Source organism: Neovison vison, chromosome 4 (assembly GCF_020171115.1).
Source record: "Neovison vison isolate M4711 chromosome 4, ASM_NN_V1, whole genome shotgun sequence".
Taxonomy (NCBI): domain Eukaryota; kingdom Metazoa; phylum Chordata; class Mammalia; order Carnivora; family Mustelidae; genus Neogale; species Neogale vison.
In genome coordinates, this window is record NC_058094.1 from 29,354,636 (window position 1) to 29,498,814 (window position 144,179).

Consider the following 144,179-nt stretch of genomic DNA (forward strand, 5'->3'; position numbering starts at 1 on the left):
GGTCTTGGTAATCACCAAGACAGCATGGTACTGGCACAAAAACAGACACATAGACCAGTGAAACAGAGTAGAGGGCCCAGATATGGTCCTACAACTCTATGGTCAAATAATCTTTGACATAGCAGGAAAAAATATACAGTTGAAAAAAGACAGTCTCTTCAATAAATGGTGCTGGGAAAATTGGACAGCTATGTACATTAGAATGAAACTCGACTGTTCTCTTACACCATATACAAAGATAAACTCAAAATGGATGAAAGACCTCAATGTGAAACAGGAATCCAACAAAATCCTAGAGAAGAACATAGGCAGTAGCTTCTTCAACATCGACCACAGCAACTTCTTTCAAGACACGTCTCCAAAGGCAAAGGAAACAAAAGTGAAAATGAACGATTTGGGACTTCATCAAGATAAAAAATTTCTGTACAGCAAAGGAAACAGTCAACAAAATAAAGAGGCAACCCACAGAATGGGAGAAGATATTTGCAAATGACACTACAGACAAAGAGCTGATATCCAAGATCTATATACAACTTCTCAACTTCAACACCCAAAAAACAGATAATCAAGTAAAAAAATAGGCAGAAAGCATGAACAGACACTTCTGCAATGAAGACATACAAATGGCTAACAGACACATGAAAAATGTTCATTATCATTAGCCATCACAGAAATTCAAATCAAAACCACAGAGATACCACCTTACATGAGTTAGAATGGCCAAAATTAACAAGACAAGAAACAACAAATGCTGGTGGGGATGTGGAAAGAGGGGAAGTGGTGGGAATGCAAGTTGGTATAGCTGTTTTGAAAAACAGTGTGGAGATTCCTCAAAAAATTAAAAATAGAGCTATCCTATGACCTGGCAATTACACTTTTGGGTATTTACCTCCCAAATACAGATTAATCAAAAGAAGGGCCATATGTAACCCAATGTTCATGGTGGCAACGTTCACAAGAGCCAAGCTGTGGAAAAAGCCAAAATGCCTTTCAACAGATGAATGGATGAAGAAGATGTGGTCCATATATACAATGGAGTATTATGCCTCCATCATAAAGGATGAATACCCAACTTTTGCATCAACATGGATGGGACTGGAGGAGATTATGCTGAGTAAAATAAGTCAAGCAGAGAAAGTCAATTATCATATGGTTTCATTTATTTGTGCAACATAAGGAATAACAAGGAGGACATTAGGAAAGAAAAGGAAAGGAAAAATGAAGGGGGGGAAATTGGAGGGGGAGATGAACCATGAGAGACTGTGGACTCTGGGAAACAAACTGAGGGTTTTAGAGGGAAGGGGGGCGGGGGGAAGAGTGAGTCTGGTGGTAGGTATTAAGGAGGGCACGTATTAAATGGAGCACTGGGTGTGGTGCATAAACAATGAATGTTGGAACACTACATCAAAGACTAATGATATTGTATGGTGACTAACATAACACAATAAAAAAATAAAAATAATAAATTAAAAAATTAAAAAACAAAGCAAATAAATTAAAAACATCAGAATCATAAATACAGAGAACTGGTGGTTCCTAGAGGAGAGGATGTTAGGCAGATGGGCAAACAGGGGAAGGGGATTAAGAGGTATAACCTTCCAGTTAAAAAGTCAAGTTATAGGGATGAACACTACAGCGTAGGGGAGATGGTCAATACTCTTGTAATAATGTTCTGGGATGACAGATAGTAACTACACTTATGGTGGTAAGCGTAGCATGGTGTGTAGAACTGTTGAATCCCTATGTTGTACTCCTGAAACTACTATATCATTGTAGGTCAACTATACTTTAATAAAAAATTGCAATAAGGAACTCCTGCATACACATTTACGTTTATATTATTTATCATTTTTTTCTAACTCATTTGAGAGTAAATTGGAGACATCATACTGCTTTGCCTCTAAGTAATTCATCGGACTATTTATAACAACAGAGATGTCATCTTAAATAACCACAGTGCATTGGTCAAAATCGGAGAAGTTACCACTGATACAATGATGGAATCCAAAGTCTGTACTCAAAAATTTTCAGTTGACTTCAATGTTTCCTTCACAGTTGTTTTCTACAACAGTCTAGGATTGAATCAAGCATTACCTTTACCTATTTTATTCCCAGGAGCTAACTGGTCCAAAAATAGTTCTGCCCTCTATCTGCTGTGTATGGGTGCTATTAACAGGGTAACAAGAGGCCAGTGTTCAAATCCCCCTCAGAGGAGACGGAAGGAAGGCTGGGGCTGGTAGAAATGAAGTGTGTCTAGGACAGCACCTGTACCTGTCACAGTAAGGTCAGGGATTGTCTCATGAAGCATTTAAGGGAGATTAACATCTACAGAGGAAGAAAGAGACCTACAATATAAAGTGGCAGAACAAAGATTAAAACCTGTGTCTCTAGAATCTCAGTCTTGTTATTTATTGATATTTTTACAACCTATCTATTCCTTTCCTGAAATCATCTTAACCATTTTCCTGCACATTAACATTCTTTGACATTCTGATGCTTATTCACATTTTGTGCCTTTGCCCATAAAATTCCTTTTTTCTCAAAATGCATTTTTCAGCTCTTTTCTCTATCTCAAGATTTTACCTATTTTTTTTAAGAGAGGGAGGAGGGGAGGGACAATGGGAGAGGGGAAGAGAATCTTAAGCAGGCTCTGTCCGCATTGCAGAGCCCTACTGGATGCCAAGCCCTACAGGGGGCTCAATCTTACATGACCGAGATCATGACCCAAGTTGAAATCAAGAGCCAGATGCTTAACTGATTTATCCATACAGGTGCCCTGAGATTTTACTTAAAGACCTTTCTTAAATGTTGTCTTCTTGGTAAGGACTATCCTGAATTTACCACTTAGTCCGTGTGATCCCAGAGCACTTTGCATATCCATAGGTAAAAAAGCAGAGTTCATTATAGCTATACCTATGTCAATTCACAGTTGAGGAAAAGGGTGACCTTGCACTGTGCCTCATACACAGTAGATACTTAATAAATCACTTAATAAGGGCTTTCATAATTTATACATTCATTGACTCCAGTTGCAATGGTTTTATGCATTGGAGAAGGTATAATTTAAGCAAACTCTCAGAAGCTAATTCTTAAGTCAGTTAATAGCTGAAGGATTTATAAACTCAAATAACTGCCTCAGAACACAAAGTCTGATTTTTTAAAAATTGGTTTTTGGAGTCCAACAGACTAAGCTTTAATCAGATCACGTTAATTCTTTTGATAGGTGAAAAAGTTTTAACTTGAACAATCATTTATTCAATTTCCACAGAGTACAGGTCAGATTGGAATATACGTAGGCTATTTGATCATTCGGGTTTAATTCTATTTTTAATGCTGGAGAGTGCTAGGGGTACTGGATGGAAACCCAGGCTGAGTACCCACGGGGGTTCAGGCATATCTAGCTGTGTCTGAATGACTGACAGAGTGAAGTCACCCGCCATCGATTTCCTGGAGGTGATGGAAAAAGCTCACCATAAGCAGTTCATCCCTTACGAAGGAAGCGATTGAGGAGGGAAATCTTGTGTAAATGCAATGGGGTATTTTGAATTTAGCAAGACGATGACTTCTAACACAACACTACGGGCATCAACGAAGGAAAATGACCATAACCGTTTTTCGTTTTCATACTACTCACATACTGAAGATGGAAATACTTTTAGACTTTCAGAAAGTTGCTCTCTCAGGTTGCTCAAAATAGAGAGGTGAGCCTGCAATTTTCTACATCAGCTACTCCCAGGAGGCCATAGCTCCTCTTTTTCCTACACCCATTTCCTCACAAAAATAATCATCCCCTACAGCTACTAAGCCAGGGACTGCTGGCTAGCTACCTGACATTCAATGCCCTTTCCTCTTTCCTACCGAAATCCTCATTTTGTTCCATTTCTGCCCCTTGCAGCTCATTAAGAGGAAACTGACACAGCCCCCAGGGGAGCCAAGGTGGATAATTAACCTAAAGCAACCAGCACGGGGCATTCCTTCCACAGCGGTTTCTGAGGCAGGAGTGGGCTTCTGACATTTTGGGCTCAGACCACAGCAAAAAGATACATTCCATCTTTGGGCAGTGATTCCTCTCTCTCACTCTCTCTTTCTAGATGTCAACAAGACACCATGTTGCTATAGTTGGCCGCCACAGACATCTGCGGACCAAAGCAAGAAGCATGCTTAGGATAGAGCCGACACTCCTGACAGCAGAGCAGAAAGGTAGAAAATTCTGGGTGCCTGATGCGATAGCTTCAGCCACTGAATCAGATCACTCTGCAGTTAACTACTGTACTTCCTTCTATTTGAATAATAAAGTTCCTTGTTCCTTATTGTTTAAGCCTGGGTGAGTCATGGCTTCTGTTACTGCCCTTGAAATATACCAACGGATATACTATAGAAACATCTAATTATGAAGACTGAGAACAGCACATTTCATGTTAGACTCAAACAAAGCTTGAAGTTAACCTGACTCATTTGGTGACTTGCGTAATTGTTATCTCACCACATTACAAGTAGATATAAATGATAAATAATGCACAGGAAGGACAAATTTTCCAGGGAAGGTGACTTGGAGCAAGAAAAAGCATGCCTTATTCGGAAATGCGGGTACAAATCTACTCTGATTAATCATAAGAAAAGGAGCAGCGTATACATTTGCAATGAGCTCCCATCAGACAGCGCCGGCTGTTTGTCGAGTACTCACTGAGGCTGGACACTGTCCTGGGTGCTTCTTACTCAGTCCGCAGAACTCGTTCCGGGGTGGGGGGTGGGGAGACAGGGGTGCTTGTGCCCCAGCTGACCAGGTTTGAATCGAGAGAGCAGACAGCCTGCGTATCCTCCCTCCCCTTCACCCACATTCCACGCTTGGATTCCCAAGTTGGCTGTGTTCTTGGCGCGGTCACTGTTTCCCAGTGCGCAGCCGCTGCGCTCCAGGGCCCTGGCTCCCAAGGAATGTCCAGAACCAGACACGTGAAGTATCCGCACCAGCTCTACCGCCCAAACTCTTAGGCTCCGGTGTTAAAGTTCAGCCAAAAGCCTGGAATCACGACCCTTTTCATTCAGGTCAATTTATTTCAGGTGCCCCCTTGTTAGTTCTTGCCAGTGAAACCTGGTCAGCACAATCCCAGAAAGCTCCATCAGGCCTCCCTGAGTTCCTGTCTTGGGGGGTGCGGGGACGCGGAATGCTGGGGCTGTGACCCCCTGTCTCCCAGGGGCCCTGCAGATTCCCAGGTACCTTCTGAGATCATGACCTCATCCAGGTACATGAATCTAAGAGGGCTCACTTTCCCACACTGGAAAAAAAAACAAACAAAAAAAACAAAACAAAAAAACCAAGGGGGCTATCCAAGTAATTCTTCCCTGGGTAAAGGATTTTAAACACTTACATAAAAATAACATTCAAATTATAAACATAAATAGGCATGGAAAATCAGATCATTACACAAATGCAGTATCTTGTTAATGGTCCCATGAAATTCTGTTTATAAGAATAGCATAATTTACTTAATCTTCTGTATTTGAGTTTTTATATTGTTTCTAATTTTTGGCTGTTATAAATATTTGTTTGCAATGAACATCAGATGCATGAGTTTAAATGTTCCTGTAACTTTTTTTTTTTTTTTAAGTGGGCTCCATGCCCAGCGCAGGGTGGGGACCTGAACTCATCGGTCTCAAACTCATGAATCTGAGGTCAAGGCCTGAGCTGAGGCCAAGACCCGGATGCTCAATGGAGTAAGACTCCCAGGCATCCCATTTCTGTAACATTTTAAAAATCCTTTTCAAACTGGCAGAGTGAAATCAGGGCCATCCAAGATCATTGCGAAATGAATCTGGGACTGCTTTAGATCATGTGGCTAAGTCTACGAGGGAGACTGAGCTAGAACTACATAGTTTTCCTTTTCGGGGCAAATACTATCCAAGCAATGGGTCCTATTTCCTCATTCTTGACTGTTTCTTTGCCTCTGCCCTGATGGACTCCATTTGTCCCCCAGATCTACATCCTCAGTTGGTTGTTTTCCTCAAGGTGGCCCTTCTTGATGCGAATGAGCAAATCTTTTAAATTTCTAAAAGAAAGAAAGAGAATTTTCTTTGAGCCCAAGCTAGCCCAGCTGCCCAGGAAACTCAGTTTCACAAATAACAGAGTACCCTGGAGAATGAACAGCTTCTATAGTTACAAACTTTTTTATGTCTTGTGAAAGCTCAAAAGATGATAGAAGAACATTAGGCAGGAGTCATCAGTTTGACCGTCAGGGAAAGCAGGGAAGCGGAGCTCTGATGGACCAGATGGTTTTCCTTGAAGCTACGCATGCATACAGCAGGTGTACAATGCATGGTTGGGGGGCCATAAATGAGGCTTGGGGTTTAAACAGAGTTTATGTACTTCGAAATCTAAAATGACTCCCTTACACATCAAGGCTTTAGAGAGTTTTTCTCTCGTCACCCTGGACCAAGGCCTTATTCCCAGCCAGGCACCGGGTGCTTCTCGGAGCCCAGGCCAGCACCTCCCTGCACTCGTCCTCAGCTCTCTTTAGAACTGACGGCTTGTGCCGCCCCGCTGTCAGGGGAAGCACAACACGGTGAACACAGGAGGGTTCAAAAGTGTTCCGGGTCGGGCAGGAATTATGGGAAAGACGAGCAGTGCTGAGGCCAGGTAGGCAAAACCCCCCTTCTGGGGCACAATCTGGCACTTTCCCTAGGAGACTTCCAGACATGACATTCTGCCAAGGCGCTTTCCGTCCTCTTTCTGACCCAGGCTGATGGATCAGCCACTGCACCCAGGCTTCAGGTTTTGTCCATTTTTATTTTTCTATTTGCAAGTAGCTGGGCTCCTACATTTTACTGAAAGGCACTGGCTTCTGTCTCTTTCTCTCCCTCCTAAGCCTTCCTGGATCTCCTGGAGACAGGGTGCCTTGCCTGCCTCAGGCTCTCTTCCTAATGAAGAGGCTGCATTTCTCTGCCATTTATGCCGTCATTCATATTCATAGGAAAGCATAAAGACAATTTTCTTAATTACCGTACTTGATGCTGCCGTGTGTTTCCCAATTTTCTGTGTGTGGTTTCATCTGGGTAACAGGCACTCTGCATGAATTCAACACCTTTAATTGCTGGGCAACGTGCTCCAGGAGAGGGACTATGCAAGAAAGGAAAGGACTTCCAGGATTCCATTGAAGGGATGCTTATTGGACTCTGGTCCTGCTGGGTTCAGGGGGCCTGGCTGAGCTGCCGCTTGCTGATTTGCATGTACAAACCAAAATCAAGACTGTGATTTGCATCCTTCGTTTGCTAACAGAAATTCTGTTTTGTATTTACCAGCAACTGAAGATGCAGACCTCATTCTCTCCTGAGACTACCGTGAATGGAGGGAATGAATAGTTTGAGACTCTAGCACATGGAGAGAGAAATTTTCACCATAAAATTGAATTTTCTGAAGCCCTCCCTGAACGGTTACAGCTGGTGGAGAAAGTGGAGTGTAGTAGATTCTGGGACCTCTCTCCAAATGCACTGAATAAAATCAGCGGGTCTAGGTTTGTTGGTTCCAATGCTCTCATCTCGATCTGGTCTATAGGATTTCAGAGGAACGGCTGGAAAGTGAAATAAATACCACTGAATACGTTTGCTTTTAGCATCTTAACTGCTACATTTCCCTGTTTGCTTTCAAAATTCCATTTTTATCAGTTGTCAGTTTTGGTTAAACTAAGCAGTTTGCAGTTCCGTTTTCTTTCTGTTCATTTATAAGCTAATGAGAGCTAAATGGGTCTCATTTTGGCCTTCCTCATTCATGTCCCCTGAATGCTTGGGGGGCCTGCTGATTCAGAGACAGTCTGAGGCCATGAACGATCATGTCTAAAGTTGATATCAAAAGTTCTTATTTGAAAAGAAAAACAGGGGCGCCTGGGTGGCTCAGTGGTTAAGCCTCTGACTTCGGCTCAGGTCATGATCTCAGGATCCTGGGATTGAGTCCCCCATTGGGCCTCTCTGCTGGGCAGGAAGCCTGCTTCCTTCTCTCTGCCTGCCTCTCTGCCTACTTGTGATTTCTCTCTGTGTGTGTCAAATAAATAAATAAATAAATATATCTTAAATATAAAATAAAGAAAGAAAAACAAACAAACCTTGTTTGGGTAGGACTGAACTCAGATTTGCAGCAAGCGAAGGATCCCTTGAATTTTTCTTTCCTTTAATATTTGTTCTTTCAAGTTCCCCAAAGAAGTAAACCAGCAACACCTACCTCCTTCCTCACACTTAATCTGTTTTCAATACAGCTGTAATTTTCACTGAATCTACACTGGGATTCAGTCTGCTGCTCCACTGGGCCACTGACCTTCATCATTTACATTCATGAGTTGATTTGTATTAAAGGAGAAAAAAACCAGAGGCAGAAGTCTTGTGAAAAGTCTCTGAATCAAGCAGAGACTGGAGGAAGGCAAAGGGCAGTAAGGGGTTTTCCTCAGCCCCGCACCTGGGCTGGATTTGACCTTCTAGCAAGAGAACTTTGGCAGGTGGAAGCTGGAGCCTGTTTTCATAGGACACATTGTTACGCACAGGACGTAAGCAGTGGTATACAGACCTCGGTTTACTACAAAAGATGATATGAAGGAGGGGCGAAGAGCATTTTCTGTGCAGCAGGAAAAGAAATGCTTTTCTTTCTGGCAACTCAAAAGCTCTGTACATTTTGCAGTCCAAAGAGATGGTTCTGTGGGCAAAGCTAGGTTATCATGGTGAGAGACGGCAGCATGGCAGCTGGGGAATGGTAAGCGTTGGTGGTTTGGATCATTGAGGAGCCTGAGGTCGAAGAACGAGCTGACCCAGCATCTCAGCAAAGGGATCCCCTCCTCCGCCAGATCCACACGTAACAACGGAACAGGATGCTGAGGCCCTCTGGTTAGCTCGGCAGGTTGACCAGCCAATGACATTCAGGACTAATGTGACTTCATTTGTGTTCATGGACTGGTGACACCCAGGAAAAATCAGAATACATTTGCTTCTATTTTAGACAGCACAAACACCTACTCGGGACCCCAGATTTCAATTCGCTTGGAAACAGAAACATTGCGCTCTTGCCTTGGGGCACTGGGAGTTAATGTCCAATTCTTAGCAGAGAAGATCACCCTTTTTGCTGCATTTCCATTATTTCAGTATATTTGCGTTTGATATCTTTTTCTGAAATCTGATAAGGAAGAAGACTTTTTTATTTGCTCTGTGTCCTTTCAACAATAGGAGACTACAGAATGCGATATTCTGCTTTGTCCTCCTAGGAGTGGCACCGACAAATGTAAAAGTCACCTTTTGGTGGTCCAGGTGGTTTGCGGCTGTGTTTGCTGCCCTCGGGGGGGTAGGGGGTGAGAATGGAGAATGAGGGTGCAGGGAGTTTCGTTAAGACTTCTAGAATGTGAACTTAAAACGAGAACGGTAAGAAGAGGTACCAAGAGTAACCCTTCAAACCCTTAAAGAAAGAATCTGTCACCTTTTAGCTGCCCGTCTAGTGTACATAGTGCATTTCATATGCCGCCAGTGACAGTGGGGTTGCCTTGTAGATGCTCACTCCCCACTTGTCCTAAGTTGAATTATGTGGGAGCCATTTTTCTTAATGGGCCGGGTTCCCTCTCTGATTCTGTAGATAGATGGCCTTCATCTCAACTTCCTACTCAGTGCTTGCTTCATGGAAGTAGCTTTTGATGCTGGATCTGAATCCCTCTGGATTTTCTAAGTGTCACTCTATTTGACTCTATCATTCCCATTATAAGATATAACAATATTCATTTTTTTCTTTTCTTTTTTAAATTTAAAATTTTTTTTAATAAACACATAATGTATTATTAGCCTAGGGGTACAGGTCTGTGAATCGCCAGGTTTACAGACTTCACAGCACTCACCATAGCACATACCCTCCCCAATGTCCATAACCTCACCACCCTCTCCCTACCCCCCTCCCCTCAGCCCCCCTCAGTTTGTTTTGTGACATTAAGAATCTCTTATGGTTTGTCTCCCTCCCGATCCCATCTTGTTTCACTTGTTCTTTACCTAGACTCCAAACCTCTCATGTTGCCTCTCCACTTCCTCATATAAGGGAGATCATATGATAGTTGTCTTTCTCTGATTGACTTATTTTGCTAAGCATAATACCCTCTAGTTCCATCCACGTCATAGCAAATGGCAAGATTTCATTTCTTTTGATGGCTGCATAGTATTCCATTGTATATGTATACCACATCTTCTTTATCCATTCATCTGTTGATGGACATCTAGATTCTTTCCATAGTTTGGCTATTGTGGACACTGCTGCTATAAACATTTGGGTGCACGTGCACCTTTGGATTACTATGTAACAATATTCATTTTTGTAAAAATCCAAACATAAGTAGCTGACATAAAAAAATGAAAGGGCACAGGGGAATCTGGGTGGCTCTGTTGGTTGGGCCACTGGCTCTTGGTTTCAGTTGGGGTCATGTCTCAGGGTCTGGGGTTGGAGCCCTGCCTCCGGCTGCAGGCTCAGTGGACAGTCTGCTTCTCTTCTTCCCCCTCTGCCCCTGCTCCCACTCAATAGCATGCATGCACTCTCTCTCTGAAATAAATAAATCTTAAGACAAAAAAAAGTGGGGGGGTGCCTCGGTGGCTTAATGGGTTAACTGTCTGTCTTCACTTCAGGTCATGATCCCAGGGTCCTGCTCAGCGAGGGAGTCTGCTTTTCTCTCTCCCTCTGCCCCTCCTGTTCCCCCACCCCACTCATGCTTTCTCTCTCTCGAATAAATAAAATCTTTAAAAAAATAAATAAAAGTCTTTAAAAAGAAATTAAAGGGTAGCAATTCATACTAAGTCATACTAATAATGTCCATCACTCTCTTATTAGCAAGCAGGACAGTGTGAATTCTAGCCCAGATGAACAATGTGTGATGTGGGTAAACTTAGCAAGTGTCTCATTTGAAAGAAACTATAGCTCACCGTTTGGCTGTAAAAATCAGTGTCTCCACATCCTTCACATCTTGGCATTAAAAAGAATGTGTTCCATGTTCCAAGCAAGGGCACTGATTCTTTTAGCTGTCTCCAGTCCTTCTGGTAACTAATTACATTCTTTCCAGAGAAAATGACTGATTGTGAATGAAATAAGGGTGCTTGCATTAAATATTGAATATTAAACACTAAAAGAACTCTTTCTCCTGTAGATCTAACACAGAATATGTTATTTGGAAGAGTTGTTTTCATTGATCCTGGCTCTTTTTGGTTGTTGTTGTTCTTGCTTTTCTTCCCTTCAGCTGATTGTTGGGATGTTGTCTCAGGATATTTCCATACACTTCTATCCAGTCATGGCCAAGAGGACTAAAAAACTAAACAAACAAACAAATTGATATTCTAATTTTTATTATTGTCACTGATTTTCACTTTTTCTTTTCCAGTTTAAGACTTAGTCTTTGTCAAACTTGGAAGTTGCCACAACCATGTCACCTAATATGAGGCATGTGACATTCAAGGTTTAGTGTGGGGCAAAAGTTGAAACATCATTTTAATTATCAGTACTGGAGTTTCTGTGAGAGTAAGTTGGAAAAAGCTGTAGACATAGATTAGAAATAAGCTGGAGTCAACCAGAGTGTCTTTTATAATACCTGAGAATGACCAAGTCATGTACTAGATTCACAACATATTTTAGATGATAAATAAATGTGTGGATAAAGTGAGGAAAAAAGATGACTATGGACATTCTGAGCTTCCTATTATTTTATACTTCTATAAACTCTATTATCTAGGAGTGTGTATGTGTGTGTATGTGTGTGTTTGGGGTTAGGATGAAGCTTTCGGGCTTACACTGTTATATAAGAAAATATGAAGCTAATTGACTCAGGTAGAGCATTTAAAAACTCCCTGAAAAAAAAAAAAGCCCTGTTGCACTTGAATTATAGTTTGATGGTTACAAATTTTGTTAGTGATTCTGATAAAAGGATTGACCTAATTTTGCCATTTAACTAATTGAAAAAACTGTAGAACTGTAAATCTCAAAATAATTTTGGGATTCATAAGGAAAATATTCTAGATCAAATTGTTTTCTTCCTTGACTTTCATGATCAACATTTAAATTTTGTTTTAGTAAACATATTATTTTGTAATAATTTAGATTTATAGACCGGTTCCGAGATAGTACTATCATTCTGCTTACTTTCTATTTATTTTAAACCAGAAACAAGTTAAGCAACAGAGTATTTGTCTTAGCTCATTGGGGCTGCTATCTCAGAATACTATAGACTAGGTGGCTTATAAACAAGAAAAATTGCTCATAGTTCTGAGGTCTGGGAAGTCCAAGATTAAGGCACTGATAGATTCGGTTTCTCATAAATAGATGGTAGCCTTGCTCTGTCCTACCTAACGTGGCAGAAGGATCAAAGGGAGCTTCTGTGGTCTTTTTATTAGGCGGCTAATCCCATTCATGAAGGCTCTGTTCTTATGACCTAAAAGCCCCACCCCCCAAATACTACCACCCTGTGGGGTAGAATTGCAACATATGAATTTAGGGGGATGAATACGAACGTGAATATTGAATATGAATATTCAGTCCATACTAGTATTATTATTTTCACACCGGATATTTTCAAGATGTCTTAGTTTGAAAGAAAACAGCCCAACAAAATTCCTTTTTCATGTGAGCACTACCTGAACTAGACTGTTACTCTGCTCTCTTGATACCCTATTGTAAGCAAGTTAAATTTTCATAGTTCCTATTGCTCTGTTCTGTCTCCGTGCCATCTCATGCCTTCTCATTTGCTGAGGTGTGCTTTGAATGACGACTTTGCTGTTTGTTGCAGCTGATCCCTTCTCTGCTCTTTCATATCTCTCTATGAACAATCAACTCATATCCCACTGCCTCCTTTTGCAGGCTTAGTCTGGAAGCCTTTTTCTCTTCTCTCAATTTTCTTGGCAACTATTCTCTATGTTAATAATTGGGGAATCCACCATGCACTTCCTTTTTGCTTCTCTTGGCATCTTGAACTGCTAGTTAAATATTGTGCTATTACTTAAATTTTAAGTGTTTGCATTTGGTCTTTTAGCAAGATTATAAATTATTGAGGACAATTTTTATTGCCTTTTTGTCCTATCCTAGCATGTAGGAAGTGCTTTGCGCACAGCATTTCTCAATGAATATTTGTAACTTGATATGGTTAGAATGCTGATTAGTCTTGAGTCTGATTAGTAATTGCTAATGTTGAAAACATATCCTTGGCTGTGTATCTTATAACTACCTTTATGTATAATTTAATATACTCCTCACAGTGCATGCATAAATTAGGTGTTTCTAACTTTGTTTTACAGATGCAATGATTGTATGTTAAGTACTTAAGAATTACATAAGAGAGAATGAGGAGACAAAAACGAATAGACAAGATCCATTATGGTTCACTAGTACAGAGAAGGAACTTTTTTGTAAATCATAAAATTGTACCATATTAGGGGTGTAACAAATGATATACATAAGCAGTGCCAGCTCTTTGAGATTTTAGAAGGCAAACTCTGAATAGAAATACAATGAGATCTATTCTTGGTGTCTCATTCTGATGATGGCATCTAATCCACCACTCATTAGACATCTACTTAAAAAAAAATTGTAGTATTGAACAGTACCTGAAACAAAGCCTCAGACAAGGATTTGGGAGGACATACTACATTTTGGAGGTAAATTCAGGAAGCAGAAGTGAGAACGTTGGGAGAACGAGACAGAGGAAGGAAGGGAAGTGAATGAAGGGTATGCTTTTGAGTTGGTTACCAATGTGTAGAATGGGGGCTGGATCATGCTGACCCTAAAGAACCATTTTGAAGATGCCTCAGAAATATTCCACCAAAAGAAAGGGTAGAATATTTGTCCATCGGTTTTTTCCCCCTCACTGTTTCCCTCCCTTTTCCCTCTTTAGTTCTTGTCCCTCACCAAAGGGGCATTTACCTCCTAATTCTTGGCTGCGTATGCTCCAGCTGAGTAGTTTCCACAGCTTTGGAGAAAACCGGGAGGAAGAAAAGCAGTCACTTTGGTTTGGTGGAGACAGGAGAATAGCCCTGGGTGAGGAACTGTCCACCACGGCTGTGCTGAAATCTTGGGGGCTAATGAGGAGATGGAGCCCACAGCTCCACAAGTGGCTTGCTACCGCCATGCAAATTTATTCGCACAGATTCATCTACATTGCCTCAGCTTTCATGACAAACCTAGCAGCAGAGCTGGCCGTTCTGTGGAGCAGACAGGATGGTCACATTGAGCCTTGAGTGGATTTTCAGGCCAGAAGAAATAGTACTCCATCTTGAAGCTGAACATATTTCAAGGTTAAGATGAAAAGGTAGATGATGGCTGAGATTTAGGAGGTCTAGGACTTTTCAGTGTCTATATGCAATTTACACTCTTAACAGTTCTTATCTGTGGTGTAAGTTCTTTCTTTTCATTACATTCTTTAGTAAACACATGCGTTTACATCCATTAATAGATATTTCTGGAGGATTCATTGCATGCTGGGCACCAAGTTAGTCACTGTGCTTTGCTAACCACAGTGAGTACGAAACGTGTCCTTATTGATTTTTACACCATTTTCAGGAGTTCTGGGGAAGAAGAATATGTTACTTGGTATAATACCACTAAACTATTTACCTGGGGGAAATGAGAAAAATTTACATAGGTTGGAAGTGCTATACATCATAATATAAGAACAAATTTGAAATATAGATAGTGTTAGTGGTGGCAAGATTGTTTTATTCTTAATTAGAGAATCCTCTCTTGTTCACTGAATGTTACAGTGCTTCAAGTATATTTTTTATTTTATTTCCCCCATGTTTTCCAAGTGTGAAAGAATGAGGTTGTTCAAGCTAAGCTTGAGATTTACTTAAGCAAGCATTTCCTTTACCACATGAAATGAACTTTATCAAACAGAGTCTGTTAACTAGAGTGGTGACCCCAGGGACTAACTAAACCCACTTTCATAGAGAACCAGGCCTTATGGTCTGTATATTTTTACCTGTCTATTCCAGGTATGTTGGAGATTACTTGGAATTACAAAGGTAACTGGGCAATCTGCTTTACAGGAGCACACAAGTATTTGAGTTTCTTTGCTATTGTTCAAAAAGGGACAGTTATAGACATTTAAAAGAATTACTTCAGTCCTGTTGAAACTTCAGCATATTTAACCCTCATGGCTTTGTCTTATCTAAAGTCAACATTAAAGGAATTCATTAATATCAATGACATCATGAATTTGATGGGGTAGTTATATTTTTCCATCCAGTACACATTAAATTTTTTATTAAAAAGGGAAATGTCCATCTGTGTATTACTTATAATCATTTCAACCAACCAATAAACGAACCCACAGTGGATCATGTTGGGTGTCACTGGATTAAAAAGAAGTTTTCGAGTGGTTTAGGGTTAACTTACACCAAAAACTAAATAATTGGGAAGAAAAGGAAAGCTGAAGAGCCAAGTCTTTCAGTTTGATTCTTTATTGCTCACAGTACACATATTGGAACAGACACATTGTTTCCCACAGCAGCGCACGTAATACTGCACTTTCTTGTAGAAGAGTCTTTGTCCCACAAGGACACAACAATTAATTCCCAAGTGATGAAGCAAGTCAGCGTACGACTCTCTAAACCTGATAGAAGGAAGCCAATGCATTCAGAAGCACAGCAGAAGCAACATGCAAAGCTATGATGTTGTCAGAAGTAATCTAAAGCTAAGTGCTTACATCATGCTTTTCGATTTTCTATTTAATCTTGAAGCCTAAGTTCATGAAGGGCCTAGGTCCCTGAGCTAGCTCTGATTTCTATGGTTCGCATAATTTGCTAAGTCCAGAGTTGGTAAGGACCCCTGAACAATATATACGGGTATAAATACTTTTAAATATATGGTGACAATATAATATAGAAACAAAGATCTTATATATATATATATATATATATGTATACAAATATATTTTCTCACTTGGAAAATCAAGACTATAAGAACACTTTTAGAATTATAACATCTATAAGACCAATCGTGTGGTACCTTTTCTATAGATAATAAATGAAATTCACAAAGTTTAGAAAACAAACATGCTGACCCAGAAGTTTTTTTCCCTTCATATTTACACTCAGAGTGTATGGGTGGAATATTTTCTTACTAACTATAAGTTGACTTCATTCCCTTTTTCCTTACTTGGGGCTTTATTGGTGGTGGCAAATATTAAAGGACTAGCTGCCTTCCTTAATTAATCCCTCGTGAAACGGACATGCTTTGGATATCTACCTTTAACATCCAGAGACCTTCTCTAAGATCTGTTGTGTCTCCCTGTCCCCACTTATCTTATTTCTCTCACATATGTTCTTTTTCCTTTAAATATCTAAATCAAATACATCATTGAAAGAAGTTCTATCTTTTCTTCAAAGTCCTCCTTAATTACTCCAGTCCCACTAATGCCCCTTTTCCTCTGAAGCACTCAGCTATTTGTAGTCTGAAATCATACAGCTTGGCTCCCAATTATGTGCTTTAATTATGTATTTTGTATTTCTCGCATGTTTCTCTGTTAATATGTTGTCACTAAATTATAATCTTCTGAGGGCAGAAACAGTGTGTCAGTTTTCTTTATTTTTTATTATTAAATTAGGAGAATTAGTAATTTAGGACGTGAAAGTGTTACTGAAATTTCAAGCAACGTGATATACAAGGGATAGTTCTAACCATGATCCAGTATACTTACTGCAATGCTTTCACTGAGCTGAAAACTATTTAAAAAAAAAAACAAACCCAAATAGAACTAATTATCTTATTATGAGGATAGGTCTACAGGCAAATTGGGCATCACCAGAAAACTTTAAAATCTATTCCTTAATCTGGGGTTGATTTTTTTTTCATTAATTTAACAGATACTTAGGGACGTTGTTCAAGTTTAAATAATTTGTGGACTACAAAGATGAAATAAGTTGACTCACAAGAGGTTCTCCATGTGGCTGCTTATCAAGAATTGGGCAATTGGAGCACCCAGGTGGCTCAGTCATTGGGCGTCTGCCTTTGGCTCGGGTCATGATCCCGGGGTGCTGGAATCGAGCCCCGCATGGGGCTCCCTGCTCATTGGAAAGCCTGCTTCTCCCTCTCCCACTCCCCCTGCTTGTGTTCCCTCTCTGGCTGTCTCTCTCTGTCAAATAAAAATCTTAAAAAAAAAAAAAGAATTGGGCAATAAACAAGAGCCTTAAAGGCTCTACAGCAGGGACTAGGAGTCAGTAGTTTTCAAGGTGCGGTCAGGGGACTACAGCATAGAAATCATCCAAACAGGGAGACTCTCTTGGGGGCAGGGCCACATCAAGTGTCTTTGAAGATAAGTTTCCAGGTCATTCTTATGTGTACCAAATGGGGAGTGGTTTATTATTGCTGGCTAAGACATTCCAAGAATCCAGAAACTGTTCTTACTGACTGCTGAATTCAGACCTCTGGTTAGGTGGATTCTTATTCTGATACCATGTTGTATCTGTTTTCCTTTTTTGGAAAGTCTCCATCTTTATCAATATCAGCCCATACCACTCCAGCTTTCTCTTTGTTACAAGTCAAAAACAGTCTCATGCACAAAAGTTAAGTCCATTATTCCGAGAGGAACCAAATAATCACTCAAGAGTGTTGCTCTGGGGCTCAAATAAGTTGCAGGAGCTCCAGCCAACTCTGCTGCTTATCCCATCCTTCTTTCATAATTTTCAAAGTGCTTTCATTTCCATTACTCTACTGGAAAGCCTGCAGTACGGACTTGACCCAGATGCTCCTCTGTGAGGAAGGACATGCAGATGATCATTATGTGAATTTGTTTTTTATTGGCCACAAAACTGTCTTTTGTTTTCTTGCTGAATCCAGATTTGACAGTTCCAACAATGTGCTGTCCCAGCTGTACCATTTCACTGAGCCCCTTTATTTTTCTAGACCAGATTTCTATGGCATAAATCAATCACCCCAGGTTGGCTTTTTCCATGCATGTGTTTGATGTAGAAGAATGTAAAGGCCTCACAACATTGTATACAAACATTCATGGCAACTCTTTTCAAGAGAGATTATTTGAATATCAAAATTAGAACCACCAAGATTGAGTTATTGTCAGCATAGCTCATTTAGTGCTAACCATCTCAGCAACAAAACTATTCCCTAGTGTGTAACTTTGTAAACGAGATTTTCTGCTGAGTGATTTGAAATTATACTTACAGACCGAACATACAATAAAAATATCATAGGGCCTTATCTACCTTTTTTCCCCTGTGTAATTAATGAAATTAATGATGAAATCAATTGGTATTTCTAATTATAGTTCACAAAACAGAATCATAATATATAAGCTATCTTAACAATTGTTCCTTTAAAACATTTCTGACACCTCTAATTTGTATTCTAAATATTGCCAAGAGTTATATCTTGAAATGGTATCACATTGGTTTTTAGTTTTCCTCATTGGACCATGAGATCCTGAAGAATGGGAAGAGCCTTTTGTTCCCTTAAGTACATTTCTGCAGTAGTTTTTCACATATGATGTGCTCTTCTCTTGGCTTCTCATTGAGGCTCTGAGATGCAGAACCTCTGCCTGGTTCTGTGAGGACAAAGCCACATCGAGTGGCTCAACTCTACAGCCGAGCCCCGACCCCCATGAAAATGGGGACTTAAGTTAAATAGAAATATCAGAAGCATCCATTTTTTCACACTTGAAACATGATTTTATGAAAACATGAAAGTGTTCAGAACAACAAAATATTTTCTTACATATAAATATATTTGAAGAATATTTACATTTTTCCTTAAGATAGTTCATGTCCAGGTTTAGTCTTGAATGAAGTCAGATGAAATGGCCTGCTTTAAGGAAAGCCATGTTTTAGTAGGGATAAGAGTTTGATTAAGGAGGAGGTGTGGGGAAGGGAGGGCAGGAGGAGAGAAAAATGTTATTTGTTATTACACAGCTCTGTAAGACTTCTTTATGAGTATTTTTCTAAACACTTACAGTCCCTCAGCCAAATCTTGGTATTGGTGGCTACTTACTGTAGACAACTGAAGATAAACTGAAAACAAATTGCCAGAGATTTTCCTCCTCTCCTTCTTCTATGAGAAATGAGTGATTCCAAACATTTGAAAACCATTTTCTTTGGACCTGGGACTGACCACTTGTTTCTGGAGGCTCTTTCATTCCTAGTTTCCTTACTCCATGAACAAATATTCCAACCCCTTGGTGAGTTATTGATTGACTTTACAAAAAAGGAAAACAGATACAACATGGTATCAAAAATAATGTTGAATACAGTATTTATAGAACTCACAGAATCATGGGTAGACTATTTAAAACCTCCTCCTCTAAAAAGTTAATATTGTCTCTCTTCTATCAAGTTTACAGAATTTAACGTAGTTTAGAATGATGTAACTCTTTTAATCTTTAAGAAGAGACCAAAATTGTATGGACTCAGCTTTACTAAGATACACTGTCCTTAGTATTCCAACGCATTCTTCTGAAAATGATACAATCCAAGTTTAAGATTCAGCTACACCAAACCTTAAGGCCAAAGTTTTCCTTTTACTTTACTAGTTGTTTAGCTCAAACCAGCCATTTGTTCTGAAATATTTTCAAAGTGTATTGTTCTGTACACGCAACTTGTTTAATAATGAATATGGTTTGGACTTTCCTCATTCCTCTTCAGCATATTTGTGGTGGAGTGAAACTCTAGAAATACACTCACAATACTCATGGAAGAAGTTTTAATGGTAATTTACATTTGCTTGTTTTATTTGTGATCCATGACCTTTACCTAATTACCTCAGGTGCAAGATCTAGCCAAAGACACTCAGCAATTAATGAAATTGGAAGTAATAAAGTAACCCAAGGGATTTTCTTAAGGGAGGCCCTAAATATTGCTCTACTCCAATAGCAATTTTTTTCAAGTTCTTTATTTTTCATTTGATGGTGTATTAAGTTTTGATGATTTAAGGAAATACTTTGTGATTTAGTACACTGTGGTAAAGAATACTTTAGAAAATCATATCTCTTGTGTGTAAACCCAGCTATCTATTGGACATTGTATGGAACACTTAATTTCATAATGGTATTTGCTTTAGCGTTGAAACACTATGAACTATGTTCTCTTGAATTTCCCATGTGGTCTAAAACTAACGGGTTATTAGCAAATAACTCCTTAAAAGTGGAAATGGAAAAACTGAGCCCCTAAATTAAATTTCCAATGGTGAGAAGAGTACATTGTGTTCATGTACTATAACTTGTAAAATTAATTGCAATTTTTTCAACATCTTATATTACCACTCGGCAAAATGTTTATGGTTTTTCTTATTTAGCCTATCAGGTCATAAGCCGTCATCAGAATGTTGGCTTAAAAAAAGAGAAACAAACAAACAAAAAGACAAATTTTCTCTCTTCAGTATCTACACAATTTAGAGATGCTGCATTGATCCCTGATCTCTGATCCCTGATTTTATCATCAGAGAAATCACAGCTGTAGTGAGACCGTGATGGAGATAATGGGGTTTAAGTACCTACCGGCAAGCCTGAGACATAGCTTGATTTGATGATATCAGCTTCTCTCCCTAACAACAAAGCTAATATATTCTAATAGCCTCTGTTAAACAGTTGATGCTCTTGTGTGTGTTTGTATGCGGCTGCACACATGCCTTGTGGGATTTGGGGTGGGGGTTCCTCTAGTGCTTCTATCCATGTGATTCCAAGATTAATATTTAATCCAGGATGAAAAATCAGTTAGAATAGATTTCTTGGTGTCACGCAGATAGACTCGTAGTGTCTTTCCCCTAAACATTTGCTTGCATTTGTTGACTGATGTAGTGACAGGATAAGAATGTCTTCCTGGAGGAGATGAGGCCAGTTTTCTCAAAAGCATATTCTGGTCTGATGTTCTGCATGGCAGAGCCTTCACATAGCAGCATTTCAAAACTGAAGTTTCTGGGGTGCCTGGATGGCTCAATGGGTTCAAGTCTCTGCCTTCAGCTCAGGTCATGGTCCCAGGGTCCTGGGATCGAGCCCCACATCGGACTCTCTGCTCAGCGGGGAGCCTACTTCCTCCTCTCTCTCTGCCTGCCTCTCTGCCTACTTGTGATCTCTGTCAAATAAATAAATAAAATCTTAAAAAAAAAACACAAACAAAAAACAAACAAACAAACCAAAAAAACCCCGGAAGTTTCCAAGATAGAAATGACGTACTCTTCACAAAGAAGGTGGGGAGGGGTAATTGTCATTAGTGATTAGGTTCCCCCAAAATCCATGAAACAGAAATATAGACTGAAGAACGCAAATGCCAGCACCCAGTACTTTCTGACCCCATCATTATAAATGAGGGATTAAATTAGACCTTGACCCTACGTCCTGGAGAGATTCGCATTCACAGCCCTCTCATAATCACTGCAATAGAAGAGCAGGTATAAGTCATACCTAATAAAGAAAATAATGATGAGATGAAATCAGCTTTAGCTCTAATGAAAGTAGAGCCAACAGAAGTCTGCATTGCTTTGACTTGGAATCTGTAAACAAACCATCACTAGTATTAAAAACAAACAAAACAAAACAAAACAAAACAAAAAACAAACCCTAAACCTACAAATGACAAGCAGGCAGGAAAGAAAGGCAATTGCAAACAAGTGAAAGATCCATAGACTGCCATGCTCCACGGGGAGTCTTCATCTGGAAGTTTAATAGTCAAACTCTCACTGACTTAGAATAGCAACTAAGCTTTTGAGAATGTTTCGGAATTTTTCTCTCTCTCTTTTTTTTATTGTGTTATGTTAGTCACCATACAGTACATCATTCGTTTTTGATGTAGTGTTCTGTGATTCACTGTTTGCGTATAATAGCTAGTGCTCCATGCCATTCGTGTCCTCCTTAATCCTAATCACCAGGCTCAGTCATCCCCCCCACGTGCCTTCTCCTCTAAAACCCTCAGTTTGTTTCTTGGAATCCGTAGTCTCTCATGTTTCAGACTTTTAGAGCTAGATTTGCTAGAAGGATTCACTGGACATGGCTCAGGAGTTTTTACACAAGAATGCTCATAAAGGATTTTCTTCCTTAAAAATCTTACAGAAGAAGTAAAGCCTTATTCTAAATACTGGGTCTTGTCTTGGCTCTACTTTTCAATAACGACTTACATTGTTGGCTTGTATCTTCATAGTTATTTAATCTGTTATTTCTCCTGTCTCAGCCATCAGGCAGGAGGCTTGAAGAGTTAAGAGATGGATTCAACTAAAAATCACATCTACATGTCTTTTCAAGTTGTAATTCTGGGTATTTTGAGGTTTATTTTACATTAGAGTTGAATGATGACATTACTTTGTAAGACATAAAAATGGTCTCCGGGGATGAAAGGAGCAGCTGAGGGAATACGGTCGCTGATATTGTAACAGTGTTTCATGGTGACCGATGGCAGCTACTACTTCGGTGAGCACAGCAGAATGTGTACAGCTGTCAAATCACTATATTTTACGCCAAAACTAGTGTAGCACTGGGTGCCAGCCACCCTTGAATTTAAAAAATCATCTCAGAATTTTATAAGGATTATGACATTTGTTTTTGTTTTTCACTTAGTGAATATATTTGGAATCTCGTGTTTACTCAATAAATAAAATCTTTTTCTGTTTTTTTCCCTGTAGTTTCAGATCGTCATGAAATAACACTTATTCTGGGTTAAAATGAAATGCTAAATGCAAACATTTAAACATTTTCATGTGGCCAAATTACCAAATGGACAAATAATTTGTGGGAGTTTGAGAAATTACATTTATCATGGATAATGTTTCGTCAAAGTCTAGATTAAATCTACGCTTCACAGCCCCAGAAAATATAGAGAATTTCTCAGATTAAACGGAAAGAGCCACACTTCTCTTTCTATCATTTGGTTCTTTCACAATCTGCTCCACTTCGGGGGACACATTTTTGTGATACTAGAAGGAAAATATAAGCATTCTTATGGGTTAAAGTATCTTGGGCCAGGATTTATTAGAGCATTGGCAAAGATTTTATCTGCACTGTCTTCAGGTACAAGTACTGGCCGTTTCCTCTTGGGCTGATGACGGCACAGATTCTCATTTACTCTGTGGTCCATTTTCTTCTCATTCATGAATCAGCTTTGGCTAAAGGTTATTTCCGAAGCCAAGCAGGTATCATCAAAAGATACTTTGGTGGCTGATAAATAAGTGTCCGTGACAGTGATATCATCCAGCTCTGTGCTGAAATGATCTGACTCCTTGATGACACTATAATTCAAGGCCACACTGTAGTTAGCGGGTTTCTCCACCGGCTTCTGCTTGCAGTTGCAGAGGTTTCTGAAGGCGGCACGGAATTTCTGGGACATGAGATTGTAAATCACTGGGTTGATGGCACTGTTGAGATAAATGCAAATTCTGCAAAAGAGCAAGAACCAATTTTCTTGGAAAGGGCTAGAGAGAAATGAGTTGACAACCACAAGAGTCCTGTAGGGCATCCATAAAAGGGCAAACAGAATTACAACCACCGCCAGCATCTTGGTGACCTATGGAGAAATCAAGAGAAATGCAGTGCAAACACAAATGAAAAGAAAACAAACAAACCAATGAAAGTAAAACAGCTTTCCCCCACCCCCAATGCCGAACCCCTAACCATTAGCTCCCAAGATGTAGTCTGAGACAAGGACTTCAATGCAATCTTAATTTGTGAGATCATCCCAGGAAGCAGTATTAGGGTAAGAGAGAGAGTGTGATAGAAGAAAAGCTACAGTAGGGTGTATTATTACAGTGGTTCCCCCTGTAGGCAACTGTGGATCAAGTCACGCATTTCAGGATTATCTGTCCAGGGAAAGAGAGGCGGGGCATTGATGCCCTGGTGGCCAATCTCCCCTTTGTTGAGGAGTGTCCTTAGGGTCCTTAATGGTCCACACTTCCACGATTCTTGTGCATGGAATTACATGGGGGGCTTTAGAGAGAAACTTGAGGTAGAGAAGATAGACAGTCCGGGCACAATGGATACCAGAAGCAGGATGTTTTCTGCAAACAGGAATGAACCATCCACTGTAGCAATGGCTGAAATCAGAGGCCAGCTAAGAGATTGTGATATGGGCCACCAAAGATGTCTGTGACAAGTGTTAGGAGACCTAGGGTCTGATCTCATCTACTTACCTTATATGTGGCCCTGAGAAATGATCTTAAGCTTACAGTTTATCTGTAAAATGGAGCAAATACTGTGTCCCTCAATCAAATGAGGTAATGTAATAGTTTGAAAAGGATAAAATGTCTTTTAAAAAAGCTGATGGTTATTGGATGTCTACTATGCTCCAGACACTACTACACTAGCTGCTTTACATACGTTATCACATTTAAAAGGCCAAAAATCCTCCAAAGTAATATTGCATCTTCCATTTTTCAAATTAGAAAATGAAGTGTAGGTGCTGGTAAGTACTTTGGCAGAAGTGGTAGAGTCTTAGAGCCGGGACTGGAAGCCAAGTCAACCTGGATCGCAAGTTTTGCCCTTCCCATCGTCCAGCTTTCCTTCAGGGTAAAGGGAGATGCAGGACAGAGAAAACAAACTTGGAAATTTTATATAGAGCTGACCCTGCTCCTAAGAACAAGCAATGCATGAGAACCAGGACAATAGGTAGGATGAAATTAATATCCAAGATTGCCCAGGGACAAGATTGTCAAAGAGCACAATTTTGCAGATTCTGGAGATTGTCCTGGACTCAGAGTTACATCATTTGGTTTTGTCTATGTTAAGTGGTTTTAAGACCTTAATACTTCCATTTCTATATCTGAAAATATGTCTGATCATATTTTCATTCATTTCCTTCATATTCATATTTCATTCATTTGCTTCACAGAGATATTGAGAAAATAAAATTTAAAAATAATGAACATGATAAGGGCTTTGAAACTCTAAAGCACTTTGGAAATATTACCCTTTGATTAGTGTCTATATAAAGAGACCATAATATTTCAATTTTATGAAGGACATATTAAAATTGTAGCTGTGGTTATCTTTGGGTAGAGAAGATAATAATTGATTGCTTTTCTTCGAAAACAACACTTTACATATCTCGAAATAAGTTTTCAGGGGCAGCTGGCTGGCTCATGCAACTCAGTCGCTCATGTGACTTGATCTTGGGGTCATAAGTTCAAGTTCCATGTTGAGTGTAGAGATTACTTAGAAATATAAGTAAAAAAATCTTTAAAAATAAAAAAAAATAAATTTTCAGTTACCTTTAGTCTCTCACAGATTTTGAGAAATTTCAGCTTCCTTGGCCCAAACTTTCTAGATGCTCTGAACTTGAAAACTACCCAAAATGGAAGGAACAGATTCTTCCCCCTCATCCCTTTTGACCTTCTGGCTATTTTACCAAAGCTAGCGCTGAAAGTCTCTATCTAGTTCTGGCCTTCAGGGGGATCCTGTTTTGAGAGAGGACTATTTAAGGGTCTTCAGTGTAGAAATAAAGATTCTACATCTAGACATGTAACTCCGTCATCAGAATCTAGTATAAAGTCATCACCCAACCTTGTTCCTAATCCTGGTGATAGACTCTATCTTAGTTTCCTGTGTTGTAAAACTTTCCTTTTCTTCCTGGCATTTTTTGTCATCTGATCCTGGGGCTCTGTCTTACTCTTAGCCATATCTCCTCTACCTGAGCTAGGAATGCCCCTTGTAGCCTACATTGTGGGAGTAATGGTACTCTATTACTGTTATTCTTCTCAGATCTATAGTTAACTACCTCTTTCCTTGGCTCTCGAAATATTAGCTGTAAGACTTTGCATCCCAGGGCACAAATAGCCTTTGTCTTTTTTGTTTTGTTTTGTTTTTAACCATTACTATCTCCTTTTGAACAACTCTTACTACTTCCTTGCAATGCCACCTATGATCTATCCACCTACTCTCAAGTTACTATTTCCCTCCCTTCTAGGGCCATTTGATCACTTCCTGAAGGTCTCCCTGCCTTCCAAGAATGTGCCCAGGTCCCCTGTTCTGCCTCACTCACTGTTCCCTGAGCTTCTCTTTGGACTCAGTGCATGGAGGGTAGTTATACTTCATATTTTGCTCACTGGGGTAAGTTGTTCTGTGGGAGAAGGTGTAATTTTCACATAGGTTCATAAAATACCAGGTAAAGTATTATTCCAGAGATTCTAACTTCTTTCAGAGATAAGAAGGATTTACTCAGTCCAGAGGTTGACTGAAGCCTAATTTTTTTCTGAGCAGACTTTTAAGATTATGAGTAAATATTTTAGCCAGTCCTAGGAAATCAAAGACTTAATTTAGCAATAAATATTCTGAGCTTTGGAAGGAGCTACAGTAATATCATCTTTATCGTCATCATCACTTACATCCTTGTCTTTGTCTCCTGTCTAGTACTCCAGGTTCTCTGACCTCCAGTCACAGCTTCAGACCTGCCAACATCCTTCCACTCCTCACCAAGGACTAAGCATCCTAGAGTTGAATCTCTGCTTGTTACACGATGACATTGCTACCATCACATCCAAGTTCTTTATGATGACTCGTAAAGATATGTAAATATTATCTTATTTAACGCTTATAATAACTCCACGTGTAAGCTAATATTAGCTCCATTTTGCATATGGGGAAATTGGGATGTAGAGAATATATGTGATTTGTCTAAAGATACATGAGTAGTAAGTGACAAAGTTGTGATTCAACCTGTCTACTTAAGTCAAAGTCCATGTTCTTTCCTTTATACTTTGCTCTTTCTCCCTGTGAAAGTCTTTTGCCTTTTCAATGTTGAGATTACTATGTTATCTCCTTGTGGTCACTTAAACATTTAACTTCTTCTAAGCATAAACCCAACATATATATTGCTGCTAAATTTCCAAACTTAAAGTTTGAATTTCATCTGTCTTTGTGCTTTTCTCTACAACAGTCAGGTGGAGCACTGAATCCACATTTAATATCAACTGACCTCTTTTCACTTAATGTCAGTGAGGAAGCACTGTCTTTAAGAAAAGCCACATGTTTCAAGGTTAATATCTCTGCCATGAGCTTCCACAGTCCCCCAGGCAAACTTTGCCATCACTACGAAAACTTTTTATTGCGATGATCTATATTTGTCCATCCTTCTAATACATGGTAAGCTTCTTCAGGAGATGGGTAAGTTTATTAATTTCTTTGTCCTCCAGGGATGTAGTACAGTGTGTAATATAAGACAGCCCCCGGTAAATGTTGAATAAATTCAGGCATGGAAATAATTACTTCAAAATATGTAGCCATGATCCTTTTCTAGTTTTTAATACTGCAAAATTTTGTTAGAAGATTTTTGCAAACATTTTATTCTTTAATATTAAAAAATCTCTTTTAAGTGGAGATTGGTTAATTAACAAAATGATTCTCCAATACATTTCAGCTTTTTGTTGAAATATATTTTTAAAAATTTAACAAAGTGTGGAGTAAAACAAATATAATGATGTTTCTAAAATTAATCAAATGGAAAATACATCTCCAGTGGGATAATAGAGAATATATTTAATCCCACTTGTAAGTATTTTCAGTTAACTTCTAATATCTTAGATTGACTTTAATCATTTTCTAAAATATTCACAAGTTTTTAGTGTATCCATAGCTTGGATTTTAACAGCTGTTATTCAGTATAGAAGGAAATATATAGGAAAAAATGTTCTGGAGATCATCTTTCATACACCATTGCTAAAGTTTTATTTCTGTTGCTATTCCTTATCCCAAGTAAAGTGACAAAGAGGCAAATCTGAAAATATCTCTGGGCCATTGTTTTTAAGCCTTGACAATTTTGCTAAGGCAATGCATGAGATATGAGATGATATGAAGATTGCTTCTTTAAAAGCCTCTGTACCAGGACATAAAGTTCCTTGAGAAACAGTATGGCACAATCTTCAGGGGAAAGTGATTTTACAGTATGTTTTGATTGGGAAGGAATTTATCCATTCACTTAAGACATTCATTTGCATCCCTGCTATGTACCAGTCAACGTCCTGGCCCTTGAGAATTCGACAATGATCCAGAGAGACATTGCCAGTGGCATCATGTACCTTATAATCTGATGGGTACCTTATAATCTGAGTACCTTATAATCATGTACCTTATAATCTGAGTCATCACATTGTGATGACTCTGAAGACAGAGAAAAGTTTTGGTTCTATAAGAGCATCTGATCTGGAGTTGAGGTCAAAGGGTGTTTTGTGAGGGCTTCCTGGTCTCAGTGACATCTAAGCCAAAATCTGGAGGTAAAGACAGAGAGGAAGAATGTTCCTGCAGATATGTGTAGCATTCTGGAGGCATGAGATAGAGAGACCTATCAGGGGAACCAGAGGTAATTTAGTGTGCAAGTTCTAGGATGCCTGGGTGGTGCCGTCTATTGAGCATCTGACTCTTGGTTTCAGCTTGGGTCTGATCTCCGGGTCATGGGATGGAGCCCCATGTTGGGCTCCAGGCTCAGCACTGAGTCTGCTTCTGATTCTCTCTCCTTCTGCTCCTCCTGCTCATGCTCTCTGTCTCTCTCAACTAAATAAATAAATCTTGAAAAAAAATTTAGTATGCAAGTTCCAGTTGCAGATCATGTGACTAAGTGGAGCTCTATCTCTTTCTCTAGGAAGCTTGTGGAAACCATTACAAAACTCATCATTGTTATCTGATGAGGTGATGTCACAGTCTGTGGGGTGCTTGGCCTCCCGTTGCTAAGACAGAAGGAGAGATGCAGCTGTCAAAGGAGATACAGCATCCTGTTCTGAAAACGTCAGCTCCACGAGGCCATTTTCGTAATGAGGAGGTAGGCAGCCACTTTTGCACAGTATAGTGAGGGTCAGAAAGGAGACTGATTAAATTGATAAAATTTAATCAGTTATTTAAAACATGGTGTTGAGAGAGAGAGATTACATACAGAGATGGTTGAGAAGAGCAAGGTGGGAACTACGGAGGAGATAAGCCAGGGCCTCTGTCCTTGGCCACCATGGGGAAGAGTTATCTCTCTCATGAGGATCCACTAGAAAATGTTAAATGAAGCCATACTATATATATTCTGCTTTTCATTATATTTAATTATGCAGAATAGTAGCATATAGTTCTTATAAAAGAGTTTGGATTCAGTCCTTCTCAACACATCTTTTTGTAATCATTATAAAGCCTCTAGATGAAGACCCTACTAAGGATTTATTCCCCTCCCCCTCCTTTTTTAAAATGTGAACTGGACAGATTTCTATCTTCTGATTGTTGAAGTTTATGATTTCTCCAGGAGGCACTCATTCAACTTGGCATATACGTGCTGCGTGTGAAAAACCAGGATAATGAAGTTCTCTAGTTCAGCCTGCTGAGGATCCTTGTATTACTAACTACTATCCCTATTACTAGTACTACAACTTTAATACATGTTTTAGAACTATTAGCGAATATTTGTATATTGCTTTTTTAAAAAAGTGTTAGATTTATGGGAAAGTTGCAAAGATAATACAGAGTTTCCATTCACTTTACATCAAAGTCCCCCTATTATGAACACCTTCCATTCGTGTGGTCAATTTGTCATAATTAACAAACCAACATGGATAGTTTTTCTAGGAAGTTAGTTAACATCGTACTTTATTCAAATTTCCTTAGTTTTTTCCTGGTGCCCTTATTCTGTTCCAGGATCTTACCCAGGATTCTGTGTGACACGTAGTCATCACGTCTCCTCCAGTGACAGGATGTGACAGTTTCTCTAACATTCCATAATTTTGATGGCCTTGATAGTTTTGAGGAGTACCAGTTTGGTGTTTAATAGAATATCCCTCAATTGGAACTTGGCTGATGTTTTACTCAAGCTTAGAATGAAGTTATGGTTTTGGGGGAGGAAGGCCACAGAGGTGAACCATTCTCAACACAATATGTCAAGAGTGCATGTTGTCAACTTGACTTATGACTACTATTAACCTCATACAGTTCTTTATTGAAATATAATATATATATATAATTAAATTTGCCCACTGAATGTGTATAATTCAAGAGTTCTTAGTATATTCCCAGAGTTGTGCAACCATTACCACACTCTACTTTTAGAACATCTTCAGTCATCCTGAAAAGAAGCCCCACACACTTTAGAAGTCATGGCCCCCTGCCACAGCGCTAGATTGCCCTAGGCAACTGCTAATATATTCATGGCCCTCTAGATTTGCCTATTCTGAACAACTCACATGAATGGAATTAGTCTTTTGTGGCGTGACTGGCTTCTTTTACTTAGCATAATGTTTTAAGGCTCATCCATGTTGAAGTTCGTATTGGTACTTCCTTTCTTTTATTGCTGAATAATATTCTACTATTTGCTGGAAACGGGACTGGTAAAATAGAAGGGTTGCCAGAGGGAGGGAGATGCAGAGTCAATTTATGTTTTTCAAAAATGGAAGAGGGGTGCCTGGGTGACTCAGTTGGTTAAGCAACTGCTTTTGGCTCAGGTCATGATCCTGGAGTCCCGGGATGGAGTTCCACATCAGGTTCCCTGCTCAGCAGGGAGTCTGCCTCTCCCGCTGACCTCTCTCCTCTCATGCTCTCTCTCTCTCTCAAATAAATAAATAAAATCTTTGAAAAAAAGAAAAACGGAAGATATCATATCTTTGTTAGTCAGAGAGGAATCCCACAGAGGGGAAAATTTGTGATCCAGGAGAGAAAGAAAGACAATTGGAAGAGCTGTGTTCTTGAATAGGGAATAGTTCTTGAATAGGGGTGCACACATGGTAAGGTTGGCCTCTTCTGGGTCGTATACACAAAAACCACTTTTTCAATATCATCACCTTTTTCTTAGCCACACTTGATCTAAGATATCAAGATAATGCAGGAGAAAATTCCACCATTCTTGTCAATACCCTGAATCCTGAATGGAGTCCTAATATCAGCGAATTGTTTTTATATTCTTGGTATTAACAAAGTACTTTCATTGTCATCAAGTCAGTTTGTATTCATATCCCTATGAAATCTGTAGGACAGGTGTTATTTTTCCCATTTCATTGATGAGGGATGTACACTGAACTCAGAGAAGCAGAGAAACAAGGTCATACAACTCATATATACATTTAAACAGCAAAGGTAGTTATTAGATTAAGTTCTTTTGATACTACATCTAGTTTTCTTTCTAGATAATTACAAAAATCAACATATATACTGAGTTGAAGACTTCTAGTTGTTGTAAAGAATGTTTATGAAATACTTGAAAAGGCTAATATTGTTGGTAGGAATCATCAGTAGCCCTGGGATTACTTGTGGGGTTTTTTGCCCCAAATCAGAGTGCTCCATTTAGAAAGTATTGACTAGGGAGAAGAAAGTCGTCATAACAAGGCAGATAGGGATGCTGCATACCTATCTATTTCCTAGGGGAAAAAAATAAACAATAAAATTTAAAATGCAAAAGTAATAAAATGGAATAAAAGATAAAATGGAAACTTTTATCTTGGGGGTCACAGTTCAATTAGTAGCATGTCATTTGTGAGGATCTGGTTACATGGGATTTGGGGACATTTTGATTAATCGTCAGAGATTAGTTTATTAGTCTGTCCAGGAAGTCATATAGGGAGTTGATTGATTCCTCAGTTCTCTGTAAGATTTTTAGAATTCTTTCTTCCTCTTGATTCAGAAAAAAATTCTGACTTTTGAGTTCATGTATAATTCAGAAGAGATTCTGAGCATGGTCATGGGTCGTGCTATTGTCTAGACATTCTTCCTAGGGGGAGAAAGCCCGTGACATAGCCCTGTCTCTCAGTGAGTGGCAAAGTCTAGTGAGTATGGAAGAAAGAGTTGGAACTGGAGTGTAGCATTGTTTCACAATCCCTCTCTAAATCTAAGAGATTGGGCAGATCACATGACTTATGCTTGAAACTCATTTTCCAGAGTCAGTAAATGTACAATCTATATTTTCCCCAAAGTCTCTCTAGTTCCAGCATTCAAATAAAATCTAACTTATAGGTTACTCATGGTAACACAATATTCAGACATGCCTGTTATCATTTTCACATAATTGGGTTTTGTTATTTGGGGGTTGTAAGGCCAGTCATAGGGGAAATAGTACCTGGAGCCTACATATCCCTCAACGTGCCGATAAGCTATAGGAATAGATCCAATTCCTAATAACAGTGATTGTCAGTAATCATCTTAATTGCTGTGTTCACAGGGATGATACAGTTTCCTGAGGTGCTGGAGAAATTACTAGAATTCATTTTAACTTCCTGTAGCTAATTAGAACGTGGTGCATCTCTAGACCCAGAAGGCTGGCTTCCTAACCTTTTATCATTTTCTCTTTTAAAGTTTATTATAACTGAAATATTGTTGAAGAAATTGAGTCATTGGAGTGTATTAGAGCATCACCTTGAGAAGAAAGCAAACAATTGAATCCTCTTTTAAGAGTCCTGTCAATTTAAAGACTGAATCTGTTGATTCAGAAGTTTTAAAGGAATGCTGAAATAAAAATTATTTAATACAGGGCCCATTAAAACACTTGGCTGGAATTCAGTGGCACAATATAAAGATTTTAGGGCAATCTTAAATACTGTGGAAAAGCTTTCTTTAAATTAAAAGGGCAAAGCCATGTAACAGGAGATGACAGCCATATCAATAATTTCTGTTGGAAGACTATTACCATTTTTATAACGAATTATCTTCAACAGCATCAAAGCAATAGCTTTAATTTGTGGATCATAGGCTCTTTATTTATTTTGGATCCCACATTGTATAACACAAAAGTTCTGTTTTGGGGGGCGCCTGGGTGGCTCAGTGGTTTAAGCCTCTGCCTTCAGCTCAGGTCATGATCTCAGGGTCCTGGGATCGAGCCCCGCATCAGGCTCTCTGCTCAGCGGGGAGCCTGCTTCCCCCTCTCTCTCTGCCTGCCTCTCTGCCTACTTGTGATCTCTCTCTGTCTATCAAATAAATAAATAAAAATCTTTAAAAAAAAAAAAAGTTCTGTTTTTGGCTTCATGACCAGAGTAAATCAACAAACTTTTATTGGATCTCTAGTACACAGAAGTTGGGAGAAGTCCTTAGTAAATATACCTGCCAATCAAAAGCACTCAATGCACGGTTGAATTATTAGTGAGTAAAAATTTGTTTTTCACAAATGTTAAAATATAACTGTGGAATTATGTGTAAGTTTAGGACTCTTTAAATTAGCAAAGTGTTCTAGTTCTTGTACTTCTGACTGAAATTTTTTGGGAAAAAAATTTCAAAAGTGTACTTCCTTCTGGAAACATTCTCTTGGTTAATGAATAGAAAACAGTTAGCTTTAATTGTCTAATGCCATTCTTTGAAGAGTAACAATACGTTCTGTGTTGGGCTCCTTTCCATGTTCTTCTGCACTACTGAATTTTAACAGAGTGTTCTGTTCCTGGGAATATTTTGCTCTCAGATGGCCTTCAACAAAGTGATCAATGACCCTTTGCATTTTGTTACATTAATTAAACTGGTTGAAGAATACACTTGAAGAGACCGTTATATAAATCTGAATGTAGGTAAGCTTCTACACTGATTGGAGCTCCGGGATTTTCCTCTTCCAGAGGTGTTCTGCTTTGTTTTGACTTAGAGTCTGGCAATGCAGTTTTTAAAACACAGTTATAATCAATGTGGGGTGCTTTGTACTATGGAGTGAGATCATTGGTGGGGTTAAAAAATTGAATGATGGGGCCACCAAAGGGCTTGGAATCAACTCAAAGTCAGTTTAAGAATACTAGAAGTGGGGGCACCTGGGTGGCTCAGTGGTTTAAGCCTCTGCCTTCAGCTCAGGTCATGATCTCAGGGTCCTGGGATCGAGCCCCACATCGGGCTCTCTGCTCAGTGGGGAGCCTGCTTCCCCCTCTCTTTCTGCCTGCCTTCTGCCTACTTGTGATCTCTCTCTATCAAATAAATAGATAAAAATCTTTAAAAAAAATAAAGAATACTAGAAGTGAATAAGGTCTGAGTGGTGATTCGTGGTGGGGAGATCATGGACTGTCAAATCCTGCCTTGTGGATTACTTATGCATTCCTTGGCAAAAAGTCACCTAGGAATGCTAATGCATGGGTTCTTGGCTCCACCTGTCAAGTACTATATCTAAATACCAAGTACCATAACTAAATCTAAAAATTAAGAACTTAGAGCCGTTCTGGCTAGAATTACAGAGTATTTTCTGAACTCTATTCTGATTAAAAATGTCCATGAAAATAGTAGATGAGATTCACAATAGAGAAGTTTCGGTGGTATTGGCAATACTTGGGGAAGAAGTAGGGATTAAGGAAATAGTGATAAAGATTTTTAAGTATAAATTTGTAAGTGGGGTACATCCAGTGAAACTGGAAAAAAAAAGTCTCCACAATTGTAGGGGTGCTGAGAAAGCAGACTTATCAGGCAGAGCTGTTTCCTGAGTGAGACATCTGTTGGGACTGGAAATTGGGCTCCTCATCCCAGGGGGGCCACAGGCACCAGGGCAGTCACAAGATGGCGCTGCTCTTGGTAGGACGCATGAGCACAGCTGAGACATGGAGTTGTAGAAGGATGTGTTTCCATATAGAACACCATGCGACCTGTCCTCCATGACACCCCCGGATACTTAACCAGCATCACCAAACACCAAGTGTGAGGACACTCATGGGAAACAGAGTTCTGCACCCAAGTCTGGTGTGGGATGAACCTTCAAAGACATACTTTCTTTCAAGAGCAAAGATAGAGAGAGGTACAAACACATGAAGAGTGGAAAAAAGGATGCGACACTGAACTATTCTCATTTAGGAATTAGCATATGACAGGGAGTCAGAGTGTTCAGAGAGATGCAATGCCTCCTGTGTGCCCACCATGTGCTTAGCATTTTCTTCACATCAGCCCTACTTTATCTGCATTTTACAGAGGATAAGACTGATGCTGAGAAGGGCGCCTGGTTGGCTCAGTGGGTTAAGCTTCTGCCTTCGGCTCAGGTCATGATCTCAGCATCCAGGTCCCGCAGCAGGCTCTCTGCTCAGCAGGGAGCCTGCTTTCCCCTCTCTCTCTGCTTTCTGCTCTGCCTACTTGTGATCTCTCTTTGTCAAATAAATAAATAAAGTCTAAAAACAACAACAACAACAAAACTGGTGCTGAGAAAGTCCTATGCTGATGAATGGAAGCCACATTTTAAAGGTATATATTTGACGGCAAAATTTCCCTCTTCTCTTCATTATAATACCTTAACTGTGGGACAAAATAATTTTTTTTGAAGTTTACAAAAACCAAAAAGCAAAGGTGGCTTGAACGTTTAGAAATGGTAAAGACTGTCACAGTGGAACAGGGAAAATGAAAGATGAATTCCTACTCCCACCCAAAGGTAATGCCTTAGCATCTACCAGAACTATCCTGTTCCCTCCACTAAGCTCTGAAGGAACATGGTTTTTCAAAGTTTCCGTTTTGTGGGCTCTCCAGTTAACAGTGGAAAACAGCCTAGGGCTAGGTAAAGTTGGCAGCTAGACTTGAGGATTTGCTACAAAATTTCCCCCAACACTAGCAACTATTGTGATGTGGCGGTTTCGGGATTGGTTACAGTCTGGTAGTTGTGGGGGATGAAAGGCTGTCTCCTCTCTTGCTGCTTTGATGTTTTCTTGTTCACAGGAGGCCGATGTTTGGAACCAAGCTGGGAAGGAGACAACTCAGCTGTCAAAGTTGGGATTCAAATTATAATAACATCTCCATTGTAGAAAATAAAATGTCATTCCAATTTCTTTCATGAGCCATCCTGGAACAATGCTACAGTGTATCTGCTGTGGGTTGTGTGCTACATCACCTTTTCTAAATGTTCTACTCCAGGTAAATTACTGGTGAGTGACTAAGCAGGAGGAAAACCTGTCCTACCTCCTTGAGTGGGTTTTCTTTCCTTTGCTCTCAAGGATGTGTTTACTTCTGACCATTTTTCTCTTTGGACCCAGACCTTAGAAAAAAATTGAATGAGGCGTGTGAGGCTGTGAGGGAGGCATTCAGTTGCTGGCTCTAACACTTCTTTGAAGATATCCATCCTTTCTGAGGGAGATATTTCCCGGCCTCTTCTCTCCCCTGTGCTTCTCTGGCCCTGCAGCCTGGTGAGGGTAACACTGTAGACAACGATCCAGACACACAATCCCTCAGCTCGCGCAGCAGGGGATGGGAAATCAATGAGAATGTTTTAAAATGTAAAATGTCAGTGATGGAGGGGATAGAGGTAATCTCTAAACAGAAGTAAAGCTCTCAGGGCTGCCAAAGTTTTAGTGGGCATTTAGTGGTCTTGCTCCTAAAGGTCTTGGACAAAATACCTCATCATGGGGCTCAGAGCACACAGAAGGAAGCCAACTCCTTCTCTACCCGTGTCAACCCCAGAAGGGACCAACTATAACACGCTTGGGTCTATCTGGAGTTACAGAGTGAATTTTCTAGCTGTCCCAAAAGAACTCACAGCAACAGCCAAATGGGGAAAATATGTTTCTTTCCGTCAGCAAGTCATAAACTCAGCACTTTTCACTGATTTTTAGCTCTCTGATGACTCACCATGGGACTCAGAATCAGAAGACTTGGTTTGGAATGTCAGCTTACCCCTCAAAGCTTTCCGAGCCTCGATGTCTCAGTTAACATAATATGTGAATATAATGTGTTTAAGGATTAATTCTAAGGAGGACGTGAAAACACACTGACATATATACTATAGCTTCCTAATATGAGGTGCTCTTGTATTCCTGATCCTATCTTGAAGTCGGCCTCCTCGGTGAGGGGTGCTGCCTCTATCATGCCTTATTCACCTAACAGACTGAATGGAGCTACTTTGCATTTACCTGCTTTTAGCAGTTTGTCTAAAAAACCTGCATGAGTCTACAAGGTATAAGATGCAAACCACAGCAGGCTGGGCCTATGCTATGAAGTCCAAGCTTTTACCACAGATTATTAAGTCATTAGAGTTTCTTTTCAAAGGTATTATTCAGGCCGTATTAGTAGTGGTTGAGGGAACAGGCTGGATTCTAATTCTAGGTCTGCTTCTCTCTAGCCATATACAATTGGGCAGGATATACCATGCCTGTAAGCCTCAGTGTACATATCTGTGAAATGGGAGTAAGTGTAAAGAATACATGATGTGCATCGGGCTCTCTGCTCAGTGGGGAGCCTGCTTCCTGCCCCACCTCCGCCTGCCTCTCTGCCTACTTGTGATCTCTGTCTGTCAAATAAATAAATAAAATTTAAAAAAAAAAGAATAAATGAGGTGATGTGTGTAAAGCATCTGCATAGAGTCTGGGCTTCCATAAGCAACATATCATTTAAACCGTCTCTGGGAAAATGTGGAGAATTTAACTAAATAGCAGAGAAGGCTGACAACCATCATCACCACAACAGTAGTAATTCCTTACTATACTCAATATATTTGAAACATAACACCAGGGACTTTATGCAATTATTCAATCATTGCAGTATTTATGAAGTAGGTATTCTTTTCATTTTATAGATGAAGAGAAAGATCCAGAGAAGAGAATGTTAAGTTTCTAGAGACAGTGGCAGGTACTAACTTTTTTCCGGGTTGCTTTCTCTCTCATGTCCCTGCTTATTTCTGTGAACTAACAGATCCATTCTGAGAGGATGCTGTTGCCTCATTTGTTCGTTTGTTTCTTGTTTCTTTTTCATCTCTAGAACGATGGCTTCTACCTATCCCTGCACGCAAAGGGCAACACGAAGGTCCGGCACTTAGTAGGTGCCAGAAGTAGTCAGGAAATGAATGAATGAAAAAAAATGAATGAGTGAACAACTCACTAATGCTACTCTATTGGTTCTTCTGTGGAGTTCCAGATGTTTTCTTGTTACTTCCAGTCCTAATCACAAATGTCACCATTGGTTGGGTTCTGATTTCTTTTCTGATATGTAAGATCTTGATGGCAGGAATAGGGTGGACTGCATATTTTTATCTTTAGCCCTTGAATCAAGGTTTGCCATTAAAAAAATGCTTGGAATTAACAATTAAAATCAATGTGTAAAGATTCAGTCTCCAAAAGGGGGCATGATAGATCAGACTGGAATTATGGTGAAGAAGATTTTCGGGGAACAGCCTGTTATTCTGTAGAAATAAGCAGTTGTTGGATATAATGTTATGAAGAACATAGGAAATGTGAACTAACGAGATGCTAAGTCAATAGGATTTTTGTTTAAGTCACTTCCCCTTACTGATGTTGATTGATACTGATGTTGATTGATACTGATGTATTAATACATACCAGAGCGGGTTTGGCCTTCAAAGATACAAACCCACTTTGACAGTCATTCTTGCACTGTCTTCTCTGTCTGCTGTCACATCTAATCATCTGTGGTTTCTCTGTCCCTCATGAAGCTGTAGAAAACCATTTCTCTGGAAGTCTGCACTCTGCACCTTAAATTTGTACTTTTAGAGCCCAATGAAATCAAAGATTTCCCATACGATGGGCAAAGCATTTTCTTCAGGGGATATGAGTCAAGGATGCCGGTTGGGGCTACACCAGCTGCTAATTTAGGCTGCTCGTGATAAGCTTGAATTTTCTTGTTCTGCGTAATGTTTTGGTAATTTTTGTTTTGATAATATTTGTTTAATATCTATAATTTATTTTTGAGCACCCCTCATGTACCTGCACTAAATCTATAATATTTTCACAAATAAACTTTTAAATAGAAATAGTTCAAGGTTCAGCAAACCTTTATTATAAGGAGCCAGACAATAAATATTTTAGACTTCATAGGCCCTTAGAGTCTCTGTCATAACTATTTAACTCTGCTGCTGAGAGAGCAGCCATGAATGACACACAGGCGAACAGGCATGGGTATGAACGTTACTTGGTAAAACAAGCCACGGCGCTGGATTTGGCCCATGGCTGTAGTTTGCCAACCAATGAACTAGCCCAGTACTTCCAGTAAAGCAGATAAATGGCATATAATTTATTTCGAACTAGTCTTGTGATTTACGGCTAACTTTTTCAAATTATTCATCTAATTATCAACAGATCTTGTAAGAAATACAAACCGAATAAGGCTGGCTGTCAGCGTGGGGACCAGAGTTTTGATTGAAAATTTGATCCTCTCAGGAAAGAATCATCATGAGAGTTACTGCTCTAAACAAATGCCACCTAAAAAAATACCATGTTGATACAGTACTTTTAATAATCCTGGGACCTACTTTCCCAGAAGGTATGCGATCCTATGGATGTTGGATTCAGGCAGGGGTGCAGAAACCAGTACTGGAGCCCATTGGAGCGGACACACTTCCGGAACGATGGCGGAGGGCCCTGCTGGGCCCGAGCGAGCCAGTCCCTTGGTTCTGCTCTCAGACTCTCCTAATCTGTGCTGGAATCCAGTTGTTAGACTTGGGGCCCATTTCTACTTCTGAGTCTCCATTTTCTCTTCAGCAAAGGTGGTGAAAGACATTTTACCTGCCTCCCAGAGTGGTTGTGTGGATAAATGTGATGATGTCGATCAAGGGCTTATGTAGTGTTTGGAACACCGTAAATGCAAGAAAAGCAAAGCTAATTTTAAATCCCACAATAAAAATCACTCATTACTTACTGTGCACCAGACCCTGTTCTGAGTGTTTCATTTGCATATCAGCTCTTCAAATCTCTATAATAACATCTGAAGAAAGTGCTACCAGCAAGGGAACCCATCTACACTTACAAGTGGCAAAGCTGGGATTGCATCCAGCTTGCCCCTGTCTGTGCTTGAACCACTCTGGCTGCCACTGAGAAGATAGAAGCCACTAGTCCTATCTGTCCTTAAAAAGGCAACTATTTCTGATTGCCCAGGTGGAACTAGGTAGATGTCACGTTTTCTCTTACAAAAATGAAGAGAACCAGCACTGTGTGTAGGTAAAGGAACATTGACCATGAACCTCTCTCAACCTCTGACCTACTTAGAGGTCTCCATCCCCACCAGTAGAAAATGTTTCAGTTCCGAATTAGAATGGAGGATGCCGGGACACCTGGGTGGCTCAGTGGGTTAAGTCTCTGCCTTTGGCTCAGGTCATGATCTCAGGGTAGAATTGAGCCCCACATCGGGCTCTCTGCTCAGCGGGGAGCCTGCTTCCCTTCCTCTCTCTCTGCCTGCCTCTCTGCCTATTTGTGATCTCTGTCTGTCAAATAAATAAATAAAATCTTTAAAATAAAATTAAAAAAAAAAGAAGAAGAATGGAGAATGCCTTTTCTTCTAGAATGAGTGTTAATAAAAGCTTATGAAAGGGATGCCTGGGTGGCTCAGTTGGTTGGACATCTCAGGTCATGAGCCTGGGTTTGTGGGATTGAGCCCCGCATCAGGTTCTCTGCTGAGGGAGAGGGAGAAGCAGAGAGCCTGCTTCTCCCTCTGTCTGCCGCACCCCCTGCGTGTGCTCTCTTTCTCTCTCTGGCAAATAAATAAATACAAATCTTTTAAAAAATAAGAAAATTTTGAAAAAAATAGTTTATGAAAGATAACTGAAGAGTATCACTGCTACACTTACTATGCATAAAAGCTAAATGACTTATGTAGACTGGCCTGGTCATTAATGGGAATAATCCTGTTGTTTCAGGCATTGGTTTATAAATGACATTTGCTGGGCACCTGGGTGGCTCAGTCATTAAGCCTCTGCCTTTGGCTCAGGTAATGATCCCAGGGTCCTGGGATCAAGCCCCACATCAGGCTCCCTGCTCCTGCTCGGTGGGAAGCCTGCCTCTCCCTCTCCCATCCCCGCTGCTTGTGTTCCCTCTCTCTCTGCCAAATAAATAAATAAAATCTTTAAAAAAACAATAAGTAAATACATGACATTTACTCATGTCGACATCTAGAATCAAAATAACACTGCCGTCTGAAAATGAGCTGTTTATTTTATGTCTCTGAAAATCATCTCCCTCCTACTTCAGCAGCATCCTTATCTGCTTCATTTCTCTCCAACATCTGATATACTATGTGTATATGTTTATATACTGTGAATAAGTTTGTATATTGTATCCCCTTCCTCCTTAGAATATAAGTGTCATGGGACAAGGCTTTTTGTCTCATTTGCTCACTACTGTGTTCCTAAGGTCTCACGCAGTGCCGGGAGCACTCAAGGAGGTATTCAGCACCGTTTGTAGAACACATAAATCAATGCAATTGTCATCCATACAAGAAGTGTCCTTTTTCTTAGGCAGATATGGCCTAAGACACGTACCTTATCTCTGAGATACTAGTACTGTAGGCAAGTGTGTAAGGAAGTAGAGTATAAGGTTATAATCAGAGGCTTTGGATTCTACGCAAGGATTCGATCCCTGGTTCTTCCCTCTCTTATTGGATGACCTTGAGGTTCATGTTGCTGAATCTCAGACTCCTCGTCTTGAAAACTGAGATGATAAGTTATACCCATGTCCTAGGTAGAAACATGATGCAGTACAAACATCCCCAAGCACCACACCTGGCACACGCTCCAAGCCCAGGAGTCCTGGTCACCGGAAAGGCGAGTAAATGACTGACAGCCATGTAGGTGGGCCACACTCCCTTCCGGGTTACGTCGGGTGGGAGGGAGAGGACACACATAACCTGGGGCATGACATTCACTGCAGAATGTAAGATAGAACATTAAGGCAGCGACTCAAACGGGGATGCAGAGGTTTTGAAGCTCCCTTGGGGGAAATTTTCAAAGCTCTCCATGTTCCCGGGGAGTTGGTAACATTGCCTCTCTTTATAATTTGTGCCGTGATGTGTTTCTGGACTGAAGGGAACATGTCCTATTCCTTGGGGTTTGGGAGTAAAATAAAAGATAACAAATTTAAAGTACATAACTATGGTGTAATATGTTCAAATCTTTCTGATGACTGCAAACGCGGCGTATGCATGAAAACAGTGGCTGGTTAGCACACAAGGGAGGGAATCACTGTTCACCATCGAGGCTTTCCTGCATAGAATTTCCCTAGCATGACTGTGGAACAGCTTACCCAGATGTTTTCCTTCTGAATGAGGATGTTTCTATGGCTCTTTAGGGAAAAATGTTTTCATGAATTTTATCATTGTTAATTACCATGATTCAAGTCATCTTTATGATTAATCTTTGTTTTTCAAAGAATTCTTTATATTCCTCAGCGTGACTAAAGAACTTGACATCCTTAATCCTGAGATCATATTGGTGGGTTTAGCTGAGGCAGAAAGGTAACCTTGAATAAATAGAATTTTAATTATGACAGCTTTACTTTCCTCTTTATGAAAGCAGAATTATCTGAAAGTGCACTTAAATTTCAGTACTCGTTTGTAAAAATTAGAGTACCTTCCTTCAATGCTACCAAGAACTTCTTAATGACCATTAAAAATTATTTGACAAGTGAATTCACACTGTCACAGCCCAAAATTTTCTGTATTTTGACTCACTGGGCCTCATGGGAACATGAGTCTTCTTTGAGTATCTCAATGTTCATGATTAAAAAAATAAATCCAAGACAGCCTTTTCTACCTGTGGTCTATGCATGAATAACTGTCTCTAGCAAAACGTGCTTACGATGAGTACAATGAGCCTGATGTAATTTAATAACCATTCTTAATTATTCTAAGAAAATAAGCAGAGTTGGGAAGCAGCCAGTAACAGAAACCATTCATTAGCTTAAAAACCACAGTCCATAATGATAGTTTTCTACTGGTCTGAGTTTGGGTCTGTACTGGATTTTGAGCGGCTGGCTCCAACTCCTTGAGTTGGCAGAGCTCCCTCAGGAATAAGGAAAGGGCACATGTGATACAGAAAGGGTCAGTACGTGGAACCTCTCTGCTTTTGCCTTTCCTGTCTCAAGGTTGTGGCAAGGCACAGAGGCTCAGTGGGCTTGCGCACACACAGGAAGGGACAAGCACCCTTGATTCTACCCATCTGTGTTTATTAAGAGTATTTGGGCAAACAAAAACAAAAACAAAAACAAATAACAAAACAAAACAAAAACAAAAACAAAAAAACAAAAAAAACAAAAAAACAAAACAGAGTATTTGGGCTTCAGAATGCCCCCTTCCTAGAGATAAAGTCAGCGGCAATGTCAAGGCAAGAACTGTCTGCAGAATGGAGCAGTGTTCCTTTTTTCAAAAGGCTAATTGCTTTTAAGTGTGTTCCCGGCAAGCTTCACTGATAAATTGGAAAGAGCCAGGATGTTTGAGGGGAAGGCAAAGGACTGCGAACCCCAGACATGCCCTCTGAGGATACCAATAAAGCAGAGACCCGGCTCGAGATTGCGAGGAAGGAGTTACAGCCCCTGAACTGGCCTTGTTCACGATATTTTTGTGGAAGGAATTTATTGAGGCACCTGGCTTCTGTTGATTTAGAGGGCAAGGCTTTGGATGGAACTTTCTGGCAAATGTAGGAATCTCTGCCCTTGGTAATGCATCAAATCCTATCTCTCTTTATTGTAAGATCCTTGCTGCAGTGTAAGGGAATGAAGTGCTAAGTATCAATTGTACTGGTTGTGGGGGTGTCATGCTTTGTCGCAGAAAAGGAGACAACCTTGAGGACAATGAAATGGCTCATCTAAATATGGCATCACCCCCCTCAAGACCTTCAGGATTAGTGTCTTTTCTTGTCCGAACAGAGGGATGGCTTTTCCTAATTTGCTTAAGATGTTTATTGGGAATGAATCCCAGAACAGGCCCACTGCAAAGTATTTAGATGTCATTAAAAAATTCAGATCGCCGGTCATTTACTAGCACACCAGCTCCTTGTTTCTAAATGAGAGTGGGACTTCTTCCTGTCATCATTCCCTCCATCATACATCTCTCACTTCCCACAACAAACCCCCGTGCTTCTGCTCATGACCCCTCCCTCCACCAGGCTCGGCATGCTTAGTCCTTGCTTTCCCATTCCGTGTCACCAAGAAAAGAGAGACCAGACTATGAGAACGAGCCGTCTCCTACCCCATAACCTAAAAATAATCTGCAACCAGGATCACCCTGATCTCTTTTCCTGTATCATTCATTCTCATTAAGTCACTCATTATCCATTCATTTGACATTCACTGATAACTTCTGCATGACAGACATGGGGCTAGGGGCTGCAAATGAGTCGGGGAGTTAGATGCAATCCCTGCTGAAGAAAAGGAAAGAGCCATTGCCTTCCCCTCTCCAAGGTAATGGCTTTGTCTGTGCTCTTGCTGGCACCCCTTGTGCCTCCCCAGGAACGCAGCCCTAGCAACGGTGAGTCTGGCTCTTGTCTCTGCCAGTAATTCCTCCCACTCTGCTTTGCTCTTTCCCATCAGGAGTTAAAGGCTTCAGGTTGGGGATCCTGGGAGGCTCAGTTGGTTAAGCGTTTGCCTTCTGCTCAGGTCATTATCCCGGAGTCCAGAGATAGAGTCCCACAGCGGCTCTCTGCTCAGCGGGGAGCCTACTTCTCCCTCTGCCCTTCCCCCTGCTCATGCTTTTCCTCCCCCTCTCTCTCTCTCTCAAGTAAATCAATAAAATCTTTAAAAATGAATAAATAAAGGCTTTAGGTTTCTCCTGTCTTAAGCAGGAAACAGAATAAAATAGACAAAAATACTCTGCCTTTTTTCTCCCTGCCATTACTGTGCACCCCCACCCACCCACCTTCTCTCACAATCAGATTTGGTAAAAGTCATCTCTCTTACTCTCTGTTGAGTTTCCTGGTGCTCCATCCGCTGCCCCCCACCCGCCCCCGCCAATCCATTCATTCGCTACTTCATGGAAGCTAGTGTAGTCCCCCGAGCACTCTATGGGAATTGTACTCACAGAGGCTGCCAATGACTGCTCGGGGTGCTTTTTCAGTTATCTTCACCTCTTTCTACTGACCTCCATGGAAAGTCTCCTCCTTTGGCCTTTGTGACTCTACTTCCTCCTGGCTTTCTTCCTCTCTCTCTGGCAATTCCTTGTATTTATTTTATTATTTTATTTATTTCCTATGTTTGTTTATTTTATGGGGGCTCTTCATCCATTCTCTCCAGAATTCTGGCTACTCCAGGGTTTCTTGTCTATTCCACAAAATTTCCTCCAATAATCCTATCTATCCCAGAGTCCCCAGCCAACCGTCTGGACTCTGATTGCTCCAAATCTGTATCTCCAGGCCAGGTGTCTTTCTGAGCTCAAGTCTGTATTTCAAATTGTGCCCTTGTATTCTCTAGACATTTCAAATGCAACATGGACAAGACTGAACTTAATATGCTCACTGCCCTGAAAAGTGTTCCTCTACTAATCGTCCTCATTCAGGCAAATTATACTACCCAATTAATAATAATAGTACCTAGCACTTGTCATGTCCTTGTTTCAGGCACTGTGCACAATGCCTTGTATGGATTATTGCACCTAATCCTAATAATTACCTTGAGAGATAGGTCCACTGTTAGCATCGCTCTTACAGATGAGCAAAGGGAGACAAATTTGCAGGCTCATGTCCCATCGTCAGTGGCCAACTCTGGCTCTGCTGTGGGGCACGAGATTCCAGAATGCAGATTCTCAATGGTCACACCACTTTCCCAGTGGCTCAAGTGACTTACCTTTGATTCCCTTCTCTCTGCCTTTCTGCACATCTACTCAGACCAAGTCTGTTGATTAAATTCCAAATATATCTATTTCTTTCTATTCTTACTGCTGTCTACCTTATCATGGGAGGCCTTTGCCGAACCATCCAGTTATTCTGTCCCTATTGCTGTGGACCCCTCCTAGCCAATGTCCTTACTTTGGTCCAACCCTTCACCTACATGAAGATAGGGATCTTCCTCAAGCACAGATCTGAGCATAATATGCTTCCCTTGCAATCTTTCCGTGACTTTACATAGCCCTTAGAAAATTGTCCAAATACCTCGGTGTCCTAGCTGAAGTCTTCGTTTCCTGGTCCCTGCCTGTCCCATCGGTCCTAGTTTTTGTTGTCTAGTCTTAATGAGCTATGGGATCTTCTCCAGACCGCTGGTGATCTTTCTGGACTGCTGGCCTTCCCCAGTAGAGTTCCCCGTGCATAAGCCATCTTCCTTCCCTTCTTCACCTATAAAACTTCTACTGATTTGCAAGGTGCAGCTTGGGAGTCCTCTTCCAGGAAGCCTTTCTGTTGTCCATCTGGCCCTGAGCCATCTAGGTCAGTAGAACTATAACTACACCACTCTGGGCTTCTTCTGATAGATAACACTTAGTCCTTTATGACTGTAAGTATCACTTTACTTTCCTATGTTTCCTATTAGACTGTGAACTTTTTGTGAGCAGGAGTTCTAACTTACTCATGTTTGTATCCTCGTACCTAACACTGTGCCTGATATATAGTAGGTTTTCAATTAAGCCATAGACGAGTAGGTGCAAATTTGTCCTTACTGCTCTGTTTTCCCATTCCATATAATAGCACCCTGGAAGGGACTGGAATTATTGAACAAGGATAATACCGCCACTGTGTGCTTGATTTGATTGCTCCTAATTGATTAACAGAGAAATAGCTGGAGATCCACCTAGCACTTCATAATCTCTAGATTCTATTTCTCCTGTAAATTCACCCAGAATCAGAGCCTATTCCTATCTTTCTTTGTAGCAGAAAATATATCCATGCACATTTTTTTTTCCTCCTGCTCTCCCCCACCCTTATTTTTTACATGCGTCATCTTTCAAAGGTTTGCCAAGTAGAATCAGTCACTAAGCAGAACTCTTGTCAGAGGAAACGTGGCAGAGTATCAGTCCCAGCCATTGCTGGAGGCTCCCGTTACTTGACTTCACAAATGATCTTTAAAAATTCCTGGGGTGCTCGGCATTTACCCTGCCTCTATTCTCTCTCACCCTCACGATGGGGCCACCTCTCTGAGCCACAGCCTCCTTCTCTAAGCTAAGAGTGGCTGGCTTGCAGAAAATCTGCTGAGTTCTCCCAGAGCCATAAATCCCGTTTAAAACTCAAAACGATGAAGGCACAGGATGGAGAGGCACAGAACGCTTTACCTACTTGCAATTACTGGATAATTCTGCTCAGGCCAGCTATGCTAGGGGGACAGCCCAAAGTCACTAGGGCTGTCCACGAAAGGTTGCAGGATTCTCTTTTCCAAGATGATTTTATCTATTTTTATTGCAACTAAACAAGGCTGTCAGGTGTTTTGCATTATCCATTCTATTTTGTGTGCACATTTAGCCTTGTGTAATTTTCAGAGCAAATTTAATTCATAGCTTAAGTTCTTGTGCACCTCACCCGCAGCTCCGGAGAGCGCGTTCGACTCTGGTTCGCCAGGCCGTGACTTCCCAGTTTTAGAGAGATCCACTTATTCTTTTCACCAAAACTTCTCTCTGCCTGAACCTTCTCTCTCTCCCTGGCTTATTCTTCCTTTTTAATTTTCCCTCCCACCTGGAGGGAAAGCAGCCACTAAGACTCCGTCTTTGGCCCTCTGGCCATGTTCCAAGAGGGGAAACTAGGTCTTTCTGTCTCCAGCAAAGACCCCAGTTCTCTTCCAGCCTCCTAATCAGAGATTCCTCCAGAGCGTGATTTTTGTCCACCTCTCCTTCCCTCTCTTTTCATTTAATCCTAATTATACCTTCTTTCCATTATCTTAATGATCCCCAAAGGCCCATATCTGATCTGATCCAGCTGACAATGTAAGTTTTTCCCAATGCTGAAGACGTAACAATCTACAATGTCCAAATCCTCTCCTTAACCTGAAGGTTTCTGACGGTGCTTTTGACATCTGTCCCTCCAGGTTTCCCTCAAGCGTTTTGCCGCTTGCGGGTCTCCTGGAGGGCACTGGGGGAGTCACACTGGACCCTCCTGTCTTCCTCATTCCTCACACCTGGTGTTTCCTCGTAATGTGTCAGTGTGTCCCTAGCACCACGGTAGGACACAGAAAGGAATGGGATGATGTCGCCGGGGCTGGGGAAGGCACGAGCCGGTGGGAGAGACCCTTGAACAAAGTACTGCGGCCACAGGGCGAGCCGCACGCTGTGGGAACAAAGTGCTGGTGAGAAGGGAGAAGCCTTGGCTCAGCGGCCAGGGGGAGCTCCGGGAAGCCTGCGCTGAGCGGTGAGTCAGGACGGGCGGACTGGAACAGGTCCAGGTCCAAGGGCGGCTGCAGAGCGCACGCAGCTGGGGGCGTGTGCACCCTGGCTTGGACGCAGAGTAAAGTGGGGTGAGTTTAGGAACCTCTCCGTGGGACGGTGTGCTGGGGACAGGGAGAAGATAGGTTTGGGGAATCCAAGAGTAAATGTAAAAAGAGATGGGATTTAGGTTTTTCGGACTCTAGAGCTCATGCTCCCCTGCCTTCCAATACATGTGCAGTGTATAGGACCTCGTGATCCAACTGCTGCCTGGGCTGGGGACTTTTCACAGAGAGGTGTGGAAGCATCAAGATGGGGAGGGTTTTACAGGTGGGAAAAATTACATGAGCAATGTTGCAAAATGTACATGAGCCTGGTAGGTGTGGGGAAATGTGGTTTGATGTGCCTGACTCTATGGGGAAGGAATACATACAGGTAAGCCCCCTCTTCCTCTCTGCTAGGTGCTGTGCTTACTAAGGCTGTGACCTGTCCAGTCACCCCACCAGAGGATCTGGGACTCCACTCAGGAACTTCTCTCTTCTTCATTGGTCAAATTACTCATTAAATACTACTGATTTTTCCTCCTAAATATTTCTCATACGTGCCCCTTCCTACCCATCCCAGCTGTTACCCCCTAACTGAAGCCTTCCTGGTTTCTTGTTTGGATAGTGAAAACTTCATCTCCGTCTCCCTGGTTCTTGGATGGCTCAGTTGTACAATTTTATGAGCCAAATTCCCAAGGTCAAGGCCTTCGGTGGTTCCCCAGTGCCACAGAATCAAGTTCAGACACCTTCGGATAACACATGGGGACTTCTGTGGTCTCGCCCTGGGCTCAGCTTGGTTACATAACTGACTACTTCTGCCGGTCTGAAGGTTTTCTCATTTTTCTTGTTGGGCTGGTGAAAGCCCACTCATTGTTGCAGAGTAGAAGCGACTCTTACTCTGTTGGGGGCTTTAAATACAGCGTTTGCCCCTCCCCGTTGCCTCTTCCGTACACTGTACAGCCCAACATTTTTTTCATATTTTTAAAGGATTATATTTATTTGAGAGAGAGAGAGAGCTTGCATAGGTAGGGGGAGGGGCAGAGGGAGGAGAAGCAGACTCCCCACTGAACAGGGAGCCTGACGTAGGCCTTGATCCCAGGACCCCGATGTCATGACCCAAGTGCAGGTAGACATTTAACCAATGGAGCCACCGAGGTGCCCTCTGATTGTTTTTAACAGCGATCTTTCATATTGCACTGAAAGACAGTGACTCTCACTGGTTTTCCAGAGCAATGCCTGGCTTGAAATTGGCACTCAAGGAATGTTTATTGAATTAAAGAAATAATGGATAAACAAAACCAAAATAATGATGAAAGGGTCAGATGTTAGACAGTTTTAAAAGCGAGTCAGAAGAGATTGGGGATATTCTTTTTGAAAGAAGATGATGTGTAGGGCACCTGGGTGGCTCAGTGGGTTGGGCTTCTGCCTTCGGCTCAGGTCATGATCTCAGGGTCCTGGGATCGAGCCCCACATCGGGCTCTCTGCTCCGCGGGGAGCCTGCTGCCCCCTCTCTCTCTGCCTGCATCTCTGCCTGCTTGTGATCTCCATCTGTCAAATAAATAAAATCTTATTTAAAAAAAAAAAAAGAAAGAAAGAAGATGATGTGTACAAACTGTTTTAGGAAAATGAGTCACATGGGGTACTCAGATAGATTTATTCTCATTTTTATACTTTTTCAAAGGATTTTATTTATTTATTTGAGGGAGGGTCAGAGGGAGAAACAGATTCCCGGCCAAGCAGGAAGCCTGATGCGGGACTCGATCCCAGGACTCCAGGATCACGACCTGAGCCAAAGGCAGTCACTTAACCAACTGAGCTACCCAGGAGCCCTCATTTTTATACTTCTGCTCATGTTGTTTTCCTTCTCTGAGCTGCCATCACTCTGCCTCTCTCTCCATCCTGTCCAGTGCAGATCTCTCATTACAGACAATATTTTAAAGGCTCATTGGAAAGCCAACAGGATTTTGTACAAAAAGTGAATTATTATTTGAGTCTGCCATATTTCTAAGTTAGCCTGTCCTGTCTGGGAGAAGGAAATCCCCATAAAAAGTCTTTCCTACTCACCGTTATATTGGGTAGTTGCTAGTTTGGCTATTTTGGCATAAAAAAGGGATTCAACAGGGACACCTGGCTGGCTCAGTCAGTGGAGCATGGGACTCTTGATCTCGGGGTTGTGGGTTCAAGCCCCATGTTAGGTGTGGAGATTACTTGAAATAAAATGAAATAAAATCTTTTTTTAAAAAAGGGATTAAAAGAGAGATTTAATAAAGGACAAGAAAATTTTATTTAAAATCAGAGAAGTATATGTCATAAATCAACAACAGTATTTCCACAGAGCAAAATAGTATTGGAATTGACTGAGCCCCAAAGGAAGCAGGCATGTACTTTCTTATACGTGTAAAATTCCCTAGCGCGTGTTCACTCTCTCTCTCTCTCTCTCTCTCTCTCACACACACACACACACACAGGAACGTGCTGATAAATATTTAACCACTGGCTCTCCACAAAAAAGAGAAAGGCACTGAATTGTCATATTTGTTGATTTCCATAGGTTACAAAACTCCACCCATGGTCAATTGTAAGCAACTAATGTGTCATCACTGAACACAGAGTTAAAAAGAAATGCTAACAACCCGCTCTTCCAAAGCCTGTGCTTTCTGGCTGCAACACACGACTGTGTGTACCCACTTTTGGAAGCCTGCTATGTGCTAGACACCGTGCTGAGCTCACTGAGGACACAAGGTTCTGCTCTTAAGGATATTAATGACAATAGGGAGGTGGACAGGCCACCAATTATGATACTTAAGGATTACTAAACTAGCAGTATATGCAAAGTATTATGGAAACAGAGGTAGAACACCTAACATTCACAGTTAGAGCTAGGCATTTAGTTATATAAGTCTGCCTGAGAAATTCAGGGAAGGCTTGGGGGGGTGCCTTGGGACATCCTCTGACCTGAGACTCAGAAGATCACTAGGAGTTGGCCAGATGAAGGGCATTCTGACTGAGAGAACACAATAAGTTCAGAGAACTACAAATAATTCAGGATCACTGCAGCATGAAGTGTAAGTGAGGAAAGCCACAGGAGAGTAAGCTGAACACACAAGAAGGAGGCAAGATCCTATTTGCTCATGCTAAGATGTTTCAACTGTAGGCCTCAGGGAACCATACAAATCACTTGGATAATATATCTCTGGGAGAGGGAGCCCCTAGTGAACAATGTACAGAGTGATTTGGGGAGATTGGAATTGGAGCCCAAGAGGCTGGTGAGGTGTGTGCTGGATGAAGGGGGGGCGGTGTGAGTGGGGTAAATGAACAGGACAGTTATGAGCTAGAATCACTTGGACTTGGCTATATAACGTGGAAGGCACCTTAGAGAGACTCCCAGATTTTGGATCTGGGACTCTCAGATAAGAAAGAGGAAAGTTGGGATTTACGAAGAAAAATAATGGGTTTAGTTTTAGACACATTGGGTTTGATGTGCTTAGGTGATGTCCAAAAAGCAATGAAGTGTTGCTAGGACCCCGTGCTAGAGACTCGTAAGCGGGTCTGGACACAGAGCAGGTGGATGACAAAGCGCGCAGCTGCAGAAGCGAGAAGGGAGTCGGATGCAGCAGGTGTAGACGACCTTCACCGGACTGTTGCCTTTCGTGGGCCCGCTGTGAGGAGACTAGACTGCTCTGTCCCTGAACCTGCCTCGTTATCTCCCAGCCCCTGCTCTTTGGAGCTCTGCTCCCCGCTTCTCCCCGTGTCTTCTCAGTGCTGCTTTGAGATGTTCTGTTGATCTTCACCGGCTCAACTCAACAGCAGGGACTCCATGAAGCCTCCCTCCCCTCTCCCCCATTTTGCTTCTCCCTCCCAAAGCCGCGTCCTCTATCCAGAACACAGTGGGCGGCTCAGGATTATTGGTGCACTTCGCCAACAGTGAGCTCCTCAGAAGATGAGGAGTTCGTCTCTCCGTGTCCCTGCGGCCTCCACACTTACGGCAGTGCTAGGTGCTTTTTCAGGATTGTGAGTGGACGTTTCATTAAGGTGAGGAGGATATTGAGTATAAAGTGCCTATTGCCCAATTTTGCTTAACGTTGACCTCACTCTAGCTTCATATTTCTCACCCTACCCCCAGCTCATAAAGGAACCTAAAGACAGGGAGCCAGCCGAGCCTTCGTCTGTCTGGACCCAGGATATCTCTCGCTATTTGAAGAATGCGCAAAAAGCTACGTAAAGAAATATGGTTTGTCATTTTCAAAGTTAGCTGATTTTTTTTTAAATTTTCTTAAAGATTTTTATTTCTTTATTTAACAGGGAGAGAGAGAGAGATCACAAGTAGGCAGAGAGGCAAACAGAGAGAGAGGAGGAAACAGGCTCCCTGCTGAGCAGAGAGTCCCATGCAGGGCTTGATCCCAGGACCCTGAGATTATGACGTGAGCCGAAGTCAAAGGTTTAACCCGCTGAGCCACGCAGGCACCCCTGGGTTAGCTGATTTTTTAAAAAAGCTTTATTTGTTTATTTGAGAGAGAGCTTGAGCAGGGGGATGGACAGAGGGAGACGGGAGAGAATCTCAAGCAGACCCCCTCCTGAGTGCGGAGCCTGACAAAAGGCTCGAACTCACAACCCTGAGGTTATGACCAAGAGCCCGATGCTTAGCTGACTGAGCCACCCAGTTGCACCTCAAGATTAGCTGATTTTAAGAAGTGTGTGTGTGTGTGTGTGTGTGTATGTGTGTGTGTGTGTGTCCAGATTAAGAATGCTACAGGAGTACATCTTCTCCTTTTTGTAAGCATGTAGGAAAATGTATTTTTCTATATTGGTGAAATTATGCCTCAAAGCTACAATTATAAAACTGGAAATAAACAATGTTCATCTAACCAAGGGACACAAGACTCCTAACTCCAGGGGTTTTTTGCTGAGTCAGTTTATGGGTACGTACAGAGTCTTTCCTTACACAGGATGGGAAAGGGAAAATGGAAAGCTGTGTGCTAAGTGAAAAAAAAAAAAAGATCACATTTTTTTTTCCATCTTAGTGACCTTTATTACTAGGAAGGATACAGGTGAACCCTGACAAATGAAACAAAACCATTAGAAATAAAAAATGGATTTGTGAAAACAGTCCCAGTAAACTCGAGAGACCTCCAATTTAGACCAATGCAGAAGAGTTTGGTTTCATTAATTTGTCGGTACGATGAACCATTGATGAAACCCCCCATACAAACACAAGGGACTTTCCCCTCTCATATCCCAGCCTACAGCCTGATGTTACACTGTTATGCCTCCTTTCCCTCCTGTCTCAGAGGGGTTTCCTTGTTCAAGATTTCTTTGAGAAGCAAGCAGCACTGGAGGCAGGAGTTGGAGGGAGGCAGGGGGAGAAGAGAAAAGACACATTTAAGCCCTTCCTTGATCTGGATTCTTCATTTTCCAGGAGCCTATTGCACCTGTGGAACACACCTAGGGGGCTGCAGAGGGGGTTGCGGATCAGTGAGAAGGACTGGCCAGAGGGAAGGGTAACCAACGGGACAGGCAGGAAGAGAGCAAACATGAATTTGGTCACAGGCATCTCATTGCATTTGAACAAAAAGTCTATGAGTAATTGTTATTCCCCTTTTATTGATGAGAAAATCAAGGCTAAGAGAAATTGATACAATCTTACCCATCTTCTTTTACTCTGCTATTTTCCTTGAGAATATTAATTTTAACATTTTATGTAAAGGTAGGATATAAATCATATATATATACATATATATGATTTTTAATATGATTACAGTCATATAGGTATATATGACTGTAATCATATTAAAAAGACCAAGTGAAACCGTAAGAAAAAGAATATAAGCCCATGCTAATAAACTGTGGTTTGGGGAGGTGGGGTAAAGGAGGCCTTTTTTCTTATCCTGGTTTTCTGTAGTTTTCCATAATACACATGATTGCTTTCATATTGTCATCAGCAGTAACAACAGCAACAGGAGCAAAGGCATGGGTTGCTTTAGAAAGGAAAGTGTCTTTTGTTTCTTGGGCATGCTGTGTTCCTCTGGTAAGGTAGAAGGCTTGTAAGAAATTTCTGGAAACCAAGACTGGTATTTTAAAGGCTTCCTCAGTCAAATAAAACCTATAATGAAAAACTTGCCATAAACTCATGGAGTTTGTATTTGGACTCTGTTCCACAGTTCCCCAACCAGAGAAAAAAAAGGAATGAACTAGGGATACTCGGTGTAAAAGAAAAACGGTAGTCTCCTCCGTACGATATTCTGCACACCCCAGGATCCGTGGAAAGCAAATATTTGCATTTGCTTTGTGTGTATCCGTAGTATAGTCCATTACCAAGATTTTTTGTGCCTCCAAAATACCAGAGGACCCAATCAATTGCTTCGAAATAGACAGTCAATAATTTGAATTTTTTATCCACCCAACTCTCTGCATTGGAATGGACAAAACCGACAGCTCTTCTGCAACTGTGTGAAGAGAGCGGAAATGGGACAAGTGGGCTCATTTACTCTGGGTCTCCTCGATATCAAAACAACCAGTTATAAAGCCAAAGGTTTAGTCAATCAGATAAATCCTTTATCTCCACAGTTCCAAGCCACGGTTTTGAGTAATTTCCTTGATTCAGTTTACCAAATATTTCGTCAGTTTCCTAAAATATAATTGAATCTCTAAATAAGAGGGAAAGGAAAAGCTCTGATCTGGATTTTCTGCATGGGGGATAAAAGTTAAAAACAAACAAAAGTGCTCATTTGTCCCTTACATATAAATGCTCTTTTATTTCCTTTTTTAAATGGCGTTCTCTTAGGCTATGCACATTTGACTTTAATAACTTGGTTAGGAAGACTTGTCCCAGAGAATATTTATTAAAATGTAAATTAAACTTGCCTGGAAGAAAAAAATATGCAGAGAAAATAATAAAATAAAGGACCCTCGGTTCTAGGAGGTGGAGGTTTGAATCTTTTGAAGACTTGAGAAAAGAACAATTTTAGAAGAGAAAAAGGCCAAGGGAAGGCACGTTGATTTTGGACAAAACTGCTTGTCTTGCGTGGCTCTCACTGGTACTCAGGAGGAGGGGCGCTTGTGTCTCCTGGGCTCCGAGCCCTGGAGCTGTGCTGTCTCAGCTGGTGTGTCTGTTACGTTCACAACTCACCCTTTCTTTCTTTCAAACATGTCTCTGGTTCACACCCTCCTTTAAGTCCTCCTGATAAAAAATCTTCCTACCTCATGCCTGAATCATCACCAACAATGTCCAAGGCGACTTTCTGCTCCCTGTCTCCTGCCCTCCAAATCTGCCTCATCCCCATGTTGATCACCCCCCAAACCAGTTTGCTCACTACTTCCTGCTTACCACCTTGTTGTCAGCTATCCCCACACCAAGTAAAAATTCCTTTCTCTGCCTGATGGTTGTGATCCTTCACATCCCCTTCTCTGTCCCTACACACACACACACACACACACACACACACACTCCTAATTAATCCAATCTTTCTTTTTACTGCTCCCCCAAATACATCACTCATTGTAGTCAACAAAATCACTCGACACCATAAAAATCCCACCCAAGGGCCCTTTCTTGTCTCCTGTCCAAACCTGTAACATTCTCATCCCAGCCAGGTTCTGTCTGTGTGGAACGCTGTCCCTCTTGACTCTTACTTTCCAGATTAGCTCCCTCCTTTCAGAGCCTTCTCAAATGCCACCTCTTCCATGAAGCTCTCCCGGATCCCTTTAGCCCCACAATGTCCTTTCTCTTCTCTGAACACCTATCCCATCTATAATCAAGACTGAATTTCATGACCTATTACTCCAGTGCATTTCCATTGATTCATACACCAGCCCGTGTCTGTCAGGGCGCACGTTATTGGCATGTGTCACAGGGCACTTCTTCAAAGGGTGGGGCTGACTGGCTCATTTCAGGACATTTGGCACCCCTCCCTCTTGAATGCTGACAGCAATGCTATGGTGACAAACCCAAATGCTCCGAATACATTTCCAAATGCCTCAATTATTAAAAAGTCCCTTAGAGAAGTTACTATAACATGTACACATCTGTTCAACAACTAATCTGTTTAAATGGTGACTGTATATAGTATTTAAAAGAATGAATCTGTATTTCTCTAACAGTTGCCAACACACTGTAAAACTGGGAAGGGAGCTAACCGTCAGGTGTCAATCACCACTCCATTTCATAAGATGTCTCACTGAGCCCTCCTAGTGACCCTGGATGCCGCTATTGATCTTCCTTTCCCAGATTAGGAAACTGAGGCTCAGAGTGTTCTACCTGTTCAAGCTCATACTATTCGACTGGAAGCCCCACATGTAAACCCAGGATTGTCTGGAGCCAAATCTTTGACCTTTTCTTCTATCACCACCCTCTCTAAAGGCAGCCTGTCTGTAACAGCTTTGAAACAGGAGCGTGAACGTGTAACTTAATTACCAATTTAAAGCACATTATTAATGCTGATAGGTACTAATGATGATAATTGAGAGGAAGGACATTAGACCGGACCAACAATTTTTTTTAGAATTTATAACAAGAATATAAATTGGAGTCTAATGAACAAATTTACTCACTGACCTTCTTTGCTGCAGACATTAACCCATGTTTGATCTCTAACTGAGATGTATATATTCTTTACTTTCTTACTGTATTTGTTAATGTTTGTCTTGGCAGATGGTCAACAGCTCTCTCTAAATTTCCCTTAATCAAGTTTTGAGTAATGGATGCCCAAACGTGCCTTGTTATTAGGTAGCACTGCTAGACCCAAAGTGATAGGAATCTAAGAGATGGCAATGGTTCTCAGGTCTTCCCTGTCTAGTATTAAAATATCTTTCATTAAAAATGTTCTATTAAATCAGACTTCACAGTATCATTTAAAATGGTTATATACTCCCTTTAAGTTATAGTTTCTTATTCATTTCATGCATATCTACAACACCCAAACACCCACATTCATTAGTAGCTCATTTCAGTGTGTGCCCATATGTCCAGTTAAGATTCTTTTTAAAAAATTTTTATTTAATGATATATTTTCAACATTATAAATAAAATTTAGACTTTTTTGGTATTTAGGGAAAAAAAAGAAGAAATATTATTGGGGCGCCTGGGTGGCTCAGTGGGTTAAGCCTTTGCCTTAGGCTCAGGTCATGATCTCAGGGTCCTGGGATCGAGCCCCTCATTGGGCTCTCTGCTCAGCAGGGATCCTGATTCCCCCTCTCTCTCTGCCTGCCTCTCTGCCTACTTGTGATCTCTGTCTATCAAATAAATAAAATCTTAAAAAATAAATAAATAAAATAAATTTTTATTTAATTTTTTTCAGTATTCCAAAATTCATTGTTTATGCACCACACCCAGTACAGTTAAGATTCTTCATATAACAGCTAATCTAGAGTTCAGGAAGTAATAACATGTATATAATCCACATGTGTACTTTAGAATTTAAAGTATGCTCAGTTTCTATCTGTGCGTGCAAGAAGAGGTGTATTCCCTGCAGTGGAAAAAAAGAGAAAAAGCCAGTTTTGCTGATTTCAAGTTTTCTTTCTCAGCTATGAGACTAATTGTTTGCTATGTGTTTATTCTGCTTCTCAAAGAAGAAAAAGGAACTGGAAGCTAAGTCCATTAAAGAACTTGGGACAATTGTGTCAGTACAGCTGAAAATGTATATGATATAGAAGTGTTTTATTCCTATATTGTCTTATAAACTGTATCTACTGTAACAAAGTTACACTTCATCCACTAGTAAAACCACTGTCTAGCTGTAACCACATCCACATTTGGCCATCTGAAAGCATAAAGGGATTTTTGATTATGGTTGCCAGGAGAAACACATTTGAAAAAAAAAGTAACCATTCTTTGTGACAAAAGAATTGAGCTTGGTATTAGGCTTTTTACCACAATACTTCCAGAGCAGAGCGCATTTTTATTTGTTTTCTGCATGCTGGGACACTTTATAGGGAGCTGGGGAAGAGGGTGATAGACTCATTCCCCACTAAAACCACTAAGTCCAGGACCGGGAGCCCCTTTCAGTTATCTGTCTCAGTGAGCAGCTGTAGAATGGTAGAAAAGTTTCATTACGGCTCTGACTCATCTTTTCTCCAACTATCTTATCAAATCTTTGTCATGCCACAGAATACTTAAAGCTATCCAGCTGCTCCCCAGAGAAGACACAAATAGTGCACGTACTTCGAGAACATTTCCCAGAGAGTCACACACATTTTAAAAGTGGATTTCTAGGGTTTCTGTTTATATTTACTTGTATCATCCCAGCCCCTACACTGAGAACTGCTGGTGTGCTATCACATTTTCCTCCACCTATTTTTAGATCTTTGGTTACTTTAGAGATGGATTTAATAGGTAAAGCAGAAGTTTACGCTGTGAAACATCGGCATGATTGTATTTTGGTTTTGTCAACAGCTAAGTAGGGAAAAGTTGATCCCATCCTGCAAGGAACTCTATCCTACATTTTTCCCTTGGACTTGGTGCCTCAGATTTGCTTACCTGCTTCCTTGAAGATACTGTGCTGTTGAAACATCTATTGGAGGTCTTTGCATTTAAATTCTTGTTCTGATGGGTCGAGTCATTTTTCCATGTCTTAGAGTTTTCTTTAGGATCTGAAGGAAGAGGATTTAAGAAGAGGATCCTTGCTATGAATCCATAGAGGACGGTGGCCAGTATCATCGGCACAACATAAAAGACACCGAAGTCCATTAGGTAAATAGGTGAGTAGTAATTCCTGGAGATCTTGTAGCCACAGGACACCACGATAGCATTTTTGTAGGTGCTAATATTGAGATCCAGCAAGAAGAACCAGAGCATACAGTAAATGGATGTGAAAGCCCAGACAAAGATGATGATCTTTTTGGCTCTGGAAAATGTGCAGAGAAACTGGGCTTTGATGGGGTGACAGATGGCTATATACCTCTCGATGGTAAAGGCTGTGATTGAACAAGAGGATGCATTAATGCCCAAATACTGGAGATACGTGATGCAGAGGCAGCCAACATAGCCGTAGACCCAGGAGCCATAGAGACTGTCCGTGATGTTGGGGAGGCCGGCAGCCACCAAGACCATGAGATCGGCCACTGCCAGACTCACCAGGTAGCAGTTTGTGGGGGTCCTCATGTGCTTGGTCCTCATGACCACCAGCACCACCATGATGTTGCCCACGATGCCCAGACCACAGATAAGGAGCACGAGTAAGATGGTGACCACTTGGTACTCGAGGGCCACCACCGCTCTTGGCTGAAGCTGTGTTTGGTTCAGTTCACTCACTGTCTCGTTTTCCATCTTCACTGGCTTGGTGTTTCTCGGAAGCACTTCTCAAAACATCCTCTTCCCGGTGGCCTGCCTTTATCTCCGTGCTTTCTCCCCCTGTGAAGAGTTACAGCCCAAATTCATTCGCAGCCTCCCAGTTTCAAAGGGAGCCAATCCTGGAGGGGCAGCTCTCTCTTCCTCTGCTTCACCTCCCGTGTTTCTCCAGGAACTGGGCTCACGTGTACTTCTGAAAACTCCTTATTGCAACTCTACAGTAGGCTGGTGGTACCGTTTTTGACCAGCTTAATAAGAGGCACCTGTTTCCTCTTAGTGGTGAAAAACGTGGAAGAGAAACAGAGGAAGCTCCCTACTTTGAGAGGGTGCCCAGTAGGAAAAACTAAGTGATATCTGCTAGCTGAAAAATAAATACAGAAACCTCTCAGATACTTGGGAAAAGGGGAAAGAAGAAAAAGGGATGGGGAGGGGGGTAGAGGGAGCAGAGATGCTCAATGATGAAGCTTGGTAGGAATTTAACGTTTGCCTCCTTTGCTCTCAGAGGGTGGGATCACCGGGCTACAAAACCACACGTCTTTGAGCCCCCATTGCCCTCTGCCCCCTGCCCTACCTTCCCCATAGAAACCAATTTCTTCTCTTACCTTTTCTTCTGTGGCGCTGCCTGCTTTTTCCCGGGTGGATGAAGCAGTAATAAGTGCAAGTTTCCAATCCCGCAGGAGGGTCTCGTCTACTTTGTGGACGGGGAGACCACTTAGCCCCGCAGCTCCTCGGAACCCTCGCGGCCCTTTGCAAGTGCTGGGGGACCGCACAGCCGCAGCCTGGAGGGGAGCCGCGCGGTAGCAGCGCGGCGAGGCTGTCAAATCACAAAGCGTCCCCTAATGAGCACACTCGCTCTCTCCTTCTCTTCCTCCCTCTCTCCCTCCATCACCGCCCCCCGCCCGTCTCCCCTCCCCCCTCCCCACTGACAACTGCCCGTCCCTTCTCACGGATTCATTCATTATCTTCTCGCCTTGAAGGATTTCCTTTTAAGTGTGCTGAAGACACCGTCCTCAGTCTGGAAGGTTGAAATTCTAAGCAGGAATCCCCCAGAGCAGTGGGGGACGGCACTTACTTCTAGTCTAAGTCCTACAGGAACTCCAGGACCTGAGCAGCCCTGAAATAAGTATTTACACACCCTGTGTGATAGGACTTTGGGGAATGCAAATCCTTCTCAGTCCAGACACAGCCCTTGAAGCTTGAAATATCTGTCTGAAAAATAAATACAGAAATCAACTTCTTCCTCTACTATGGAAAGAAATCAACTTCTTCCTCTACTATGGAAACCCTTAAACCCATTTCTCCGGGAGCCACGGACACCGGCTCCTTCCTCTCCTGGTATATGAATGGAAAATGAGTTAAAATTGATTTTTAAACCATTTCAGCTGCACTCTTCTGAGGCTTATGAAATTGTATTTCTAAAAACGCTTTGAGCTAGGAATACTGACTTAAATCTACATGTTTTCTGTTCAGTTTGTTTTTTAATTCTGGCTCTGCATCACTTATTAGAATCTCTCTACCTGTTCTGGATGCCTCTCCCCTCTTCCCCCATGTCTGGTATACGAGCCATGGGTCCAAGCCAGCAATGTTTTGTGTGTATTTATCTTTAGGTGAAAACATCCCAGGGAAATCTAGGCCAGGGCCGCTCTGGTACCACATGTCTGAAGGGAAACGTCACAGATGCTTCTTTTTTAGAAAATATTTAAAAATTTATTATTTAAAAATCTTAAATCTTAAAAAAAGGATTTAAAAAATCAGCTTGATTTTTATTACTCTAAAGTAGCTCATGGGCAAATCCTTACCGTTTTATAGAGGCTCAGAAAGCCTGTCTCCCTTCCACAGGCACCAAACAAATGAATGGTAATGTTTTTCTACTTTTATTTTATGAACTGATGCCAGAAAACAGCCCTGAACCAAATTCTCTGTATGGTGAATAGTTTGATTCTCTGTTTTAAGAAGTTCAGACGTTCTACCTTCTAGACGTGGATGGAAGTGTACAGTTTGAGTACCTAAAATCATGGGGATATCAAAACCCCGTGCAAGGCTAGGTACCAGCAAGATGAAGGTGAATTCTGGATCACACTGAGTGATTCCACCCTCTGAATCCCCTGAGGGCTCCTTGACTATCTACTCTTTTCAAAGCATCGTATTACAAATGAATGGCCCACGACACAGATTCAGCTCTGAGACATTTGTTCTCTGGTGTGTACAATGCTGGCTCAAGTGTGATCTAAAATAATCTGAAGGTTGTCTGCTTTTCAAAAATTGGGAGATTTTCTACCAACTCTGAATTCCTGTCTCTCATAAAAATTAGAGAGATGGGGGCAATCCTGGGTCTTTATTCCTGAAGAGAAATAAGCACCTGACGTTGAGTTGTGGTTGTGGGTACCAGTATGCGGGGGTCCTTCACAGAGGATGTGCCCTCTTCCATTTCCCTCACCCCCCACTTCCTCTCTTTTGTCTGTCACACGTGCCAGCTTCACTTGGTCATCACATGGCACCAGCCTCTGTAACCATCTGAGTCTTGGTTCCTTACCACGTGGAAGTTCCTCAGAGACAGTAGACAGTGTCGGTCACCCCGAGTGGGATTTCTGCTGGAGTTCTTCTAGCTTCCTCCCCAACTGGCTTAGCACACTGGATGGCCGATGCCCTTCCTGCCTCTCTCTCTGGGCTGGAGGACAGAGATTACTCTGAATATCCCTTGTCTTGATAAATTAGCCCTTTCCATTCTGGAATTAAAACAATAATGCTTCCCAGGAGAGACACTGCCTCCCTTCCCCACCCCAACTCCATCACCTCCAACCCAGAATATCTCTTGAAAAGTCATACTTTGAAAGTACATCTTCCTACCCCACCCCACCCCCCCAGGATTTTAGCTTTCAGGACTCCTGAGAAGGCTTTACTGCAAGTCTTACTCTGAGGTGGTGAAGGTGAGGGAGAGAACAGTCATAGTGCTCTCCGGCAATTCCAACTCCCCGCCAGATCTTCTCACATTCCTCACTGTTTCTGTGAAGTCATCATTCTGAGTCTCCATTTTGTATCTCGATTCATTTTTTAAAGATTTTATTTATTCATCTGAGAGAGAGAGAGAGAGAGAGAGAGAGTGACCGAGCGAGAGAGAGAACACAAGTAGGGCAGAGGGGCAGAGGGAGAGGAAGAAGGAGGCTCTCTGCTGGGCAGGGAGCCTGATGTGGGACTCGATCCTAGAACCCTGGGATCATGACCTGAGCCAAAGGCAGACGCTTAACCTTACCTGGCTGAGCTACCCAGGCTCCCTTTTTTTTTGAGCATGTCATTGTTACATTCCGACTATGTACCAGGCACCTAGTATGTGAAATTCTGTTTTTATCGCGAGTAGGTCATGGTCTGTTGAAAGAAGCAGACATAAACAGTTACAGGGAGAAACGCACTAACAGCTTATGTTGAAAGGGTTCAAGTGTGAAGGAAAAGGCGTCTGTCGGTGTGGGGGCTGTAGGCTAAGGGACCCAGAGGACATTCCTAAAGAAAAGAACAGATACTTTTTGATAGGTGGAAGAAGGCAAGATATTGTGCCAGGAGTTGACAGGGCATATAAGGCCCAACTGTGTGAAATGGCAGACGGAGGAGGGAGCGGGCAATTTTATGATCTGGCTCTGCCCATGAGGAGTTAGAGCTGGTCACAAGACAGCCACTGATGGCCACAGGCAGGCTTTCTAGAAAGGAGCCCTCTCCACTGTTCTCAGACCATTCTTCCCCATCCCACCCCCACCCCCCGCCCCTGACCTTGTTGTTTCCAACTCGGGAGAGTCCAAACTTCTGACTTCACCATCCCGGACTTGCCTATTCATTGTGGTTCTGTCTGTTTTCAGTCCACTCCATGCTCTCTGCAAAATTACATTTTCAAAGTAGCTGTGATTTCATAAACTAGGCTTTTTAGTTGTACACCTCAATCTGATCATATCAAATAAATGTTCTCTGTGGTAAAGAACTGCACAAAAATGGGGTTCAATTAAACCTTACATTTTGATTTTTTTTTTCTCATAATAGCATCTTACGTTATAGTCAGCCACAGTTTTTATATCTTTTGAGTACTTCTGACTAGAGAGCAGTTTGAAAACAGTCCAGTGGCGTCTGTTCGGAAAAGACTGCGGAGTCCTGAGTACAGCCGTGTAGATGGCAAACCCACACGCGTTGCTCACGGCCATTTCAGTCCCAGCCTGTTTTCTCTGACCTGATGCCATTAGTCAGGCCTCCTCTCTCATGAGCCACTTGGCTAGGGTCAATAGAAACAAGCACGAGACTTCCCAGACTCCTTTGTAAGAATGTCCTTGGACTTCTAGCCGGCATGGTCTCTTTGGTCTGGACTCAGACCTGCTCCTTGAACTTGAGGAAAGATTTGGCACTTCTGCTTCTGACCCCTGGCATTTCCAGTCACAGCTTACTCTCCGAAACTGGCTTTCCCTTTCCTGGGTACCCCGGGAAACCATTCACTTGGTGACTCTCCATTCCTGGGACACGCTGGCCGATGTGATATCACGTCTGCCGGGCCTGCCAGCCTCTACGCGGGAGGAATTAGGGCAAGTCCCACCGTTATCTCTGGAGGTGAGCTCAGCTATCTGGGGAGGAGGTGACTGTTCATGGTTGTCATGAATCCATGAGTAGATGGATGCTTCTTTATACAGTCAGTCTTTCTCAAACTTTAGCATGCATCTGCGTCTCCTGGAGAGCTTATTAAAATCTAGATTTCTGGTTCCATCTCCTAACTGCTGCTTAAATAGCTCAAGGACAGGACCTGAGCATTTCTTATAACATTACTTGGGGTACATGGGTGGCTCAGTGGGTAAAGCCTCTGCCTTTGGCTCAGGTCATGATCCCAGGGTCCTGGGCTCGAGCCCCGCATTGGGCTCTCTGCTCAGCAGGGAGCCTGCTTCCCTTCCTCTCTTTCTGCCTGCCTCTCTGCTTACTTGTGATCTCTATCTGACAAATAAATAAATAAAATACCTTAAAAAATTTCTTATAAACTTCCAGGTGATGCTGAGGCTGTTGGTCTGTGGCCCACACCTGGAGCAGCACTGACCTAGCTCCATGGAGCTACTGTGGGAGGTAGGGAGCAAAGACAGATCAGAGTCGCCTAGACAGAATTTTAAAAATGTACATACTAGCTTTGTCATCCTACATATTTTGCATATAGGTGTATTCCTAAAATCGGGCTCAGGTTTGGGAAAGAGACTGGGACTTTGGATAAAAACAATTGACTTGTTCTTCAATTGTGTAATGTATACTACATACAACATATATGTTCTATGTATGTTTCTCTGTCTTATATGGTTATAACTGGAGCTTGGCTTGGCAGGTGGGAAATTGTTGGGAAAGGGAATATCTGTGCTCACTCCATTCAGCTGGCCCTGGGGTGAGAGATGATGCAGAGCACGTGATTAGGTCAGTGGTTTGTAGGACCCAGACCAGCATGAGCAGAAGGCAACACTTCAAGGAGCACCCAAAACCTCAGTAATTAATAGAATCAATGTTTTCATGGACTATTTTTTAAATTAGTATAAATGCCAACAAGTCAATGGTGAATAACATATCAAAATTTTAAATAAAGACACTGTCAGTATTACAAATGTTTCCCTTCTATCTCAGGCTCTGAGTACTGAGCCTTTTTTTAAACTTTAAAATTTTGATCCTTTGCTTATTATGGATTACTTTGCATTTCCTTTTTTAAAAGATTTTATTTATTTATTTATTTATTTGAGAGCGAGAGAGAGTGCAAGCAGGGGGAAGAGCAGAGGGAGAAGGACAGGAAGACTCTGTGGAGGTTGGAGCAGACGGGGGCTCCGTCTTACGACCCCGTGATCATGACCTGAGCCAAAATCAAGAGTCGGATGCTTAAGCAACTGAGCCACCACTCCTCCTGTTGATTTTTCAGATTAAGTTAATTTAATACATTAAAGAAGTAAATATAATTTTTTTTTTAAAGATTTTATTTATTTATTTGAGAGAGAGAGACAGTGAGAGAGCGCATGAGCGAGGAGAAGGTCAGAGAGCGAAGCAGACTCCTCATGGAGCTGGGAGCCTGATGTGGGACTCGATCCTGGGACTCCAGGATCACGCCCTGAGCCGAAGGCAGTCGTCCAACCAACTGAGCCACCCAGGCGTCCCTAAATATAATTATTTATAAATAAGTTATTTATAGATAAAAATTAAATAATTAATTTGATTTAGTAGATTAATCTTAAATTAATCGATTCCTGTTTTCTTGGAGCCCCTTAAGTTTGGCATTGTCCCTTTCCTCAGCCCATTCTCAGCCTTCTCTTCCCTGTCTGAATTTCAGAATCCTCCTGGGTTTTTTAAAAATGAGAGACTTCGGTCTCTTTCCCAGATCTTCTTATTTAATCGGTCAGGGAGCAAAGCCTAAGCTTGGTTGGTGCAACAATGGTCAAGAATCACTGAGCTAGACCAATGGACGTTGGTCTCTAGGGATGAAGGGTTGGCGGTCCTTGGTGGTCCAGGCGGTGGGAGGATGGGATAAACTGGAGGAAAAGAACGTGCAATGATTCAGAAAGGTGATGCCATCAGAACATTTTGGCAACAGGACACTGGCTCAGGACTTGGGTTCCTGAGTGAAACTGTACAATTCTGTGGGTTTCTAGGTTTAGAGTTGCTGAACCTAGTAAAGTCTATCAAGTTAAGATTCAGACACAAAACCAAGGCAAAGGCTTAGTCACTGGAACTGAGATATAAGGTCTGAGTTCTGGGAATAGGAAACAAAGTCAAAACAGGATTTGGTGCTGAGTTAACCTAAGTACTGCAGTGAGGATTCCCTGGGTTCCTGTGCACAGGTATGTGGCTCAGCCTGGAGCCTCGCATAGGAGAAGGCATTTGGCAAACTCCAGAAAATGTCAAATTCATTTTTGCTGTAATTTAAATAGTAGCTAGAGAAAATTGTTGGCTGTTGATCAACAGAAGGAAATACTTTACGTAATGGGTTTATGAAGTTGTGTTTGTGCTAATTGGAAAAGACATGAAATCTTTGTGCCCTTTATGGTAAAGCAGGTTGAGATGGTAATGGGTCTTTGGGGCATAAACTGCCCTTCCTTTTTGTTTCTCTATCTTATAAACTTTTATATCACCTAATGTCCAAATTAGGTGATATAAAATAGGACCTTATTTTTAAAGAAAATAGGACCTTAGATTTAAAAACAAAGCAGTAGAACTCAACCTGAAAATATCTAAAGATGAAAAGTATAAACACAAACACAGAGTCTGTACCATTTGAAATCTGGTCAGGTGAAGTATGTCTAAGAAGAATGAACACCCTTTATAAGGTTCCCCAAAGTGTCACTTGGAAGCATGACCTAAACGAAAGGCTTAAGAATAAGAATTTTAATCAAAACATCTAACATCTGAGCCTGTGTTTAATCTTGATTTATTGCAAGTTTTATGAAACACTAAGCTTACTTTTAAACATTTGCATAATTCAAAAATGTACTTCAATTAAGTTATTATAAAATTCCAACTGTAGCTGGTCATGTTTTATTCTTTCTTTCTGGCTGCTAGGAATCTCAATTCCAAATACATACCCTTACATGAATAGTTGTATAGGAACATCCCAATAAAATTTTCTTTTGCCTACTAAATCTATCAACTTATTGTTTTACCTTCAGTTCCTCTTGTTCTTATCTCCTTATGATGTCATACACACAAATGCAGACACAAAACAATGCTTCCCAGATGTGTATATATCATTTTTAAAAAATCAATTTTATTGAGGTACAATTCATATAAACTGGAGATCACTTTAAGTATACAGTTTTATGAATTTAAACAAATACCACTACAATTAAGATACAGAAAACTTCCATCATCTTAAAATGTTCCCTGTTTTCTCCCAGCCAAATCTGTATCCCCTGAACAATTCTGCATTCAGGTCAATATCCTTTAGCTTTCTATGTCAAGATTATATTATCATTTGAAGAATTTCATGCAAGTAGGATTATACAACATGTACTCTTTTGTGTCTAGCTTCTTTAATCAGCATAATTTTTTTTAATAAATATCCATTTGTTGCATGAATCAGTAGTTTGTTCCCTTTTATTGATGCATCCTATTTCATTGTAAGGATAGATAGAGATATATTTTGTTTATACATTCACCTATTTGTGGATAATTTGATTGTCTTTGGGCTTTGGTTATTATGAATAAAACTTTTATTAATATCTATGCAAATACAACATTTGTGGACATATTTTGTCATTTCTCTTGGATAAGCATAAACAAATTCCCCAAGAGTGAAATGGTTGAGACATAAAGTTAGTATATGTTTCTATTTTTTAAGAAACTGCTAAAATGTTTTCCAAAAATGATTGCACCATTTTCATACAAAGTTAATAATATTTTGTTTTCATACAAATCGACGTAATGGCTGGATGTAAAAACTTCAAAGCAGAGGGTAACCATACATGTTAAGGGTGAACTCTGTTTTAGGCTCTCGTGTGCAGCAGACAGAACATATAGAGCTCTGGGAGAAGGCAGTTTGTGTGGAACACAAATGGGTGTATACATGAGTGAGTTAATTTCCTCAAATTATTTTTCTTTAAAGATTTTATTTATTTATTTGACAGACAGTGATCACAAGTAGGCAGAGAAGCAGGCAGACAGAGAGGAGGAAACAGGCTCCCCGCTGAGCAGAGAGCCCCGATGTGGAGCTTGATCCCAGGACCCTGAGATCATGACCTGAGCCGAAGGCAGAGGTTTTAACCCACTGAGTCACCAGGCGTCCCAATTTCCTCCAATTATTTACTTAAAATGTAATTCATAGAATAGAGGTGATTGAGGAAATGACATAATACATCAAACATTCAGTCCAGCCCTTGGCACAGAGTAAAAGATTAGTGTATTTATTAGTCAGTAAACACAACGTTTTTGTGGAATATAAAACTAGTATTATTAAACTTGACAAAAACACCACATAGCGCCTCTGAAATATCTAAGTGATAAAGGGTATTTTGCCGCATCCAATGGAGATGTTTAGGGGTTTGACTAAGTTATGTCTCTGTGGAGATCCTAGTGCCATATCATTTTTATTCTTTAAAACCGAGTTAATGTAAAATATAACATTGAATGTTTTTGTGCCTCAGTAATTGTATTAACTTATCAACAAAAATGCAAACATTTGCTCATTCATCATAATTATGTTCAAAGCAAGTTAGGGAATTTGGGGAATTGAAATTCTTACTGATGCCTTTGAAATTAGGATCGTGATATAGAAAACTTTGGAAAAGTAATTTGTTCTCATTGTTAGGAATTGTTGGCTTAAAGAGTATTCTAAGACAGAAAGAAGAGTACAGATTATTGAAGTTGTATATAATAATTATTATTTAATGATTGGGTCACTTAATTATCAGGTTGTTAGTTGCAATGGGATATTTGGTGCCACTGACAAGATCATCCCGGCACTGAGATGCAGAAGGGATCACGTCTCCATGAGAAAAAGATTTGTGACAGTCCCATGGTGACTCCAAGCCATGGTGGAGTTAGAACAGATATGAATAGAGTAGAATAGGATAGGATAGAATAGGAATGGAGGTTTGTTTGAAGGAATTAAGAGAGATCTGCCAAAATCAGAAGTATAGCATCTTTGAGAATGAAAGGCCATGCTACTACTGGGTAATAGTATGAATAAGAGAATAATAATAATAATAATAATAATAGAGTAATAATAATATAATAGTATGAATAATAATAATAGAATAAATGATTAAAAATCAAAACAAACAAACAAAAAGAGGTACTAATGTGGAATGAATTTTTAGTTTGTGAAATCGTCATTGTAGTCTCTCCTAAGGCAAGATGTTTCTGAAATATTTTATTATATTTTTTTCTCGAACTTTCCTGCCTGTTCTCCATTCACACTTGTTAAGTGCGTACTTAGTATGTGCTGCCTGTTGGGCAGGCTCTGTGCCAGACACTATAGATAGGAATGTAAATAGGAAAGGCACAGAGCAGCTCCCAGCCTGGCAGGATGAATTCCATAAACTGCTAATTATATTGCAATCTGTTAGCTGCTATAATTGATGTGTGTACACATTTTTAAAGACGTACAGTGTTAGGAGAGACTAATTCCACGTGAAAAGGTATGGAGCAATTTCAAAGACCAAGAAGATCAACAGAGGACTTAGGGCCAGGAGAAGGGGAAGCAAAAAAAAAAAAAAAGCCCCTGGCCCAAAGCCTGGGGAATACAGAAGGTCGGGAGTCAAGAATATTCTCAGTTGGAGACCAGCAGATACTGGGTTTCTCTCTGAGGATGTCCCACAGTGAATGCTACTCTGTAACACACAGGGCCTGACTGCTTTGCCCTTGAACGTGGAGCCCTATAGCAAAGGCATCTGCTAAGCCCAGGATTCTCTCCTCAGTCTGACTCGTCTTCCGTCTGAGCTCACTTGTTCTCTGTGTGACTTTGGCAAATCCTTGAACTTTTCTGCATCTCGATATTTTCCTTTGCCAAGTAGGGATAACAATAGTAGCACTCTCATAGGGTCCTGTGTTCTTTGTAAGGATTACATGAAATAATATGAGTTAAAATTATTAGAACTATGCCCACACAAAGAGCATACTGAATAAACATTAACAGATCCATCCTTAAAGTATAAGAAAAATATTGTCTTCTAATTCTGCTGGGTTTTGAGGCATGGGTTTCTGAAGTTGTACCCTGCTAACACGTATTGGTTTCAAGAAGAGGCAGGGCCAGCTAGGAAGCTGAATGCTTATCTATACTGCATAGTAATGCCAGAGAAAACACAGGACTCAAGTCTATTTAATGAGGAAAGGAATGGATAGTGTAGGTTTTTTGTGCTGAACAAATTTTTGAAACAAGTCAAGGAGGCTAGAGTGCCCATTCTTATGACTCCTTCTGACGGAAGCCTTATGGTTCTTCTGCCTGTTCTCAAGGGATTTTTATTATTTTTATTTATTTATATTTTAAATATTTTATTTATTTATTTCACAGAAAGAGAGGGTACCTACACAAGCAGGGAGACCGGCAGGCAGAGGGAGAGGGAGAAGCAGACTCCCTCTGAGTGGAAGCCAGATGCGGGGCTCGATCTCAGCACCCTGGGATCATGACCTGAGCTAAAGGCAGAGGTTTTAACCCACTGACCCACCCAGGCACCCTCCAGGGATTTTTTTTTTTTAAAGCAATTGGAGTTTACCAAGCTCTAGCAAATGAATTTCTAAAAGGAAAATGAAATTGCTAAGCATTTTTATTTTCAAACTGCAGTTGAGACCAATATTTGGTTGTGAAATCAATTTAAAGTTTCATGAAAAAAAATTTTTAGGTTGCAGATAATATGGGTATTATTTCATAAACTTCTTATTCATAAAGGTAATAACATCATGGCTGACACTGACAGAGAACACTATATATATGATAGGGAGAGTTTGATGTCTACTCAGTGGCTCAGTCAGTTAAGCCTCTGACTCCTGGTTTCGGTTCAGATCATGATCTCGAGGTGGTGGGATCAAGCCCCAAGTCGGGCTTCATGCTCAGTGGGGAGTCTGCTTTGGATTCTCTCTCCCTCTACCTCCTGCTCACTCTCTCTCTCTTCTATCAGATCTTATTATCAACTCCATTTTGCAGATGAGGTAACCAAGGGGCTAACCAACTTTAGAAGGACAGAGTTGATATATTTCAGAGCCTGGAGTGCGGACCTGCAAGTCTGGCTCTAGAAGCTATGAGGTACATGAGTATAATAGAAAATGTACATCTTACTGTGATTTTGAAGCCATTATGACAAAGATGTGTGTAGGTGCCGCCTCCCAGGATCCCTAGGGAAGTATCCTGCCTTTGCAGAGCTCCTACTGGCTTGAAAGTCACTCTAATGCTCCTGTGTCTTCTGAGTTTTAGCTGGATGGTTTAATCACCTTAAGAATGAAAGAGGAACGAAAGTGTATGCAAACAAATAAGATATCCAAGTCTTCAAGGGCGTGCTTTCAGAGAAAGAAAATGGTGAACTAGTAGAATGTGAAGGTCCTAAAAAAATTCAGTTAGTATCATTTGCAAAACAGTATTTCAGAAAATGGATGTTTACTGTGCACCAACCTATTCCAAGCACCGTGGGGAGCAAAGGTAAGTAAAACAAGGTCCCTTGTTCTCAAGCAGCTTACAGTCCAACGGGAGAGACAAACAAACATAAGGTATGAGCTACAATATTACCTTGTAAGTTCAATGAGAGAATGTGAAGAAATGCAGTGAGCTCTTAAGAGTGGTCACCAACCCGACCTAGGCTCCAGGAGGAACTAATCTCTGTCCTGATTCTTGAGAGTAGAAAGAGGAGGGGGTTTCAGGCTGCGGGGAGAAAGTGTGTCATAAAGCAGAGGCATGAAGGCTGGAGCATGTCTCTAGAACGAGGGGTGGTTTCATCCGCCTCACCATCATAAGAATGTCTTTGGGGATAAACATTTTATATTTTTCTACAACATCCTAATCATTGACAAAATGCCAGACCTTGCCAAGATAGCAGCATTCTCCCGGCTCTGTTGAGTATGTGTAACTGAGTACCAGTGCAGCTTCTACAATGTTTTGCCTGTCCCTGATAAATCCTGGTTGAATTGGCTTACCTAAGGGCTGAGCGTACTTCAGAGATGAAAACACTTTCTGCTGCTTGATTGTCCTCCTTTCAAGGGAGATGCTGCCCGCAGCAACTTTAAAGTCTTCTTGCTTATGTCGGTTAGGTGATGGCAAGTGTTCACCACCTCTCTGGGGCACAACAAGCCATGAGAATATTTTCTCCTCATTCTAGACACATGCTTTTTTTTTTTTTTTTAAGATTTTATTTATTTATTTGACAGATACAAGTAGGCAGAGAGGCAGGCAGAGAGAGAGAAGGAAGCAGGCTCCCTGCTAAGCAGAGAGCCCAATGTGGGGCTTGACCCCAGGATCCAGAGATCATGACCTGAGCTGAAGGCAGAGGCTTTAACCCACTGAGCCACCCAGGTGCCCCTAGACACATGCTTTTTACAACATGTTTCAACAAGGAATATGAGCTTTTGGCAACCCAGAGCTCAGTGTAGTCATCCAGCGCCATTTTTAAAAAGAATCAGTCTGCGCTTAGAAGAACAAGGAGGCAGGGTGGTTTGTGCTGTGGAAATGAAAGCCTGGAGTGTCCTTAAAGGATTCGAGTATCCCATAAATCAGCTGAATGACCTATAGCAATTTGCTTCAGCTCTCTGAGCCTCAAATTTCCTGGTCAATAAAATAAGGGTTTCGGGGGGGACACCTGGGTGGCTCAGTCAGTTAAGCCTCTGACTCCTGGTTTCGGTTCAGATCATGATCTCGAGGTGGTGGGATCAAGCCCCAAGTCGGGTTCCACGCTCAGTGGGGAGTCTGCTTCGGATTCTCTCTCCCTCTCCCTCCTGCTCACTCTCTCTCTCTCTCTCTCTCTCAAGTAAATAAATAAATAAATAATGAAATTAAGAAAAATTAAAGGTGTGGAAATAACTGACATGTTCTAGTTTTAAAAGTCTGATTTTGAGAGTATACTAGGCTAAGTATCCTAGGCTACGTGAGAACCAAGAGATGCTTCAAGTTCAGGTGACTCAGAGTCCCGCTATCGCATCTCCCTTACCCCCATCATCTCAAAGGAGCCCAAATAGAAGAAGTTCAGCTTCCTCCCTGAAGTTGAACAAAGCTGCCTTCTGAACCAAGCCGGGGAAGTGGAACCCTCTGGTTGTGCCTCTGGAATTTCAGCCCATCTCTAACACTGCATTGCCTGCTTCTGGCAGCAGACATGCTGCTCTGTTTGGCTCTCCTGTGTTGGTTTCCCTCCAGGGTGGAAAAGGCCCAAAGCTCTTCTGCATCATAGACTTAATGCCATTGGCTTAGAGCGTCTGCGGAGGCCGAGAGCTGCATAAGGGAACATAGCAGAAAAACCCACATGATGTCACAGAATCAGGCTCTCGGGGACCTTTAAACCCACTGTACATATGCAGATAGGTCCCCTGGAGAAGAGAGAGGGTAAGATGGCCTCTTTGGAGATAATAATGTTATCTACCTTCCTGTTTTTTGTTCTTAAGGAATGCATATTAATGCCAGAGAAAGTCGACCAGAGCTCTGCTGGTCTAATGATGCATATTTTATGGTTGTTATGTTGTAGGTTCATCTCCTTTATCGGTGACTCCTGTAACTGTGGTGAAGGAAATGCCAGACCCCTCTCCTGGCTGTTGCCATAGCGATTCCTGAGAAAGAAAAGCCAAGCATGAAGTATTCAGGTGAAATTTTTATCCAACTCGTGTTTAAATTCAATGTGGGTTTTATTTATTAAAATATTTGAAATCCAGCGATCAGGGAGGCTGAAGCACTACTTTCCTGATGACCTTTGCTACTTCCTCTCCGACTGCTGCTTTCTGCACGGAGCTCTCTTCGGCCAGAGCCAGCGCCGGCTGCCGTTCTCCTGGGCTCAGGTGAGAACCACTGAGCCCCAGTGAAGGCAGCTGAGTGATGGGCAACAGCTTAACCTATTCTTTGATGGGAACATTCTAGTTTAAAAAAGGCTTTATTTTATTTTATGATTTTATTTGTGTACAGTCGACACACAATGTCACTAGCGTGTCAGGCATACAACACAGTAATTCAGCAATTCTACAGTTTATGCTGGGCTCACCACAAGCAAAGCTGTCCCCTGTCACCATACAGCTACGACAGAACCATCGACTCTATTCCCCGTGCGGGACCTTCCATCCCTGGGACTTGCTCACCCCAGAACCAGAAGCCTGTAGCTCCCACTCCGCTTCACCCATTTCACCCATCTCCCCACACCCCTGCTCTCTGGCAACCACCAGTCTGTTCTTTATATTTTTCGGTCTGATTCTGCTTAAAAAGAGATCATAAATGTTTCTTTCCCCATTCATCTGAACACTGGCCCCAGTATTTTTTAAAGTCATAATAACTGTACTCTGGACACTTGGTTTTGTGTCTAGTTCCATTTAGTAGAAAGCCCTCAACCCGTGTTGCTGGTGGGCTAGGCTTGTATTTCCATCCACCCATTCTGAGACACAGTAAGCTAGCCTGTTGGTGGTAGGTCAGAAACTTGGCGCTGTGTCGTCACATTCATACACATGGCAACAATCTGAGCATGAACAGTTTGGGGGTAGGTGGGCCGGAAGGCCAGCCAGGACAGCCGTGGAGCTGATCAATCCTTGGGAACAACAAAGCTGGAGAACCCTTCTTAGCCCATGCTCAGCATTGCATAGACCGGGCACTGGGAACCTTCTTCAAACGTTCGTCGTTGTTGTTTGTTCTGTTTTTGAGTGGGAGACTTTTTCCTTTTCTGTACTGGGTCAGAGAAGAAATGTATTTGGCTTTGCAGTCCACACCATGCCTGCTGTAACTGCTCAGCTCTGCCATTTTAACAGAAGCAGGTATAGATGTTGGAGAAATGAACACTGAGCCTGTGTTCCAACCAACTTCAGTGACGAACAATGACATTTGAGTCTCTTGTGATTTTCAACAGTACTTTAGATTTTTTTTTTAGATTTTTTTTTTTTTTTTTACCCAGCCATTTAAAAATGCAAAAACTCTTCTTAACTCATGGGTCACTGAAGTAATGGGCAGGGGGGCCTGTCTGGCCAGCAGGCTGCTGTTGGCTGAATTCTGGCCTCGCATGTTAAGAAGACAGAATCTTGGGAAAGATGGTCTCACTTTGAATTTTAGTCTCTTACTTTTTACCTGTTTTACCTTGGACAATTAATTTCTCCATGATCCGGTTTACTTGCGTGTACAGCAAAGCTGGTGATAGGTACCTACTCACGGAGCTCTTTAAGGTTTCCATAAAGGAAAGAAACAAACCAGAAGAAACCAACCCGTCAACACCTTGATTTCATCCTTGCGGCCACCAGAACCATGAGACAATAAAGATTGGTTAAGCCAAATAAATAAATAAATAACAACAAAAGTCGGTAAGAGGACAGATAAAGTGTGCTTTTAGCAGAAGAAATGCTCACCAATAGGAATCATTATCACCTCGCAGGTGGGCTCAGGACACTGTGGGAGCAACACTGTCATCATTGGGACTGGACCGAAGTAGCCAGATCTGATGTCACCTAAGAACCAGGTGATGTAGAAAGAGAATAGGACCATCCTGCCTTCTTCAGCCGTTGCCAAAGTGGTAGAGGACTCCTTTCGTCCACCTGCCCTGGGTGCCTGCCCCTGGCCACCAGCCCACTTACGAGGACTGTTTCCTGCTGGAAGAGGCTGTTTGTGTGCGACGAGCCGGCACCTTCTGTCTCCCTTAATTTTATCATTTTTACTTCCCTCCCGCTGCACTTTCTAAATGTTGACACGGTGATTTCAGGGCTGGTCTCATCGTTTTCACATCTTATGATGCCTGTTTTGTTATACTTCATAAACCCAGAGAGGCAAATTTTTGCTGAACATTACACAGCTGTCAGGCAGCCGACAACTGCCCTCCCACAGTTGTATATGAAAATACCAAGTTTTTCTTATGATGTTTGTTGTTTTCTCTCCTCATTTAACTGGTTCCAGCTCCTTTAGGGAAGCTTAGAGCTGAGGAATATTTGTTTTAGAGGGGGAGCGTAAAGTATATAGAATAGTACAGGAATGTTTATGCAGATGAATTTTGGAAATATCTAGAGGCTATCCTCCTGACGATTTGTTTTCTTTTTCAATAATTGGTTTCAAAGATTTCAAATCCTTCTCCTAAGAGAGTCCCTATCAGAATCTTAATTAATTTTGTTGTAAACACACAAGCTACAAGAAAGAATGCTGGGCTAAAATACTCTCTCGCTTGGGGAAAGCCAGGCGTCATTTTGGAGAATTTCATAATGGAGGCCACTGACAACACTTTTTATTGCTTCTTAAAAATGGAAAATTTTTAGGTGTGTGATTCTCTATTGACTTACGTTGTAATTAGTGCAGCGTTTAAAAACTTAATTATTCATTCATAAAACTTTGGCTCTGGAGTCAGTTCTAATTCCCGTCTCATCACTTACTAGGCTTTATGGCTTGGAATAAGTTATTTAAGCTCTCTCTGCTCAATTTCCTTCTCTGTAAAAAAAAAAAAAAAAAAAAAAATAGGGGGTCTAAGAATTACCCACCTTCTCAAAGAAACATAGAATTGTAAGGAATAAAAGCCATAATTCATATAAAGTCTTTAGAATGGTGCCTAGCCCAGAAAAAGAATTCAAAAGATGCTATAGCTTGTTTTTTATTCATTTACTATTCATCAGGGAGTTCGTCTGTCCCTCCTGTGCTCAGACCTGGGCCCCTTCCGTTTATCAGCTGTGTTGCCTTGGATACATTGCTTCCCCTCTCTGAGCCTCAGGCTTCTCATCTGTAACACAAAGATCATAACAGTGCTTGAGAAAATGAGTTAATACATTTAAAGCCTCCAAATCAAGTCCTGACACAAAGTAATTGCCTACTCAGTGTTAACTATTATTCTATTTGTTATTATATTATTACATTTGTAATTTGCCAAGGTCCTGTGGTAAATTCTGGATATTTTGAAATGAGAGACGCTGTCACTAAGAGGCAACATGGCAGACTCCACAGACTGGTAAAGAAGGGAATGAATCAGCCAGTGGTGTGACCATGGTGACGACAGAGGTGTGCTCAGGCCGAGGTGTTGAGTTTAAGGGAGCAGCTCACAGGCAGGCAGGTAAGCTCACAGTGGAGGGAGGCTGAGTGCTCTGGAGGCCAAACAGACCTGGCTTTGGGCTTTCTCCTTGCTCTTTCTAGTGAAGTTCCTCAGCATCTGACACCCTTCATTTTCTTCTTCATGGACCGGGGCTGATCTTACCTACCTGTCTGCTTCCTGGGAAATATTATTTCACTCCCCAGTGGGCACATGGGAGGCATGTAGAAACTACCGTAATTATTAGCTGGAGTGGAGAAGGCCACGACCATTGCCAAACTGTATGCAGGTTCGAAAAGAAATTATCTCTTGATTTAAATAAGGCCTTACTTCCTGGCTTCTACAGAAAAAACTTCAATATCCCGATGTTCTAAATGTATAGAGATTCAAACAACACAAATAACAGTTGTAGAGATAAAATATTTAGCTCACAGGAAAAATATTTCCAGGAGAATTGTTTAAAATGAAATGAATTTAATTACTTAATGGATTGTTTAAATGAAAATGAATTTAAAAATGAATGCCTTGGCTAATCATTAATACAGGCCTTAACTGGTGATTATTAAGAGAATGGTTCCCAAAGTGTTTTCCGAAAACTCAAGTCCTGCTAATCCCAAATGAGAAAGATTCTGTGATTCAAACATGTAGACAAATTCTAGGTTAAACAGATTTCTTCTCTACAGAGCATTTCATACCGTTTAAGATAATAAGTGTATTGGATGTCTCTATGAAGGGATAGAGTATATAGCATTTCCCCAATGTATTTGACCATGGAATTCCCTCTTCTCCCTGATCCCTGCCCCATGTGTGTGTGTGTGTGTGTGTGTGTGTGTGTGTGTTTATTTCATGCCCAAGTCCAGCAAAACTGATTTTGGAAAACTATGCTTTATCTTTTTATACACCCATATAACACTCATATATGTCTGTTACCTCCTACTGACATTCCTGCTGGTGTTCTGATGGTCAAAATATAATATCATGCCAGGCATAACGGTGTTCTTCACATCTCCTGAAACTTAAAGGAGTCCTAGAGATTTTCCTTTGAACTGCTTACAGTGAGTTCATAAGCGCATCTTAAAATGTTTTTAAAGGAAATTTCTCGAAGCATCAGATTAACATTTTGAAATGGGGTGGGGGGGGAATAAATAATAGGAAAAGAGGAAGAGTGAGAGTTGAAATCCATTACAAATGTGTACTCTGAAAATGGTCTTTCATCTCGATTTGAAAGAATTCTGTTCTGTGCATTAGTAAAGGTTTCCTCTCCATCTGATTCAAGCTCATTGTACCAATTACTTTCAGGTACTGCTTGTACAATGCTGACAACCAGAGCATGCATGTTGCATAAATAGGGATACACTGCCTGAAAACAAATGTATCCTTTTGAAGATGAATGAAGGAAACAACCATGGCCAAGAAATAGAATATTCTACTGGTGGCCATGAGTTGCAAAGCACTCAAACACACAATCAAGGACCCCTGTGACTTCTTCAAATATTGGTCTTTCGGGCAAAAAAGAAACACACTTTTGGCTAAAACTATTGTTTCCATAGTCATCCACACGCCTGAACTTAAATATTCACACAAACCCCAAATGCACATGAAGATTTCTAGAGCATATGAACAGTTTCACGGCAAGACCCACTCAGTGCTGGCTAGGATGCTGGATTGCTCTGCTGTCCTGTTCTCTGAGTCATGGAGCCCAGTGGATCCATCTGCACTAGGGCCTTCTAACTACACAGATGGTGGTCCTGTTTCTGTGTGTGTGGTGATAACCACTCAGTTGTTAATGAGGAATAAAAATAGATTCGATAAATTCAGTAAAGACTGTAATTAAGCAATTGAAAGTCTTTAAAACTAACCAGTAACTGGTTCTACTTTTCAATTTGTTTCCTCAAACTAAATTTGATTTGTCAGGCTGACTCAACTGCAGGTACCTAGATAACTGAGGGGAGGCCGTAAAACCATTCCAGAGCCTAAAGCTCAGACTCCACACTCCTGGAGGCAAGCTAAATGAGGAACTAGAGACTGCCCTTTTGTTTCTCAACAACTTTCAATTTGTCTTCCAATCAGGAATGCTAACTTAGAAATACCTTGTTCTGCTCTTTCTTTATATTATTGAGAATCTGTTATTTTTAAATGATTTAAGACATTAATTACAAGAAGTTCTCCATTTTTTTTTAAAGCAGGTACATGGTTGTTCATATTTAACTTAATTGCTTAAGAATATTTGGTTGAAGAAAAAATAGAAGTTTAATGTTCATACTTCTTTGTTCAGCAGAACCATACCCCTCTTCTGGTTGTTCCCAGGGACTTTATCCTCACAGGTAAAATAACTTGAACCTGACCTACAGCCTCAGGTCTGCCCCAGACCCTTTGGTGTAGTATCCCCACTTTGCAGGTAAGAAACTCACCGGGGGTGGCCCAGCTCATGTGGAACAAGGCTAGGATTTGAACTTGGGCACCCTGTCCTTGGAGCCCGTGCTCTTAACCATATGCTCTGGGCCTCTGTACCGCCTCCCATTTGAACAGACCCATTCCCGGGTCTCGTTGATCCAAGCAGGATGGAAAACAAGAAGCATACACGAGAGTGCCCCCCTCACACGAAATGCCACACTGTCTATTGAATTCTAGAATGGGGGCTCCCAAAGTGTGGTCAACTATAGCAGCATCCGTAACTGTGCTTTCTCCCTCCATGACTCTTTGAAGATGCATAAATGCCACTGTATTTGTAAGGTGTTAGTCTCATTAAAGCATGGTCATATTTCTTATATAAAATCAACATGGCTAATGACAAGCAAATTTTGACAAACCAACTTCTTTTTTTTTTGATGCTAAGGGGGAAGGCAGTACAAACAAAGACTGTTTGCCTGGAATAGCACTCTTAATGATGAAGACAGGAAAGTGTTTGGACAATAGTACAATCAGGTGAATGAAGAACTACTTTAAAGTGATACCTGCAAGGGATTGTGGGTAGCTCCGACTCACATGCTATGATATAAAACAGACATTAATTCTGCGTCCAGAGTAAATTCTGCATTGCTTCCTCCACTTCTGCAGGACCTCTGGATCCTGATCAAGTTTTTCTTCTCAGGGCCCCCTCCTTCCCGCAACTGAGAAAAGGCCCTCCAGTAAACTAATGAATCCCTCTGATGGACCCTTGCAGTCTCCACCGCTGGTTTAAACCACGTTGGTTTCATGGAGATGTCAAAGTGCAGCCTGGGCCCCACCCACACTCCTGTGTGCATCAGCTTCCCTCTCCTCTGACAATCACGGCTGACACGCACCCAGTGTCCCACAAGGTCTCCTAATACTCTGCACACCTTTTACAGTAATTCACATTTCATGTCTTTGACGGCAAAATTGGGATTTCTATATTATCTCCACTGCTTCAGCTTAAGAGTTTGCAAACCCTTCTCTGTAAGACCCATATTGTAAGTGCAGAGCTTCAAAAGCGTTTGTGGACAATGCTGAATAAAGTCTCCTGCCACGAAATTAACTGTTTTAAAGCCCACCTCATATTCAATACTCTTCTCATTCCTAGGGAAGGAAGCAATATCTCATCTAGGTAAGTATGACTTGTGGGGGGAGTGTTTCTTAGAAATTGTGGCAGATGTTGCTATTTCCTTCCAAATATTAATTTCTCCTTGAGCAATGTACACAGCTCTGGGCTCTAATTTTCAGTTCCTCTTGAAGCTCTGAGATGCAAGTGGAAGTTGCTCTTCAGGATTTCCAGGAAACCTTTAAGAAATTGGGAAAGGGGGGTACCTGGATGGCTCAGTGGGTTAAGCCTCTGCCTTCGGCTCAGGTCATGATCTCAGGGTCCTGGGATTGAGGTGTGCATCGGGCTCTCTGCTCAGCAGGGAGCCTGCTTCCTCCTCTCTCTGCCTGCCTCTCTGCCTACTTGTGATCCCTTTTTCTCTGTCAAATAAATAAATAAAATCTTAAAAAAATAAAAAAAGATTAAAAAAAAAGATGCTACACCTTATCTTATTGATAGAGAAAGCCTGAGTTTCCAATGTTCATACACAAACCAGCTCTAGAATTCCTATGCCTTTTATGTGAAAAAGAAATACTTTTTTATTTTGTTTCAGGCATTATTTTTTATTTGTTTGTTTTGGTTTAATGCTATTTGTAGACAAATGCAATTCTAACCAGTAGATAAGTTAATTTAATGAGAGTATCCAAATAAATTTTAAGTGGCATAGTAGAGGCAAGACACAGGAATTCAGGAATGCCTTATGATCTTTATAAATGAACAAGAAAAGCTTCTAGTCTTTATTAGGGTGGGTTGTTAACCACTGGCAAAACAGGAAATGCCACTCAAAACTATCATGAGTAATTAATTGGAAGAGATGAGAAGCAGCTTTGTAATATATCAATGTTGCTAGGCTGCACTACATTTCTTAGAATTCCCTTTTCTGCATGTTTCTAGATGGGTGGGCCATAAGGGACAGTCTTGTCGGCAACACTGAGGGCCACTTTGTAACTTACGCGTCTGAATCATTCACGTGAGGTAGCTGTCAGGCCTGCACGCACCCGCCTTCCTCTGGATCCTTCTTCAGTATCTCTGAATCCTGGGCCACTTGTGTGTATTTAACTCCATGAAGAAAGGCCCTGTTTTCTGCAGATACCTACACCATCAAGGTCAGATGCAACAGGAAAGGACACAGGTTTTGGTCTTTCCTTGTGGATTCTAGATCATATTCATGGATTCCAACTTTTTCTTGCTTTCCCATACTTTATCCCTATCTTCCCTCCTTGGGAATGACTGCCTAATGACCGGACTTGAAGCTCTAACATAAGATGCAAAGATAAAAATCCTGCAGAGGGACGCCTGGGTGGCTCAGTTGGTTGAGCAGCTGCCTTCGGCTCAGGTCATGATCCCAGCATCCTGGGATCGAGTCCCACATCGGGCTCCTTGCTCAGCAGGGAGCCTGCTTCTCCCTCTGACTCTGCTGCCACTCTGCCTGTGCTCGCTCTCGCTCCTCTCTCTCTGACAAATAAATAAATAAATAAATAAATATTAAAAATCCTGCAGAGACCACTTAACCAGCTGCCACTACTGCAGAAGCTCTAATACATAGACCTTGAGGTGCATGGGTGGCTTAGTTGGGTAAGCATCCAAACCTTGATTTTGGCTCAGGTCATGATCTCAGGGTTGTGAGATCAAGCCCCGAATCAGGCTCTACACTGGGCATGGAGCCTACTTAAGATTCTCTCTCTCCCTTTCCTCTGTACCTCCCTATTCTCTCTCTCTTTCAATAAGTAAGTAAGTAAATAAATAAATAAATAAATGCAGAATGGGTCAATTTGTACTGAAAAGTCAAAAATAGAATATAAGCAGACAGAAGTAGAAAAGGAGTCTTGTATGTCATTCTTGATTTGTTAATTAATTCAACAATTATTTATTGGGTGATACATAAATGTCAGACACTGTGCAATGTTCTAAATTAAAATGATGGCTTCTTGTCAACCTGGTATCAGTTCTAGGTACTGGTGATGTAGCAATGAACAAAGCAAATATCCCTGTCATCATAGAGCTTGCATTCTGGTTAGTTGAGGCAACCAATAGACATATAAATAAAGCAAATATGTTTATATTAGATCATAATGAGTGAAATAGAGAAGAGACACATAGAGACAGTAACTCCCTTCATTAATTACAAGGGTTTAGAGAAAATGTAGGCCAAGTGCCTGGCCCAGAATAGTCCTTCTGTAAACTGGGGTTTTGGGGGGTTTTTTTTGTTTGTTTTTATTTTGTTTTTTAGATTTTATTTATTTATTTGACAGACGGAGATCAGAAGTAGGCAGAGAAGCAGGCAAAGAGAGAGGAGGAAGCAGGCTCCCTGCTGAGCAGAGAGCCAGATTCCAGGACTCTGGGACCATGACCTGAGCCAAAGGTAGGGGCTTTAACCCACTGAGCCACCCAGGCACCTCTATAAACTGGGGTTTTTATTGTTTTTGTTAGGACTGTGCCAGAGGGATTAAAAAAGGGAGAGAGAAGATGTGACAAAAACCCATGAAGAGGAATCAGAACTCAGTAACTGATTATGCTTGTTACTTAAGAGAGGGTGCATTAATGGGATATGAATTCTAACCTCCAGAATGCAAAGAACTTAAAGAAAATAAATAAATGGTTCTCCATATTAGTAAGAGAGTAAAAGAAAATCTACATTAATTAGGAGAATCAAACAAGATAAAGCAGTCTGGAATGTGGCAGAGAAATGTGGAAATGAATGTGAGGAAGAACATGAACCGTCCATAAGACAAAGCCCAGGGTACACTGCTGAGCTTGAATCTCTGAAGCACACCAATAGGAAATTTAAACAGGTGAAAATGGACAGCCCGAGTCACGTTTGTTTGGAGGACCCAACTCTAGGCCTGTATAACTCCATGATCTTCTGATTCTGGGATGATGCTTCTGCAGGTACAGGAACTGGACTATGAAGATCAGGATAACCTGGGTCGTGGTGGGACTCAGCTGAATCATGGGTCACTGTGGCTAATGGCCATGTACGCTTCCCTGCAGCCACTGCTCACTCCTTAAATGCCATCTCCATCTGCCCTTAATGATTAAATACACAAGGTAGAAGAAAATGAAAAGATCTCATTACTTTCTTTAAGACACTTTTGTTTCTCCAATGAAGAACACTGAGTAGCAGGTACCATGTTGTTGAGAGTGTTAAAGGAGAAGCTTGGCAAGTAATAAAGCCACGTGAGATACGATGGGCTTCGTTTCAGCACACATCGTATAAATAGTAGCACTTTTAATGATTGTACCCAGTAGTACATTACTAATCATCTTCCCTGTGGGTGAAAGGTGACTCACACTGCAGAATTTGGGAGAGACTAAGGAGAGGATGGGAGAGCAGGGACAGGGAGACAGGACTTGAAGGTGTGTGTGTGGAGGGTATTGTGTTAAATGGCCACCATGGTCTCACCTGACCACAGTGTAGCTGGTTGAGATATCCTCAATTATACCCACATTTGGGCATCTGGGTGGCTCAGTTGCTTAAGCGACTGCCTTCAGCTCAGATCATAATCCTGGAGTGCCAGGATCAAGTCCCACATCAGGCTCCTCACTCAGTGGGGAGTCTCCTTCTCCCTCTGACCTTCCCTGCTCTCATTCTTGCTCTCTCATTTTCTCTCTCTCAAATAAACAAATAAAATCTTAAAAGAATATATATACCCACATTTTTACTGAATTACATGGAAAACAATTCTTCAGTTTTCTAATGGAGTAAATAGTGATGTTTTGGCAACATTTCTTTGAAGACGACCTATGAAAAGGTTTTGGCAACATTTCTTTGAAGATGACAATCTTTTGGTTTGGAGCACCGGAGAAGCACATTATAAACACAAATATTCAAAATAGTAGACATTGAGATAGAGACAGAAGCTATTTTTGTTGACCCTGGTATGTGCCTGAAATGTTAAAAGTCCTGATGTCCTATTTGTGAAGAGAAATTATTAAAGACTAAGCATATCTGAAATCTGGAAATGATTTGGGATTAAGGTTTTCAACAGCAGATCATAGATGAAACTTATAATGAAATGAATGCATAGAAAGGTCAGGCCCCTTTCCTAAATTAAAGGCAGAGAATAAACACAATGTTCTCTAGGATAGCCTTGCTTGACCCATGACCCAGGATCTCTTCCCTCAAAGCATTTGTAATGCTCCTTGAGAAAATAAACATGGTTGCCCTCAGTGCAGAGTCTGCTTAAGATTCTCCCTCTCCCTCTGACCCCCCTACTCTCCCACACTTTCTCTCTCTAAAATAAATAAATAAATAAATAAATAAATAAATAAATAAAATTTTTAAAACAACAACAAGAATCCAAAGTGGTAGGTACTATTATTATTTGCGTTCTATAAATGCACAGATTTGGGCACCATGAGACCACTCAACTGGCTCAAGGTTACAAAGCTTGTAAAGGGATGAGCCAAAGTCTATTTTCTGAAGCTAAGTGTACATAAGCATATTGTGTAGTTATGAAGAAATGCGTTATCCCAGAAAAATAGTATCTGTAGAACTATATGTGAAAATGCTCACTGATGAAAGAAGAACTTAAGATGCTCTTTTCTTATGAATTCTTTTTGAACTAAGAAGGCATTTGAACTACAACAGTTACAGGGAGGGTTTGGAAACTCCCACAGCAGAAAATATTGGAATACTAAAAGAGGTGAGAATTTTTATTATTGATTAGACATAAAATGGAGTTGTTTATGGATATATTTAGACTGAAATGTCTACACAAAAGAACTAAAACTTCATGTATAATACCTCACTTTAACTTCTAAATTTTAGTAACCACCACAGACAGGCTACCTCATATCATTTAGCAACTTCTGTACTAAATTTTAAGATCAGATGAGAAAACATATGCAACTCTTCATTAAGACTCTGTGTGCATGACCATCATGAGGATAGCCCTGACAACAGTCCTAGTGTAACAAAGAACAATATTACAATTTCGTTTTATTAATGAGAACCTTGAATGTTGGGACTGACTTGCTGAAGTCACAGAGAGAGTGGAAGGCAAAATCCGTACTTTTGGGGCACCTGTGTGGCTCAGTGTGCCTTCGGCTCAGGTCATGATCCCGGGGTCCTGGGATGGAGCCCCACATCGGGCTCTCTGCTCAGCAGGGAGCCTGCTTCCTCCTGTCTCTCTGTCTGCCTCTCTGCCTACTTGTGATCTCTGTTTGTCAAATAAATAAATAAAATCTTAAAAAAAAAAAAACACCCCGTATTTTCTTGAAACCAGCAATTCTGAGTCCCAAGTCCAGTGCTATTTTCACTATGCTTTGTTATTTAATGATTTTGGATAATTTTTTAATAAGTTTCTATTTTTATTTTAGAGAGAGAGAGAGAGAGCATGAGTGTATGGGGGATGGGCTGAAGGAGAGGGAGAAAATCCTCAAGCAGACTCCCTACTGAGCATGAAGCTTGACATGAGCTCTATCTCAGGACCCTGAGATCACGACCTGAGCTGAAATCAAGAGTCAGTCACTTAACTGACTCAGCCACCCGGGTGCCCCGTGGTTTGAGATATTTTAAAGACAACTGCAATATATTTGTCCAATATGAGTCAAGTGTCCTGGTTTGTCCAGGATCAAAGGAGTTCTCTGGACTTAGGACTTTCAGTGCTTAAATCTGGAAAGCCCCCCGGAAAACTGGCACTAGTGGGTTTCCATCTGTAAATCTAATTGTTTGTAGGATTTAAAAGAAAGCAAAACAACAGTTGTTGGTTTTAATGGCCATGTGTTTACATGGGGGGGAAAAACACATGAAAAGATTAGCATGCCATTGGGTGGGTTGTCACCAAGACTGAATTAAAAAATAAATGAAAATATTTATTACTCACATTAAAAGCTGAAGAAAATAAACATGGCAAAGTGTGAACGCTCCTCTTTCAACTCAGTACAAACATGTAGTATAAAGTGCAGGAGCCCAGAAAAGCTTCGAGTGGAGGGAAGTTAGTGATCAGTGACGTTCGAAATATTGTTTATGGGCAGATGGGATGTTTTTCTCTGAGTAATTTATGAGAATCTGATAAAGGTTGGAGCAAAGATCCTGTTTTTCACAATTAAACTGAACTTGCCAATGGTAGAGTTGAGTTGACTCTTGAAGTAGAGTAGAGTTGACTCTTGAACAACTTGGGAGCAAAGGGCACCAACCTCTGTGCACTTGCCCTGGAAATATCCATAACTTTTGACTCCCCTCAAACTTAACTACTAACAGTGTACTGTTGACCAGAAGCCTTGCTAATAACATAAACAGGCAGTTAATATATATTTTGTATGTCACATGTATTATACACTGTATTCTTACCATAAAGTAAGCTGGAGAAAAGAAAATGTTAATAAGAAAGCCATAAGGAAAATCCATATATAGAACTACCATAAAAAAAAAAAATCTGGGACGCCTGGGTGGCTCAGTTGGTTAAGCGGCTGCCTTCAGCTCAGGTCATGATCCCAGCGTCCTGGGATCGAGTCCCACATCAGGCTCCTTGCTTGGCGGGAAGCCTGCTTCTCCCTCTGCCTCTGCCTGCCACTCTGTCTGCCTATGCTTGCTCTTGCTTCTCTCTCTATGACAAATAAATAAAATAAAACCTTTAAAAAAAAAAATCTGTGTGTAAGTGTACCCATGCAGTTCAAATTCATGCTGTTTTAAGGAACAACTGTATAAGGGTATGGAAGGGGAGAATTCAACTAACAACTTCTTCAAAATATTTAAAATAGCTAACATTTTCTGAAAACCTACTATGTTCCAGGCACTGGCGTTCCACAGTTAATCCTCACCACAACTCTGAGAAGGGGACACTGCTATTACCATTACAGATACGGAGAATCGAAGCATATTCAATATGCCCAAGTCTATGGCAAAGCTATGATACAAATCCAACCAAAATGGCTCCGGAGTCCATGTTTCTAACGTCTACGCTGCATCTAGTTAAGGCATGACAGGCAGTGGTACTTCTGTTTACTAATAGCTCTCACTTTGAAATCATTTCCAAATGCATGGGAGATAAAGTATCTGGGAAGAGCCATAAGGAGGAAGAGCTGTTGGAGAATTAGGGATGTAGCTGGGTAGAATTACCGACAGACACATTATGAACAGGAGTCTTGGAGGCCTCGTTCTCCCCTTCTCCTCCTGTTCTCATCCAGCAGACGTCCCTTCTGTGGCCATCTCTGAGCATCCTTGGCTCTTATGTTGTTTGAATACCTAAGGAAGACCAGCAGAAAAGGAAATCCACGGAGGAATTTCATCACAAGTTCTGTCCTTACCCCAGTTTCCCTGAGGAAATCTGTGGTTCATTCTGTACCTTATTTCTTTTTCTTTTTCTTTGTTTTTTTTTTTTTTTTTTTTTTTAATTAACGTATAATGTATTATCAGCTCCAGGGGTACAGATCTGTGAATCTGTAAATTTGTGAATTTTCACACTTCATAGCACATACCTTCCCCAATGCCCATAACCCCACTGCCCTCTCCCTCCCCCCTTCCCCTGGCAACCCCGTTTGTTTTGTGTCTTACTTCTTTTTTATTTTTATTTATTTTTTTTAAAAGATTTTATTTATTTATTTGACACAGAGAGAGAGATCACAAGTAGGCAGAGCAGCACACAGAGAGAGAGCGAAGGGGAAGCAGGCTCCTTGCTGAGCAGAGAGCCCGATGCAGGGCTTGACCCCAGGACCCTGAAATCATGACCTGAGCCGAAGGCAGAGGCTTAACCCACTGAGCCACCCAGGTGCCCCCTTATTTCTTTTTTAAATAGAATTTTGTTGAGGCAGATTTTCCATAATTGGAATCTGGGAGGGGATTATAGTTAATTTTTTTACTGCAAAAGCAATATTCCTGGAGAAAGTTTCTTGTAGAAATGTTTCACATTCAAGGCGGCTGTGAGAGGATGTTCTCTGCCTCTGTAATTATATCGGCAGCCACAGATGTCAGAACAATTTTTGTATATAGAATAATATTTAAATGTGAAACCATAGTAAACAGAATATTTTCACTTTGGGTCTCTTCTGTTCAGAGTACTTTACACAAGCTTTTCTACAGGCTAGGTTATTCCAGACTTTTCCCCATGACAATGAAGCATCCCTTTTATTCTGAAGGAAAGACAAGTCCTGATATATAAGCATGAGGAATAAAGTTGCTACATGTCCCAAGTCCCTTTCTGCATGTTTCAAAAGGCTCATGTAGGATTGGCTCTTTGTGAGTAGAGAAGAAAAAGCAGAGGCTTTGGAGTTAGACTTCAATTCAGATCCTGGATGTTCCTCTTCTTAGCTCTGTCATGGGTCAAGTCTGTCATCCTTTTTCCATATCAGGAAAACAGAGGTGCTAAAACCAACCTCTCTAACTCATAGAAAGGTGAGAATTAAACTACATCATGGAACCAAAACCTTAATAGACAATAGACAAATAAACATATATTTATTACATAGACTCCTATGGAGTTTCCTAAAAGCCTTAGGCTTCCTTATGGGCAAAATTAAGCAAAAATTGATTATTAGTAGTAGGGACAAGTTTGTCAGAATTTCCCCTGCGTCTGGACTTCAAATCTGTCAGCTTACACAAGCATCGATTTCCATGTGTTGTTCCATCCTTTGCTAGATGCTGCTTTGCTGAAAGAAAACATTGTGCTATAGATTTCATTCAAATAGGCTTTGGTGCTTATGTACTCATGTGATTGCAAGTCTAGCCAGAACCCTTGAATTTTAATCACTTCTTATGAGCTGGTCAGGAAACATTCTCACATGTGTGCCACACGAGCTGGCAGAATTAACATCCTAGTAATTAAGAATTAAGGCTGACACATTTAAACATTTATTACAGTTTAAATATGAGCTCATAGGTTAAAATGAATAGATGCGGGCACTTGGAAATTTATGTTCTTCAACATTTTTCACAAGTGTATCTGAACAAGACAATAGGGATCTAAGAACAATAGGGAAGGAAAATCCCTTTATTTCCTAGTGCACTTTTTTTTTTTTTAAGATTTTATTATTTATTTGACAGAAAGAGAGAGAGAGATCACAAGTAGGCAGAGAGGCAGGCAGAGAGAGAGAGAGGTGGAAGCAGGCTCCCCACTGAGCAGAGAGCCCAATGCGGGGCTCGATCCCAGGACCCTGAGATCATGACTGAGCCAAAGGCAGAGGCTTAACCCACTGAGCCACCCAGGCAACCTCCTAGTGTACTTCAAAATTAGTATTGTTATCCTGAAGTATTCAGATGGATATGCTGGACCTCATATGCACTTGTTTTCCCATTTATGTGAAGCACCTGGAAAAACTCCCAAAGTACCAACACAATATATCATTCAGATCTCCTCCTTCTAAGAGAGGTAGAGAATTCTGAAGGCAATTACAAGAAACTGAATAATGGTTGCCCTTTAGAACCCATCTCTCCAATGTTCCCATTTCTTCACTTTTATTCTTGTCCTTTTACATCTTCATTAGAGGCATTTATTATAATTGGACATTTCTAATTGAAATAAAGTTCTCAGACATTATTGCTGCAAGCACAAGAAAGAAAATGTTAATTTTCAAATTGATTAACAGTATTTTTAAATTACAGAATGATTTTCCAAATTTCCTAACCATGAAAACTCAGATAAAGTCATCAAAATTGGGGAAAATTATAAATACAGTATGTGTTTTAAATCTTACATGTGCTTATACTCACAATGATAGATTGTTTATTGATACCCTGATAAATGCAAATTGATAAAGAAAAGGTAGTTTGATGTTTTATTAACTAGATATTATGATATGGTAGTGAATGTTTACCCAGTCTATAGACAGGGTAAGAATTTACTGAACAAGGTTATGATGCCAGTGATTGAATCGAGCAGGGACTGGACTCAGAATTACATTTCTAGCTTTCACATCTTATAGATCCCTTTACACTCAACTCTTGCTAGTCTGGTCTATTTTCAGTTGCTGGAACTTCTGATATTCTCCCTGATTTTTTTTTCTTCATATTCTGTTCACTCTGCTTAGAGCATTCTTTCCTATTCACTGAAACAGCCCTATTCCCTGGCTAGTACTTGCATGCATCTATCATTCACTCATCCATTTATACATTTGAGGTCAAGTGCAATCCAGCACTAGTTCAGGTGCAGGGAGGGGTGGGAGAAGGATTTCATCATAAGCAAGACACTCATGGCTTCTCTGCTGGAGGGATTTGGAGATCTGGCAGAAGGAGGTTTCTCTATCCCATTCCCTTCCTGTGTTTCTTCTCAGCTTTGTCACAGACGGGGACTGTTAGCCTAATAATTTTGACATTAAAAAGAAAGACAGTCAATTGTCACAGACACAGGTTTATTTACTTTATAGGTTAACTTACCCAAGAGATTTCTAATGACCAACACCTCCAAGAGTCCACCATAATCTTCCTATCAATGAGCCAGGAACAAGACCATTCCTGCTTTGATCTTCAGGGCAGCACTAGCTCTGTGGAGCAGGATCTGAGGAATCTTAGTGGCCAAAGGAGTGAAAAGCCCGAATGGTAAGAGAATAGAGGCAAATCCCGATATTCATTTGTTCTCTAAGTTAGAAGTCTCTCCTAAGAGTTACCAGGGCATTCTGCTTTCACTATTATCTATTACAATCATTTATGCTTTTGCTCATTTTCCCCACTAACCTCTAAGATCCCTCTTAAGCTTTGCGTCCTCAGAGTCTATCCCAGAGCTCAGCGCATAGCAGACACTCAGTAAATGTCTGTTTAATGAATGAATGAGCCAGAACAACCAGCAGCTATGGTAGTGAAAGCAGCCCGTGGGGAACTACTCACCCAGGTCATCATGTACCTAGTGTTGACCTGAGTTCTCTGCTGTACAGTTCTGTGCTGTGACTCTGGAAATACACGATCATGTTACTGTCTGACAAATGGTAATGTGGTGTGTGTGTCTAACTTCAGGTCCTAAAAGTATTCCAATTCCACTTCTAGTGCTTGGTCATTCATTTAAGGTTGAGAGAAAAGAGACAGGAAAACATGTTTGTCTGAAAGGCCCTGTAGTCCACAGTGCAGTCTGTTCACTGCTGGCACAGAGAAAATCAAATGGAACTTAGACACAGCATACTTGGGTTTAAGATCCTCTCACTTCATGGGTAGAAAACCACAAGAATATGTATTCACTGCTCTGAGTCTCAGTGTCATTTGTGATCCCAGGGTAAAAATACTAGCTCTCTGATTTGCCTTCTAGAGGTCTACACCGCTGGGGTGCCTGGGTGGCTCAGTTGGTTAAGCGATTGCCTCCAGCTCAGGTCATGATCCTGGAGTCCTAGGATCAAGTCCCACATCAGGCTCCCTGCTCAACAGGGAGTCTGCTTCTCCCTCTGATCCTACCGCCTTTCATGCTCTCTCTCTCTCAAATAAATAAATAAAATCTTAAAAAAAACAGAGGTTTACCCACTTTATGGTTCTCTACAATCAGGTTTTGGTTTTACTGATATTCTGCATTGGTTTTTCTGTTTTCTATTTCATTGATTTCTAGTCCTATCTTTTTCCCCCCTTTTAAAGATTTTGTTTATTTATTTGAAAGAGAGAGAGCATGAGCAGGGATGGGGAAGAGAGAGAAGCACACTCCTATGGGACTCGATCCCAGGACCCTGCAATCATGATCTGAGTTGAAGTCAAGACACTTAACCGACTGAGCCACCCAGGCATCCCCTACTCTTATCTTTATTTTTTTATTTTATTATTTTTTTCTCTCTTTATTTTTTTTTTACCTTTTTTTTTTTTCTCTTATCTTTATAGTCTCCTTCCTTATTTGTGATTTGGGTTTGATTTGCTCTTCTTTTTCTATTTTCTTAATGTAGAAATAAATTATTGACTTTAGACAATTCTTCTTCTCAGTAACAAAAAGAAGATGGTACCTGTGAAGTCAACAAAGATATTGTTGAAGTGTATTTGTCAGCACGCACATAAAACCATTAGTAGATAATTGATTGAATGTTTTAAAACATTTTTCTAACAAGTTTGCTGGGATATTATTTTGGCTAGGTTAAAAACAACTAGCCCAAAGTTGTCCATCAATAATAACTCCTTATTTTAAAATGGGAGTCTAGGTACTAAAGAAACTACCAGGGACTAGGAAAAATACTGAGCTCAAGAGATATGCAGATTATGGCTCAAGGATCTGTTTAGTGGATCTGCCATCTCTTTTGTGGCTGTGGTTTCACTGGAGCAGAGGAACACCCATTCCTTTAAGAACGGTCTATACCTTCCCCATGACAGCCGCAGAGCTGAGTGGTTGTGACAAAGACTTAGACTTACTGCTCCACAATGTCTAAAATAATCACTCTCTGTCCCTTTACAGAAAAAGTTTACTGGCTATAGCATTACTGCCCCAGCTGCTTTATCTGTGAAACAGGAATGATAGCCCCCACTTCCCAGAGCTGTTGCCAAGACACTTACTTTGGGATATTTGTGTGAACACCTTTGGTAAGTTGCTTAGCATATAGCCATTGTGCAAGTAATTCTTGTTCAGTTGGAATCTAAAATTCTCACCTACACCCAATGGTTGATTTAAAACCATTTTCTTTTTAACCTTGTATTTATAAGGTGAAACACTTGTGTGTCAAAAAGTAGTATTTCGCATTTTCCTTTTTAACCTTATATTTATAAGGTGAAACACTTGTGTGTCACAAAGTAATATTCTGCATTTTCCTTTTTAAAAACACTGCTATTTACTTGTCATCATGACTCTGCCAAATGATATAATCTTTACCCATCTTTGTGATAAAAAATTAAAATAACCAAAGATTTGTAATAATGTGGTTGACGCAGTGCTGAACTCCACAGACTTTATGCAAATAGAAATGAGAGAGAATATTTCCGAGTTTTTAAATGGTAAAAATCTAATTCTCTTTATACAGCAGCAAACAAAAAGCCTATAATAGAAGTCTAGATCATTGGTTGTTTTTTCTTGAATGATATTGTTAAAGATACATTATTATTATTATTATTATTATTTGCTTCAGTGTTTTCTTAGAAATACATTGCATGGAAACTAAAATGATAATTTGGAAAGACACAGGGGTATTCTTCATAAGGGACTGTTCGGCAGCAGCATGCTGTGTGTACTGTAATTCTTACCTAGTCACGCTGATTACAGCAGGTACGTAATAAGGAGAGGCAAGTCACCAGCAGCTATTTCCTCCTTGCAGAACTGCTTTTATTAAATTGCTCTCTACTGAGATCACCAGCCTATACTGAGGTAAAATATAAGAACATTAGTAAGCACATCCTGTCTGATCTTAGGACAATAATCATATTCATCCTGATAAATTGCTGTTCTGTGTTATACACCCTGTGGTTGAGGAATTGATCAGGCTTCCCCTTGCCGGTGAACTTGGTGGAATGCTGGGGGCCAAATCTGTCACTCAGCTGTAGCAACTAGTGGATTTTTATGATGTACATTTTACCATCATTCCTAGTTATGTTTTATGTCCTTTGTTTCTTCCCTTTCCTCTGCTTTTATTTATGCTATCTAAGTATTTTATGTAATTTTGCAAGCCATATTCAATCTTTTCTGGAATAAGATTGGATATAAATAGATAGGCAATAGGGAAGTGGAGAGGTAATTTCCAGTAAAATGCTAATATGTCTTTTGGTTCTCTCCTTGAAATGCCTTATAAATAACACAACAAAATAACTCCCAGCTTACCACTTGATAAATCTTATAATTTAAAGAGAAATATGTAGACAATGCGGGAGTCATAGGCTGGGACCAGGCTCACTGTGCAGAGGTGACGCCCGGGTTCCCACCCAGGATTGTGCAGTGGTGGCCACATCGGCAGTCAGAGCACCCCCACAGTCCCCAAGCCAGAGGGAAAGGTGAAGAACGAAATTGCTGCCATTTTCTTTCTCACCAGGCGTGTTCGAAAATGGTAACTTTGAGGGGCAAAAAAAAAAAAAAAAGGAAGTTGAGAGATTTGCCGAGAAATTGACTCTTATACTTCCAGAAAAACAGAAAAATCAGTGGTACCCAGAAAAACCATCAAAAGGACAGGCTTACAGAGGCATTCGTGTTGATGTTCCAGAGCAGATCCTGAGGTCCTGGAAGCCTGTGTGAACAGGGGCACCTGGTCCATGGACCTGGGTTTGCCAAAGGAGCTCACTCGGTACCGGGTGCCTTGGGAGGTGTGCTGCCAGCTGGGGACGGAGAGAAAAACAATGCGTTCCCTGGTGCCAGCTTTGAAAATGATGATGAGAGGGGCGCCTGGGTGGCTCAGTTGGTTAAGCGTACGCCTTTGGCTCATGTCATGATCCCACAGTCCAGGGCTCAAGTCCCGCATCGGGCTCCTTGTTCAGCGGGGAGCCTGCTTCTCCCTCTCCCTCTGCTGCTCCCACTCTCTGTCTCTGTATCTCTCTCTCTGTCAGATAAATAAATAAAATCCTAAAAAGAAAAAAAGAAAGAAAAGAAAATGAGGATGAGAATAAGGAGGACATCTCTATAAAAGCTACCAGGGCCCTTGACAGCGTTGCTTCTGGTTTTTATTCAGGATTCTCTTCTTCAGAGGAAGAAACAAGTAAGGAAGTAGAAGGGAAACCCAACTGGGGGATGGCAGCCCCAAGCCCAGTGTACCAGATTTCCAAAGTGACAATCCCACCTCCTCCAAGGTGTACCAGATTTCCAAAGTGACAATCCCACCTCCTCCAAGGTTGCCCAGAAAGAAGCCAGGAATGTGTCCGGGGAATAGCCATCAGCATCACTACCCTTCTCCTAGTCTATCTGGTTATCCAAACCAGGGAAGGAAGAATAAACCCTATCACCCAAATCCAGTTACCTCCTCTCAGAATGCACTGTGACGGGAATCACTGGGTTGACCCTCACATCTTAGCACTCTGCTAGTTCCTTTGCTTCTCCGTGGCGTCAGTGTTGAGAGAAGGTAGAGAACAAGCCTGACCACATATTAAAAGCTAAATGTTCATATTTCATAGTGGTAAAGTTAGATGGACCAAACCATCGCACTTATTTTTATAGAGAATTTATTGACAATCATCATTCTTAAATATATATATAGGCACTTTAAATATATTGATATAGTTTGGGAAACTTGAAGTGCTTGAGTTTTTAACGTTGGCCTTGAGTATTTATAGATTGTGCATCAACTCTGTGGGTTATGAGAATGCTGTAGCAGCAGGCGATCTATTCTAGTATAATTGAGCGTTTCCTTTATGGAAGGTGTGTAAGTTATTTATACACAAGGAAATCTCTTTTATGTCATTGTTTAGAAGAATTGAGTGAATTATGCTGCAAATAAAAAGTAGTGTGAGGCAAAATAAATAAATAAAAAGTAAATGAAGAAATATAGAAATAAAGAAATATAGAAATATAAATATAGAAATATTTGGTTCTATTTAGTCATTTGGCTCCCTATACCATACAAAAAGATTAAAATAATTTTGGCTGCAACCAACCCACTGTCTTTTCTAAGGTAAGCCTGTGATTTAAATGTCAAATTTTCCTTTAAATATCGAAAAGAAGGAATGCTTATGTTTTGTATTCAAACTACCCAGGCACACTAATTTAATTTGCTTGATAAGGATTATTGGAATTGGTTGCATTTTAAAAAGCTATGCAAGTGGAACTATAAAGAAATATTTTTAATTCATGACAATCATATATCATTAATTAAACCAAGTAGGTATTTGTTGAGCAATGTCTATGTGTCAAATACTGTTTGCAGGACTGTGGATATAGTACTGAACAAGACAAAACTCTTCCCTTGTGATGCTTTTCAAGAACAGCTAGATCATAGTAGAGGGTTCTAGGAGTTGAGAAACATGGATCAAATTTGTAACTTTGTTACAAATAAGTAATTATCTTATTTTTTTAAAAAATTTTATTTATTTATTTGACACAGAGAGAGAGATCATAAGTAGGCAGAGAGGCAGGCAGAGAGAGAGGGGGAAGCAGGCTCCCCGCTGAGCAGAGAGCCCGATGTGGGGCTTGATCCAAGGACCCTGGGATCATGACCTGAGCCGAAGGCAGAGGCCTCAACCCACTGAGCCACCTAGATGCCCCTTATTGCTGAAAGTGTATATCTTTTAAGAGATTTGTTACCCACCTAGAAATCCCAAAATCCTCATCTGAATTTGAAGCTCCAGGGGCAGGTAGATCAAAAAGAAGATGAATTTGCCTCACTGTGGGCATGGATCCCTGAGATGCTATTGGCCTGGAGGTGGCACTATTATTAAGTTTTTCTTTACTTGGGGGGCTCCCACTTCTGTGGAGGGTGACAAGAGAGTCAGAGAATGGAAAATTATCGCTGGTCAAACAGGTATGTTCTGGAATGGGCCAAGACTGAGGAAACACCTGTAAAGCAGAGTGAAAACAGAACTTGGAGCTAAAATCTATTCAGGAGTTAGAGATTGCCATAGGTTACCATAGAGCTGTGGCATCAGAAATTGCCTAGTTATTAAAAACAAAAACAAACAAGCCAACAAAAAAAACCTCGTATTTAGTTATACTCCATCTACTGTTTCTCTCTTTCTTTCTTTCTTTTTTTAAGATTTTATTTATTTGACAGACAGAGATCACAAGTAGGCAGAGAGGCAGGCAGAGAGAGAGAGAAGAGGAAGCAGGTTCCCTGCAGAACAGAGAGCCCGATGCGGGGCTCCATCCCAGGACCCTGGGATCATGACCTGAGCCGAAGGCAGAGGCTTTAACCCACTGAGCCACCCAGGCGCCCCTCCATGTACTGTTTTATATCTTCTTCCCTTTATTCAACCTGCTGTCAGCAGTTTTCTCTCCCTTATCCTTCTAAACTCAGTGAGTCTTCATCTTCTCTCGAAACTTCCCCTGTGGCCCAGTTTGAACGAAATGATCTTTATTGCTTCTCATACTACCCTGGACCTACCTCCATTATTTCTTTCCTCATATTACATATGAAATTCTCCTTTGAAGTGTCTGCCACACTCATTAGACTAAGAGGTTCTTTGATAGTGTGGACCGTGCCTTACTTCGTTCTCCTCTGTGTCAGCTACTTTAGGTGCTGAGAAGAGATGTTTTGAGTTAAACTGAACTGAATCAGGCAAGCGATAAAAAATCAGGGAGCATAAGGCAATCTATGTACCATAGATCACATTGTCAAACACCCGCCAGGTGTACAGAGAGTATCAATAAACAACAGCACGTTCCACGTAAGGAAAATAGCTACTCTAACCGAGATGGTTGTTACCAATGGGACTGCAGCCCCATATTGCCAGATCTGAGGTTTTGGAGAAGTCAAAAGGGTCAATATTTTAAGCAAATATTTCTGTCTTAGACCTTAGTGGCAACACATTCGGTTTTAAAGATTCTCTTCAGGCCAAGAAAACCTGGCTGTCTCCAGTAGGGGTTCTCTGGTTGTGTCTCTGCTGTGGTATTTTGGTAAGGGATTTTTTTCTCTACAAACTACAAACAACAACTCTAGGTATCTGAGACAGAACCACAACATAGCAAACAGAAGAAAAGAAAAAGAAAGAAACATAGTGGAAGGATATAGGACTAGGGATAGTCAAAGAATTGGAGGCATAGCTGAACAACCAGGTTTGAAGCAGGACAAAGCCTGGGTAGTGACGGTGAATCTTGGAGACCAGAAGCCATGGACAGAGGAGTAGTGGGACTCCGCCAGACTGCCATCTGGATCAAGCCGCGATGACTTCCATTACCATTGTGGTTGCCAGATGTAGCAAATAACAAGACTGGACACACAGTGAAATTTGAACTTCAGATAAACAACCAATAATTTTTTAGGATAAGTGCGTCCCACGCAAACTTTTATTTTAGCAATTCTAATGACTAGGAATGAGAGTCCGAGTTCCTTAATTTGGGTCACATGTCTCTCCTTAGTCCCCTGAATGAACCATCTAGGAACACCCCAAGTCATGGAAGAGAGAGAGACTTCTAAAAGAAAATTGGGGTCTTCAACCATAGGAAAAGGTAAGGAATGTTAGGATGTCGAATGGACCATTCTCTCTATCTCTTAGTCATCAGTTAATGTGTGTTCGTTATTGTTTTTTTACATACACACTTAATAGGGTGATACTAAAAATATATATATTTTTAATGTTTATAAGTCTGGTTCTCTTCTGTGCTGTGTGTTACTATTCAGTGGTTGGACCGTGGGCAGGAGGTCTGCAGTGCCAGGGGAGGGTCCGACAAAGTGCTGGGGAGGCACTAGGAGCCCTTGTTAGTAGCTGTTTATTGCTCAGTATACAAGTATTAGATGGCCCAAGGATAAACCTTAAGAAAGTGATTGTCTTTGTTTAGGAAATACATTAATGGGATGTTTTGACAGAGTTTGGTCACTGCTATGAAATAATGGAGACAAGAAAGCTAAAATAGTCTGTGAGAGGTTAACAAGAAGTTGAATCCGTGCCAAGGAAGAAACAGGCGAGTGGATGAAGAAGCAGCAACGTGAGGAGACACAGAGCCGCTGGCTGGGCTCCACAGAGAAGGACGTCCATGGAGGGATGCCCGGCGGCATGGCCGCTAAAGGACTTTCAAATGATAATGTTTAATATTAAAATTTAAATTGGTTGTTATACTAAAGTGGCCTAGAAATGCCTTTATGAGAGTAGTGTGGGAAAAAATAATAGAAAAGGAGATATGTTCTGCCTGTGGGTCAGTGCAGACAGGAGAGAAGAGAACAGTCATGGAAAGTGGGGTGTGACTGAGAGAACCCATAGATGCGGAAATGCAGAACGTGGGCACCGCAGGCCGTGTGAGCTCTTAGGAATCCCTCTGAATTTCATGCATATGGTGGGAGGGGGACTCTAGCATTTGTAAAAATTTAATTAAATATCAGAGTACAGAGTGCTCCAGCTGACATTTGAGTCATTTATATGGGTCAGGTGAATAATTTATATTATGCAGTAGTAGTTTTTATATTAATCACGAATTCTTTCTTTCGAAGGATCATTAACGTCTCGGCTATCAGGAGTGGCAGACTCTGTGTCTCGGTCCTGTTCCTGGTTCCCAGTGTCTCCTCCTGTGTCATTCTTTTCATCCCAAACCTTGTGTGGCTTAAATCTCCAGTCTCCCTCTTTCTTGTAAGTCGCAGAGTCTCTTTGTTGCCCTCTGTCTGTGTTTACCTGGAGTCCAGCAATTATGGTACAAGGGCTAAGTCAATGGAAAGCTCATCTATGCTCCCACCATTGCTGCGACAGTTCCCGCTCTATTTTCTATCTTTAACTTTCTCTTTTCTGGCTGCACACTCCACATGGTGCGGATGGTATTGTGACTAGGAAGCAGTTCCACCCATTTTAAAGCATATGACTGAGATCTTGGGGGCTCTTGGGTCACACCATCTGGATTAAAAAGCTTTTCTTTTTTTTTTAAGATTTTATTGATTTAGTTGATAGAGAGGGAGACACAGTGAGAGAGGGAACACAAGCAGGGGGAGTGGGAGAGGGAGAAGCAGGCTTCCCACTGAGCAGGGAGCCCAATGTGGGATTCATCCCAGGACCCTGGGATCGTGACCTGAGCCGAAAGCAGATGCTTAATGACTGAGCCACCCAGGTGTCCTTGGATTAAAAATCTTGACTCCACTTCTTGTTATCAAGCTATGAGACCTCTCTGTGCCTTAATGGCCCCTTCTGTAACAAATTTAATGGGTTCATTATTTTAATAGGGTTCTTACTCTAACTGGGTCTCAGAATCATAGAAGTGGATGAATATGGTTGTTCATTTATGACCAACTTTCATTATTGCTCCATTCAAGGTGATTTTTTTAACCATCTCTCTGGGGTGATTCTTATGAAACCATCCCCAGAAGTACAAAACTAGGACACTGATAATAGCTGATTCTATCTCCTACCCCTTTCTTTCTCTCTTGTCTAGGGCAACCATTAGCCCAGATGTGGTGCTTCATCCCACACATTTCCATTATATCTCTTCACCAAAGAGTTTTAGTTATTTTTAAATTTATAAAATGAAAATGTCAGACTGTACATAAACTTCTGCAACTTGTTTTTTCACCTAAAATTATATTTCTGAGATTCACCCATATCTTTGTGTCTAGGTGTCATTTGTTTGCTTTGACTGTGCAGAGTACTTTATCATAAGAGCATACCAAAATAACACAATTTATTTTCCATTTCTTCTTTCAATTTCATTATTTCCAAGTTTTTGCTACTATGCCACAGGGCAGCGATAAACATCTTTGTACAGGTTTCCGGGTGGCGGTATACAGGACGTTCTCTTAGGCACATGCCTTGAAGAATTGCCGCATGGTAGCCTGTGCCGTATGCTCCACTATACAAGATAAAACCAAACTGACTTCCAAAATATGGAGGCATTTGCAGTTGATTTTTGGTACGGTATAAGGAAGTATTCAGTTTTTCGTCTGTTTCCTTATGTACAGCCTTTGTCTAAATCCATTTGTTTAAGAGCCTTTCCCCCACGTGATCGGGTGCGCTACCTCTTCCATATATCAAAGCTCCACATGTGTGTGGGTGTTTCTTGCAATCTGTATTTCATTGATCGATTTTTCTGTCCCTCTACAAAGATATAATTGCTATAGCTTTAAAGCAAACCTGGATATTTGGTAATGTCTGAGATATCTTGCACCCTTTGGCCTTCCATATTAATTTTAAAATCTGTTCTTCCTCTCATGAACATGTATATCTCTTTCTCTATCTCTTTAATGTCTTTCAGTGGTGTCTATAGATTTCCCAAGATATCTCTCACATATTGTCTGGTTAAATTTTGTATCTTTGATTTTTTTGCTGTTGCTATTTTTTTAAAAGATTTTATTTACTTATTTGACAGAGACACAGCGAGAGAGGGAACACAAGCAGGGGAGCCGCAGAGGGAGAGGGAGAAGCAGGCTTCCAGCTGAGTAGGGAGCCCGATGCAGGGCTTGATCCCAGGACCCTGGGATCATGACCTGAGCCTAAGGCAGACACCTAACAACTGAGCCATGCAGGGTGTTACTGCTATTTTATTATTATTAATAATATTGCTATTGTTATTGCTATTTTAAAAAGAAGCTTCTTTCTCATTAAATTTTCTAAGCTGGTCCTCGTGTAGAAGAATGAGTATCCTCCTTGGTAACTTCCTTCATTATTTCAAATAAATTGTCTGTAGATTCTTTTTGGCTTTCTATGTTCATGATAATGTTGCCTTCCAATAATATTTTTTATTCTCAATTCTTATTGTCTTAGTTTCTATTTCTTCTCTTAATTTGATAGTAGAAGTGGTGATCACGTGCATCTTCATCTATTTTCTATTTTTCCCAAGTTTAGTGTGGTGTTCACTGCACCATCTGTTGCTGTTCTTCCGCTACCCTTTATTATTGTAATTTACTGAGGGTTTCATTAACTTTTTTTCTGGGTCTATGAAACAGGTCGGATGGCTTTTCTCTTTTAATGTGTTAACATGGTAAATTACATTGGCAGATTTTATAACACTGAACCAGCTGTACATTCTTGGGATGTACCCAAAGTATTCATTGACTATTACCACTTTTATGTATTAGTGAATTAAAACGGTTAGAACTTGGTTTAGGATAGTTTGCACTGATGATCGGGAGAGAAATGGGCTTGCTTTCCCTCCTTTGTCTGGCTTTGCTCTCTGGGCTGCTGTCTTCACCGAATGAACTTAGGAATACTTCCTCTTTCTATTCTCTAAAGTGTTTGAAGAAGATTGGGTTGATCAGCACCTTAAAAAAATTGTAGTTCCCTGTGAAACTACATGCACCTAGTGTATAGGGAGAATGTTGCTCCATGTTTAATATTTAGCTTTCGGTTGTTGGCTGGGGGCAGAGGCAGAGCGGCTAATCTGTAGTGCTTGACAATTTCCTTGGTGTAAACTCTCCCACCATGACTGATTTCAAGCTATGATGTCAGTGTGACATCATAGGCTGGACATGGCTGGACATGGCTCTCCTGTCGCAGCTGGCGCGACAAATCGACCAGGAAATGTGAGGGTAAGAGGATGGTGAAAGGAATTAAGAGACAAAGAGATGGGAGCAGGAGGGACACTGAGGAGGACGTCCAACAGTGTCGATTTTATTCCACATCTTACAAGCATTTATAAGGCAGACCACAATAAAAGGAGTAATACATCAGTACCTAGTCACATGACTGCAAGTTTCTATAACAAGTTTACATTAACTACAAGCAAACCTCATGATGCCAGGTAGTCTCGGCTAAAGCCATTAGCAAGACAATCAACCAGGGACTGGGTTATGGGAGGTACAGGAACAATAAGGACCAGCTAAGAATTCATGACCCCGACCACATTGTTCCCTTCTGTAGGGAGACTATGTGGGAAGTCACATAGGCGAGTGCACAACACATAGCACAGACCCTTTTCTCAATGTTACTCAACTTTCCCGTCCTTAACCTTGTCAAAGTGTCCAGACTTGGAAGAAGACACAAGTCAGGGCCTGGTTTGATCCTCGACTCCAACCGTGCCGTGCCCTCCAACACTCTCCCAAGGCTCCAGCATGATCCATAATTTCTGCTTTTGCCCTGCAGTCCCTCGAAGTGCAAGGGCAGTCCTGATGTCTAAGAAATTGGGAGTCAGGGGCTCCAAAGGTAATCAAACCCTAGATGACGATCTGACGTCAAACCTGTCCTCACTCTCGTCTCCCAGCCTGCCACGTGCACTGGGGAAAACGACCAGTGCATCTTTGCCTCCCTCCTCAGACCTCTTTCCTGCAAGGGCAGTGGTGGGAGTGGAATGACTTGTCCAGGATAAAATGGGAAGACCGGGAGTGGAATTAGTGAATCACATGACACCCACAAACGTCCTCATCTACCAGGAAACTTCGAAGTAAATTATATTAAAATGCTGGGGTTTTCTCTGCCCAAGAAATGGAGTGGGTATTTTGGACGAAGAATCTTGCTGGATCTCCAGCTGGACCTCCTGTGATGTAGCAGTGGCTCTCCTTTGGCTGATCACTCCTGCCTCAGTGTTTTTCCATTAGTTAACTATGTATTAGTGTATTAATTAGTATCAATGTATTAATAAGCAATGAATATTTCTTTATTAAATATCAAGGAAATAGTAAATGTTTTATTTATTTAATGTATTTATATTAAATATTAATGACTTATAAAACCATATTTCTAATAAATAGTTTATAATAACATAATCATAATTTACAAAATATGGCTAAATAGTCATTGACCATCTGTTCTAGCCACTAGAAGAAGCACTGATTTAAGTATTAGGGGAACAGCATGAGTAAAAGAGACACAAATACCTGTATTTTCCAGGGCACCTGGGTGGCTCAGTGGGTTAAGCCGCTGCCTTCGGCTCGGGTCATGGTCCCAGAGTCCTGGGATCGAGTCCCGCATCGGGCTCTCTGCTGAGCGGAGAGCCTGCTTTCCTCTCTCTCTCTCTCTCTCTCTGCCTGCCTCTCTGCCTACTTGTGATCTCTGTCTGTCAAATAAATAAATAAAAAATCTTTAAAAGAAGTCCTTGCTTCTTAAGAAAAAAAAAAAAAAAACCTGTATTTTCCAAATCAATTCTCTCTCCAACCTGTTTCACAGGAGAAGAAAAAAAAAATCACCTACTCTTTGACTTGCCTCAAGAGGGAAGTGTAGTCAGTTCAGGCAAGCTGTGGAAACTTGCCTTAGCCCCAGCATCAAAACAGCTCCTGTGTCCTGTCTGCCTTCCAGATTTTCAGAGACAGAGAGGTCAGACCTCAGTCTGCTGTGTCCCTAATAACAAAGTTTCTCTGAGTAGTCTTGCTGAACCCTCCTCTCTAACCCTCTTAATCATTAGACTTGTTTTGAGGGGGCTGGAGTCACCTGTCACCCTTTCTCAAAGGAAGAGGGCTTGGGATGCAAAGGAAAGATTTTGCCAAAGAAACTTCCTGCCAGAATCCTCTTCCTCGCCTGTGCTCTTTTGGTGATGCAGGGTCACTGAGGACAGTGGTCAAGAAAGAATTCTTGAGGTGTTGATTACAGTATGGGGACAGGACCCCAGGGCAGAAAGAGCCTGTTGTCAAGCTACGGTTGCTTTTAGTCTCTAACAAAGCATTAAGGCAGCTGTGAGTTCCTTGAGGACATTCTGCCTGTCTCAGGTACTTCTCAGGTATTTACCATGGGCTGCAAGTTGTAAGGAAATTTAATTTTATTTCTATTTCTCTTGCCATTGTTCTCCTCATCATTGGCATTCTCTTTCATCCCTCCTTGGTGGATGAGATCTTTTTCTTAGTGTTATAAAATCACACTTCTGGGTGTGGTCAGTCCTTCGAGCATCCTGTGTCTTGAATGAGGCGTTTTCAGCTTGTGCTCTCCATCAGAATACCTGGATTTATATTGGAATCCGAGACCCATGACAATACCATGAAACATCGGACAAGTTACTTAACCTCTCTGTGCCTCAGTGTCCTCATTTGTAGAATGAGGTTTAGAGAAGTTCCTGCCTCATGTCTTTATCAAGAGAGTTCAACTGTAAAAAGCTCTTAGAATAGGGCTTAGGTCACTGTCAGCCATTGTTATTTTGTAGCCTTTCTCTGTGCCTCAGTTGAAACTTCTAAGTCAGCACCCTGTTGCTTTATTTCATCTCTTTTACTTTTCTGTCCTTAGACTGCGAGGGACGCAAGTCTATCCAAGGCACTCATTCATACCAAGGCTTCTGCTGGTGATGACATTCTCCCACATAAGAGTTTCTTGCTCTTTCCTGTTTACTATGAATAGTTTACATAATTATGAAAAATGAGACACTTCATCAAATTTTCCTAAGCTTGTTTTTAAAAAAGCAACTTCTAAGCTATTACCAAGCAAGGACGAGAGTATAGTAATCATTTTTCTTTTTTAGTGGCAGCTAGAAATTAGAGCTTTCTGTGGGAGGAATTTAGTAGTAACTTTAATGCTGGTTTCTTTATTTTGTCTTTCAAGCAGATAATTCTTCAGTAAGAGTGAATGACTTTTTTAAAGAAGTGAAGGCAATAATTTTTTATGATGTTAATGATGGTTGGAAATAATATCCCATTCTCAATTTGTGACATATTTGAGGAAACACACCTCTATTTAATTGCTTTTATGATTTTTTCAAGGGTTATAATAGTTGAATTCTAACTTCACAATAAGATTATTAGAATCATAATTCAAATAATGTGAAACTGGGTCACTTGATATAAGATTTCTTGATTTCTTGATGTAAGAGCTCTGGAACTGCAAAATAACCAAACTCAATATTTTCCCTACTTAGTGGAATTCGGGTGCCAGAAAAGTACTTTGCAGTTTTTCTTACTGAAGGTCATGGAATTTTTGAATATTCTCCAGTGGAAATCAAGCCAGGTTATAATTCACACAACTTTAGGTCAGTTTTGTGAGCAGAAAAATTCCCACCTATAAAAAAGTAGAAAAGCTCCTCTAAGGAATTAGAACCTCATATATTTCAGCAAAAAAAGAGATTAAAAGTTATTTTTGTGGAATGGCTCTGGAACTTCATGTAGTAAAAAAAGCCTGAACATTTTTTTCTGGATTGGTTTAATCTGCCAAATAACTGGTTTTACATTTTTTTCTTTTCCTGTTTGTTTGAATTAATCAAATCTACCTTTTTTTTTTTTTGGTATTATGAGAACTAAGAATTCCTGAATGTATTTCATGGGATGATGCTGGTCCTGTGAGATATTCATTCATTCATTGCTTATTTACTGAGTACTTGCTATATGTCAGAGATAGTTGTTGGGGATAAAGAGGCAAATAAAACAGAAAACATGTCTGCTTACACAGTTTAGATGTGTGAGAAATAAGGTAATAATATCATGTAGTAAATAGTATTCTGAAAAAAAGAAGATACGGTAAATGGCTAAAGGATAGAGGAGATTATTATTTTAGAGATGATGTGTTACCTAAAATGGGAAAAACCTTCTGATAGTATGATGTATGAAAGGAGATTGGAATCGGGTTGGTGAGAAAAGCATAGGGCTATCTAGGGAAGAATGGTCCAGACAAAAGAATAGCAGTGGGGAGATCCCTAGAAGGCAAAAGAGTGCTTGACGTATTTGAGACATGGCAAAGCAGTCAATGTGGTCCAGGAGGCATATGTGACACAGATGTTGATATAAGTGAGAGGCCAGATCATGTAGGACTTTATAGACCTTGCTCAGAGCTGTGATTTCCATGCTGAGTTGATGTGAAGCCATTGGACATTGTTGAGCAAAGGGAGGTTGGCATATTTGATTTGTGCTTTATAAAAGATAATTTTGATTGCTCAGTGGAAAAGTGTATTGCAAGTTGGGAGGGGAGGTAGGATATTATAGCATTTTTTTTCCTTAGGAGTCTATGGTCAAATAAGTTTTGGAAACACTATATTAAACAAAGGTGAGTATTAAGGGGTTTTTTTGTTTGTTTGTTTCTTTGTTTTTTGGTAGAGCCTTAATATGTTCATGTACTTTGTGTATCTCAGTGTGATGGAATATGGAACTTCCAACTCTGACCACAAAAACATTGTTTTTCTGGACCCTCCTTGGAGATCAGTATTCATAGACCTCATGCAGGGTGTTGCTGATGCTGACACCACCTAAATAAATCATCTGTCTTTTGAGAAACAAACACTTTCAAACAGAGCCAAGAGGGAAGCTTTCTAGCAGAGCACCTCATAATTTCTTCTGCAACCTTAATTCCTGATCCTAGTGAGACTGTTTCCTGTTTTTTAGCAAAGCATTGTGAGAGTAGATTTCTTCCAGAATTCTGTGATGAGAATCAGGGCACTGAATATATTTCTAATCCTTACAGTCCTAGTCTATGCCTTTTGATGTCCAGCTTTTGATTAAATACCTGCATTTTTCCACCAGAGGAAATAGTGCATGGAAGACTCTTGTACATCAGTGAAATACAAGTCTGCCTTCTTATGGAATGGCTAGTTTTTATTGGGCAAGAGAACCCTGGATTTGTCAAGAGAAATGTTATGTCCTTTTGGGTAGGATGTTAACCCGGAAACAAAGTTATTCATGCTAGGAATCATGCTCATTATTTTTAAAGTAGTTCTTTAACTAATGGAAGCAGCAAGTCATGGAAACCTTAGATTTTTCTTACCTCTGTGACATGATCTGTGTGTCTCTTAATTATCTATGGAAACAAATTCAACACATAACTGTGTCATGATTCATCACATTTGAATGTCTCTGAAAAGATACTGGAAAATTTTCTACCAATTTTCCCTATAACTTTGCTAAATTACAATGTTTTAAAGGTTAACTGTCAAATCTCTGGGTGGGAGGAGCTTTCAAAAGGTTGAGTTTCCGAACCAAATAATGGGTCTTTATCCTATCTAAAACCATTCGCTTAAGGTGTTTTTGGGTTTGCTTTGTAGAAGATTTGGTCACCTGGGAAGAAAAGGGGAGAATAGATGTACAACATATTAGAGGGAAATAAGCCACATCCTTGGGCCCAGTGAGGCGCCTTTCCTGAAGACAGGAAATAGAGTAGGGAGCACATGAAGTGGGCACCAGGCTATAGGGCAAGGGCTTTGGAATCAGGCGCTCTGGCTAGAATCCCAACTTTTTCACTTCCTAGACATGTGGCTACCAGTTGTTGTTTGCATTTTGGGCCCCCATTTTCTCTTTTAATAAGGAGGTGGTGATAGCTCCTTAATAAAGCTGTTGTGAAGATAAAACAAGACAACATAGACAACATATAACGCAATGCACTTGTCGCTATCCCTGGGCAGAGCTTCTGTGTTCACCAGTGTGTCAACTATGAAGCAGAACTTGGCTGCTTACATTTACTAGAAAGAAACCACTCCAAATGGTGAACAATGTGTATTTTACTAAATATATTGGGGGGAAGCTAGAGGAGAGCATTCACACAGCACAGGATACAGCATTTCCCACCCGAACTTGCAATTAGCTATCTCTTGTCTAGTGGGCAGAGACTACGAAGTGTGTCACTATATCCATTTATATACACAGCCCTTCTTTTCCTTTTAGCAACAGAAATCTCCAAATTTTAGCTAAGAACATGGCTGCTCAGGTAGAGATGACATATTCTAGCTTCTTTGCATCCAGGTGTGACCAAGGAACCAAGTCAGGTCCATGGGGTACGAACAATGATGTGTGCAACTGCCCCATCATCTTTGCAGAGTTAAAGATGCTCATCTTGTACCCTTTTCCATTTCCTGTGGTCTAAAGAATCCTGATGAACAACATTAGAAGTTTAGGGTTCTCAACTGTCCATCCTTGAACTATTAAATGCTAGCAAAATAAGTGATCTCATTTAAGCCGCTACATGGAGATGGTTTTTGTTAGCATGTTCTAGCACTCTCCCCACACACAGACCAGTTCTCAATTTCAGATTTCTTTCCTCCTTATTCCCCAGAGCCTGCTTTTCCTGGCTAGCCTCCCCTTCTTGCACCCAATGCCTCCGTTCACTCCTTCTTGCTCCCTTTCTCGTACAGTTCCATTTAACTTTTATCCATTCCCTCCAAAAATCATTCTTTTCAGTCCACAGGAGGCCCTCCTGTGGTATAACTTCTTTAGAAGGTAGAAAAGAATTTTACACGACAAATAAATTTTTCCCATGCTACACACACAGAACACTTGACATCCCATGTAATTACTGCATAACAGGGGCTTGATGCCGGGTTCCTCCATTTCTTATCTAGCCCTGTGCCTTCTCCAGGAGTCGATATCGGTTCTGGGACAAACTGGAAAGATTTAAAATACTATGGTACTGTTTACTCTGCTGTGGATAAAAAAGATCCAGATCAGTGATAGCCTGATCCAAGTTCAGACACCCTAAAAAGGTGTTGGGTGAAAGAGAACCTTGTTGGTGAACCCCCAAACCTGATTGTTGATCTGAAGGTTAAAAACATGTAGATTCCAGAGTCCCACTACTGGAAAGTCTGACTTTATAGGTTTGCTGTGGGGTCAGGAATTCAGTATTGTTAGTATGTATCTCAGGTAATTTTGATGTAGCCATTTAGCTGGTACATGAATTGACTAAAATCTCAGTCTAGGACTTGGCAAAAATTAAGGAGAGGCAAATGACAGGCAATGTTCATTTCCACTATTTCCTCCCCTAACTCTCAGCTCCCCTGACAACACCAGACAAGATTAAACTGATATTTCAGCCATGGTATAAAGACCCTTAAATGTTTCCAACTACTTCAAACTCTCTCGTTTGGGTCAGATTCCACTCTCACGTTCCGCCATGTATGGCCAAGGACTATAATGAGCTTTGAGCACATCCAACTCAGCACCATAGTTTGGCTTGGTACACATATAGAAGTTGCCAATGTAAGTCAAAGGGAGAATAACAGGAAATGGGAACACATCTGTTTGGAGGCCCAGCTACCTGATATGTTAGCTTTGGCAATCCTTGTATACTTTGTCCTGCCAATGAAGTTGCTGTCAGGGAGATTGAAACAGTGACCTCATATGGCTGGAATCAGCACCAGTAATGCCTCTATACATATTGGGCCTTCACAACAGTTCTGGGGATTGATCTGGGACCCAACTTGGCAGCCCAAAGCCACACAGATCATTACCTATAATGGGAGTGATGCATGTTTATTATTGAGCTGATTTATTTTGAAAATGTTCATGGCCCAGGGCTTTAAAACTTGCCTACAGAAAACAAATTCAACATTTAAATGAAAAGCAGCTACTTCCAAACAGAAAACTAGGTGGTAGAATTTCAGTCCAAACATTATGCTGCAAATGCTGAAGGTCAGAAGAAGGTTTCAGAGGGAAAAGTACCGGGGATGCAGAGGCGAGGCAACAGCCTTTGGAAGCTTTCTCTTCCAGCCTCTGCAAGAAGAGGGGTATCCTATGAGTTCCGTGCCACAGCTGACCATCTCCCTCACACACAGGATCCAGAGGGAGGAGCTGGTGGCTGCAAAGCCAGTGTCTGGAGAACCTTCACTATGGACCAGATACGTGGGATTTAATCCTCTCTGTACATTTTAGTTTTAAGGAACATATGGAGGCACCATTTATAATGTAAAAAGCCTGGGTTTAATTACATTTAATGTAATGAAAGAGCTTGTACAACCTTCTGGCACAACTGTTGGGCGTAGTTGTGAATATTGAGCTGGCATGGGACCAAGAGCTATTAATAAAAAGGCTCATCCTTTAGATTAGCACATTGGATTATGTGATTTGCCAAGTTGTCAGACATAAAGAAGAAATTATTTGCTCTTGTTTTGACAGAAATATGCTCGAGCATTTAGGATTATCTTTGAGGCCTCAAATTCATAGAATCTCAATACCTCTTGACCCAATGGGTCAAGATATCCATGTTGATTGAAATCACCCTGTTATTTCCTTTTTTGATAATTGTTTAAATTCTCTATGTCTGATGACCATTTCTCACGACAATTCTATAATACGAACTTTCTCATCTTTATCTCATTGCCATTCTTTCTCTGCTCTCCCCTCATGTAGCTCACCCCTAGCAAGTTTCTAACAATAATGTTTATTGAACCTCTTTTTTGCATCAGGTTTTGTACTCGGTGGTCACACAGATACATTTATTCAATACTTCAAACGCCTCTAAGTAAGTGATATTATTCTCTTCATTTTAAGAGATATTTAAGTGATCTTATTCTCTCTTTGTTTTACAGATGAAGAAATTATTACTCAGAAAGGGTATGTATATAACTCGATCAAAATACTGAACCAAGACAGTGTCCAAGCTAGGATTTGAATCTATGACTTCTAAGTCTGAACCAGTGATATTTCTACTGTGTTACTCTGCTTTGCTATCATTGTAAGTAAACACTGGGAATTGAAGCATGTGCACTTCTGAAAAGAAGGAATTCCAGAACATATGCTATCTGAATTCAACTTGGTACAATGTCATTTGACTAAAGGACTGGGATATACAGCCCACAGAGTATAATACTAAAATCAAGTCTTTTTATTTTATATCAATTAAGGAGTTTTGGGGATAGGAACTCCAGGAGGTCTGAAGCTGATAGAGCATGCTCAATTCCTCAGGAGACAATGACACGAAATAAAGGACATTTTCTTATCTTTATATACTGACACCCATGTTAGCCTGGTCTTGGGAATCCATGTTATGATGGATTCTCTTAGGTAAAATAGCATTACTTTCAGTTATAAATTTAATTTAATGGAAAGAGAAATAAATCTGTTGTTAGAAACCTACTATTGAGTTCTTGCTCTGACTCTCAAAAATTACATAGATAGATTTGACAAATCTCAATCTCTCAAGGCTACTGCCCACCTCCATATAAAATGGGCATAATAATACAAGCCAGGCTAATACCCCTATCTATGTTCAATGCTAGATTATACACTTTTAGGATTAAGGACAATTTCCGTGTGTCACAAAGAGTACTTAGCACAATAGAGGGGTCTGTTCTTTATTGAATTGATGAAGTTAAAATATGCTTATGGATATGAAATTAACTTGGAAACTGTAAGAGGAACTGAAGTAATTATTTTTCTTTTTTTTTTTTTTAAAGATTTTTTTTTTTAAAGATTTTATTTTATTTATTTGAGAGAGAGAGACAGTGAGAGAGAGAATGAGCGAGGAGAAGGTCAGAGAGCGAAGCAGACTCCCCATGGAGCTGGGAGCCTGATGTGGGACTCGATCCCGGGATTCCAGGATCACGCCCTGAGCCGGAGGCAGTCGTTTAACCAACTGCGCCACCCAGGCGTCCCTGAAGTAATTATTTTTCTTAAAAAAATAAACATTTCATTTTAGAACAGTTTTATTTCTAAAAATTGTGAAGGTAATACATGCAGCTCCGAGTTTCTCCTATTATTAACATTTTACGTCAGTAAAAAAAAAAAAAAAAAAAAAATTACGTCAGTATGGTACATTTGTTACAATTAACGAACCAATATCAATACATTATAATTAACTTTATAAAGTCCATACTTGTTTCATCTTTTCTTAGTTTTTAGGTCATGCCCTTTTTCTTGTTCCTTGCTAGGATCTCATCATAGTTCCACATAACATTTAGCCATCATGAGTCTTCAAGTTCCTTCTGACAGTGACAATTTCTCAGACTTTGCTTGTTCTTGATGACCTTGACAGTTTTAGGAAGTACTGAGCATTTTGTAAACTGTTTCTCCATTGGAATTTGGGAATGTGTTGTGATTAGATTGGGGTTACGTGTTTGGGGGAGGAGGACCACAGAGGTGAAGTACCACCTTCATCACATCATATCAAAGGTACACACCATCAATGTGAATTATCCTTGCTGACGTTAACCTTGATCACTGGCTCATGCAGTAAAGTTACTTTTTAAAAAAAATCCCCTTTCCATACTACATTCTTTGGAAGGAAGTCACTATGAGCAGTCCATACTTAGTAGAGGGGGTGTTATGTTCCATCTCCTTGAAGGTGGAATATCCTACATAATTTATCTGGAATTCTTCTTCATGGGATATTTGCCAATTCTCCCCACCTGTTTAGTTATTGAATCATTTATTCATGTCCGTATGGACTGTGGGTATGGGTATTTATTTTGTACTTTGGGCTACGATCCAGTACTATTTTATTTTGTTGTTCAAATGTAATTATTTAATTTTACTATTCATAGTATTACCAGGCAGAATCCATAGTGGACTAGTATTCTGGTAAATTCTATCTGCCAGTCGGAAAGGTGACTGGGAGGTTCAGGACTTGTGTCTATTCTACTCACCTCTGGACTCTCAGAGCCTGGTTCTTGGCTCATGTTATGTGCCTTGTAAATACCTTCTGAATTGATATGTGAAACATAGTATCGAGTTAAAAGTGTCGCTGATTATAAAGATCAGGGTAAACAGATTTGTTGCAGCAGGATTTATATCCAGGATCACAGAAGTTTGGTAGCCATGGAAACAACTTGCAAATTTATCACTGGACTCCTGAATATCCTTTCCCACCTACATCACACGATACCATAATCACAGCCGGAGCAGAAAATGCCACTCTTCAGCAAACTCCCACTATGGGTATCACAGAGAAACATGACAAGTGACATTGAGAAGGCTCATGTATTCTGTGAAATTCTCTGTCTGCACAAAATGGCCACTCTGGCTTTCCCCAGCCAGGCCCTGAGGTGGAGTGGGATCACAAGGCTGAAGCAGCAAGCCCTGTGGGACAAGCAAGCAAAACCCTGCTGCTTATCTGCTTTCAAAGCTCCCTTTGCTTATCAGCCACAAGCACTCAGTTTGAGATTGGAGTGGAAGCCTTTGACCGTGTACCCTGCCTTGTTCAGTCAGAGAATGAATCTTGAAATTCCAACTGGTGCCAACCACAGCAACACACGCATAAGTTCAGCAGGGTCCATCCCTCTGGTGGTGCTCCACAACGGATATTTGTCTATACCCAGTGACGAGTCCAAGCGCTGGCTTTAATTTATAGTGTTTGGCAGTTTCTACCGCTGGGATCTTAGCCAAAGGCAAGTTCTCTCCCTCTGCCTGTCTTTATCCAACTCATTTCTCAGTTAATATTTTGAATTATTCTTTATGAATCCCAAAACATGCCTTTTGAAATCTCACCACAATTCTCCCAACATCTGTTACATATTACTTCTAAATCAACATTTTGCCAAATTCTAGTTCCTTCTGGATCAGTAAAATATGGAGTTGAATTCTAGTTCTGTCATGAACTAGCACAGTTATAAAAACTCTCTGAGTCCACTTCCTTATCTGTATGACAAGCAAAATAATGCCTGCTTGAGCAAGATGGTATTGTGAGGGTTAGAAATGATTATATGAAAGTGTTAGCCCATTACAGAAGTTAGTAAATGGCAAACATTTGTTTATTTGAAGATGCAGAGGGAACTCTTGTCATGGTAAAAATGCACTAACACATTAGTGGAAAAAAAAACAAGTGGGAAAATATATTAGAAAATGATTCTTCAGGAATTATTTACATCCCTGGTGGTTTGGCCATTTTATATTTTATCACTTGAATGTTGTTTCTCTGATCATGTCTGAGAATAATCCAGTTAATGAATTTTTCAGGACAGAAGAAAATTAAAGGAGTTAAGACCAGGAACTAGACTCACCCCTAGGTATGGATCATAATGAGAATAATGGATTTGGGTCATCTCATGACCCTGAGATGAAGAGAATCAGGTAACTGAAGTAGCAGGGACAGAGAAAGAGCCAGAAGACCAAAGGTGGAAATCAAGAAAATGTAAGAGACTATAAAATACAAGGCATGGAGTAAGGCAGAGTAAAGAACCAAGTCTAGTGGATACGGGGACTGGCCAGGTAACTAAGAGCAGAGCTGGGGTCTTGGTATATGAAGAACTGATCAGGGATTTGTTCCAATTCTAGCCAGCTTCTAAAATAAGTTATAATTCCTAGGGGTGCATTTTATCATTATTTCCTTTTCCACACTATGGCATCTACCAATCCACTCTGTTGGTTTGTTTCTACCTTGTTCTTGAATGAAGTTTTACCTAGATTCCATAGATTCTGTGCACATTTTAGATGGTAACCCAAAAAGTCTTAATTTTTAAGACAATAAACTCTTGATCAAACCTAATGTTAGAAACCTAAGCCCTCCTCCAATTTAAAACTTGTGTACTCCAACCCACTCCTTGGGCTCAACCCAGGCTAGCAACCTGCGATGGAGGAGAGGGCATGGTTAGCTGCTTCTCCTTCCTTCCCCAAAACTGCCTGGCTGCTTTTTCTCCCCATTTATAAATCTGCATCAGAGGCTAGACAGGAAGCAGAAGGGCTGTGACATGGGGTTGGGGGGAAGAAGGGACAGAGTGTTTGATGGGTACATTTTCACCCATCTTTTTGCCCTCTGGGATGTCAGACTCCTAACCATTCTTTTTTTTTTTTTTTTTTTTTTTTTAAGATTTATTTATTTATTTTAGAGAGTGTGCAAGCATGCAAGAGCGGGGGCGGGGGGGATAGGGGAAGAGGGAGAGGGGTAGGAGAATCCCCACTGACCCCAGAGAAGGGGCTAGATCTCACGATCTTGAGATCATACCTGAGCTGAAACCAAGAACTGGATGCTTAATCGACTGAGCTCCCCAGGCACCTCGACACTTCACCATGCTTTACTGATTGGCGTTTTTGTGGGTACCTGGAGGTGGCCTCCTCCCCCCTCTAGAGGACCCCCAGTAGTCCCCTTGATGTGGGCAATTGCTTCAGAGGTTCACAGCTCTGTGCCTTAGCTGGCATCAGCACACTCCTCAGGAGCTCCCAGGAGTTCAATTCCACAGCAGCCCCACTGCTGGGAGAGCGTAGACAGCTCCAGAAAGCCCACTTCACTGTAGGCTGGGTGTCCCTGGCCAACGTCTTACCTTCAGGCTTTGATTTTTCTGACAACTATGACAAGATTTTTGAACTGCTTCCTTTGAAGTCAGCTTGGCAGGGCTTGAACAGGGCAGGGGCAGTGAAGTCTGGCAACCACCTCACAGCTGTCTTCTGAAGAATCATCCCCGTTGACTTCACACCAGCTGCCTCACACTCGTCTTGCCCGCATAGCCTGGAGACAAGCGATGGCCCAAGCATCACAAAACTGGAGTCAGAGTTTCTGGGCCGGTTCTGCACAGATGATCTGGAGCCGGCTGCTAATGGCCTTTGGAGCTTGACCAACATCACAAATCCCAAAAAGAGTCCTATCTAACACAGCGTGACTCATCTGGAAGGCTCTCTAATGCACCTGCCTGTTCTGCTGCCCTGTCAGCGGCTGTTCTTGCCTTGCCCGAGGGGAATCTTCGAGGCGTCCCTTGGTTTCCCGGGCAGCGGTAGCTTCATGCTTAAACATACACGGTGGGTCATTCACTGTGTCCAGCTACTCAATTCTGCCCCTTGGTTCATACAATTGAAATCTGCCTGTGCCACGCTTTCAACATTTTAGAAGACATAATACTTAACTCCCTGTTAAGCGGGAAGATAAAACGAAAGCCTGTTTGTGCAGTACTGACCCCAGTGCCTGGTCCGCAGGAGGCACTCAGTAAAGGGCGGTTTAAAAAGTTGTGTTTGGGGTCCCTCAGAGGGGCATGTGACTCTTAACCTCAGGGTGAGAAGTTCAAGCCCCACGCAGGGCACAGAGTTTACTTAATTTTTAAACAAAAGATAAAAAAGTTGTCGTTGCGAGATGGATCAGCCTGTTTGAAGGATGTTTCTTTTTGTGAAGCTCTGGGGAGATGTAAAACAGGGTTCATTCTGCATCCTTGAGGTGTGGGTTCCAGAGTACCCGTCTATAGCAGGGCAGCTGCAAGGTCCCGTTGATACACGCATGGCCCAGATAGACTGTTTTGGTGAAAAAAACAAAATAAACCCGAGATATTTTGACAGATCACCCTGCTTCATAGATAGTTTCTGAAGGATCCAATCTTGTCTCTTCATGTACGATGAAGTGAAACAATGGGAATGAAGTCTATATCTGCCCTTTAGGATTTAGTAGGAAATTTTGCTGGTAAAACACGGTCCGTGTGAGATGCAGCTGAGTTAAGAAAAAAAAAAGTCTCCAGTGTTGTTCCTCTCTGGGGCACAGTTGTTCTATCAACCATGTATTTTTTCCTTCAGATTCAGCCTTTAGCTCATCTTCAAGAATATTCTATGAGATTCTGGTAAATACTCTGCCCAATTTCACAAGACAATATTTCTGAAATGGCCCCATCGAAAAGCCCATCACCTTAACGTGACTAGTCATAAATGAGGCTATGTGACAAGCAGGTCTCTGCATCCTCTTCTCTAATCCCAGCGGGTCTGTCTAAAGTAACCCAGCATGCACTTTCAAGTCCTTTTAGGAATCCAGTTCCCAGGGGCGCCTGGGTGGCCCAGTGGGTTAAGCCTCTGCGTTTGGCTCAGGTCATGATCTCAGCGTCCTGGGATGGAGCCCCACGGCGTGCTCTCTGCTCAGTGGGGAGCCTGCTTCCCCCTCTCACTGCCTGCCTCTCTGCCTACTTATGATCTCTCTCTGTGTCAAATAAATGAAATCTTTGGGGGAAAAAAAAAAGGATCCAGTTCCCAGCATTTAGTGTTTTTATTCTGTTTCTTGAAGTAGTAGTTTAAATATACGGAAACAATATATCTAAGAATATATTTATTTTAATGCAATATAATTTAAGAATATATTGCATTTAAGAAAAGGCTAAAAGAACATTCATTTGACCTGAAGATGTATTTAGGCAGCCACCCGTGACCCAATTTAGGAGAAATTATATGGGTAAAAGATTAAAACAGGCTGATGGAGTCAAGGCAATTCTTTGAGAGCAGAAATGCTAACTGAGTTTAAGTTAAGGTATATTATTATAATCAAGACATAGGCATTAACATAGTAATATTGGTCCAGAATATTTTTTAAACAGACATATTCAGAGTTCCTGCTTTCCTGTGGATGGAAGGGCTTTTCTTAATGGGCAACATCAGTGTTCTAAAAAACAAAACCCAAATCATGGGGACATCTGTAGGACTGAATTCACAATTTACATGTGTATGTGATTCAGGCTTTCAAGTAATTATTGCAACACTGGCTTTTTCTAGAATATGGTTGGATACTAATCCCCGTAGGTTATTCAAAACCAAGAAGTGAAGACATTTCTGTGTTTTTTCTGTATTTTCTTTTTACATCAGCTCTCTTCTATGAGAGGCTGAAAGAGTCCTAGAAGGGATAAAGCCTGGAAGAAACTACTTCTGGGCTCTCTCTCTTGACCCTCCACATAATATTCGGTATCTAAACTTCTGTAGGACAGAAGCAAGTGCTTAGAAATACCTTTGGAATCTGAAAATAGGAAAGAAGTCGGCAGACGTGAAGGCTTAGAGAAGTAGAAGTTGAGAGACGGATTCTCAGCTCCCTTGTCTGTGTGATGGACACACAGAAGGGGGAGATGGAAGGTAAATGGCTGGATGGATCTACTCTTCCTCACACGCTTGAGTCCATCTCAACAGGTCAGGTAACACTTTGGATGCATCCTCTTGTAAGCAGCTGAGTATATCTATTCCTAATTAATCAGAAAACAAGAGGAACCAAACTATCCTTGGGGATAAAATAAAAGATTTGTGTTTAAAGTCCGATTTGTCTGCTTAAGTGATTGTGTGAGCTGAGAAATCCCTCCGTATCTCTGAACTTCAGTTTCATCCGGTATAAAATGGGTGCATTAGTACATACTAAATAGGGTTCTTGCTAAAATTCAGTAAGATAATATGTAATACCACTTTGCAGGCAAAGAGGGAACATTTGGACACATTACATGTTATCTTCCTCACTTCACAGGAGGTCTCTTCAATACAAAAGGTAATGGTGTAAGTTTCAAAGATCGGGATGTCTGGATGGGATATCCACCAACCATATTAGAAGCATCTCAACCATCAGTAGACCAGGCTCTGATAGCTCCTATGCAAATCTGACCACTTCTAAAGAAGTTCATCCAGACCCAAAGGCTATTCAAAAGTCAAATCAATTCATTCTTTCAAAAAGTATGTGTTGGGTGGCTGCTCTGTGTTAGATTTTGGGCATATAATTTTTGCCTGAGCAAAGGTAAACTGACATACAGGATTTATTCTCTCACAAATGTTTAAATGACATTAATTAGGGCAAGTAATTCCAGAATTGGAGCCATCATTGCAATTCCAAATTAAGTATATGATACGGCCAGGTACACAACAGTAGGGAAGGGTGGGTCTCTGCCACACTGGAGAGCTCAAATCCCTCCGAAAGACAGTCACACTCAAGTGCATTAGAAATAAACTGAACAGATTGCCTAATAAAAAGATGGTGGCAGGCTGAGTTTGGTGGTTCTAGGTTTATGGATCTCTGTTATATGGTCAGGTAGAGAGATATTTATAATAGAAAAACCAGGAATGGCTAAGCTTTACATCCTCCTTGATGTGATATGGAAGGGTAATCCTAAACCATTGAGAAATTGCTGGCTTCCAGTACACAGTGAGCTAACTGATTAATTTATTTAATTTATTTCAGATTGAAGTTCTTACTGTGCCACTCAATACCTTACAGATCTGGTCCAAACCCATCTTTTGATTTTCTTCTCCAGCTTTTTCTCCTCTGTGCTACTCTGGCCAAATGAGACTACTCATGGTCCCCACATGCGCTTTGCACCTTCCTGCTTACATGTCCTTGCTTCACCTGGACTGCTTTTTCTACATTTTATCAAACTCAAATATTACCCACCATTTAGGACAAAATCAGGTGTACTCTCTTCTTTATCTAAAAAAACATTTTATACATCATAGTCCTCCTTCATGATACATGTTCTTTCACTGTTGCAGACAACAGAATCCACTGCAACTGGCTGAAAGAGAAAGAGATTTACTAAGGGCTGCAGAAAAATCTGAGAGTCACTGAAACAGTAGGAGGAGCAGTATGTAGGCTAAAGGTCACTCACTTCTCAGGACACCAAAGTACCTGCTTGCTACGGGGACTATTGCTACAACCCATCCCATACCCTAATGCCTCTCCTGCCACTTAAACCATCAGAGCAAATATTTAGAACCTCCTTTATGTCCTCCATAGCTTAGTTCTGAGCTGAAGTTTTACACAAGCATATTTATTAGCTGAACATCTATCACACATTTGCACCTTAGAGGCTAGTAAGGGGGGAAATTAGGTTTGTATTATATGGAGATTCACAGTGTGGGGGAGCTTTCAAAATGTGGAGCAGGTAATCAAAAGAGATTTGGGTAAGCCCAGAATGATACATGTCTATTGAATCTGGATTTTCTTTTACTCTAGATTTTGGTTTGTTTGTATTCATTCATTCAGTAAGTATTTTTATGAACTACAATATACCAAGCACTATGATGGATCTGGGAATCATCATCTTTAAGACTCTTCTAGCTGGGAAAGCCATAGAACTGTACAACACAAAAAATGAATCCTAACGTGAACTATGGACCTTGGGAAAAATAACGTATCAATATTGGTTCATCAGTTGTAATAAATGTACCACATGAATGCAAAATGTTTAGAAGAGATGAAACTGGACACCTGGGTCATTAAGCGTCTGCCCTTAGCTTGGGTCATGATCCCAGGATCCTGGGATTGGGCCCCACATCGGGCTCCTTGCTCAGCGGGGAGCCTGGAGTGGTGACCCTGCTGCTCCCTTTGCCTCTCCCTGCTGCTCCCCCTGCTTGTGCTCATTTGCTCTCTGTCAAAATAATAAAAAAAAAAAACTTAAAAAAAAAAAAGTATAGATGGGCGCCTGGGTGACTCAGCCTCTGCCTTTGGCTGAGGTCATGATCCCAGGGTCCTGGGATGGAGCCCCGCCTCAGGCTCTCTGCTCAGCAGGGGGTCTGTCCCCCCACCCACCCCCGGCCTGCCTCTCTGCCTACTTGTGATCTCTCTCTGTTAAATAAATAAATAAAATATTTTTTTAAAAAAAAGTATAGATGAAACTGAGGGTGAGGGAGAAGGGAGGGGGTTTACAAAAAATACACTTTCTGCTTGATTTTTCTTTAAATCTAAAAATAAAGTCTATCAATTCAGAAAAAAAGCTTACATTCTAGTGCTTGGGAAAATAATAAAGTGACAATTATAACAATAATATAATAATAATAATAAAGTGACAATTAAAATACAGGGAAAATAGTACGATAGGACAGAGAAGAGGATTTATGTCATGTTGTAAGAAGATTTGTAGTATGAGTAATGGAAAAGTGAGAAAGGGTTTCTGGAAGAAATGACATTTGGTAGTAAGCTACAAATGGGAGGGAGCACAGAGAAGGAAATTAAAGAGATTGGTGTGTGCAAAGGGAGGGTGTGCAAAACTGCAGGACAGGAGGGAAACGGATTGTAGTTGAGTATGGCGGTAGTCAAGAGAGCGAGGAGAGTGTTACGCAAGATCGGACTGGAGATACTCAATGGGGACCAGGCCAGAAGGGCCTTATGTTGAAAGCCTCAGAGGTTTGGACATTGTCTTCATAACTCCACGACAGTGTCTGTTTTGGACAACGTTTATCCCCAGCACCCAACACAGCACTGAGCACGTCGTGCTCTATTCATTGATGATTTGTAAATGCCATTACTTCTTCCCTATCTGTTGACATTCCACATAGGGAAGGGCTTTCTCTTTTCTTCCATTTATTTATTGGCTTGTTGTTTTGTTGGTGTTGTTGTTTGTTTGTTTGTTTTTAGCAGTATGGGCTCATGGATTCTTACTTTTTTTCATTGGTTACAATCTGTTATTAAAATGAATTATTTTAATGCTCTAGTTTTCCCAGATTTGACTGATAGGACCTCTTTAAGCTGGCATCTGGGTCCTTTGACATGTCTCCATTATTCTTTGAGAACTTTCTTATTTTTTGGCAGGACAAAGTATTCTGGATTAAAGAAAATAAAGAAACATGAAACTGAATGCAAAATGAATTTTGGCCTAGTTCCTGGATAAGAAAAGAAAGTTTTTCTATAAGTTATTACTAGAACAAGTGGCCAAATTGGGTTAGGCCTGTAGATTATATAATAATAGTATGGTATCAAAGTGAATTTCTTGATTTTACCTGAGAGCATATTCTTGTTTTAAGGAAATCCATATTGCTGCATTTAGGGGTAAATGGGTATCATATCTGTGACCTTTCAAATGATATTTGGAAAAACTAACAGTAGAGAATTTTATATATATGCATATTTTTGTATGTATGCATCTCTCTCGTGAGAGAGATTGATAAAATAAATGTGGTCAAATATTACCGTTTGGGAAATCTTGGATGTATAGAATTTTCTATACTACTTTTGCTATTTGTTGGTAATTCTGCATTATGTTAAAACACAAAATTTAAGAAAATCAGCAAGCAAACAACAAAAAAAATCCTGCCTTTCTAGGGAGAATAAATTGAAAAGAAAGATGGAGAAAAGAATCCAAGAAAGGAAATTATTATAGTTGTCTGAGGACAAAGGGCCATGACACCGACCACACAATGGGAGCAGTGGGTCAACCCAGATGAGAGGTAGAACTAATGGGACTTGACTCTGGAATCTATGGGGGCTGAGAAAAGAGACACTTGAAGGAGGATAACTGGGTTTGGGGCTTCAGTAATTTGGTGAATAGCAGTGTCATTCACAGGTAGGGAACCTGAAGAGGGAAATTTTGCAGAATTGGGGAAGTCAAGAACTTTTATTTGGACATAAAAAAATGGGCATTACTCATCCAAGAGGAGATACGTGACATACATGAGCAACTCAGGAGAGAATTTTGTGGTGGAATAAAACTTATGGGGGTGGTCAGAATAAAGATGGTTTTTATCGAACTAGATAAAATTACTCGGAAGTGAATGTGGAGGGAGAAGACAGCCTTGAAACCCTACCATATTTCAGAGTGGATATTTCAGAATGCTGCCCTGTCATTTGTGCGGTTCAGTGCAAAGAAGAAACGCAGACCCCTTTGTTCAAAAAGTATTCAAAATTTCAAGATGGTGACCACAGAGCTTTAAACCCAGTCTGAGACCCTTCTAATGGGGGCAGGCACCCTGTGTGACTCCCCAGCCCCGTACACAAAGAAGGTAGTTCCAGAAAAGAACTTTGAAAGAAATAATGAAATAAATAAAATAAGACAAAATAAGATAAAATAAAAATAAAAAGGAACATTCAGAGAGGCAAGTCTCTTAGAGTGCTCATCTCACAGAAACCAGGTTAGAAGATTTTTCAAGAAGAAAAGATGTTGGCCACTCTTTAAAAAAAAAAAAAAAGGATTTTATTTACTTATTTGTGAGAGAAAAAGCTGAGCAGCAGGGGGAGAGGTGCAGAGGGAGAGGGAGAAGCAGGATCCTCACTGAGCAGAGAACCTGACCTGGGGCTCGATCCCGGGACCCTGAGATCATGATGCCAAAGGTGGACACTTAACCAACTGAGCCACCACCCAGGCATTCCAAGGATGCTGGTTATTTTGAAAATGTTCAGCTTGGTTCAGATGAAGTAGGAGAAACTCTGTGATTTGGCAACATGCTTTACTTGAGAAAAATCATTTAAGAATATTGGACAGAGAGGGACACCTTGGTGGTTCCACTAGTTAAGCATCCTACTCTTAGTTTCAGCTTAGGTCATATCTCAGGGTTGTGGGATTGAGCCCTGAGTTGGGCTCTGAGCTCAGCACAAAGTCTGCTTGGGATGCTCTCTCTCCCTCTTCCTCTGCACCAATCCCCACTAGCTCTCTCTCTTAAATACATAGGTAGGTAGGTAGGTAGGTAGGTAGATCGATCGATCGATCTTCAAAGGAAAAAAAAAAGAATATTGGACAGAGATACCAACAGAATAAAACAAAGGTCAAGAAGCAGAAAGAATGAGTAGAATCAATCTGTTTGATGAAGTTTTGCTCCGAATAAAAGCAGAGAGATTAAGTGATAAACAGAGGGGAAGCTGGGGTTTTATTTTGAAAGTGAAAAATGGAACATTTTGTAGGCTGATGGCCATAATCCAGTAAAAAAAAAGGAGAGAGTGGTGATCCAGGAGAAAGATAGCCTCAATTTAACTGGCTGACTTCTCTAGCGGTTTCTTGGACTGGTTGAATATAGGCACAGATGATTTTGGGGGAGGGCGGATCTTCTCCGTAGCCCTATTGCATTTCCACACAGATTGTGAGTGGAAACACAGACTATAATTTGTTCTGGACTATCTTTCCAAGGATGTCTGTGAAGTAAAAGGGCTCAGGAAATAGAAATAACAGACTCTCTCCCTTCAGAGTAAAAGGTTGGCATGCTTACTCTCTAGTATAACAAAGATAATGTCTTGAATACCATGGGCCTGTTTCCTGCCCATTATACCTGATTCAGGTTCCCTAAGATTAGGGCTCCCTAAATTAGATCCAGTAGTGCAGCCCACTGAATGTGCAAGTGTCCTCCAACATTCTTGGCGTCACCCTGTGGCAACTGGGGCTCAGGAAACCAGAGGGAAAATGTTGAGAATCTGGTTACCACTATTCCTGAGGAACAAAACTTCTTTGCCTCTGATCCAGGAACTGCGTTTTTGGCCAGCTCCATGGATTCATGGCAGGTTAACTTGTTAACTTGCAAGTAGTGAACATACTTAGTTGCTTTACAGTTTTTGCCAATGAGCTCCAAAGGAAGCAAGAAGCCGGATAGTTGAAGGGGATTCCAAGAGAAGGATTAAAACCCTGGGATCATAGACCCTAACCTGAAAAAAACAGGCAAGCAAGGACAGAAAAACAGTGGTGAATAGTAAATCTGTTGGCGAGGGAGCATGTTGGGGATAGGGATGGGGAGGGTATGTGTTGCAGAGCTTCTTAGTTGGGAGAATTGTTGGCTGAGTCATCTTTGGGTAGAGAGATTATAAACCCAAGTCAGAGTGTGTGGAATGCTTGAAACCAGTATTTCAGAGGCAGTGCAGTTGCTGGAAGCAAGAAGGTCGGGAAAAGTGGCTAAGGTTGGGTGAAAAAAAGCTTGGGGAACATTTCTAAGAATGTCACAGAGCAAGGAAGACATTCAGGCTTTGATCCTAAACACTTAGCATGCCAAGTCCCTCGATGATTTCTCCAAAGCGGTGGAAGTGGTCAGGGGGAACGTCCCGTGGTTCTCTTTGACAGCACTCCCTCACTGATTCTTGGCCCTCATCCTCCCTGCTCTGAGCCCAACACGATCACCTGGGCTCCTTGGCCTTCAGTCTTCTTGTGCAGGCAGCCAATGAAAAGCACTCACTAAAGTTTGGAAGACAGGAGAAGGCAAAGAAATGAGTGTAGTGGTTTTTCTCCTCCATTTCCTCCTTGGAGTTGCTGGGGCTCTGCCTATGACTACATAGTTCCAAAATTATAGTTTCTGTCAATCAGCCCTTCTTTCATGACCTCAGCTCTTAACAGAGCTCCAACACCTCTCCCTCATTTGTCCGTTCCCAGGACAGTGAGCCATAAATTCTTCCAAATATCACTAGCTCCGATGCAACCCCAAATCACATGTTCTTTCCTTAACCCCGTCACACCTCGGCGAACAGCTCCTCCATTAGAAATCCTTCTCCAATCTCCCTGATATGAGGAAGTGGAGAGGAAAAGTGGTGGGTTTGGGGTGTAGGAAAGGAAAAAATGAAACAAGATGGGATCGAGAGGGAAACAAACCATAAGAGACTCTTAATCTCACAAAACGAACTAAAGGGGGCCGGAGGGGAGGTAGGTAGGGAGAGGGTGGTTGGGTTATGGACATAGGGGAAGGTATGTGCTATGGTGAGTGCTGTGAAGTGTGTAAACCTGGCGATTCACAGACCTGTACCCCTGGGGCTAATAATACATTCTATGTTAATAAAAGAAACAAACAAGCCAGCCAGCAAGCAGGCCTCCTCCAAGTTCTAAGTTCTCGGCTGTGCCATCCGTTACCTGCTGGGGCCCCAAAAGACACAGTGGAATTGGGCAGGGAGTTGGTGTCCTGGGGTGAGGTAGACAGAGAACATTCTTAACAAAAATAGAAGAGATAGCTCTTCTCTCACACAGCTGTGTAGGGTGCTTCATCTGTCAGGTTTGGGTGTCAAGGTTACGGCTAACATACTCAAATGCATTAGAAAGCATTCAAGACTTCCTAGGAACTTGAGTATCATATGGATTTTATCATGAAAAGTATTTGCTTTTTGAAAGAAGTAATTGATTCGAATATTTGGATTGAGTATTTTTTGGAAGTGATTTTAGAAATCTTTTTACAATTTATGTTATTGCTATTTTCCTCTGTTTTTCAACTTCATTGTGAGTCAAATTTGACATTTATGTTTTTCTTTTAAAAATGCCCATTTAAATAGAGTTACTCAAGCATGTAACCATGTGCTGTATATAGTTCTCATTCAACACATTCATCAAACACAGGATTTTATGTTCCAGGTACTATTCTAATTTAAAATATCTGTATCTAGGGACGCCTGGGTTGCTCAGTGGATTGGGTCTCTGCCTTTGGCTCAGGTCATGATCTCAGGGTCGTGGGATCAAGCCCCGCATTGGGCTCTCTGCTCAGTGGGGAGCCTGCTTCCCCCCATTTCTACTCGCCTCTCTGCCTACTTGTGATCTCTCTCTCTCTCTGTCAAATAAATAAATAAAATCTTTTAAAAAATTATTAAAAAAATCTGTATCTAGACTTTTCCTCTTCTTATTGGGTTTCTTTCAGTTGTATTCGATTATATATACCTATTTTTTAAAATATTTCTAGGAATTAGTTCTTGAATTTATTAATCTGAGGAAATTTTGCTTCATCTGCTTTTATATTCATTTATTCATATTTTATCTTTATGATTTCCATATTCTTGCCTTTATAAATTCTCATACTATTTCCTAATTTTCAAATGACCACAATTTTCACTTACTTTTCTAATTTTCAACTTGTTTCTATTTCCAAAATTAAAAATAGCTGTCATATAAAATTAAAGACAAAGAAGGGGGGTGCCTGGGTGGCTCAGTGGGTTAAAGCCTCTGCCTTCAGCTCAGGTCATGATCCCAGTGTCCTGGGATCGAGCCCCGAATCGGGCTTTCTGCTCAGCAGGGAGCCTGCTTCCTCCTCTCTCTCTCTCTCTCTCTGCCTGCCTCTCTTTACTTGTGATCTCTTGTCTGTCAAATAAATAAATAAAATCTTTAAAAAAAAAAAGACAAAGAAGGTTAACATTATGTACTTCCAACAATGAAACTTAGCATTTTAATATATATCTTTTCAATATTTTTTTCTATCTCTACCATATGTGTATCTACTAATATTTTTTTGATTTTGTTTTAACTTTTTACAAAACTCAGGAAAGGTTATATATGCAGACATTTTTTTTTAAATTTTTTTTTAAAGATTTTATTTATTTATTTGACAGAGAGAGATCACAAATAGGCAGAGAGGCAGGCAGAGGGGGAAGGGGAAGCAGGCTCCCTGCTGAGCAGAGAGCCTGATGCGGGACTCGATCCCAGGACCCTGAGATCATGACCTGAGCCGAAGGCAGCGGCTTAACCACCCAGGCGCCCCTATATGCAGACATTTATAATTTTCTTTTTTCACTCATAGGACAATGAGAATATGTCATCATTCTGTTGCATACTATTCTAAAACTTACTTTTAATGGGTGCATACTTGCACACTTTATATTTCAATTTCTTATTTTTTATTATTAAAAAGTGATAGTGTTTCCAAAACTCAGGTATTACAAATAAAATTTCAGTAAAGTCACTGTCATTTTCATAGTTGTATATACTTGATACTCATTAACAAATTAACTCTACAGAAAGTACATAAAACTGCCCATTCTACCCACCCTCCTGAAGATCTCATCTTTTTTTTTAAAGATGTTTTATTTTTTAGGTAATCTCTGTACCTAACATGGGGCTCAAACTCACAAACCCTAGACTGAGTCTACCACCTGAACCAGCCAGGGACCCTGATCTTTGAAACCTATTTACTTACAATTTTTTAAAATCTGAGTATAGATGACACAATGTTACATTAATTTCAGGTGTATAACTTTGTGATTTAATAAGTTTATATATTATGCTATAATCATCGCAAGTGTACCTACCATCTGTACCATTTTACTCTATTATAATTTCATTGACTGTATTCCTTAAGCTGGGACTTTTACTCCTATGACTTACTTATGCCGTAACTGAAGGCAGACATCTCCCACTCCCTTGATCTTTTTTGCCCCACCCTTCACTTCCTCCAACCCTACCAGCAATCATCTGTCTGTCTGTTCTCTGTATTTATAGGTCTAATTCTGCTTTTTATTATTCATTTTCTTTTTTTTTTTTTTGATTCCAATCATAGGTGGAATCATATGATATTTGTCTTTCTCAGTATGACTTACTTCACTTGATATAATACCCTTCAGGTCTGTCCATGTTGTTTTAAATGGCAGGATCTCATCCTTTCTTATGGTTGCATAATATTCCCATATGTGTATCTACCATATCTTCCTTATCCATCCATTGAAATCTCCCTTATCTATTGATGGACACTTTGGCTACTTCCATATCCCAACTGTTGTATGTAATGCTGCTGTAAACACAGGAGTGCATATATCTTTTCAAATTAATATTTTCATTTTCTTTGGGTAAATACCCAGTAATGGAATTACTGGATCTATTTTTAACTTTTTGAGGCACCTCCATAATGTTTTCTACAGTGGCTGTACCAACTTACATTCCTACCAGGAGTGCACGAGGGTCTCTTTTTCTTTACATCCTCACCAACACTTGTTATTTCTTGTCATTTTGATTTTAGCCATTCTTGACATGTGTAAGGTGATATTTCATTGTGGTTTTGATTTACATTTCCCAGAAGATAAATGATGCTGAGCATCCTTTTTTGTGTCTGTTGGCCCTCTGTATGTCTTCTTTAGAAAAATGTCCTTTCATGTCCTCTGTGCATTGCTTAATTGAATTAATTGTTTGTTTGTTTGTTTATTGGTGTTGAGTTGTATAAATTCTTGATATATTTTGGATATTAACTCCTTATTGGATACATCATTTGCAAATGCCCTCTCCCATTCAGTAGGTTGTCTTTTTGCTTTGTCAATGGTTTCCTTCACTGTGCAAAAAAGCTTTTTATTTTGATGTAGTCCCAATAATTTAATTTTGCTTTTTTCTCACCTGAGGAGACATACCTAGAAAAATACCAACATCATTTTTACAGAGCTAGAACAAATAATCCTAAAATTTTTAAGGAACCACAGAAGACCTCAAGGCCAAAGAAATCCTGAGAAAGAAGTACAAAGCCAGGTAATCAAAATACACTACAAAGCTGTAGTACACTGCAAAAAAATATGGCACTGCCACAAAAAGTAGACACAGAGAACAATAGAACATAAGAGAGACTCCAGAAAGAAGTATACAATTACTTGGTCAATTAATCTATCATTGAAGGAGTCAAGAATATGCAATGGGGAAAAGACAGTCTCTTTGGTAACTGGCACTGGAAAAATTGGACAGTCACATGTAAAAGAGTGAAGCTAGACCACTTTCTAACACCATACACAAAGATAAACTCAAAATGGATTAAAGATGTAAACGTGAGACCTGAAACTCTAAAAATATTAGAGAAGAACACAGGCAGTAGTTTCTCTGACATTGGCCTTAGTGACATTTTCCTAGACAGAGTTTTAAACTTAGCACTTTTTGATTATTAGTAAAGTACCATCATGGTTTCAAGTTTAACATCTGTTTACATTTCTCCTTCTTTGAATTATGTCCCTATGTTATGCCCATTTTCTCATTTAATGTTGGAGCTCTTTATAGAGTTAGAAGGTTAACTATTTGTCCTATATATATTGCAAATATTTTCTCTCGTTATGATTCTGTTGTTTTCTTTTATGTTACTTTTGATATTGAAGTTTTACAGGACACTTTTTTTGTGTAGACATATCAAAGTTCTTTTAGAACTTATTTTTATGCTTAACAAAAGTTTTTCTCCACAGAGATCAGGCATATAATTTCCTTTTGTTTTTTCTCATTTACTATGATTTTATGTTTTTCATATATATGTATATCTATAAACATATCCATAAATATATCCATATCATCTGTTGGCTCTGTTTCTCTAGAGAACTGTGACTACTACATGTACTAAAAGTCATGAAGATATTCTCCTCTGCTTTTTAAAAAAATTATTGTATAATCTTTCACACTAAGATCTACAATCTATCTTGAATTGATACATAATTGTCTTTTTAAATTGTGTATTAAATTGGTAAATATTCGTATGATATTACTGATAGCATCTTTGCTATGATTTGTAATCTTAATAAGGTATTTAAAATGCTTCACCATTAAAGCCTGGTTTTGTCTATTTGCTTGAAAGAGAATTTTTAAAAAATTCTATTATGGGAGTATCATTGGATTATAAAATTACTGAATTGTTTTTGAGATATTCAATTTTACACAGTGACATTTTAGTCTCTATTAAGATTACATCAGTTGTCTCATGTCTTTCTGTAATAAATTACATTCATAAATTTCTAAAATTTAAATTAGCATTAATTTCTTGATTTATCATTTTCATTATATTGTTCTGCCAAATTTAATTTTAAGATTCTGATTTAACCTTTATTCATATGTAAGATTTCCTCATGAAATTTTTAAAATTAAGGATATATTCTATTCACAAAAAGAAGAAAAGAAAGTTAAGTTCACATAATTAGTTTTTTTCTTCTTTATCAATCTATGAATTTAAGGCCATAGGTTCTATTCTAAACACTGTTGCTTTGGCCACATTCCATACTATTTTTTTTATGAATTATCCATTAATGACATATTCTAAATGACCTATAACAGACTGATCCAAGAATAATTCAGAATAGTGTTTTAAATTTTTTATGCAACTATTTATAATACATTTAAATTTTATTGCTTTGTGATTATAGGGTGTGTTTTGCACCTATTTTGCTTCTGAAATTAAGGTTACCTTTATGACTTATCGAATGGCTGGTTAATTATTGTAACTACCATGCTTTTGTTAGGAAGGAGAATACAGTCTTTATGTGGTCAAAGTTAGATAACACATAAGTTCATATTATTCATAGTATTTATATTATTCATTTATCAATCATTAGTTGTCTATTTAATTGGTTAAAGCCTAATAAAATATATGAAATTTAACACTTTTGTGTCATAGAAATTTCTCCTTATATTTTAAACAGGTGTTGGTATGTATATGTATACACACACATTCACACATGCATTCATGCAGTTTTAATGTTTGGTATGGAAATTTCCAAATGTATACAAAAGTATAGAGATAGGTGTAAAAAACTTGAATTATCTTCCACTGAGTGTCAACAATTACCAATACACAACTAATTTTATTTTACTTATACCCCCATCCACTCACCCACTCCCATGACTGATTATTTTGAAGCAAATGCAATTACAGCATCTATAAATATTTTAATATGTATTTCTAAAGGATAACTCTTTATTAAATATGATGTAGTATCATTATTACATCTAAAGATAATTAGTAATTGTTCAATATTATTAAATATATAATCATATCCACCTGTCCCATACCTTTAAAAAAACAGTTTGTATTAGTGTCCAAATAAGTTGCATTTATTGGTTTAATGTGTCTCCTAAATCTCTTGAGCTATTAATTTCTATCTTTTTTCTTACAAATTTTTACTAAACAAAGTAGCTCATTAGTTCTGTAGAGCTTCCTACATTTTAGGTTCTGTTGATTACAATTCTGTGATGTCACAGTATCACTTAAAAATATTCTTCTGTCTTTTATATTTTCTGAAAATTGGTCATTAGATCCAGAGGTCCTGGTCAGACTGAGTTGTTTGAGTGACAAGATCTCTTTACTGTGGTGGTGTATACTTCCATCACATATCATTTTGACATTTTTTTTTTGTTGCTCTTTTTGTGGTGCTATCAGCCATCGGTGCTCATTCCAATCCATTAATCATTAGTACTTGCAAAATTGTGGTATTTAAATTCTATTATCCTTTCCTTTATTAATTGGAATAATTCTATAAAGAGAAACTTTCCTTTACCAACTGTCTGATTATCCTTTAGGTCTAGAGTATACATGATGAAGTAAATACTTTTATTTACCAACTTTCAAAATATTCAGCGAATGAGACAGCTATATTGGATTTCTTTCATGGGAAAGCAGAATCTGGGGCCAAGACTTTCGTATAGGTGGTTTATTCTGGAATCAAATCCTTGGAGCAGGTGTTGAGTGGCATATAGAGATGAAAAAGGTGGAAAGACAATAGACAGGCAGGGCACCCTATCAGGTCACTGTTGAGGACAACTAGAAAATGCAGAACCCTTTTCAGGTTGTCAGAAAAACAGAAGGCAGTAGTACTTAGCATTAATCTATTAGTTCTCGAACCCCATTGGTGGAGGGCTATCCTAAGAAAGGTGAACTCCCTCAAGTTTCTGAGTTGTGCATGAACAAGAGGCAAGAAAGCAATGACACATGCTTTTCAGCTGCTGTCAACGTAATGTGAGACATAAGCCCACATGGGACTGTCCTATCAGTGCCCCTGAAGCTACACCCAGAGGTGTGTCCATGGGAATGTGAGGTGGGGCATCAATGCAATTGCACACTTGATATCTTAACACCCTTCAAAAGTGACAAGTCTGAGCTTATGTGCATGTATGTGAAGTATCAAGAATCCATAGATCTAAACATGTTTGATGTTTTTAATGGATTGCATTTGTTTTCTTATTAATGCCCAATTATCCCTTATATGGCTTGCAGGAATCTCTTCAAGTTGGCTCCTCTGTCTTTTTGACCTGGCCCCGGTAGTGTCTGACAGCATCACTGGTATGTAGTATGACCAGAAATTGCAGGTTTCTTATATGCATGTTGCATGAGACTTAGTATCAGTCATTTCTCTAAGGAGCCTTGATTTCTTATAATGAAAAATAGACATTTAAAGATTGCAATTTGATGCTAGGATGCCATTGCTACTACACCAGTTATGTCTTCTAGGCCTTTCTGGTAAACAGATCTAGGAAATAGGTTCGTATCATTAAAAGAAAATAATCCTTTGAAGCATACAATACCATAATGCTAACTAGAGGCACTATGTTTTACAACAGATCTGTAGAATTTACTCATCTAGCATAACAGATACTTTGTACCAATAGGGTAGATTGCATCAAGTGGTCTTATCATAAAACAAATAAACTAAGAATAACATAACCCAAAATGACATAAAGAAACTTTAGGAGGTATTGGATACATCTAGTCCCTTGATTGTGTGATGGTAACAGGGGTGTTTGTATACGTTCATACTCACCAAATTGTACATTAAATAAGTGCAGTTCTTTGTACGTCAATTCTAGCTAAATAAAGCTGTTAACGTATTTTTAAAGTAAGTCAAGGAATCTTAAAAAATCATTTTCAGTTTATAATGACACTTTCTTTTCAAATTCAGGACCAGAAGGTTTTTCTTTAATCTCATCAATTTTAATAACAATCTCATCTATCTTCTTTACCCAAAGCCAAAAATTTGTGACAATATAATTATTCACTTGATTTATCCAAAACCACACACATAAAAATCCCAGAATAACAATAACATCATCTCCAGGAATATGACCACTTGAATATTTTTCTCAATTATTTTTGTCCTTTGTTTATATCCTACTAGGGATACATAATCCAGTGTGTGAACTACAAAGTCATTTGGAATTACTCATCTCTGTGTAGTTATGCCACCAAATGGTTAGACAATTAGGTTCATTTGTTTAAATTTGTTTAAATTCCATTTTATTTTTAGGTATTTAAGAAGATATTTAATTTTTTTAAATGATGGTAAATGGTGGAAGCTATAATCAACAAAAGAGGTTGGCTTCTCTCCCTGTTGAAATTAGTTGTAGGGCACCGGGGTGGCTCAGTGGGTTAAAGCCTCTGCCTTTGGCTCAGGTCATGATCCCACAGTCCTGGGATCGAGCCCTCCATTGGGCTCTCTGCTCAGCAGGGAGCCTACTCCCCACTCTCTCTCTGTCTGCCTTTCTGCCTACTTGTGATCTCTGTCTGTCAAATAAATAAATAAAATCTTAAAAAAAAAAAGAAATTAGCTGCTTCCTCCTATCACAGATAAACATTAAGAAAATTATTATTCTTCTGTTTTTAAATGTAAAATCAGTATATGTTTATAATACATCTGTGTGTATAACATATATGTATATATGTATGTATGCAAGTGCACGTATGTACTATCTCCACACCACCCTGCTTAGATAATGGTTCTCTATATACACTTCTATTCACTTTGCATTTTTCACATGACATCATGTTTTGCATTTTTATTTATGATTTATTTTTTAAAAGATTTTATTTATGTATTTGTTGGAGAGAGAGAGAGAGAAAGCCCAAGAAGGGGGAAGGACAGGCAGAGGGAGAAGGAGAAGCAGACTCCATGCTGAGCAAGGAGCCAGATGTGGGACTCTATCCCAGGAGCCTGGGATCATGACCTGAGCCAAAGGCAGATGTTTAACTGACTGACCACCCAGATGACCCCTCATTTTGCATTCTTCAACTTTCACTGTGATGTCTAGTGTATAACTGAGAGTGGATTTTATAAAAATAATTTATGTTTTTCAAATTAAGGTCTTTCTTCAGCTTAGGAGAGTTTTCTTCTATTATTTTTTCTTCTGTATTCCTATTTAGTTTGTTCCAATGTTTTCACTGGTTTACCTAGGAGGAATTTCCATTCTGTCTTTTGTGTCTCTCAATTCATTTTTTTAAACTTTATTTTATTTTTTCAGTGTTCTAAGATTCATTGTTTATGTACCACACCCAGTGCTCCATGCAATATGTGCCCTCCATAATACCCATCACTAGGCTCACTTAACCCCTCAACCCCATCCCCTCTAAAAGTCTCAGTATGTTTCTCAGAGTCCAGTCTCTCATGGTTCATAACTCCCTCCAATTTCACCCAACACCCTTCTCCTCTCCTTCTTCTAATGTCCTCCATGTTATTCCTTATGCTCCACAAATAAGTGAAACCATATGATAACTGACTCTTTCTGCTTGACTTATTTCACTCAGCATAAACTCTTCCAGTCCCATCCATGTTGAGACAAAAGTTGGGTATTCATCCTTTCTGGTGGAGTCATAATACTCCATTGTATATATAGTCCATATCTTCTTTATCCATTTGTCTGCTGAAGGGCATCTTGGCTCTTTCCACAGTTTGGCTATTGTGGGCATTGCTGCTATGAATATCAGGGTACAGATGGCCCTTCTTTTCACTACATCTCTATCTTTGGGGTAAATACTCAGTAGTGCAATTGCAGGGTCATAGAGTAGCACTATTTTAAATTTCGTAAGGAATCTCCACAGTTTTCTAAAGTGGCTGCACCAACTTGCATTCCCACCAACAGCGTGAGAGGGTTCCCCTTTCTCCACATCCTTTCCAACACACACTGTTTACTGTCTTGTTAATTGTGGCCATTCTAACTGGTGTAAGGTGGTATCTCAATGTGGTTTTGATTTGAATCTCCCTGATGGCTAATGATGATGAACATTTTTTCATGTGTCTGTTATCCATTTGTATGTCTTCTTTGGAAAAGTGTCTGTTCATGTCTTCTGCCCATTTTTTTATGTGATTATCTGTTTTTTGGGTGTTGAGTTTAAGGAGTTCTTTATAGATCTTGGATATCAGCCCTCTATCTGTAGTGTCATTTGTGAATATCTTCTCCCATTCTGCGGGTCTCCTATTTGTTTTGTTGACTGTTTCCTTTGCTGTGCAGAAGCTTTTGATTTTGAGGAAGTCCAAAAAAGTTAATTTTCACTATTATTTCCTTTGCCTTTGGAGACATGTCTTGAAAGAGGTTGCTGTGGCCGATGTCTAGGAAGTTACTGCCTATGTTCTCCTCTAGGATTTTGATAGATTCCTGCCTCATGTTTTTTATCTACTTCAAGTTTATCTTTGTATGGTGTAAGAGAATTCTCGAGTTTCATTCTTCTATACATAGCTGTCCAATTTTCCCAACACCATTTATTGAAGATACTGTCTTGTTTCCACTGTATATTTTTTCCTGCTTTGTTGAAGGTTATTTGGCCATAGAGTTGTGGGTCCATATCTGGGCTCTCTACTCTGTTTCATTGGTCTATGTTTTTATTTTTGTGCCAGTACCATGCTGCCTTGGTGATCACAGCTTTGTAGTAAAGCTTGAAATCAGGCAATGTGATGCCCCCAGTTTTGTTTTTCTTTTTCAACACTTCCTTAGCAATTCGGGGTCTCTTCTGGTTCCATACAAATTTTAGGATTATTTGTTGCAGCACTTTGAAAAATGCCCGTGAAATTTTGATCGTGATGGCATTGAAAGTACAGATTGCTCTAGACAGTATAGACATTTTAACAATGTTTACTCTTCCAATCCATGAACATGGAATGCTTTTCCATCTTTTTCTGTCTTCTTCAATTTCTTTCATGAGTGTTCTGTAGTTCCTCAAGTACGAATCTTTTACCTCTTTGGTTAGGTTTATTCCCAGGTATCTTATTGTTTTGGTGTTATAGTAAATGGAATCGATTCTCTAATTTCCCTTTCTACATTTTTATTGTTAGTGTATAAGAAAGTAACTGATTTCTGTACATTGATTTTGTATTCTGCCACATTCCTGAATAGCAATGCTATATGAGTTCTAATAGTGGGATTTATCCCTGGAATGCAATAGTGGTTCAACATGCACAAATCAATCAGTGTCATTGAACACATCAATAAGAGAAGAGAGAAGAACCACACGGTCCTCTCAATTGGTGCAGAAAAAGCATCTGACACGATATAGCATCTGTTCCTGATTAAAGTGCTTCAAAGTATAGGGATAGAAGGAATATCCTCAACTTCATAAAATCTATCTATGAAAAACCCACAATGAATATCATTCTCAAATGGGGAAAAGCTGACAGCCTTCCCTTTGAGATCATGAACATGACAAGGATGCCCACTCTCACCACTGTTGTTCAACATAGTACTAGAAGTCCTAGCAGCAGCAATCAGACAACATAAAGAAATGAAAGGTATTCAAATTGGCAAATTGGCAAAGAAGTCAAATTCTCTCTCTTTGCAGATGACATGACACTTTATATGGAAAACCCAAAAGACTCCACTTTCAACTCACTTTTAACTCATGACTGAACAAAGCTTTCCTAGAAAGCCTGAATCCCAAAAGGATAGGTTTGCTTTTTCTTAGAAAATGATGTCCTTTACTAAATTCTGCTATTGCTATTGAGAGAAACTAGCCGAGTGACTCCTACACATTGAGTAAATGCAAAAATACATCAAAACAGGTAGGAAAGGCTGAGACACATAGGACTATGACAAAGAAGCTATTTGTCTTTTCTTAGTTCTGGCGACCATGTAAATCATCATAAACGCCATCCATAAGGCAAAGATAATGAGAAGATAGAAAGACAGCTCAGGGAGATTGACATAGTTGGGCACTTGACACCAACTAGACAGGACAAGTTTATTGAATTAAACCAGATGACTCATCTGAATCTTGCCTCTTTCCTGGGACTTTACTGCTATAGTGAGTTGATGCAATATAACTTTTTTAAAACCTAAATCCTTAACATGTACCTGACATATCACATATTTATTGTCTATTAAGTATTAGGTCAGGATAGAGCAGATTAAAAACATTTCTCTTATTTTGGCAGGGGAGGGAGGAAAGAAGCAAACGTTGTATAACTCAGTCAAGGTCGTAGTGAAATCCTGTGACTTGCAGAATTTGAAATAACATTTTTCTCCAGCACTACCTTGTGTCCTAACCACAAAGTACCACTAGATTATTTATAAACTACAACTACTGGCAGTTCCATGTGTAATCTCAGCAATATTTTGGCAGAAACATAATTCTTTCTTGAGGAGTTATCACTCAGAATTTTATTTGTCCTTTTGCCGAGTGGAACACTGGATCACATTGTAGATAGCTGCATTAGAGCTTATTGATTTTTAGTTCCCCTTATTGTCTTTTTTTCTGTTCTTTTTTTCCCTTTAATAAAGTTTAAATGAAACTTAACACTTCCAAGCATGCATCTATACAAAGCAAATTTATAAATGCAAATTTGCTGAAAGGGCTTCTTCTCAAATAATGTTACGACTAAGTATTGGAGTAGATGTGCAGATAAAGCACTGAGATAAAGATGTATGTCTTAGAGTTTATTCCACAGGACAGCTTTAGGTATGTAATTAGCATATGAGGATGGCCCCTTGGAAGTCATGAACTCTAGATTAGGGTGAGTAATGCAATCTTGAGACCTACAGAAACTTAAGAAAATCCATAATTCCTTAAAATTGAAAGAGTTTCTGTATATGTGCTTTTTTGTGTAGATAAGGTCCACAGAGCTCTTGAAACTTTCAAAGGGTTTCCTCTCTAACCTCCATATGAGAATTAATGCTATAGACGAAAACTAAATATGTTATCAAATTTTTTAAATTTGCTATAGAAAAGGTGCTGTGTAGATTCAAATATCTTAATCCAGTTGCTACAGTCTAGGGTGATGTATTATTGTGCATTTCTATTTGTATTAAATGGTCATTGCCACTTATTAAATACTTATTACTTAAAACATTTTATCTCTCATCCTCATAAATCTCTCTAGGGTAGATAATATTCTCCTCACTTTATAACCACGACATGAGTCTCCAAAAGGTCTAATGGACTTACAGAATTGGTAATTGGTAGAAGATCTATTTGGCTACAAAACTCGCATACATTTTTTTTCCCCTCAAAAGGCAGTGAAATTTCTTGTTTCACTGAGCAACTACTACATCAGACCATGAGCTGAAATCTTTACAGCTGTTAGCTTTTGATAAACATATTTACCCTGAATGATGATATCATTATTCTCATTGAACAGATAAAGTAATGAAACTAATGATGTTCTCTCAACTGGAAAAAAGGCAGAGTTGGGCTCAAATGTTGAAAAGTTCTAACATGTTTGTTGCTTTTTACACACTCAGTGATCTCCTCAAAGTGAGTGCCTCGATAAGATAGAAATGTGTTCAGATGCAAGTTTAAGCTTGTACAGAGAAAATAAGTAAGGAGCTGCTGCTGGGGTTTTTGTTTATTTGTTTGTTCATTTTGTTTTTTGGTTTTTTGGTTTTTTTTTTTTTTTTTGGAGGGAGGGCCAGAGAGAGAGATAGAATCTTAAGCAGCCTCCCTGACTACTGATGAGCTTGTTATCACAACCCTGAGATCATGACCTGAGACGAAATCAAGAGTTAGATGCTTACCCAACTGAACCACTCAGGTGCCTGGAAGAGCAGGCAGGAAATCTAGAAGACAGTGCCTCAGGACTGCTGCCATGCCTGGAGGATGTTTAGCAATGAATTAGCTCATCCTGTTTTCCTGCTCTATCATAATCACTATGTAGTTTTCATCCTGGTAAGATGGCAGCTTTATTTCCAATCATTACATTCTCACTCAGCCTTGAAAAATGGGAAGTGCTAAAGGCAGAGTAAAGCAAAAGGCAAGGTAAAGAATGAATTTAGGAAGGGGAACCCTCTGCGGAATGTCTTAACAGCCAGAACTTAACGGCCACTCTTCGTTAGAAGCAAAGCAGGGAGATGATGAACTATGAATTAGGTACACATTGCTACCCTGTATTAATTTGGGGTTTGGTTAGTAAAGAAGACTGTAACTGGATAAGAAACCAGTGGGGCATGCTAAGTGATTCTTTTCTCTTTGACCTCACCGTTGGACTATTGGTGACCTTATTCAGTGACTTAAAGAAAACACTAATTTAGAAGACATTAAGTCCAACAGACCAATAAAAACTGAGTAATTACTAAATAATAGGATCTGTTCTATAATCTAGGATTCAGTGGTAAACAAGATAGATAGGATTCCTGACCCTATACATTTTAAAACTTTGTGAGGAAAATGCTCAGAATGTACAGAAATATAATGATCCTTGCCAAAATAGAAGTATAATGTTGAATATGAATAAATATTATGGAGACCTAATCTAGTTTGAGTGTCTAGAGACAAGACCTAAAGACCTAAGGGAAGGCAAGAGAGTTTCAGGCAGAAGAAAGAATCTCTCTGAAAGATTTGTAGAAAAGGAAAGAAATATGGTCCATGGAACGTATGGAGAAAATAAAGAGTGCGAGAGCATGGAGAATTTAAAAGGAAGAGTCACAAGAGACAAGAGGCAAAGAAAGAGCCAAATTATGACAGGCTTCTTAGGAGATGTTTAGGTCTTGGATCCTTAAACGAAAGTCAGTGAGAAGCCAACAAAGAGTTGTTTAAATACGAGTGATGCATGAATGAATTTTTATTTTAACATCACTCTGACTTCTCATAAAGAGTGGAAGAGAGGGAGATAATAGGACATTGTATTTTTCAGAAATGAGAGAATGGAATCTTAGATTAGTATGGCACTGGAAAAAGTGAACAGAGTCCAGTGATATTTAGGTAGAAGAGTCTATCTATCGGGGGTATGGATTGGATGTGAAGGCTAAGAATAAGAAGACTACGATCTCCTGTTTCAGTAACTAGGCAACAATCACAGGTTGGTAACAGATTGGTAAGCTTCATAAACATCATTTAGTCCAACATCAATAATTCACAGATAGGACCTCAAAGCCAGGATGTAAAGAAAGTTCTACAAAAGCTTCTTAATAGTTGAGTTCAGATAAATTTACCAAAATTTATTGAGTACCTTTGATTTTTCAGACCCTATGCTTTGCACCTGGAGGTGCAGGTAGAAACAATAAAGATTTGGTTCTGTTCCTTCTCTGAGAGTTCAAGCCCAGGATGACTAACTTCAGCCCGAGGTATCTTTCTTGCAACTATAAGCATTTATTTCTTCATTTCTGAGCATTTATATAGAGTAATACTTTGTGATATTTTGGCCACCTTAAAATTAACATATTGAGAAAAAATATTTTACCAATTTGAATCTGCATAACTATACATAACTGCACTTAAATCTTACTAACATTTCTCGATACTAACCATCTTTTTAAAAAATATACAACCTTGAGCTCCCTTCAGCAGCACATATACTAAAAGATATACAACCTTTCTCATACTATGTATCTTCCAGTTGTATACATTTATCTGCTCTATTATAGTTTAAAACAGTTAAAGTCACAATTATGTCCAATTTCCTTTGTATTTTACTTTAGTGTTTAAGATGATGTAAATAATTGTGGTTGGGAATTTAATTTTTTAGGTTTTAAAATTCCATTAACTTTAGAGGAGAGCGTCAGAATTCCACCTTCATTCTGATTTTTGCAATGCTCTATATGAGAGTTTAAAATTTAAAAATTGGGGCGCCTGGGTGGCTCAGTGGGTTAAAGCCTCTGACTTCGGCTCAGGTCATGAACCCAGGGTCCTGGGATAGAGCCCCGCATTGGGCTCTCTGCTCAGCGGGGAGTCTTCTTCCCCCCTCTTTCTCAGCCTGCCTTTCTGCCACTTGTGATCTCTGTCTGTAAAATAAATAAATAAAATCTTAAAAAAATAAATAAAATTTAAAAATTAAGTTCTTTAAATTTTTATGAATTTTTTAAAAACCACGTTTGGTTGGATTTTATTTCATACTTTGGTGTTTATTCTGTTTATCTTTCAGGCAATGTATTTTATTAGAAAATCAGAGAAAGTTTTCCTTGACAACCATAAAAATAGACAAGAGCTTTTAATCTTAAGGTATTTGTTGCAATAGTGATTTTTTTGAGTGTTATGATTGATTTCAGGCCACGTGAAACTTTATGTGTTTTCAATATGGTAGTTTCCCAAGAAGTAAGTCCCCTGTCATATAATTTTACATTAAAATGCTCTATAAGTACATGGGATTAGTTTTAAAATGACTTCAAAAACAAACAGTAGACACTAAACCCAAATAAATGAGCTGTGGATCAAGAAAGATGTGCAATTTCCTTTATTTTCAAATAAAGTAACATTTTCCCCATATTCTATTTTGGGGTACATTTTTTTAAAGATTTTATTTATTTATTTGACAGACAGAGATCACAAGTAGGCAGAGAGGCAGGCAGAGAGAGAGGAAGGGAAGCAGGCTCCCTGCTGAGCAGAGAGCCAGATGTGGGGCTCCATCCCAGGACCCCGGGATCATGACCCAAGCCGAAGGCAGAGGCTTTAACCCGCTGAGCCACCCAGATACCCCAATTTTCAGGGTACATTTTGAAGGACTGACCTTAAATTTTACTTACAGCTTGATTTTGAAGGTTTTTTTTTTTTTTTTTTTTTTTAAGATTTGATTTATTTGACAGAGAGAGGGAGCAAGCAGGAGTGTAAGCAGGGGAAACAGCAGACAGGGGAGAAGCAGGCTCTCTCCAGAGCAAGGGCCCAATGTGTGGGTTGATCCCAGAATCCTGGGACAATGTTCTGCGCCAAAGGCAGATGCTCAACCACTGAGCCACCCAGGCACCCTAATTTTGAAGTCTTAATCAAAAGTCTCCAATAGTAAGATTATATGATGATAGAATTGTCTGCCTCTGGGGATACTAAGTTTTTATCATTAGAGAAATTTAATGATATGACTAATTATTAGCATAGTAAATGTGACAGTGCAAAACTCAGTTACACAGTGCTCATTAAAAATAATGGTAGGGGCGCCTGGGTGGCTCAGTGGGTTAAGCCGCTGCCTTCGGCTCAGGTCATGATCTTGGGGTCCTGGGATCGAGTCCCGCATCAGGCTCTCTGCTCAGCGGGGAGCCTGCTTCCCTCTCTCTCTGCCTGCCTCTCCATCTGCTTGTGATTTCTCTCTGTCAAATAAATACATAAAATCTTTAAAAAAAGAAAAAAAATAATGGTAGAAATAATGTCGGTGACAGTAATCGTAGGAGTAGTAATAACATATAATATTTATCATTACTATTATAATCACCTGAGGTGCTATATTCTAGAGGAGTTCAAACATAGGATAGATGGCCAGACTGTATGAAAATTAGGAGTATTTCCATAATTTAGATGTATTAATTCTCTACGATCTATATGCTTAAATTGTGCAAATGGATATTAAGAACTACTCCATGAATAATTTCATCTTTCTAGATTAGTTGACTAGAATTTTAAATCAAAGTTAGGTACATGAAACACTTTAAAACTTTGTATTCTAAACTTTGTATTAAAACTTACCTTTTCAGGGGCACCTGGGTGGCTCAGTGGGTTAAAGCCTCTGCTTCAGCTCAGGTCATGATCCCAGGATCCTGGGATCAAGCCCCACATTGGGCTCCCTGCTCCGTGGGGAGCCTGCTTCCTCCTCTCTCCCTCTCTGCCTGCCTCTCTGCCCACTTGTGATCTCTGTCTCTCAAATAAATAATTAAAAAATCTTTAAAAAAACTTAGTTTTTTAAAAAAAATACTTACCTTTTTAACTAACTAAATTTCAACTAATAAATATAACACACAGAATTAGTGTTACAGTCATCATGTAAGTATAAGATTGTCTCATATTTTAAGGCCTTGCCCGTCTTGTGGTGCTGGATAAGTGGTTTTCCTGGGTGCTACTTACTGTTCCGGCAATAGAACTGAATCAACTTTGTCCACTATACAGTTCCATTATACGGTCCAGAATGGTGTGTGCAGATGTATTGTATACACAAGGGGTACATTGATTACAATGGGCCGAACTGCTGTAACAGAGAGACGTCCGTGTTCAGTGGTTCCAACAAGTTACTAGTCTATCTTCCTGTCATGGAGCTAGAGTGGGACAGGGTATCGACAGGGGACCAAGCACCACCCAATCATTCAGGAAATGGATTTCTTACATTTGTTTTTTTCACCATCTTCTAGGGTATTCATTGCATGTATGGATAGCACAAGGTCAGTGATACATTTGGGTTTCAGACAATGTGAAGGGTAACTAGGGCATGTAGGATATACACCCACATGTTGAGGGAAATAGCCAGGAAATCTCACTCACCACTTTTGCTTCCGCTGGATATGCTACCTAACCGCGCGTGAAGCTAGGACATGTCCTAGAGCTGGCAGCCGTGGCCTGGCCTGGTCATATCACTGTGGAAGGAGGGAAGATTAGATTTTGGTGGACCAGACTGCTAGCAGCATCCCCACAGAGGTCAGGCTTGTCCCCCAGCTGTGTGATGGGATGCTTAAAGAAAAACCACAGTTGACTTCCTGACAGTGTATTCTTTCCTCGGAGATTAGAACAACACCTATGAAGTACACTTGCGAGAAATGGCCTTTCAAGGATGCTGAAGGTAGAGATAGTGTTCAGAGTCTCGGATATTGATATTTTAAAAATATGGTGTCATTTTGCTGAACCTGAGTTTGGTTTTAGAATCAAGAGGGACACAGATGTCTGTAAATGTTTTCTATTAAGGGTATAGGTTGTTTACACTCTCCCTAAATTGTACTGAAAGTCACTAGTATAAAACGGTTGTAGCACATCAAGAACTGAGTTTCTCAGTTTCAGCAAATGCCTGACTGTGGGTTCACATCGTTAGCTGCTAAGGGAACCTCTACAGTAGATGCTCTATCTGCACCTGCTTCTAGGGACCACCTTGCTGCAAATAAGTCCTTTGGAAATTTTGTTTTATTGGGAATTGGGAATTTTATCTTGTTTAAAGTGGAATGTGTATGTGGACACTTGCCATGGATCTCTCTCTCTCTCTCTATATATATATATATGTGAACATGATACACAATTATATATTAG

General features: G+C 40.3%; 1 protein-coding gene and 1 pseudogene across 1 annotated transcript; one reads left to right on the top strand and one right to left on the bottom strand.

Annotated features, from left to right (window-relative positions):
* Positions 1-23,058: 23,058 nt before the first annotated feature.
* On the bottom strand, positions 23,059-59,117 carry TRHR (thyrotropin releasing hormone receptor). Its single transcript, XM_044247090.1, has 2 exons — positions 58,329-59,117; positions 23,059-23,466 (listed from the first exon to the last, which is right to left on the bottom strand). Exons 1-2 carry the CDS (start codon positions 59,115-59,117, stop codon positions 23,059-23,061), a joined length of 1,197 nt encoding a protein of 398 aa, XP_044103025.1.
* Positions 59,118-76,722: 17,605 nt separating this feature from the next.
* Positions 76,723-95,128, top strand: LOC122905306 (annotated as a pseudogene).
* Positions 95,129-144,179: the final 49,051 nt, after the last annotated feature.

What these genes read in the sequence shown, in the direction of transcription:
- TRHR (XM_044247090.1), bottom strand. Translation starts at nt 59,117, where the DNA reads ATGGAAAACGAGACAGTGAGTGAACTGAACCAAACACAGCTTCAGCCA. An exon ending in CAGTATCTTCAAGGAAGCAG is followed by an intron (nt 23,467 to 58,328) that starts GTAAGCAAATCT and finishes ATTTCTCCATAG; the next exon opens with GTCACCAAGATGCTGGCGGT.